The sequence below is a fragment of the Drosophila montana genome, unplaced genomic scaffold (genome assembly GCF_035044405.1).
Source record: "Drosophila montana isolate Dmon_TW-CO22-7 unplaced genomic scaffold, ASM3504440v1 contig_3733_1, whole genome shotgun sequence".
Taxonomy (NCBI): Eukaryota; Metazoa; Arthropoda; class Insecta; order Diptera; family Drosophilidae; genus Drosophila; species Drosophila montana.
The window spans coordinates 4,864,224-4,983,426 of record NW_026998620.1 but is presented as its reverse complement, the minus strand read 5'-3'; the positions used below and the strand labels follow the sequence as shown (position 1 = coordinate 4,983,426).

Sequence of the window (119,203 nt, the reverse complement as noted above, 5' to 3'; positions counted from 1 at the left end):
GAAATGTAGCTACAAATTTCTGGCTGTTGCTTTTTTTTGTCCTTTATTTCCCGGAGCCCAAAACGAAGCGAAACAAACAAAAACATTTAAAGCGGCTCAGCGCCAACTGTTGAAGGGCAATTCCTTTATTCCGTTTGCCTTTCACGTGAAGTCGTCCGACTGTTGCGCCATATGAGAGGGAATCAAGTGAATTTATTGTCACAAGACGAATTTAAGCTTTGTCTTTATGTCATTGTCATTTTTAATTGGCTCCATTGTGCGCATTGAAATGAAACCTCTCCTGGAAAACGTTGAGTGGTATTAATTAGTTGCTGCAGCGACTCATCTCTCAGTCCTAGGCTTGCGCATTTCTACGTAAGTGGGAGCATTCGACATTTCTGTCAGAATCGCCCATCCATTAAATCATTAACTCATGTCGGTTGGCATGGCAAGAGTTTTCCTCGTTAGTATACCTTAGTCATATGCACAAATACCCCTCAGTACGTGCTGGGTGCTCGTGCTTAGCAATGCAGATTACAGACTAAACGCATGAAAGGAGAAAAACTCTAGTTCGGCCGTCAGGACCTGTTATTTAAGTTTGTTATTTGTACTTTTGTTGGATATGAATTCCATGCTCGTTACAATGCCAGGCAACGGTGGGTGCAGCCTTTGACAGGATACCCGATATCATAAATCTTTGTCTCTGTGTCTAACAACATTTTACATAGCTAGGACATCAAAGGATATGTATAAACGGTCAAGGACACATATTTCTCGCTCTGTCGCAGCTTTACTGATTTGGAACACAAAACATGTGCAGCTAAAAAGCCGAGCACGTTTTCTTCATAAATTATTCATTCATTTAAATTAGAAAAGAGTACAAGCAGATCTTTGGATTCATCTGGTTTTCTGAAAGATCTCCAATTCTTAATCGAGCAGGACAGTTACACTTAAGTATGTTTCATAGACATTTATGTCTTTAACTTGAAAAATCTTCAACTGTTTCCCTATATGTTTTCTATGATAGTTCCACAAACACATAACTCTGAGCGTTTTGATGTTTATACTTTATGCAATGAAACTAATTGCTCGGAAATATTTGCAGGCAACCTTGACATCGAGTGAGGCCCACACCTACACCTGTACACACACACACACACACATAGAGGCACAGCTGCAGACAGAATATTGCAGTTGAACTAATTTTCTTGCGCTCATTTGTCGACTGTCGTCGCCTTTGTCCTTGTCGTCCTGTCCGCCTTGAGCTCTCGCTCTTGTTTGCCCACGCTTCAAATTACAATTTCGCATTTTGCATAACATTTCTGCTTCTCTGTCGGCGGGCTCCTAGCTGTTGGTGCAGCTCTGCTCATATTTATTGCATTCTCATGCACGCCAGTTAACAAACAATCAAACAGAAAAAACTCAACCTGCAAATGCGCTGCAAATTAATGCCCCTCACTTCATCATCACTTTGAGTATTACGATGCTCTTTGTTTATATATGCAGTGGAAGCATGTTGTAAACTTTGACGGCAACGAAAAGTCAGCACTGACTTTAAAGACATGTTGAATTAATTAATGTCAGACAAACTTCAGTACACGAAAACTAGATCTTAGAAAGTGCCCTTGTTAGACCCATATTTAAGGCATTACGCCCTTTGAATGTGTGAATTAGTTACATAAATAAGTAATACGGCACTGACATGGCCAATATTACTTATCTGATGCCACATCCAACAAGCTGCAAGCCCTAAGCCGCATTTAATGCTTAGAGAACCAACACCAGCACCGATATTCGAACAACACACGAAAGCAGACACCCTCCAGCATGGGGTTAATAAAAGTTCTACGACATTGTGACCTGGAAAAAATATTATAAAATAAAATGGCTACCAGGCTGTTGCTTCCGCAGTGTTGTTGCCTTTGTTGTTGTTGCTGCTGCTGATGTTACTGTTGCTGATGTTGTTGGTGGTATTGCTGTGGGCTCTCCAGCTGTGCCGACAGCCTGAAAGTGTGCTTCAAATAGTGGCATAGTAAAATATTTACTTTGGCAACGGCTGCAACGACAAGTGGGCCAAAGCTGGGCAAAGGGGCAGGGCAAATGCAAAGCATGGTTTGCCGCTGCTGCCACTTTTGCCCAGTATAAAGCCGGGCAAGCAGAAAAAATTCATTAAAAGGGATAATGACTCACATAGTTTCTGACGGTCGCTGCTGTTGTTGAGTATGTCTGTGTGTGTGTGTGTGTGTGTGTCTTTGCTAACGGATTATGGATTTTGGTAGCATTTTTTAGTGAAATTTAATTACAAATTATGTGAAGCAGCAAAAGAGCTAGAAAGTTGAATTTTTTGCCTTAAGTAGGCCAACAGCGCGCTCATCTGCTGCCTATTCGAAAAAAATGGGCTTTACAGGAAATTCTGGCATATCCGGAGCTATCCAAGTTGTGGCTTATTGATCGATTCCATTAAAGTATTATTGTCCACAAAAATCCACGCTAATTAACGCGCGTTTCTACTTAAAAGCCAAATGTACATTATTTAATTTACATATTTAATTGGTAAATGTATTAATTACATGGTCCATGGCAATGGCTATTGACCCGCTGATACTTTCTAGCGATTTGTTGCCCTTTACCCGCATACAATGTGTTTGATGTTTTAGTAAATTAATTATAACAAACCTAATTTTTAATTCATTGAGCATTTGTATTCGATTTATTTAAAAATGTAATTTGTTTTAATTGGTAACATGTAAATATATAACTTACATTGTAATAGCTTTGGCTGACAAATTGCATAACGCATTGGAGCTGACATTTTTGACCTCATAATATACAGTCCTATACACGTTCGAGCAGGCGAGCCATCTGCCCCTTATGACACAGCATTATTTGTGTGAATGACCTGCGAATACGTAAACAGAGGCAACCAGCTTAAATTCCTGGCAATACTGAAGAACCCGCTAGATGAAACGCTGGACCTACTTTAGGTGAAAAATGCAACCAACAAGCGATAGCTTCTGTCTCATAATAGTCAAACCATAGGCAAGAAACTGAATAGGACCAAACTTAAGCCCAAGCTTAGCAGAATCTAGTGAATGCCCAGAAATCGTTGCACCCAAACAAAAAAAACTAAATATTCGTTGCTTATAACTCACATGAGGTTACAGCTTCAGACTAGGGAAAAGACCTTCAAGTCTAGAGTCTAACTTAAATCTTAGAAGTAAGACCTTCAGATAGTATAAACTATCAGCCGCCTTAGTTGAATGCTTTTTATGTTTGGAGACGCTTAGTTTTACGTTGCTTTAACAAAATTAAGCCAAAGCATTTTCATATATTAATATAACAATTTGCATAGAATTTGCCATTCATATATATTGAATCTGAATCCATTCTCTTACCTTGCATTTTTCTGCTATCTACCAGCAACCATAAAAAATCATGAATAAAACCTAGCTCAGTTCTTAACGGATATGCATTAAGCCATGACTTGCCACATGCAGCTGTGCAGCTTGCCGCATAAAATACAATTCTTCATCAATAATTCTTTTTAATTTGTTGTACTTATGTATGCGATTCTAATATTAAGATTTCAGTTTGTATAGAGTTTGCGATTCTATATCCATTCACACACCTTGCAGCTTTCCGCTTTCTACGAGCGTCTATAAAAATCATTATGAAATTTAGCTCAGTCCATAACGGACACGCTCGGTAGCACACTTAAACCATGACTTGCCACATGCAGCTGTGCAACTTGCCGCATCACTCACTTCAAAATGCAGTCAGAGCATGCCCCAGCATGCTGAGTAAGCAAACCACCAGGAGCAACACGTCGCAGCGAGGGCAGCAACAGCAAAACCACCCAACAACAACAACTAGAATGCTGCTTAAATCGCTGGCACAAGAGCTGAAATTAAAGCGCACGAGAAGCTGAAGGATTTTTAATCAGAGCGCAAGAATACTTTTGAATATTAAAGAAGGCAACTGGAAGGCAGCGGACAACTTAAATCAAAGCAATCAACGCTGTAAAATTTAAGTGCCGCCTCCTGAAGCTCCTGATTCCGGATCAGCAGCTCGTTCAGCAGCCAGTCTATGAGTTTGTTGTGTGCACATTGTTCGAGTGAAGCACGTGAAATTTTTGGCATTTGCAAGCGGATGCAGCGCACAAAAGCTCAAGGATGCCGATGCCAGTTGGCTGCGTCCGTGCTGTGCAAGGGAAATCAATTTGTGCTTTGATGTCTCACTGCAGGTCATGTCTGGCTGCGATTGATGTAACACTGCAGCCCGAAGCACTGTTGCCCTGGCCAAACTAATTCATTTATAATATTGCGCATACGCCGAGTATACGCCCAGCATGCAATTAAATTATGCATCTCATTCAAAGACGATGCATATATGCAATCAATCAAAGTGCGCCAACAACAACAACGCACCTTAAACGTTTGTGCTCAAGTTTAAGCGGCATTAAAACTCAATCATTGACCGTATTATCTCGTGCAGCGTTTGGCGTCCTGCGGCTACTTCTGGCCGTCTGCTGATTTTCCATCCGCTTGCTCAGCTGCCACGCGGCTGGTTGTTTGCATAATTAAATTTTGTATGCAAAGGTAACAAGTCGAGCATGTTGTTGTTGCCCTCGCAGCTTTGGCAACCACTTTAAGCTAGTTGCTTCTCCCCGCCTCACAATTTCCCGCAGCTCTTCGTTGCCAGAAGCGTCTTGCACTTTATTAACGGCCTGACGCTTTCACACTACGAGGTGGGCTTTAGAAATAACAGGAATATTTCTGTTGGCAAAACATATTTTAATATCACACGGCAATGTCTCGTATCGGAATTTCTCCATATTCACTCACAGCTTGGACAAAAACATACTTTGCCCAGTTTATAAAGAAAATATTTATCTACCTCTGAGCTGAAGGAAATACCCAGAAAAGAGATGAGTCGTGAATGGATGAAGGCGACGTCCTGCCCAAGATTCCGAACATTGCATGATAGCTGTCCATCCACAAGAGCTTGGCATAGCTGATGACGACAGCTGTGGAAGGAGCAAGCAAATAACGTTGAACCCATTGAAAATGGATAAAGATGAAAGGGATGCTTTATCCTTGATCAGCATTAACAGCCGAGTCGATATAGCCAGGTCCTGTCTGCTCTTACGCAGCTAGCTAGTCCCTCAGTTTTAAAGCTATTGTTATAAAGCTTTGCATTGTCCATATATATCCACTATATGGTATAGCTGCCTAAGAAACGATCCAAACTTTTTACTCTTCAAGATATCTTAACCAAACAAAATCTTATTAAAATCAAACTAGTATATCATATAGCTTTATGAGAAGATTCGTCGAAACATCAGTTTTTGTATGGAATAATGATCTGTGTCTTCAAATATCTTCGCCCAACTAAGCGATTACGTACTTCACAAACTTTCTTCACATTTTCGAAAAATTGTAGACCATATGTCCTTGAGAGCATTTAATATTCGGCGTATCAAAACTACGCCCGAAGAGCGCACAATAATTTGACAAATGCCTTAAAAAGGCTTCATTGAATCGTTTATACAATTTATTTCAATTGTCAGTTCAAATGTGCAACCATTTTAGCCAACTGGAAATGCCGTGCAATGAAGTATGTTGTTGTCGAAAACAAGCGCAAACAACAAAACTTTAACGTGGGAGTGCATGTGGAAGCCCAATCTCGTATCAGAATATTTCGCTAATTAGACTCACTTAAAATGTGTTTACGCAAATATGCGGCAAGCTGTTGCGAGTGCCTGGTAGCAATCAAATGTGAAAATTGCGAAAGCCCTAAAACCGTGGGCAAACTATGCAGGTGGGCTATCAGGCGCAGGATCTACGCACACGCACACACACACACACAATCAACTGGCTGCCTGTGCGGAGCGCCAGGCTTTACTAATTGGCAGACTGAGCTTATGGCCAGCAAAGGGCTTGGTCACAGGGGACACTGGTTGGCGGCATCCACTCGCATTATTGTTCGCCAGCGACTGGCTACAGCAGACGTTTTGGCGTACATGCGGCGTATACGTAACGTTCGATTGCTGCTGTGTGCTGTGTGCTTGGCTTGAGCTAATCAGCACTGGCAGCTTGTTATTGCTGCTGCTTCTGCTGTTGCTGTTGTTGTTATTGTTGTTGTTGTTGTTGTTGCTGCAGGTCAACTAAAAGGTCATAAGCCAGTCACTTGCAATATTTGATAAGACGTTAAATGCATTTCAAGTCGCTTGCGACTGCCTTCAATGTTATTTATTCTCATTTGGCGCGCACTTTTCATTAGTTTTCCTTTGTTTCCTTGACGGCTTTGGCAAATTAAAATAAATTAACATGCCACTAACGCTCGAGCACCTGAACGAATCTCAATTATGTGTAATAAATAACAAAATATGGCCGCTGATATGCGGCCGGAATGCGAGTTGCGAGACAGATCCTTGTATCGGGCTAGGCAATTCCGCTCTTGGCGCATAATTAAGTGGATTTTAATGAGCGTCGGGCCAGCGGAGCGCTTGGTAAGCGCCACTGAATAGAATGGGCCCAGTTGTGTGCTGCTTGGATTTTGATTTGTGGCCACTTGGGTGGGCTATTTAGATTAAGCATACGCAGCGTGCCACAAAACCCAATTCATAAATGTCACAATGCGCAGCCAAATGAAAATATTCAGTGGAGAGTTAAGAGTTGAGTAACTACTCGAGTTTGGCTACAGTTTATTACGTTAGCTACGTGCCAGCCCGGACAGTCAAGACATTCCCGTTGTTGTCTTGCGCTCCTTCTTCGATTTGGTGCGCTTGACGTGCGACAGAGACTGCTGCTCTGCTGGTTTATTCTGCTGTTCCACAATGCGCTGGAATAAGTGTGCACTGCTCTGCTCATCCAGCTGGCGATTCTTGCTGGCCGTGGCCGTGGCGAAGCTCTCCTGCAAATGACGCCAGCTGCGCTGCGAAGTGGGCACGTTTAGCTTATCGAGCAGGCGGCTGGTCAGCTGCGGCATCATTGGCTGCAACACAATGCCGCAAAGCCGCAACGCGTCCATTGTCATCGCGATTATTGTCTGAAGGCGTGGTGCATTCGGTGCGCTGCCGCCAGCCTTCAGCTCCCAGGGCTTGGCGCACTCAAAGAAATTGTTGGCCGCATGCAGCGCTGCAATGGCCGTGTCCGCCACCAAGTGGAAGTGATTGCCCTCGTAGTGCTGTTCACAGCGCCCTGTGAATGCAAATGGAAATAGAGGGCATTACTTTTCAGCTCTCTGGCTGGCCGCACTGGCAAGTGCACTTTTCGCATAGTTATTGCCCGGAAGTGTGCTTGCTAGCGACATGAAGGCTACAAACTCCACTTAGCCACCTCGGAGCTGTTGCTAAAATATTCAAATGACAAGCTCGCTAGCTTACCCGCCAGCTGCAGCAGCGCCTCCTGCAACCGCTTGGCAGCATCCACTTCGTGCAGCAGTTGTGGCAAGTGGTCGACATGCGGCTCCGGATAAATCTGCTGTGGATTCAGCGACTTGGCACAGGCGCGCGACAACAAATTGCCCAAAGTGTCCGCCAGCTCCGAGTTTAATATGCGCAGCGCCTTCACATGACTAAAATCTGCAACGGCCCAAAAATGTTAACCAGGTTAAAAAAAATACTACAACTAGAGGTAAAAAGGCTTCTAAACGCCTGCTCATTAGAGCACATCACGGCTTAGGGGGAAACATGGCGTATGAGTGATGTCACTTTATCGTCAGCTAGCTAAGCTGCAATGGCAACCATTTTGTTTCTAACTGCCAGCCACATGGGCTCCAGCTCTACTGATTGTCCATTAAGGGGATTAGAACAACACAAATGTCAAAACAAACAAGTTAGCGTGCTCTAGTCGGGAGTACCCGACTATTGGATACCCTAAACCAGGAGCCCTACTCTGATTCTGTGCATACTGTAGGAGAGACTTTAGCTCTATATGCTCCAAGCTGTGCTTGATATGATATCGATTCTTATCGATTTCTTCGAAACAGGACTACATATCGATGATTTGCACGAATTTGCCATTGGGAAGCAATTTTCTAGCTGTTATACCCTCTGATATCGGACAGACGGACATGGTTAAATCGACATGGCTATTTATGCTAACCAAGAATATATAACATATGGGGTCGAGTATGCCTGCTTCTGCCTGTTACATATGTACATTTGTACGAAACCCCTTTTACTCATTTTTAATGGGTTTAGGGTATAATATACGCTGTCTGCTCTATTCAAAGGTTGTTCGCCAGATAAACTCACGCTAAAGTAAATGCGACAAGGGAAACAAATACGAATGCCAGAACAAATCCGAGTGACTAAACGAAAGGGTCGCCACAGACTGCATACATTTTTCTATACAGCAGCGAGTTTACAACTATAAACATAAAATTGTTGTTGCCACAGTTTCGTTTGAAAATCGCATTTACAAAAAATCTGTTACAAATATTTTAAGTCGCTTAGTGGAGCAATGTATTTAAGCCGTGTAAACCCTGTGTACAGCGCGCCCGACATACCCTATACCTTAAATGTAAGTGGGTATATGCATGGCTGAAACCTGTACTTAAAAGTATTTTGGGGGTGCAAAATAAGTGTCGGACATTATTTGATTTATAAATAGAATCAATCATGTTTAAAAAACCATTGACAGAGCGTGAACTTGATATCAGTATGGGAGATCTAGACAAGTTGATATGCTGTACAACAAATAATGTGTGCATTTTTGTACCTATGTAGCTCCTAGCATTAGGTCAGATATTTCGTTAAGCGGACATGTCTAGATTAACTCAGCTTTTCATGCTTTTGAATATATGGCATTATTTATAAGGCATATGTTCTTTAGGATATAAATATATATTTGCACAGCTTTTATTTATCCGTTTTGCCCACTATCTTTCTACTTATTTAAAACCATTTATAGTAAAAGATAATCATAGGGTATCCGCTCTTCGATCACTAACTACTAGATACAGTTGAAATGCCTTGTCGAGCGAGATAAACACTAAAGGCAATACTAAATAGATAAATAGACATTCATAAACAATGTGTACATTTACAGCTGAAAATATAGGCATAGGGTATCCACTCTTCGATCAGTCGATACTAGATACAGTTGATACGCTTTTCCGGACGGCTGAAACATTAAAGGCAATGCCAAATAAATAAATGGACAACCATTAGCAATGTGGGTGCAATGTTTACCTTTAACAAATGCACAATGCGCCCAGCAAAAGCGAGAATAATAGTTACGGATCATTGCGCTGGACATAATTACGGGCATCATTATCTGGACAAATGCGTCCAAACCGCTTATGCAGTCCAGTCCAGTATTAATTTATCTGCGTGTGGAGCAGGCAAGAGCTGCAGCAGGAGCAAGTGGCGACTGTTTCGATTTGGATCAACTGACAAATCTGAGTTTAGCAAGCAACGTTAATTGAAAAGACAGTAAAAACTCGCCTAACGGACACAAACTTTGGACGGACACGCCTCTTGGGCGGACTACCCCTCTTCTCTCAAACTATTGTGAAACATGTCATATCCATTTCGCCTCTTTTTGCCGCACACATCTCAAACATTACGCAACGAGAGTTTTCGCTCAAAGGAGTTTTCACTGTAGACGCCATGAAATTTGATTTCCATGCAGCAAACGAGTCGCAAACCCAATAATGACCACCAATCAATGCTGGCCGATAGAATATTTTGGCCATTTCTGGTGCAACAAATGGGCTGCTGTCATTGCAGCAACCGTTGTTATAGGTAATTAAAAATTTGGCGCATTCGCCGCAGCTGTTGCATGCAATCAATTTCACAAATGTGTGCTTTTTGATTGGCGGTTGCTTTTTGATATAAAATAAATTCCTGAGCTAATTAGTTGCGACCATTGCAAGTCATCGCGTCGATTCCGGCTAGAAGAATGCGTGCAGTGCACCGCACTGAAAGCTGCCGCCGCCGACTACAACAAGAATTGCACTTGTTATTCAAATATGCATAAAATTTGATGTGGTTTCGCAGTTCAGGGATTTGCAGGTTTCCATGCCAAGAACTTGAGCACAGCACCGGAAGGTGAGCAGATGTCGTGTGCTCGAATGCATATGCATGCGCATTACACCAACACGGGTGTGCGTGTGTGTGTGTGTGTGTGTGTGTGCGTGTGTAGCCATGAGTTTTGGCTGCAGCTGCCAAATGTGTGGCCTGCTTCTGTGCGCTCCACATCATTAATGCAATTGTATTGTCGCTGCTGGTGCACAACTTTTTGCAGCGAAGTCAAGTTGCCAACCTACTGAATTTGAATGCCAAAAAGTATCGTGAGTGTGCACATACACGTTTATACACACACGCATATAAATATGTACACAACGAGGCTCTTGTTGCGGAACAAATGAATATGTTGAAGCACAATGCGAAGGACTTGAGGATACCCTATATGAAGTGAGCTAGGGGGGAACATGGTTACTTTCCCTTTCTCAGTCTGACGCGTATAACGTTTACGTTTTTAAATTATTAAGCAATTTACATATATGTATCTCTCTCTCACACCCTCGCTCTCTCTCTCTCTCTCTATTTTCCTCGGTTTACATATTTTTTGACATCTCAATTTTGTAGAATTCATTGTACTGTACCTTTAAATTAACTATGTATATTGTGCAGGAACACGTATTCTCTCTCTCATTGAATTGTTTTGGACTTACTTTCAGAGTATGTATTATTTTTCATATAGATTCATATAGATACTTAAATATAAACAGATATACTTTGAATGCTTGCTCAGATTCCCTCCTCTCTCTCCTTTTTCTATCTTTCTCACTCTCGCTTTAACGCTCACAAATATTCGGTTATTCAATTCTTTTTTGTGTTGGATACTGCATCGTTTAACTGGCAACACACATATATACATATATACCGATCTATTTTTAACTTTCGCTCTTCATGTCATGTTCGCAAGCGTTTAACCAGCTGCGCTGCTGCTGCATTTGGTTTATTATAGTCAGGCATGCCCTCCGACACGCCGATTGTTAGAAATTTATGCAATTTACTCAAACGAGTGTTGAATGGAATTTCCAGAGGAGCAGCAGCATTTGATTTTCTATGCAAGAGCAGTGAGTTTTTGGATTGTAAATTACATTCGGTGTAAATCAATTTCAAATGTCAATGCGAAATGGACTTAAGCCTCAGTCGACCCATTTGGCTGGGAATTATGGCAACTGGCGTTGGCTTTTAATGCGAAAATCGCGAAATGCACAAGACCCGTAACACGTGTCGCCTCAGCCATTGCAATCGCAATGAAAAACCTAATCGCAATCTGGCCAACTCGGCTGGCCGGGCCATGTTGCTTTTAACTGCTTACGTGTGCAGCTACAAATCGCAGCTCTCTGTTGCTGGCTCCGACAGGTAGGAAGGGCACTTAAGTCCTTGGGGGCAGGTGCAGGCAGTGGCAGGTGAAACAGCACACGCCGCAACTTTCGTAATTTCAACAATGTGTTGCACATGTTGCACAAGTGCACGTGACTGCCGCACAAGACAGCGACGGGCGCTAAGACATATGCTTGTCCATTTTTTATTGCCATAACCAAAAATATTAATTCGGAATGTAGCACATTCGTTAATTTTCCGACTTTTGCCTTAATGACTTGTCGCACTTGACGCTTGTCTTTTCCTGGTACTGTTCGCTGCAGCTGCGGCATCTGCCCCGAAATGCCGCAATGTGTGTCTGCATGTGCCTCTTGCAAATTACATTACAGTCAAAGTGTTGCAGCAACACTCTCCCGAAACTCTGTGGCAAGTATGCCGCGGGCGCTGAGGCAGCGTCAGCCTGACAAGTGTCGCCGTCAAATATTTTAGCAGTTTTACATGCAGAGACGCTCCGAGCGAGTCAGACAGCAGCTGGCTTTAAGCTCAGGCACGGCGAGAGGATGTGGGTTATTTCTTGAGGACATTTAACTTTAAATGTTTGTTTTTATAAAAAGAGTCTTCGTGTGGAGTGCCCTACAAAACATATCATCCTAATTGCAAGCATAATAATATATCGTTTAAAAGATAGTGCTCAATTTAAAATATCCCCCAGGCGACACTTATGCTTAGCTCCCGGGTGAAGCGCTTTAACCCCTCTTCTAGTTGTCAGCCAAAACCCTAGAAGTGTCGCAATTGGACCGAAGATATTGCCAACTTATAATAAATCCCCGTTTTGGCTTCAGGGTAAAATGTGGCGCGGATTAGCGATAGGCAAAGAAGATTGAAAACATTTAATGACTTGCCCTTAGCGCTAATGCGGCAAGTTAAACAGAAACATTAAAATTATGGCTGGAAGTTGGGACAGCAGCTGGCAATGTGCACATATGAATGCGATTAATTTATAAGCTGTCCCCACACACACACACAATTTAAGGGCTGGCAGGTCCTTGAAACCGCGCATCCTTATGAAAGTGCTTGATGCTTAACTGCTGACTAACGCCTTTGGGGAATCACATCAGTTTAGCTGAGCTGAACTGAGCTCCATTTATTTGCGCGTATTCTTTGCTGCAATTCTATAAAGCTTCTGTAGCACTTCGTCAGCAGTCGCCCGGACACTTTGGCCAAATGCAGTTACCCTGTCACAGCAGCAGCCGGACAGCTTTGACAGCGGCGGACGGAAGTGAGCCGGCGGCGAATGCAGCAACTGTCGTGACAGAATTTCAATATCAAATTGTTGCCAATGAAAAGTTGTGCACTTAATGATGTTGCCCCTAATGCCGCTGATTGCGGCGCTGTTGACGGTTGTCGTCGGTCCTCATAAAAACGCGCTCAAATGCTGTTAGCTGATGGAACCGGATGTCGTCCATCAGCAGCGCCGTCGGGAATAAGCGTTCGCCATGCAAAACTTATTGCAATTTGATGGAAATGTTTGCCTCATTGGCCGCGAGCTGAATGTCACATAAAGCGATTATACGTGGGTTTGGCGCAAAGCTTCAGCAGTTCTCTGAAATCATATAGTCAATATCCAATTACTTTCAACACAAAAAAAAAAAAAGAACAGCTCAACATTGCATAATTGAATATTGTGCGAACTGCGCAGTTGCCGATTTTTTTCACTCGCAAATTTCCTGCCTTTCTTTTTAATATGCACAATATTAACGAAACACGCGCAAAATGCAATAAAAAATGCAATTAAATTAGCCGCAAGGCAACAGGCCAAACAACAAAAACTGGGAAAAAAGAAGAAAATCAACCCAGACCTGAAACCCATCAACCAAAAACTGTTGAGGCAAATTGAATAAAGGTGAGGGCGTGGCCAGGGCTGAAACTTAACTGAAACGCAAAGTCGGTAATAATTGAAAATAAAATTTAAATTCCTTCCAAACAGAAGCTCGCAGGCCGTTAAGATTGCGAATCGGCGGCGTTCATTTATGCAAATTGAATTTCGAAAAGGTTATGGAATCAATCAAATCGCATCAAATGTGGGCGTGACAAGCAACAGCAGCAACAACAACAATTAGAAGAACAACAACAAAAACAAACAAGGCTCAAATTGATTTTAATGACTTCTGGGCGTGCGTCGAGGCGTGTTAATTGCTTTTGCCAAAATAATGTGAGTGTATCTGACGGCCAAAGAAGGGTGTCCATCAGCCTGGTTGCAAACAAAACAATTGGAATTAGTTTCTTGTCGATGAACAGGCTCTTACGGAGCTGCCCACAAGCTGATAATAGATTAAGGATCAGCATCAGCTCATTTTGGCTTTAGAATTCATTATTCCAGGCATTGAAACGTGTGATGGCTGCTTTCGACCGCTTCCAAATGACTTTTACGGCTGACAGAGAACTAACAATTAAAGAGCAACTGGGGCTGGAGGACGACAAACGTCAAACGACAAACTAATCATATCTGGCTGAAACTTGCATAAGCTTTGAAACTTGGGGCAGACACAGACCCCGGCACAAGTGGGGCCCCTTGCCTCGGGCTCCAGCCAGCGGTGCTCTTATGCAAATGCGCAAATCTTAAGCCAAGTTCAAGATACAAAAACTTTGCGAGCAAATAAACAAAAGTCGGTTTGGCAGCAACAGCAGCAGCGGCAGCCCCTGCACCAGACCAAAAGTTTTTTCCTTGCTTTGGCATCAAATTGAAATGCAAATTCAACTAAGGTACGAGCAAAACTAACGAAATCAGCAAAATGACGAAGGAGGTCCATATTTGCATACACAGAGATATATGTATGCATGTAGATGTGTTGCTGGTGCCCAGCCCAGCCCAGACCACCCCGCCCCACCCCAGTCTAGTGGGAGCTGGCCAGCAGGGTTGACTGCTCCATCAACAGCTGCGCTTGCTGATACAATGAAGTAAGCTCTTGTAGTTACCGCAGGCTGCTTTTTGTCATTCTGTCTGACATATTGCGAGCTCAGCAGCCGCAAAGAACAAAAGGTTCTCAGTTCTCTTAGCTGGGATTACTTACTGCCATCGCTGTGTGCCACGCCCTCGCGCAACAGAAAGTAACGCAGACCCTCCATGGTATACTGTTGGGCTGCCTGCACGGGATCAACAACATTGTGCTTGCTTTTGGACATCTTCTGACCATCCACTGTCCAGTGCGAGTGCACGTGCAGCTGTTGCGGCGGCGCCAGGCCAGCGGCCAGCAAAAAGGCGGGCCAATAAATGCCGTGGAATTTAAGTATGTCCTTGCCAATGATTTGCTGTGCAGGCGGCCAATCGGCCTGATACTACAAAGGCACACAAAGATCAAGTGGAAGAGAGAAGATTAACTTTAAGGGTGACTGCAAACTGGTGGCCTTCCGTTGCATACCTGTTCATTGGGATAGCCAAGGGAGCTGAGATAGTTAATCAGAGCATCTAGCCAGACGTAGACCGTTTGGGTGTCATCATTTGGTACGGGTATGGCCCAATGCACTCGGTTAGCGGGCCGGGAAACGGACACGTCGGGCAGCGGCTCGCTCAGCGTATCGAGCAGAATCTTTTGAAACTTGGCTGGGCGTATGCTTGCCTCCTGCTTAACCCAATGACGCACATCGTCTTGGAATTGGGTCAAGCGAAACATGTAATTCGTTTCCTCGGTCCACTCCACTGGATGACCCGATTCCAATGAGTAGCGTGTGCCACTGGTCGCGTCAAGGCGCAGCTGTGACTCAGTCAGAAAGGTTTCATCCGATACGCAGTACCAGCCGCTGTAGGCCGCCGAATAGATATGGCCCCGCGACTGTAATCTGTGCTGTGGAGGTTATAAGCTGATCAGTGGACCTAATGCAATCAATGGGCAGCCTTGTTAACTAACACAGAAATGTGCCACGGCCTGTTTGTGTCGCTGCTCGGTGGTGCGTATGAAATCATCGTGTTCTATCCCCGCCGCCCTAAACACATCACGATAACGCGCCGACACCTCATCGCAGTACTGGCCCACGGGCACCTTGTGCGCAGCTGCCGCCTGTTGAATCTTTGTGCCGTGCTCATCCGTGCCTGTGCAGAGACGTACCTTGCGGTCCGGATATCGCAGTCGCTGGTATCGGCAATGCGCATCAGCTATAACCGCCGAGTAGAGATGCCCAATGTGTGGAGCTGAGCAAAAGAATTCTCATCAATTCCAATCGGACTGTTATTTAATACACAAGCCTTTTCTGCCCACCTGCATTAACGTAGAATATTGGTGTTGTCACATAGTGCGAGCTGCTGCAGCGCGCTCCAAGCGTTTGTATGTACTTTACTTTACTAACTAACATTTTAAAGGAACTTTTCTCATATAATTGCGCGCACTTTAAATGTAAATAAAAAAAACAATTTGCCGGCTGCTTTTATAATTCGCAGCTGTTACAACAGTGCTGCCCATTGCTGGCTTAATCAGCTGTTATGTGCCGCCAACTTATGGGCAGCACTGCCACACATGAGCCCAAAATAACGTAAGCGTATGTTTCCTATTTACGCCAGTGTGCAACAAAAATACAATTAACTTAATTTTCTTATGTATTTAATTACAACGCGTACAATTGGACGCAGCACACCAAGCAACTCGTTTCGGTTTAACTGACAATACGAGGCAGGCAAATGTTAACTTACAGTTACTGCTATGCTCGCTGTTAATATTTCCCCATTTGATCAATTGTGCACAAACCCTAGATGGGAAATGTTAGGCAAAATGTAAAATATTAACGGAAATTCAAAGCTCACGATTTCACCATTCCTAACCTCTGTCCTTCATAATTACATAAAATTAAAAACAGTCGCAATGAAAATGAAATGAAAATATAATTATAAATCAGAAGAAAGTGTGATTAATAATCAAAACTGTAACCATGATCGAACCAATAAATAACATAACAAAAATATAAAAAAAAAAAACAATTCAATAGATCTACTTTTTGGCTGCACAAGCGTATTTCGAAGATTTCTTGGCGTGGTGCCATCGACCGATCATTCGACGCGTTCTGGAGGCCTTCTGCTTGGCCTCGACTGCTGCACAGGCGGCCTTGTAGGCGGCTTTCTTGGTCTTCTCAAAGTCCTGCTTGGCCTCCGTAAGCTGACGATATAGACTCTCCACCCGATTCTTGGCCGCTTCCAGGAGCTGGGTTTTCTCGGCCAGCTCCTGCTGTGCACCATTTGCCACGTTCTCAATGTTGACCAGATTCGCCGTGACAGCGGCCACCAGACGCTTCAGCTGGCCGAGCTGCGCCTGCGATTCCGCTGCCACTTGTGCAGCCGTATTGGCATTGGCCTGTGTGCTCTGCAGGGATGCGGTAATGTCTGCGACGACGGCATCCGCTTCGTTCACTTCCTGATTCAGTTGCTCCACAATTTGCTGTTTGCCCGCGAGCGCTGCCTCTGCGGCACGAGCGGACTGCGCCGCCCGCTCGGCCAGCTCCTGCTTGACCTGGGTGGCAGCTGCCTCTGCGGCGGCCATTTGTGCATCACTGGCAGCCCTCGCCTCCTGCGCCGCCTTCTGTGCAATGTTCGATGCCTTGGTCTTGGGATCGCTTCTCGACAGCATAGTGCTTCCTTGCGATTGTGAGCAGTCCGCTTCGGGGCATCCCGCACTCGAATCCTCGTACAAGCTGGATTTGTCTGCTCCTCTCTCGCCGGATTCGACATAGTTAAGGCTATCCAACCTTCTGATTGCCTGCAGCAATATGAGCAACAGGAGCAACACTTTCCGATGAAGCATATTCCAAGCAATTCAGCTTTGACTCCGTTCAAACACATTTGGACACTCAACGCAACATTGACTATGTTTTCATATTTATTTATTTATTTACGTGATTAATTATTATAAAGAAACAAATAATATAATAACTAAAGGGAGGCAGTGCTAGCTTCGACTCTATGTTTTCATACAATTTGCGTAAATGAGGGCAGGGAAAGGTCACACTTGGGTTAATATATTCCTGATCAACATCGGAGCTTACTCTGGAAAAATATATGTTACACTGACCTTAGCGATAGCTAAAAATCTATTTTATTCCATAGAAGCCATAGAATTGCTTCTTCCAATAGGATTATAGTATACAGACCATAATCCAGTATATAATCCAGTACAAAATCCATATGTTTGGAAGCTTAGTTATTATACACAGCTCTAGATTAAAAAATTCCTTCGAAAAGTGTGAGAATTCGTAAATCGTATGCTTTGTTGTTTTTCATCAGATCGAGTTGAAAATCTTTTCTAGTAATCAAATTATGTTTATATTGTACATGAGTACCTGTTGCCGGCCTATAATATTTATGTTGTGCGAAAATATCTAGTATAAAACCAGTTTTGACTTCGCTTGGAGCTGATCAACTGCCAAGCCGAATCCTACATCAGCTGCCTGCCAGTTGCTGTCCTGGTTAATCCCTTCCGACTGGCTCCTGCAGCTAGTATCTATTGTTAGCTTTCGATCCAAATCAACCTCCCGACGTTGCGACTTAATAGGCACCCAAGCTAGCTTTAATTAGGTTTTACAGCGAGTTTACCTGTATAAAATAAACATATGAGCGTGCATCTTTATTGTCGTATATAATCAAAGAGGACCCTCCTGTGCGGGTCCAGCGGTTCGCCGTCGACTCCTTTGCGCCTTCTGCTTGGCCTCGACCGCCGAGCAGGCTGCCTTGTAGGCGGCCTTTTTGGTCTTCTCGAAGTCCTGCTTGGCCATGGCTAGCTGGCGGGACAGGCTCTCCACGCGATTCTTGGCCGCTTCCAGCAGCTGCGTCTTCTCGGCCAGCTCCTGCTGTGCGCCATTCGAGACGTTCTCGATGTTGGCCAGATTCGCGATGGACGCCTGCACCAGTTGCTTGAGCTTGCCGAGCTGGGTCTTCGCTTCGTTGGCCGCATCATTGGCCGCCACTGCGTTCGCCTGTGTATTCTGTAAGGAGTTACTTACATCCTGAACGACAGCCTCCGCCTCGCGGTGCTCCCCATCCAATTGCTCCATGATTTGCTGTTTTCCCGCCAGAGCTGCCTCTGCCGCACGCGCAGACTGGAGCGCCTTCTCCGCCAGCTGAATTTTGACTTGCGATGCGGCCGCTTCCGCGGCTGCCATTTGTGCATCATTCGCCGCCTTCGCCTCCTGCGCCGCCTTCTGTGCAATGTTCGAGGCTTTGGTCTTGGGATCGCTGCCGCCTAGCGTTGACCCGCCTCCACCGCCACAGCCCTGCTTGGGCTCACAGCCCTCCATGCCGCCGCCGCCGCCGCCGCCTTCTCTTCGGCCAGCTTCCTCGTCCAGCCGCACCACTTCTGGATAGACAACGAGGTGACGTTTGGGGAGAGCTCTACTGACCTTCTCGCGCGGCCTCATGATATAGCTCTGGGATATACAGCCGCAGTTAAGAAGCAGAAATATGGATATATAGAGCATTGTGCCGGCCGTTCTGAATACATTGTTTCAATATGTAAATGTCAAGCGGTCTGAAAGTTAAAACTTTTTTAGAATAGGAATATAATTTCAAATCATAAGCAACCTATTGAGCGGAAGTGATATTGGTAGCCTTTATCCAGATCCTCACCCATCTCCTTTTATCTCTCTCCCTCATGGGGCCAACTGGCTTTTGGGCAGCTCTTGAGCTCTCTAGACTAGTTCGTAGGAAATACTCTGACTGTCATAATCTACATAAAAAATATAAATATATATATTCATGTTGAATGTAATAAATGCATAATTAACATCAGTATAAACAAAACAATCCAATTAAGTTGTTGTTGCCACAGACTTCAGTAGGGGCTCATGCGTCGACTCCTTTGGGCCTTCTGCTTGGCCTCGACTGCGGCGCAGGCTGCTTTGTAGGCGGCCTTCTTGGTCTTGTCGAAGTCCTGTCTGGCCGCCAGCAGCTGGTTGCCCAGGTTGACGACGCGATTCTTGGCCGCTTCCAGCAGCTGCGTCTTCTCGGCCAGCTCCTGTTGCGCACCCATCGAGACGTTCTCAATGTTGGCCAGATTCGTGGTGGCCGCCTGCACCAGCCGCTTGAGGGCGGCCAGTTGGTTGCGCGCCTCGCCGGCGGCGTCGCTGGCGGCAGCTGCATTCGTCTGGGTATTGTGCAGCGAGTTGTTCACCTCCTGGACGACAGCCTCCGCCTCGTGGTGCTCCATCTCCAGCTGCTCAACGATCTGCTGCTTGCCAGCCAGAGCTGCCTCGGCCGCACGTGCTGATTGGAGCGCCTTCTCGGCGAGCTCCACTTTCACCTGCGACGCAGCAGCATCCGCAGCTGCCATTTGTGCGTCATTCGCCGCCTTCGCCTCCTGCGCCGCTTTCTGTGCAATGTTTGAGGCTTTGGCTTTGGGATCGGTATTGCTTAGCGGATTGTTGCAACTGTGGCTTCTGTTGTCCTCACAGCCTTGTCCCTCTCCACCGCCTTCTTTCTTGACGCCTTCCTCGTCCAGCCGCGCCAGATCTGGATAGATATCGAGGTTGCGTTTGCTGTAAACCTGACATTCGACGTTTTATTCAAGCGTGATGAAGTCAAGGCTCTGTACTGACCTTCTCGCGCGGCCGGATGATATAGCTCTGGGATATGCAACCAATATTGAGGAGCAGAAATATGGAAATATAGAGCATTGTGCTGTCCTTTCCGAATTCATTGTTATAATCCGCAACTGTCAAGCGCTTTTCTAAAAGGTTATAAGTCTGAAAGCTAAAACTTTGTTGTGAATACGGAAAATGAAACTATACTTTCAAATCATGTGGTTCATCATATTGTCGTCTGTTACACAAATAGCATTCGCCCGGGACTACTCATCCCGCAGGGATCTGCGGAGAGCGGCGCGACACACGCGCTCCAAGCGCCTGCTGTCCCATGACAGCAAAGTCGCCGACGACAGAGAACATTATCAGGAGGGTGGGGAGAGGAGCGAGACCAGTTGTGGCGCGCCGCGGCCCAAGAGCAAAAGGGTTAACTCCAAATCCCACGGCACCGGCATCGCAATAAAAGCGGCCTTGGAGGCGAAGCAGGCCAATGACGAAATGGCAACTGCGGTGAAGGTGGCATCCGATCGAATCAAGCACGAGTATGCGGACAAGGCGGCGGCAGCTGCCAAGGCGGCGGAGGCAGTGCTGGCCGGGAAGCAGCAGGTGCTCGAGCAGCTGGAGATGGAGGTGCGCGAGGCTGAGATCATTGTGCAAGAGGAGACGCAAGAGCTGAGCTCAGCGGAGGCCAACAGCCAGCTGGCACTCAAAGCACATCGACAGGCCCAGGAGGAGATGAAGCTGCTCGTCGCCGCCCTAAAGCTGTCCAGAGAGAACCTCGAAAGCGCCGAGCAGGTCTCCGCGGCCTGCCAGCAGTCCCTGATAGATAAGACCAGCCTTCTGGATGCCGCCCAGAAACGCGTTGGCGTCCTGCTCCGCCAGCTGAGCGAAGCCCGCAACGACTTCGCCATGACCAAGAAGGCTGCCTACAGGGCATTGTGTGCGTCCAACGAGGCCAAGCAACGGGTTGATCGCGTCCCAGGCTGTTCTAAGTAGAGAATAGTGTATCAACATGTTTTTATTTCCTTAATCCACATTCATTTACATATATATAAATATATTTTTTACTAATCGATACTTAAATAAGAATCAATTTCAACGTTTGCACTGAAAAGGGTAACAGGTACAAACGACAATTTGTGCTTGTTTGCCATCTTCCTTTAAGTACTTACCATAAAGATATAAAGCCCGTATACAAAGCCTTTTGATTTATGTACGTTTTTCTTCGAGTTGTGACACTCTGGAGGCCAAACAAATGTATTTTTGATTTTTATGAGCAATTAAAAAGTCTCCAAAAATTAATGGGAAGCGGCGCAGTTTTAAGTTGCATCATTTTTATATACGTGTATAATAACCCATTATTTAAAGCAACCAGTCAAATTTTTTGGTTATATAAAGCTCATTTAATTGAAGTCTGTCATAACACAAAAACATGATTTTGCAAAAAATGCCTTTTAAAATATTCAAATCAGTATCACTGCAGGAAAATAAACTCTTGTTATCCTCTCGTGATGATAAAACTTATTATGTTAAATAACGAATAATTGTGCATCATTATCTTAAAAATTTCAACAGTCGTCAAGTAAATAAGCGATATTGACTCTTGATCTGTTCTAAATGGTCAACAAATGGATAATAAAAAATAACTATGCAATTGAAATAAGAAACCTACGTACTTTCCTAAACAATGTATTTTTAAATATGCATGTAAAATTTGAACCCAATCGGTCGAAAATTGCGATTTAAATTTTAAGTTGTAAGGGACGCGTGCACTTTAAAAATAAACTATTTTATTTATTTGTTTCATATCGCCCATAATCCTTCAATGTTGTTTCCAAAATCCTAAAAGAACTTTTAAAGCAACATAGAAATGGGATACTTACAAATCCCAGTGTAAGCTCCTTGAATCCGGTCGATATCTTTGGACATATTCACCTCATTGGTTAGAAAGGGGATGTGCAAAATGAGTCAAGAATTAAATGTATCTGCAAACACATTTAAATACTTAGAACACAATTTTATGAGTCTTTCCCCATGCTCGGAAAATAAATTATAGTTGATTGTTACGCCCTTGCCCCATAATCATAATCGGGTTGTTTATAAAGAATGAAAACCACATTGATTAAAATAATTTATTCTGTAGTTTATTAACCTTTTTTCTTTAGGGAATAAAAATATAAAATTCCTTGACGTCGGGCAAAAAGTGCCCGCGTCTGAATGGCTGCCAAAAATGCTGTGGAACTTTGCCTGTACATTCGTATGCTTTTTAGCTTTCGTCTGATTCCGAATCGAACTATGTAAGTTTTATAGATAATGGCTGATTGCTCAGACCAATTTTGACAAAAATACAAATACAATACGAGCTAACTGTAGGCTTAACTGAATCATTCATATTATAACTAATAGAATACAAGGGAGCTGCTTAATAAATAAGGATTACTTTTAAAAGCCGGCAATAAGAGGCTGACATTACGCATTTAAAAAAAATATTAAACAATTGTACACATTTAAACTAATCATAAATTTAGAACACAATATTGTTTTTAGCGATTACAAACGAATTTTACAATTTACATGGACACATTTCAAAGCATTACAATTTAATAAGAATTACATAAATCAAATGCACGAATACGTGCGTAATTAAAATTATAAATATGCATTTGCATTTGTATTTGTATTTGTTTTTTGCTTTTTTTTTTACAATTAAATTGGTGTTGTCTGTTCACAAAATAATTTCAAAGGTGATGCTTAGTTACTTGTTGGTTACCCAATACTTACATACATATGTATGTGTGTGTTGTGTGTGTGTGTGTGTGTGTGTGTGTGTGGCTTTGTGTGGGTGTATGCATGTTTAAATATATGTATTAGGTTAGGCCAGTGGATTATTAGTATCTGTAATAGTTAGTTAGTTCAATTGCAACAAACGTAAATACTCAATTTGCATGTGTGCATAATTCTACATAAAATAGTTTCATCTGTTTTTTTTTTTGTTTTATGTTTTTAGTTTTTTTTTCTTTTTCTATATACTTAGAGATTTGTTACGTCTTATGCATATTTTTTTAAATTACCTAACACTTTTTTATTTTTATATTTACAATCTAACACAAGCCCCTGTATATAATCATTAAATGGTTGCCCAGCGATCTGGACCTAAACGGGTTGATAAACCGACCAAGCCGCTAACGCTATTAGTTACAATACACATATATATATATATATCTTGATCTTGATCTTGATCTTGTGATTTGCAACATACTCATGCCCAGGTTAATTATGTTAATATATATATATAGAATCTTTCAAGCCTTAATATACTGAATTTCATATATGGTAGCTAATACATATGTATACATATTTAATGCATAATTTAAACATATTTCATATACAGTTAAACCATCTTCGCTGAATACTGAAATCATCGAGTTTTCCCATGTTTATGTATGTGTGTATGTCTGTGTGTAGGTGTGTATATGTGTGTGCGAGTGTATATATATTTTTTTTTAGATACACGTTTATAGTTATATATCGTACATTTTATATATATCAATGGGTTTGCCATATATGGGAAGCCTATATGAGCACGTTGCATAATATTGTAATGAATGTAAATATATATTAGTTGTATAAATATATACGAATATGTATAGGATATATATGTATATATATATACATATATATATATATATATGATGTAATATCAACGTTTTAACTCTTACATTTACAACTGTTGTATCTAGCGTCTACTTAAAATGTATGCTATCCAAATGAAAATGTATCACGATTGACCAAATATTAGATCGAATTAACCGTTAACTACACATGTTTCCTTTTTGCTGTATATTCCTTCGATGAGTATGTTTCGGACGAGCGCACTGCGCCATCCAATTGGTTGGATTATATTGGGTAACGCCTAGTTTAAGTACTTGCGGCAACGCTTTGAGCCGCACGAGCAGGGTATTTTTTCATCCTCGAACGGGAACTTGTAGTCGTAGGTCAGCTCCTCGCCCTGCACGATGCGCCGCAGGGCAAAGATGATGATGTGCTTGTGGCCAAGTATGTCGACGACCTTGGAGTAGCAATTCGGCTGTGAAAGACGAAGCAATTAAAAATAAGATTAGCTGGCAATTCACAGCTGTATCCGAGTCTCTTCTACTTACCTCACAGGAGTGATTGATAAAGCGCGCCGCATTGCCACGCATTGTGGCATCCACAACGAGATTGTCGTCGATCTTGAACATGTAGCAGCCAATGCCACGGCTGTCGTAATACCGTTCCCGCTTGTCGGTCAGCGTAGAGCGTATCAGTTCTCCGGCGTACTCGATAACCATTTCACCTGTGCGATTTGAAATTCAATAATAATTATTTATACAAATTTAATAATAATTATGTGCATCACATACCTGCTTCAATGTCCTTGGTGCAGTAGAGACCGCGTCCATGGATGTGCGAGCGGAAAACGCCCACGTAATCCTTGTAGGTCTCCTTCAGCGTACGGTACTTCATGGCCATGGGCAAATTGCTGCCAGTTCCGCGTCTGCAAAAGAGTCGCGTCAATTAGTATGGCTAGCGAAGTGGTCAGAGGAATCTGGGACCTACCTGGGCACCAGCTCGTTATCGGAGGGCTGCACAAACACCTGTATGGGCTGCTTTCGATGTCTGGACGCCAACCAGCTGAACATATCGTATTCGGATCGACTGGCGTATGGCTCGCAGCGTGCGCACTCATATGCATTCTCCTGCAGCTCTTCCTGATCTGAGCCGTAGTCTATGAGCGCCTGCACATCAACCCCAGCGCCAAGTGCTGCCGCATTGTTGCCACCAGCGCTGGCCGCATGTCCGCCCACGGCAGCTGTGGACACATTTCCGTTGCGTTTATGATATTTGGGCGTATACTTGACGCACTTCTCCACGCCAGGCAGCTGCTCGATCAGATACTTGAGCGCGTTCGTCTTGAGGCCAATCATTTGCACACCGCTCATATCGGCCAGCGGACCTTCGGGCAGGGGCGTAAGACCATGAGCGCGACGCGCCACCTGCACAGCCTCGAACACCTTTTCCCAGATCTCGGCAATGGAACTGGACTTGTAGGTGAAACCATCTTCGCTTTGTATTTCGTACAGCAGATGTGGCCCGCTTATCTTCTTGGGGTCGCGCATTGGTGGCGGCTGCTGTGGAGCAGCTGCGGTTGGCACTACATTAGGTGGCACGGTATCCGGCTGCTGCTGTGGTACATCCAGCTTGGGCTTCTTCAGATCCAGCTCGACGCCCGCCTGCAGCTGCTTCAGCTGCAACTCGTGTGCCTCGGCCATTTCGTTTATGTAGCTAGCCGCTGCCTCCACTGCCTCGGCGGTGGCCGTAAAGGTTTCATCGTCCGTGGATACTGTCCCGGCGGCAGTCGTGGCCAGCACATCCTCAACCATTTGCTGATAACCAGCGCTGGCTTCGACTGTCGTCGCCGTGGCTATTGAATCGGCACAGTCATCGTTCGTCAGGTTGTCCAGAATTTTGCTGATCTTCTCCTTCACCGCCGGCTCCTCGCTGTCGGACATCTCGTGGTCGTTGCACGCCGATGTGGCCATTTTCAGGCTAAAGTCATCGTCGTCGTCCTCATCCTCCTCGCCATCATCCACCTGACCTAGTCCCTCAGTGCCGCCGCCGCCGCCGTTCTTCATGCTGGCGTAGTGATCCTCGGTGTCCATAGGCACTGCCTCCACATTAAAGCCATGCTTCTCAAGCAGACAACTCTCGTTAGACGTAAGCTGAAAGCCATTGTCCACCACCATCTCCATATGCTGCTGCTGCTGATGTTGCTGGCACGTGTTGGCCTCGAGGAGCATCAGATCGTTGTGTTTGGGTTTTTCCAGCTGCAGCTGCGCCTCCGACTGCTTCTCAAAGATTTGCTCGCTGTAAATGGGCTCCTGTTGCTGTTGCAACTGCAAAGTCGTTATCGAATTCGTCTGCTCTAGATTCTCCAGCGCGATGTTGGTCTTAAGCTCCGTCTCGTAGCCAGGTGACTTCTGCTCCAGCTGCGCATAGCATTTGACTATGGGTTTTTGTATGGACGCGCCCGCAGGCACCGGTTCCTCAATGGGCTTGGGCGGCGTTGGCGACTGCACCACGACATCGTTGTTCAGCGGCGTCGGTTCCTGGCGCTGCTGCATGGGCAGCACCCGGTTCGTTGGCCTGCTGTTGATCGTGATGCTGTTCTGCTGCGTCACAGTGCTGCTGCTGCTGCTGTTGTTTGCGCTGGCCGCCAGCGGCTGCTGTTGTAGCGGATTGACCACATTGGTGGGCAGCGAATTGCTGGCATAGTGCTGCAGTCGTGTGGCGTTGCCATTAATCAGCTGCTCCGCCGGCTGCTGCTGCTGTTGCGACTGCTGCTGCTCCTGCAGCTGTATGGCCTGCGCCTGCACAGCCGGCGTGATCACGAACTGGGTAGCTGCCTGTGGCTCTGCTGTATTCACTATGCTGATGATGGGCTGCTGGGCGGGCAGCAGCTGCGGCACGGACAGCTGTTGTTGTTGCTGCTGCTGATGCTGCAGCTGCTGCTGCAGCTGCTGCTGCAACTGTTGTTGTTGTTGTTGTTGTGGCTGCTGCAGTTGTTGCTGTGGCAGCTGCTGTTGCTGTTGTTGTGGTGCGGGCGGCAATCGCTGCTGCAGCAGCGCTACCTTGGACACCTGGTTAACCGCCGCTGGCGACTGCTGCTGCTGCTGCTGATGCTGGTGGTGATGTTGCATCGATGCTGCTGACGTGGCCAGCTTTGGGGCCTGCTTCATGATCTTGGGCTTGACCTCGACCTTGTGTATGGGCCTAATCAGATTCGTCTTCTTCTGCAGCGGCTTGGAAGCAATGCTAGGCGGTGCACCGCACGCGCTGCCCGTCTGCTGCCCCGCTGCCTGCTTGTTCTTCAGCTCGTTCGCCTGCTGCTGGCGCTGGAACTGTGACGTCAGCTTCATATTGGCATTGCCCGCCAGCTGTTGCTTTGGCTGCATTTGCTGCTGCTGTTGGTGCTGCTGCTGTTGGTGCTGCTGCTGCTGGACCACGTTGGTGGGCAGCACCTTGTTCACCACCTGCGATTGCTGTGGCTGCGGCTGCACCTTGCTCAACACCGAGATTGGCGCCTTGTTTGCATTTGTATTGCGCTTCATCTGCGCCACAGGCGGCACCTTGGCCGTGACCACCAGGGGTGGTGCATAGTCCGGCATCGTCTGCTGTGTAGACGATGTGGGCGTGGTCTGAAACTGAAAACCAGCATTTTGCAGCATCTGTGCGGTAGCATCATCCGTTCCCTGCGTCTGGCTCTGCTGCAGCCAGCCCGTGTTGCCGCTGGCATCGACCGCATTGTTTAGGACCACATAGCCAGCGGGCAGGTCGACAATCGGTTCGATTTTGCTGGCCTGGAACACCTGTGTCGTCGTGGCCGAGAAGCTGGAATTCTGGCTAAGCACACCCGGCATGGCCGTGGATACGAACTGCTGCGATGACATGACCGTGTTCTGGACGATCGTCTCCAGGCCGTAATACATGGGCTGCGTGGCCAGTATGACCTGCGGCGTGGCGGTGGCAAACTCCAGGCCCGTGGTGCCGCCCCCTGTGGCACCGCCCAAAATGAGAGGCTGCTGCGCCGTGGCGCTCTGCGTGCCATCTGCTCCAGTGGTCAGCTGCAGGGTCTGCGGCTGGATGAGCGTGCCAATAACCTGGGGCTGTGTCTGCAGCTGTCCGGTAAGCATCTGCAGGCCCGAGTTGCCCGGCGCTGTGGTCAACATGAGATTCCCGCTTGCGTCCGTTTGCAGATACGTGGCACCGCCGCCTGGAGCTGTCAGGAACGTGGGCGTGCTGGTCGTCGGTTGCGGCTTAAAGTCATTTGTCGTCGGTATCGAGATGTATTGCAGCGGCTGGTTCTGGCTGCCATCGCCGGTCACAAACGAGATGATGTTCTGCGCCTGCGTCTGCGGCAACAGCAGCTGCTGCGTTTGCGGCTGCGCGTTGCTCTGGAAGAGTAGCTGCGGCTGCAGCAGATTTTGGCCCAGCAGCTGCGTGGTGCCGCCGTGCTGGGTCACCGTGATGGGCGACTGTTGTTGCTGTTGCTGCTGTTGTTGTTGGTGATGTTGTTGGTGTTGTTGTTGGTGATGTTGTTGGTGTTGTTGTTGGTGTTGTTGTTGGTGTTGTTGGTGGTGGTGCTGCTGCTGTGGCTGCAGCTTGGCCTGAATGGGCTTCACTCCCTGCGCCGACTTCAGTTGTTTCTGCTTGGCCGCTGCTGTTGCCTGCTGCGCCGCCTTGGTGGCCACCGTCTTGAGCGGCTTACCCGTGCCACGCAGTGGCAGCACGATCTTCTTGTCGCTGTTGGTCGCCTGCAGCGTCTGGTATGTGGCCGTTGGCATCGCCGCCGGCGCCGCTGTCTGAAGCAGTTGTGTCGTACCACCATTGCTCTGCGGCAGCTGGATGAACTGCTGCGTTCCATCCGGATTTGTGGACAGGGCTATCAGCTGGGGCTGCGCCTGCGCGCTCATCGTCGGCTGTGTCAGGGTAAAGCCGCCGCCCAGATTGGCCGCCAGGTTCTGCAACGAATTGGCATAGAGCTGCAGCTCATCGTTGCCATTGGACGTGGCTTGACCGGTATTTGCCTGGGACAGAAAGAAGCCATTGCCCAGGGACTGTGGCTGCAGCTGCAGCGTCTGCAAGCCCTGCAGACCCTGCACGCCGAACTGCCCCAAAGTGGCCAGGTTTTGCACTTGTGGAAAGGACGTCTGCAGATAGTTGAGTCCGCCCGTGTTGCTGAGCGTGGCGGCGGCCAGCGCCTGTTTCTGTAGCTCATTGAGGCTCTCGGCGCTGAGCTGAGCCGTGCCCGTTGTGGTCTCCGACTCCGATTCGCTGGTGGACATCGGCTCGCAGCTGCCCAAATGCCGCTGAAAGGAGTCGTAGTTGCGGTACGTGCATTGGCAACGCTCGCACTTCACCTGCCCCGTAAACTGGGCCGTTGACAGATTGCCATCACTGCCAATGATACGGTACTCGGTAATGGAGTCGTCTACGCCGTCCATTTGCATGATCTTCAGCTTGGCGGGCTCTTCACGCGATTCGTTCTTCTCGAACAGACACTTGGCCGCACTCCAGGTAAAGCTCTTGGTGCGCATGGCAGCGCTGCCCTCCGCCGGTAGCTCACTGCTGCTGCAGACGGACTGACGCCGCGTGATGCCGGCAACGGTGGCCATTTCCTTTTTGCTGCGCTGATTGAGGCTGAGGAGCACACCCTCGGCAATGTTCTTGGAGAGCTTGCGACGCTTAAAGGCCGCAACACTGCCGCCGTCCAGCTTGGGCCAAGAGCGTGTCGGAGCCGTGGCCGTCTTTTTGAGGACTTCGCCGCGTTGCTTCGCTTGACTGGAGCTGCGCGCCGCGGATAGCATGGCATCCTCGACAGGATTGCTGGCTGGCCAGCAATTGCTCAGCTCCAGCTGTTTGCTTAGGCTGTTCGAGTTGCGCGTGTCCTCGTCGCAGATGCTCACCGAACCGCCGCCTGTCTGGGATGTGGCCGTTGTGCCGTCCTTGGACTGCTCGCTCATGGTGAACAGTTCGGTCTTGTCGCCGAGATCCTCGTACATGAATATGTCCAGCATGGAGATGCCATCGAGCAGCTCATGTGGCAAATCCTCGAATATCGCATCCTTAATCTCTGGCGGCAATAGGTCCGCATTCTGTTGCGGCTCCTCCTCGGTATTCTCGTCGGCGGGCACATACGAATTGGGAAACTCTGCCCAATCCGTGTCCAGCAGATCACTGCGCGCCAGGCTGCTGTGCCACCGAGCTATCTGCGCGAGGCCGAGCTGCACCAGCGAACAATTGGGATTGGTGTGGTCGACGGTAAAGTTGCGTCCAGCATCGAGTGTCAGCGAGCTGGAGTAGCTGTTCTGGATGGTGGTGCGCACCGTGTACTCCACTATCTTCCAGGGCTCCTTGGAGGACCAATAGAGGCGGCTGCACAGAAAATTGATCGGCACAATCGCCTCAAAGGAGTCGGAGAAGCGTGGCACAATCGAGCCCAGCTGCCGCACCTCCAGCGAGCCGATGTGGAACTGCACCTTGGCGGGCTCAATCAGCTTCTTGCGCTTGCGATCGAGCTCCACGTAAACGGGACGCGACACCTCAAAGTTCGATTCGTAGGTGACGCTGGGCGAGCCATTCGCTTTGAGCGCATTGCGGGCATGAGCCGGGCAATACATGGACTTGTCGGTGAGGAAGGCGCAATCGATGCTGCGCGCACAGGGATAATGATAGTGTTCGCCGCAGGACTTGACATTGCAGCCAACGGTGGCGCCTCGATTGCCGCAGACGGTGCACTTTATCATCCGGCCACGCGACACGGCACTGTGCACATTCTGCAGCGAGCCGTCGATCTCCTCAAACACCTCGGCGGACCACATGGCACAGTTGATGTGCACCCAGCAGTCGTGGCCGCAGTAGAGCAGGCGCGCCTCCTCGCCGGACAGACCCTCGCCGCTCTTGCGGCAGAAGAGGCAGACGCGCGTATCCAGACGTGTCTTCACCGCGCAGCCGCCCAGATCGTCGACATCGTCCAGCGGTATGTCCAGGAGGCCAGTGCGCGGTGCCTGCGATGCGGTATGGTGTTCGGCATATGTGGAGGGAGACTCCTCGAGTTCCTCGTAGCCGCACGACTCGAACATATCCTCCTCGAGCGCATCTGTGCAGGCCTTGGTCTCGTTCTGGAACCACGGAAACTGCTCGCTCAGCAGCTCCTTGTAGGCAATGTCCAGCTCATCACAGTTGCTCTGCTGTATCACCTGGCTCATGTCGTAGTTGAACTCCGCCAGCGACACGTACGCATTGCTGGCGATCTTCTGCTTGATGTCCACCAGGCTGAACGATGGCGTCTGACTCAACGGCTGCAGGCAGCTGCATGGCACCGGTGTCGACGGCTTGTGATTGCTGCTGTGCTGCTCCTTGAACTCGTAGATGTCGTCACTGTTTTGGCTCTCGCCATCACTGCCCAGACCGTTGTAGGTGAATTGCAGCGCCTTCGGCTGCAGCTTGCCCTGGCTATGAGCCTTGCCACCTGCGCCCGCGCCCGCGCCGGTTCCACCGGCTGTGCAGCTGCAGCGCAGCTTCTTGCGCGGACTGAGCTTGAGCAGGGCGCAGGCCTGTCGCGACTTACTTAGCAGCTTGAGCACGCTGTACAGACTCGACTTGAACTCCTCCATGACAGCCAGACGCCACTCGTCGGCCTTGTTGCGGGAGACATCGCAGCGCCGCGCGCACTTCTTGCAGATGAACTCAATGGATTCGGGCAGCGTGCTCAGGAGATTGTACTGCTCGTCGCTGAGACCCTCGCACTTGGAGTGTACCCACTGGTTGCAGTCGCCGCACTCCATCATCTTCAGATCGAAGTCGTTGTCGTCGTAGCACTTCTGGCAGATGGGACAATAGTTGCCCTTTTTGCGCAGCTTGAAGCAGGCGGTGCACATGGGCAGGTTGCCTACGAACTTGGACACCTTGGTGGTGGCGCAGGATTTGCACTTCAAACAATTGACGCAGATGAGCGGCCGATCGGCGCCCAGCAGACGTTTGCTGGTGCCCAGACAGGTGCTGTGATAGTTCTTCTGGCATTTTTGACACTTCACCTTCGATCCGGAGGACATGTTGCACGTGTAGCAGACGGTGCAGCGCGGGCACAGCCAGTTGAGCCGTTGCGTCAGCTGATTCAGCGCCGTATTGGTGGCCGCCGAGATGGCGCAGGCATTGTTCGACGTCTCCAGCAGGCTGTTCATCAGCGTATCCTCGAACGAGCTGTGCTTCAGATTGTACTCGTCCAGCACACAATACTGATGATAAGGCTCGCAGCAGCAGGCGCAGAAGATCAGCGGATCCAGGCCCGTCGAGCCGCACAAGAAACAGAGCGCACGCTGCGCCACTGTTTCCGTGACGATCAGGCCAAAGCCCGTTTGGCACACCTCAGCCGGATCATAGTTCTCCCAGAAATCAATCGAAATCAGGGCCTTCAATCGATTAACCTCCTTGGCCAGCGCACGACGACTTTGTGTAGCAGCCGCCTGGCTGCTCGAAATGCTGCTGCTGACCTCGATGTTGCGCTGCTTCTTGGTGGCAACCAGTCCGCTGGCAACTGAGGTCACGGCTGCTGTCGCATTGCGCGTGGTCACCTTGCCCTTGGACGAGCCTGTTGCAGTTGCCGTCTTTTTAGCCTCTGTTTGGGAATTTGATTTGCTGCTCTTCGACTCCAGCACACTCTTAACAACTGGCTGGGCTTCGGTTGGGACTTCAGTTGGAGTTAATATGCAGCTGGCACAATTGTCGTTCTCGTCGATGATCATTTGCACGGACTGCGGCGATTTGGGCTTTTTGCTGATGACCTGCTCTGGTGACGTTGTCGTGGTTGTTGGCGCTGGCGCTGCCTCAGCCGCAGCCAGCTCCTGCTCTTCTTCCTCGTCGCCAAAGGTGGCCAGAGGTTGCCCCAGCACTATGGATGCACTGCGGCACACGTGCTTTACACGCGGTCCCTTTAGATCGATGCGCTGCCGCTTCAAGTTATCCGGCAGCGTCGATGCGGCGGCTGCCTCAGTTATCTCCATTTGGCTGCTGGTGGCAGAAGAAGGCGTAGAAGAGCTCGCAGCCGGAACTCCAGTTGTCGCAGATGCTTGTTGTTCATCCTTTTGAGTCTCTGGCGTGTTGGCTTCTGTGGTCTTTTTGGCGTTGGGACTGAGCGGTTTCTCGCTTTCCTGCTCCCTCGCCTTCTCCTTGTCCTGTTTGGCCTTGCGTGTGGTTTTACCTGGCGCAACGGCTGCTTCACTGGTGCTGGGCACGGGACTCAGGCCAACTGTATCCTTTGACTCTTTGGCTTTCTTATTATCGTTGCCAATTTTTAAGAACAACGGCTTTTCGAGAATTGCGGGACGCAGCAGCGGAGTGCCGCCAAAGGTGACATTGTTCTCGGCCAGAGGATTCGATTTGATGGAGTTCACTGCAGTCTCCGCACTGGATTTCCATTTGATGGTCGTGCCCACCGAGCCTACCGACGATGCTGAGCTAGTCGGCGCCGTGAAACGCAAACTGGCCGTAGGCGATAACAGCTCCGGGCACTTGTCATCTTTGGGTGCCACATCCTCGCGCATGCTGGCGGGCAGTATGGCACTCAAGCGGCCTCTGTGTCCTGTGGGCAACTGGAGTGTTGCCAGGCATTTCTTAAGCCAGCACGCCTTGCAGCGCTCCTTGTACAGCTTCTTGAAGTTCTTCAGCTGGCTCTTGAGCGATAATATGCTGCAATTGCCACCTGTTGTGTTGGGGAAATGGATTTAGAGATTTTACAATGAAAAGGATTTCAAGAGCTGCTTACCATCTGTGCACTTTAGCTGCTGGCTAGACTGTGCTGCGCTGGAGCTTGGGTTCGAGTGCATGGGCGTTGAGAGCTTGGATATCTTAGTCATTCTCGAGTTGAACTTGCGACAGACCTCACAGGCAATTACGCCGTATTTGCGTGCCAACGGCGCGTCCTTGTTATTAACTGGTGCCGAGCAAACGGCGCACGTCGAGGCAACAGCTGCATTATTAATAGAACCAAGTTGAGCAGGAGATTCAACTAGCACACTTATTCACATACCTGAACTGGCATTGTTGAGTGCGCCAAATGATAAAACATTTGCTGACGATATGGCACTTGAAGATGCGGGCAAAAGCGTTGTCGTGGGCAACGGCTTGGTGCTTGCAAATGATCCGCTCTTATCCGTTTGGAATTGCAGGCGCGGCTGGCGCAGCACAAAGCTGCTGTTTACCTTCGCGGTGGCAAAGCTGGCAAATGTTTCCTTGCCAAGCTTCTGGTTTAATGCAGTTGCTGCAGACGACGACGACGAGGGAAGCGTTTCGCTGGAAAAATCACCCAGCCCAAAGTAGTTCTTGGGTTTGGGTTTGCCAATGGCATCGCTGGTGTTCTTCTTGCTGCAAATGCCGCCCACCTCGAGCAGGCGCTTGTTGGGCTTTATGATGCGCGATGAGCGCGTGCTCCGTTTGGGCAGCACAAAATGTTTATCCATGACCAGTTGCCTGTCGTCGACCTCCTTTTCATCCACACTGGCCGAGTTTTCGGCACCCTTCTCGGACGCTGCCTCTTCGTTGTCCTCCACGTTATCATCATCAATGTCCTCATCGTCCTCAATCGCATCGCTGCTTGCCGAGCTACAAATTAAAATGAACATTTTTGTTTTATTACGAACTCGACCAAGATTTTTACATATTCTTTTAAAATGTGAATATTTAACTGCATAGTTTATTTATTATTTTAAAGTTGGAAAATGGGTTTTGGGATCTGATAAATCTCCAACCAATCAATCATAATTATAACTGCTCTAAAATGTAGCATACTTTGGGGCTAGCCCAAACTAGTTTTGATCGACTGAAGGTGCGAATAAAATATGTATACCTAATTATTAATTATGGCTTACCCATCATCATCGTTGTCTTCGGGTGTTTTGTGCTGAGGCTCCTGCTTGCGAAATGTGACACCGCCCGAAACGGCGTCCTCATCGTCCATTGGGGCGCCAAAAGCGCGCGACAGGCCAGAGCCGAAGAGATTTGTAGAGCTGCTGCTGGATTCCTGTATGGAGGATGAGGGGGCATGCACTGAGCGAAACTTCAGCGAATTGAGCTTGTCGATGTTCGAGTTCTTGTTGAGTATCTTGGAAAGTATGGAGGGGCGCACGATGAACTCGCTGCCCCTGCAATAGGTGAGCGGTCGATTCATGCTGTCCTTCTTCATGATGGAGACGAGCGGCACACGATTGTCCGGGTTGTAGAAACGCTTGACCACCGACTTGTCATCACTGGTCTCGAGTATGTTCTTAAAGGTAACCGTTTTCTTTTGCTTTGTCACCGCCGGCGCCCCTGGGGCACCGGCACTCGTGCTGGCCACTACATTGGGACTGTGATTGGGATTGGGACTGGAGCCACTCGATTTGACTGCAACGACAGCGGCTTCCAAGCCGGCCTCATTGGCCATTTCGATTGAAGCCTTTAGCTGCAAAAACATAAACGACAGGTTAGTCATAAAGGGTTTCACTCGATGCCTCTTGGCCAATCAATAATGCATGCACAGGTAAAACAAGTAAATGAAAATGAAAGAACAAACAAAAAAAAAAAGGAAAGAAAAACAACTACATGCATGCTCGTAAAAACTAAAGCAGGCGAATAAGCATGCAAAGCAAAGCAGGGCGCATGGGATACACGAATCGGTGGGTATGGGGAATGCAGGGGGTGCAGGGAGTAAGTGCAAGTTTTGGGGGAAAAACAAGTTATGTGCAGGTAGAGACAGGCAAGCGGATAGGGCTAGGCTGGAGGTAGGAGGGCGGGCGGGCGGAACAAAGCGCGAAAACGTCATAAGAGCCAATTAAGCAGGTAAGCGAGCAGCTCAGGCAATAGGCAGACAGCCAGGCAGGCGATAGGGTAACCACTAGTTAGTTGGCAGGCAAGTCCGGGGCGCATAATTTAGCGCCCGACTTGACGGGGTTCTTATTTACATTGCCTGAAATGGGGCAGAATAAGCAAATAACACGCAACACACAAAAGACGAGACACCACAAAAAACAACAAAAAAAAAAACAAAAAGAATCACTGAGTTAAATCGGCTTTAACTTATTTTATATGTATTGCATATAGGTAGTAGGTGTGTGTGTGCGTGTGTGTGTGTGTTGCATTTATAAAGCGGGCGCGCGTAGCGTGTGTGTACAGTACAACATGAGCTAAAGAAATCCACTTACCATTGCAACATCTTCGCCAGCGCCTGCTGCTGCTGCCGCAGTTGCTGCTACGGCTGCTGCTGCTGCTGCTACCTCGACCACTTTTGGTTCGACGCTGGCAAAGGGATTCGCCAGCAGGCCAGCAGCTGCGCCTCCCCCGCCCCCAGCAATTACTGCCAGTGGCGTCCCAGGCAAGCTTGACGCCGACGTCGACGTCGCTGTCGGCGTTGCTGTCGCTGTCAGCGTTGCACTCGCTGACGCTGTCGTCGTCGTTGTTGTCGTAGGAGCAGCAGCAGATGATGATGATGATGAGGACGCTGAAGGGCAATTAAGTTGCAATTGCTGTTGTTGTTGCTGCTGCTTGAGTTTCGACGTCGAGGGCAACATCACCTCTGGTCTGGCCAGATTCAAGTTTTTGAATTTTTTATTCCCTCCTTTGCGTGCACGCTGCAACGCACTGGGGCCCGGCACAAAGGCGGCGGCGGCGGCGGCAGCGGCTGTTGGCTTCTTGTCATTGCTGCTGTCATCGTCGTCATCGTTATTTGTGTCCTCGGCATCATCGGGCCCGGCGGCAATGCAGTTATTAGGCTCGATATTGTTGCTTTGATTTTTGCATTCCTTGACCTCGGCCGGCGCTGTGGCGCTCTTATGGTGGCTGCCACCGTTTACATTGCCGCCATTTGTTGTCTTGCCTCCAGTGGATGATCCATTGCCGGTGCTGCTGCTGTTGCCACCTTCGGTGGCTGCCGCATCCGACGCACTGCTGGACGCGCCTCTGTTGCCGCTGGTCGCGGCTCCGCTTGGCGCATTATCATCGTCATCGTTATCACAATTGTTGCCCTTCTCCCGCGATGCCGAGCCGGCGCTCTGTTCGCTCTGCTGGTGCTGCTCTGTTGCCGCTGTGGCTGCTGCGCTCGCCGCCTCATCCTCCAATTGTAGGACACTTATCCGCTTACGATTAATCGACTTGGATGGTTTCCCGGGGAACTTGGAACGGCCCATAATATACGCACTTGCTGGTCGTTGATTTTTTGCATTTGCATTTGCATTTGCATTGGCAAATCGTTGCTGTTGACCCGGCTGTGTTCGCGTTGTTTGCGGCACAAACTTTCCTTGCAACGGCTGCTGGTAATGCACAAAAAACAAAAAAAAAATAGCAAATAAAACAACTATGTTCACGTGAGCCCAAAAGACCGGTATTAGCAAAGAGCGACGCCAATAACAACAAAAACAGCATCAGCAGCAGCAACAAGAGAAACAACGTCAGCCAATGGCTGTAACTAAACCACGTTTGGAATGCGTCAATTTCCCCCTTGAACACTCACACACATACGCTCACACGGACAGCCGTGGGCTGGCTGTGTTGTTGTTGCTGTGGTTACCGATTCCACTCCACTCTACTCCACTACACCCCACTCCCCTCTTCAAAAAACGCTTCACGACTCGTTTCGTTAGTTCCTTTATTTTTTCCGTTTAGCTCGTTTTCGCGCGCGTTCCTCGCTCCTTGCTTTGCAAATTACAACTACTAAAGCCGAATGGCCGAAGGTGACGTCGCAACGCGCGGCAGCCGCTTCGTTTGTTCGTTCGCTTCGTTGTTTTGCTTACGCTCTCTGCCTCTCGGCGCACACACGAACACTGAAGCAGACCGCTCTCTCTCGAGCGCTGCTCTCTCTTTCTTTTCGCTCTCTGGCGCTCCTGCCGCTGCCGCTGCCTCTGCTAAAGGTGCAATTGCAGCTGCCTTTGTCTCGCTGTTATTATTGGTTCGGCTCCTGCAGACGACTGCCACGTCTTGCGTGACCACCAGCACACACACCACCTTTTCACGCTGCTACCACTAAATATATAGTTTACAAAAATGGAAAAAAAATCGTCGCAAGCGGCAATAACAACAACTGCTGCTTCTTAGCTCCTTAGCACGCGCTCGTCTTTGTCGTTTACACAGACTCCTGACGCGCCCTCCCTCTCCTAACGCCTTTTTTACGCTCTTGCTCTAGCCTGCGCTCTTGCGACGCGTTAATCGCACCGATGTTCCCTCCCCGTCAACGTTTCATCGACGTTTTAAGTGGTTTTTCTACTTCAGACTTGAACTTTTTCTACTCCGCAGGATTTTCTTGTTATTCACTGTTGTTGTTGCTCTGACTGCTGTTGTTGTTTTTTTTTTATTTTTTGCTAGGAATTGAAATTCTTACTTTTGTTCTTGTTGTTGTTGTTGTCGTTGTTGTAGCCCACTACCCTGTTAAGTGGTGGGTTTTCCTTTATGACTGCCTTTTTACGACAGTTTTGCTTTTCTTTATGATGTCTTATGGTGACGCGAGCATGAAAATTCTTCTTTTTGCGCGTTTAGTTTTTCTGCGTTTTGAGTTTTTGCTCGCTGTATTTACAATTTTCCACATTGCTGTACTTTCGCGAAACGTTGCTCAACTATGTTAACAGTTCGGCTGCGGCTGCCTCATCAGCAACAACATCATCATCAATTTCATTATCATTATCATTGTAATCATCTACATCATTACATACTAACAACACACTCACAATCACCGAACTTATACTAGCACACTTTTTGCGCATTTATATGCTTTATGTGCGCGCGTGTGCTTGCATGTGACTGTGTGTGTGTGTGTGTGTGTGTGTGCGCGAATTTTTTTTTGTCTTAGCGCGATTTCTTGAATCTGGAAAAATTATTGAAAAGGGGGGAAAACAAAGTAGAAATTTATTAGTTCGCTTCGTCGCAGTTGGCAAACAAGTTGAGATTTTTACTGTGTGGGTGTGCGATGACTGTATGAATGTGTGTGTATGAGTGAGTGAACATGTCTGTGCACGGGTGAATGTATTTCTATGCTACGCTGTCGTTGTTGTTGTTGTTATTTTTGTTGCTTGCAGAAGCTGCATGTGACGGTTAACCAGGTTTTGTGAACTACTTAATGGCTGATGGAATGAGAATGAGGTGAAAAACGTTCAACTGCGTGTGCGCCACACACACACACACACCCGCCCGCCTTCCCCATCCCATGCCATAATCCCACTCCTTCGATGACTTGTTATTACTGTTCTCTTTATACTTTTTGTTTTCTGTCGTTTTAACTAGCTACTGCAATTGAGTTTGCCCGAGCATTGGCTGCATGCATGAGTCAGTCCGTCAGTCCGTCCGCTCGTCGGTTCGTGCATGGTTGATTGTTTTTGTGCAAAAGGTGTTTGTATTTACCTAAAGACACACGACACAACACGACACGACACTAGGCGACCCGGTAGCGGCACCAATTACCACAACAGTTACTGCTGTTTCTGGCACCAGCGACTGGTCGGCCTGGCCAGGGCTGGTTAGCTGTTAGTTAGTTAATTATGCAGCTAGTCAATCATGTCAACTGTACTCCAAGTGCAGTTTTGCTTTCTAGTTTGTTTTTCTTTTTCTTTTTATACCCTGTACTCACCAAATTGGCTAAAGAGGGCATTTCGTGTTCGCGCCAAAATTGGTATACATAATTGTCCAGATATTAAAATTGACAAGATATTAGAATTAACTTGTCAAGGCATTAGACGACCTAATATTAATATATCTGAATATTGTCTTGTAAGGTTTAGAACTCTTTAAATTCAAATCGTGGCCTATGGAAATGGTTTAATTTTATATAAATTAACTGTGTATTGCTCTAACATTCTGTTCAAAAATATAAGAATCTATCAAATGTTATGTACATGCATATTCTTGTATAGGATGCCGAGTTATGTAAACATTTTGTTACTGTGAAATAAACACTCAAATTTTGTTTCTTTAGGATTTTCGTGTGTCTGATTAAACTGTTTAGAGGGTATTGTCTAGTCAGTCAATAAGTTGGTTTCCCATATACATATCTAAAACATATGGGCAACTGTGTCTGGGATTACAATTTCATTTGAAGCTTGAATCGGTTATTGGCGATTTTCTTTTATCTCAGCGCTTTAAGCAGGCATGATGTAAGCATTAAGTTCAGCTTGATTGAATAACGCTTAAATGCATATAATTACATTTCATCCATAAATGTGCATGCGTATTGCGATTACACTAATTGCAGACAGATATTCGCACGTAGAGTCAATTTAAATTAATTATATTTAAAGCGATTCAAAGTGCTTAATATATACTCGAAGATCAGGTTTAACATGCTCAAATATATGTTTTGTTACCTACGTAAATTACGTACATATACAGCGACTGCTCCACTAACGGACTAATACATTTTAGAGTCCTACTTTTCTACAACTCTCGCATTCTCTCTCGCATGCAATAGTTGGGAACTTAAGTTCTTGTCATCTACAAGGGGTATTTACTTTGCCACCCTCTTAAGATAATTGTATTTCCCCATGTACTGTGGTTATTTACACGATATTAGAGTGGTTAGCAGCCCGGTATTCTAGTATTAATTGATTGCATCCAGGTTGCACGAGGGATCGCTATCTGCGTCAGGCACAACAGAAACACTGTGGGTAAGTGTAAGGGTTGTATTCGGATTGTTTGGTTGGGCAACGTTAGATGACGTTATCACGATGAGCGTATGCAAATTATTTTAATTGTGAGATAGGATCTATAACAATTAAATAACAATGGGAATACTAATAAGTATTAAATACATGTGAAGAAAATTGGAATCATGATGCACATATTCAACTGTTGGCCGACTAACATGACAGATGACATAACAAACTAAAGGTTAATTCGCTCAAGCTCAAAACAATTGTCAACAATTTAATACTCTCCCGAGTCGCTCGCCACACAAGCTACAAGCTACAAGCGGCAAACTAAAAACTACGCTTTAAATTGCAAATTGAACACACGGTGACACATAAAACTGGCAAACTAGAATTAATAACAGCGTGTCGTTGACATTAATTAAGTAAATCGCTATTATTATACATACATACATACATATATATGCATGCCACATGGCACTGACAGCCGCTGTCAAGCGCAGGAATATTGAACTAATCAATAAAATCTCGCTAAAGATGACAAAATCCGAGTGGATGGCCATCAAAAATGCGCACACGGCAATAGATACAAAGCATGTCAAAGCAACGCAATCAGAGAATAACCACTAAGATATACCCTGTTATTCCAGATGGGGAATGAGTCTTACTATACAAGGATGTGCCGGCCCGGAGGGGGGCGAAGAGAACGATCAAGAGTAATTATATTTTTTAGAATCTAGATGTAGACCTTAGTTAGGTTAAATGTCGACAAATTTTCAAATTCCCAACTTAGGACTGGGCAAAGATAACTTTAATTTGCGAAAATATCTAATTTAATATCCAATCTATAGTTAAAAATATAGATATATTTCATTTACATTACATTTAATGCTTACAAAAGGCATCTTTTTTTAAAGACAGATCCGTAGGTCAATAGAAAACACTACCTCAGTTTTTTTCAGCAACCACGTTTTAGCCCGATTTTAATGGGTAGCTTTCCGAAGGTCTATTTTAATTTTTATTTAATTGTTTTTGTTAAAGATTTACATGCATTCAAATAAGGTCTGAATATAATTTCTGAACAGGTGTAATTTCCAATCGAGATTAATATTAAATTTGTTTTACTGACAACTAGAACGGAATGAAATTTGTCAATTTTATACGATTGTTCTAAATAGCAGCCATTATACACTGTCTTGAACTTGGTCGAACCCGACAGCTGATTTACTCGCAGCTACAAGAATGCGTTACACATTTCGTGACCAAATTAGAATACCCTTGTAAAGGGTACAACATAAGCAAATGATGGGAATCATTTGAATGCTACAAATAAATAAAAGTCACGCGAGGTGCGAGGTGTGTGGCGCAAGGTGGAGATGAAGGTGGAGTTGCTGGCGGGGGCTGACAACAAACTGCATACATATGTACATACATATAAACAACAATCTCCAGCGACCGACAAGCGAACGGGGCGATTCGTGCGAGCGAAACCGAGCCGAGCCGAGGCGAACCGAACCGAAGCATCAGCCGAGCTAAAACGACAGCGACAGCGACAACGACGTCGAGGCGCGAGGCCGCACACACACCTTTAATTTAATTGCCATCAATTATGGTAAAAAGATTAAGAAATCAAAACAAGCGCAAAACGTACAAAAACATGAATAAGGCGAATGAGAAGCAAAACGAAACGAAATGTGTACAGACAGACAGACTGTCACACAGCCACGCACAGGCACAACCACACGCACACACGCTCAGACAGGTAGGCAACGGCATAGACAGAGACAGCGACAGCGACATACTCAAAGAGCCGCACACACAACTTGCAAATTGCGAGTAATTGAGCAGATTAAAGTCAAGCAGCGACAGCAACAGAGGAGGGAGCAGACCAGACAGGCAAGCGGCTAACAACAATAACAACATCAACAACGATGCCAAGCGAGATGTCGATTGAATACCGAATCGACTGACGAACGATTAAAATCGTGAGCACGACAATCATAACACCAACACGAATGCACGCCGAGCTTCTAAATAGATACATGCGTATGTGTGCAAAATGAGCGCAACAAAATATGCACACCCATACACACATGTTGGTATGTAAATTGGCATAAAATTATGCAAAAATGCCAAAATTATATATATGTATGTATTTATGTGTAGGCCAGACCAGCAAGACAACAAGAAAAATGAGACCAAAGACCAGTGTAAATAAGAGCGCAATGGAGCCGAACAAGAGAAAGCCAAACAGGCCAAGCGGAGCAGCTGAAGAAGTTGAATTAAGCAGCAAAAGACAACAAGCAACAAATGTGTCCCGACCAGAAATAAAAAAGAGCGGGCGAGAGAACGAGAGAGGGAGAGTAAACATGGGTGCCGAGGACAAGTCGAAGCGAAGGTGGGGGCCAATTAACGAGCATGAGAGAGAATTTGCGGGGGTGTGAGAGAGAGTGTGTACGTGTGTGTGTGTGCGAGTTCGGCATAGGTGAATGAGGTGCCCAAAAAGACGTTCAAATCAAAACACGCAGCAAAGGTAAAAGAAAATGTGCGCGCCAATATGTGGGTACGTATATATGTGTTTGAGGAGGGTATGAATGAGCACTAAAAGCTGAGCGTGAAACGCAGTTTGATGCTTAATTGCCACGAACACAAATACAACAAGAACATCGAACGCAGCAGCAGCAGCCAATATTAGATGTTGCTCCGCTACTGTTTGATTTACAGTTCGGCAAATCAGATGAACGAATTTTCATACACGACACGAGCATGCTTCACAATAATAAAAAAAAAAAACAAGTACACAATAATTTAAGAAACTAATAAATATGTTTTTATTTTTAAATTCAAGTTTAATACTACTATAATTTTGATCTAATTGAGACGTGCGTATTCGTGTCACGAATGAAGACACGACCCAGCTCTAGTTTGATTTGCTTTTGTTAGCGGTGGCGTTGGTAATTATGTGTGATGGTGGTGGTGGGTTCTTTTCAAGTGGCAGCAGCTGCTGCACGCACTGCAAAATTTCGGCAGAATGTTTAATATAAACGTAAACTAATATTTTGCCTGGCAATGTAAATAACTTTGGCACATTTGCGAGGTGTGTGCGTTAAGTTGACTACTGTTGCAGTTGCCGTTGCGTCAGTTCAGCAGAGCGTAAAAACAGACGGCAACAAATTTGCGACGTTTCAATATTTCAGGCATTAGCCTACGGCCCACTGGCCGCTGTTAACTTTGAAAGGCAAATTTGCAAATAAACTAATACATGCACACATGTGCATACATACATACATACACTATGAGCAATTACTCATTTTGCGCTTAGTTTCTCACGCTCACACACTTCAGATTCGGAATTCGCAGTTTTTTGATCGACAAAAAATGCCAAAGCAAAGATGGTGTCAAGAGAGCACGCGAGAGAGGGACACAAACACACACATAGCCTATGCAAATAAATATAATAGAAACACGTAAAAAATATTTCGTAATTATTCATCAAAAAATTATCATCAGCGGCCGCAGCAGCCGCAGCCGTCCACGACACAGACAACAGCAATAACAACAATAACAGGACTGAGAGAGAAACAACAACAGCAATGACAGCGTCGAGCTGTCGTAAGCAAAACAACTCGGGCCAATCGATTTGCCTGTTTTTCATTTTATTATACACATATTGTGCATGTGTATGTATGTATGTGTCTGTGTATGCACATAATTTATTAAAAAGTTTTAACAGCAACGCAAACGATCAGCGCAATTTTAGTTATAAATACAAGCACTTGGCCGCTTTGGTGCGTGCTAGGGCGAAATGTGGGAGAGACAGAGAGAGAGAAGCTAACATTTGATTTAAAATGAGAGCCACGACAACAAAAACAATTAACTGTAGGTACTCACTAGACACATTAAACTGTTATTTGTTGATGCTGTTTTATTGGTTTGTTAGTTACTGCGCTCTCTATTTTTCGCTCTCTCGCTCCCGATGACTGTGTGTGTGTGTGTGTACCGACTACCGTTGTTGTTGTCCAACTTGCTTTCTATAGTATTTAATAATGCACGTATGTTTTTAAATAACGAAACGACGTAGATAAAAATGTATTTAGATACATTTAACCGTATAATTTGTAGGCTTTGGCTACAGTCAGTGTAAACTAACTACAACAATTATACATGACAATAATCTAACTATGTATGTACGAATTTAAGTAAATGTACGTATTTATGCATGTAAATGAGGTGTTAGTTTAAGTGTCAAAATGCATTTGTTAGAAACGATGCGATTCGATGACTACATAAGGAAAAAAAAACAAAACGCGAGGTCTGACTCATCGGTCAAAACAAATGCGCCGACAACGCCTGGCCGTAAAATTGTGTATTTACCTTTTGATGTAGTTGTTCCTTAAATTGTTGTTGCTATGTATCCAACTATTTTGGGTTGATGTTAAAACATAATTCGCCTTGCACAATTGCACAAACGCACACACAAAATTAAACATTCAACATTCAATGCACACGACTTGTTCGATATTCGGTATTTTTCGTTTTTATTTTCGTTCACTTATTTGTTGGTTTTTGCTTTGCTCTCGCATTCGCCTGCTTGGCGCGCTTGCTCTCTCATTGACGAAACATAAAACAGCGCAATGAACACTCACGCACACAAGCACACATTCAACACTAGCTTACGCTCTTTCTCTCTCTCGCGCCCGCGCGTTATTTATACATATATACAGTTGCGTGTGTGTGAGAGAATGTCTGTATGTATTTTACGATGATGAAAAAAAGGCTACCTCTTCACAAATCAGGTTTTCAGCTTTTTACTTCACATTTTAAAGCATTTGATAATGCAATTTTAATAACTATGCACTTCATACAACACTAATAAACACTTTTCACAACAAATTATCAATTTTTTGCGACATTTGCCCGATTTTTAACGAAATTTCTCGAGGAGCTTCTGTACGCTCGCAGTTGCCAGATATTATCGCGTATCGATATTGAAAATTCCACTCTGCGCAGATACTGAATTATCGATAGTATCGCAAGAAATAAAATCGCACTTTTTTAAAGACAATAATAATTTACTATTTGAAAATAAAAAATTATTACAGAAAGACTTAAAGGCTGTAAGTTGTTTTTTTGTCCACAATTTATTTTAGCCAACAACAACTACTAGCTCAATTGGTGATGTTAAGTAGAAATCGCAGTGTTAACTGTAGCGACACCTGGCGGACTGTTACGAGGACTCCAAAAACAGTTTTGCATTTGAATTTTGGAGGGATTTATTTTTCTTTTATTACAAGAACTTGAAACATCACCCAACTTGATTATAATATTATTCACAACATTCGTGCGCATATGAAAAATTCTCTTCGGAATTAATTAAGCTTGTTTGCTGGGCAATAATTGCGTTGTAAGTTTGAAGTTTCTTGGTAACCAATTGTCGCACCCGCTGCTTCATTTCGGCAATAGAATTTTTAAAATCTTCCAAACGAGACTCCAGAATATCATTTATCTCATTCACCGCTTCGATCAAGGTTTCATCAACGGGAAAACAGGTCAAAGCGTTCTGGAACATAACTCGCAACTTGTCCACGAACTCCTCAAAGCTATCGAATTGATTGTTCTCGAGCCTGTTCCTGAGAATATCCCAGTCCAGCTTCTCCTCCGCATCGTGATCGTAATGCAGATTCTGGGCATATTCGCGCCACAGGTCGCAGCACTTGAAGGGCCAATTGACCAGGTTCCGCTTGCGCTTGGTCATCGCACGGAGCAGCTGCTCCGAGTGGCTCTTCTCGACCAGATAGTTCTGCCACTCGAACAGTGTGGTTGGATTCACCTCGAACTTGATGGGCTCCGAGTAGAGTTCGGGCTCAGTGTAAATCTCCGGTTCGGCTGGTGACCAAATAGTTTCCGTACTCTGTTTGGGCAGCTTAGGAGTAGCCGGTGTCACGCTCTCATAGATTGGATTCATCTGCATCATGGACTCGGCCTTGCGTTTCCTGAGCACGGCCTGGGGAATCAGCTCGGTCTCGTTGCTCATGTCGATGTAGGAGAGGCGCGTGTAGAAGGCCTCGCGCAGCTCCTTGCCGGCCTTGTGCACCTCGCTGCCCTCCAGATTGTAGAGCATGCAGTTCTCGAAGATCAGCTCAAAGTCGCCCAGCGCCTCGTCCGACTTCCAGTAGTAGTTGTTGTTCAGCCGCCGCCGTATGGTGCTCAGGTCCATCGGATGCTTTATCAAATTGTGATAGTCCGGTATGCAGAGAGCAACTGCATCCACCGGATATCGGAAATAGTACGACCAGCGGCTCTTCCACACATACTTCAGCACCGACTTCAGGCTCTCCAGCACATTCGTTCTCCGTCCTCGTCTCCCCGGCGGCGGCATAACTGGCGGCTGCACAATCCCATTCACCGGATGGACATACGGCTCGTTACGTGGCGAGGTCTTCTGTTTGCGTTGGGCGCCCTCAACGTCCATCTTGATGATGCTCCTAGCAGGTGAGAGGGAGAACTTTTCCAACTTGCAACAGTCAGCGGCAAATCAACAAGAATATGGAGATTTTCGAAAACAAAATCTCTCAAGCTCGCCAGCCAAACATCTGCACTTGCTTGACATAAAATGCTGTGTCAACAAAAAATGAAAAAGGAGAAAATATAAAAATGTAAAACAAATGTAACCAGAAAGAAGAGCTAACTTCGGCACGTCGAAGATATAATACCCTTGCAGACCCAACTTTTTCATAATGCTCTAGTGCTCTGCCCGTATCTAAGAAGCACAGGGAAAATAGATAATGCCGAGTATGGTTAAGATATCTTGAGAAACAACAAAGTATTTCATATAACTTAATTTTCGACCGATCGTTCCTATTGCAGCTACATGATATAGTGGTCCGATGATATTGGGATTTTGCATATATATGGGGAGCATAGTAAAACTAATAAATGCCGAGTTTGGTCAAGATATCTTGAAAAACAAAAAAGTTTTTCACATAAGAACCTACTTTCGACTGATCGTTCCTATTGCAGCTACATGATATAGTGGTCCGATGTTATTGGGATTTTGCATATATATGAGGAGCATAGTTAATCTACTAAATGCCGAGTTTGGTCAAGATATCTTGAGAAACCAAAATGTTTTTCAAATAAGAACCTACTTTCGACCGATCGTTCCTATTGCAGCTACATGATATAGTGGTCCGATGTATATAAGATTTTGCTTAAATGTAGGGAGCATAGTGAGACCTATAATTGCCGAGTTTGGTCAAGATATCTAAACAAACAAAAAAGTTGGCTATATCGACTCGGCTGTTGGTACTGATCAAGAATATATATACTTTCTGGCGTAGGAGATGTCTCCTTCTATGCGTTACACATTTCACGACAAAATTATAGCACCCTCAGCAAGGGTATCAAAAAGCGTCTGCCAAACATGCGACTGTTGAATTTGTAAATATTTAGACTTCATATTGATCACCTTTGGTTCAGTCCAGAGTGTGCGACAGTTAAATAGCTTTGACAAGCACTTGACAGCGACCTCACATTCAGCCAAAGGGCAAACACTTCAGAGTGAAATCTGTTGAAAACCAAGAATTTTCAATCGCAATTTTTTCAAGATAATGTCTCCATGCATTTTATTTGTTCAGCTGCATAACACGTTCTCAGTAAGGAATCTTTCTCTATTAATCTTTGGCTAGAATCGATAAATATCGATTTCGAGACCTGGTTCATTAAGCATTGATATTTAGGGTTTCGTAAAGTATATCACTTTTTATGCCTGATGCCTCTCCCCATTCCACCTTTCGCGTGTGTGGGTGTGTGTTTTAGAGCATATCTATTTTAAGAAAGTTCCAGGCTGCCCATCCTAGAGCTCACTTGATTTGTTTTTCTAATTCGCTTTCTCTTTTCCGCACTCCTTTAGCGCACTTTAACTTGCTGTCTCCTCCACAAACATCGCCCTTCTATGCAATTCTCACCTCCTCGGGGTGTTTCGACCTGTTAATGTTATTTTTTGATGAAACTTGCTTGTCAAAATAATAAATAATAAGAATGATATATATTAGTTCCTACATGATAATAATGAAAATTAAATCTATAAATATCGCCCTTCGTTGCAATTCTCATTTCATGAGGAAAGGCATACAATTTTTCGACTTGTTAACATAAACGATAGAATATAATTATTTACCTAAATAACTACATTACAATAATGAACATTGAAACTCTAATAGTCTATTGCAAATAAGACTTTCAAATTTATCCAGGAATCCAAGCATTCTAAGACTTTAAGTAAGACCCTGTAATATCTTACTCAAAGAACTTAATTTAATATCATCTTCGAAGGGAACTATTTTTACAATATTGCTTCATTTCTGGCTTATTCCCGTCCAAGTTTTCTAGCTCCATATTTTCAGATACGGCGATTAAAACGGTTAATCAATTCGTTAGGGGTATTCCGCGCTGAAAGCCGAGGCCAGTCTCGCGTATTTATTTCTGTGGAAAACTTGCATACAAAATGTTGTCTAGCTACTTGCTGCTGCTGCTGCTCCTCCTCCTAAAACAGGCCGTGGTTGAGAACTCTGTGGCCACGTCAACGCATGACATGGCGCGAGTGCTCCAAGGCGAGAACGATCTGCTCACGGATTTGCGCCTCTATGTGGCCGCTTTGGAGCGCAAGGTGAAGATAACCCGATTGTAAGTAGAGCAATAGCAATAGATCGTATAACTATATATTTATATATATATATGTATATATATAGGATTCTGGATGATGCGATCAAGCGGCAGCAGGAGGCCAGAGTTGATGCGGAGGCTTATGTGGCCAATCCTCTGAACAGTCTGCCCTTGGTGCGGCGCATGCACATGGATGCGGGCAGAATCTTGAAATGCATGAAGCTGGAACCGGGTGCAGGTGGGTGGAAAATGGCGGCGGAAGATGCCTCGACTGATATTTGACGCGAGTTGTCCACAGATCTGCAAAAGATATCGGACTATCGCCTGGATGTGATTAGCGAGGCGGATCAGGAGGAGGCGATCAAGGGCCTGCTGCGCATACAGCAGGTCTATGAGCTGGACGAGCGGCACATGGTGCACGGGCAGCTCAGCCAGAAGCAATACAAGTAGGTCTCCAGACTCCAGACACGGCTACGACTCCAATCTCTCATTGCAGCGCCAAGCTGAGCACCCTGGACTGCGTGGCCGTGGCACGGCATCTGCGCAAGCGCGGGGAGGACGAGCAGGCCATCCGGTGGCTGGAGCTGGCGCTGGAGCAGTACCCAGGCACGCCGGAGCGCGTTTATCAGCTGCTGAAGATCGACCGGACGGAGATATTGCGCGAACTAGCACACATTCAAATTTCCAGGGGTTAGTTGTTATTCCAAAATAAAGTCAAATCTGCCGCTTGAACCGATCGTTCGCTTGCAGACAATTGGCCAGCCGCGGGGTCCACCTATGAACAGGTGTTAGAGCACGCCACCAGAGCGCAGGACAAAAAGGAAGCTCTGGCTGCCATTGCGGCCGCCAAGCAGCATCTCATGCACTTGCGCCTTTGTCGCGGGCAGAGTCCTCCGCTCGTCAGCTCCTCGCTGCGCTGTCGCTTGAATACGGCGACCACGCCCTTTCTCCGCCTAGCGCCACTCAAGCTCGAGCAGCTGAGCCTTGATCCCTATGTGGTACTCTACCACGATGTCGTCCAGGCCAACGAGCGCGAGGACATCATGCGACTGACCAAACCCTATTTGCGTCGCGCCCGTGTGGGCGCAGGCAGGGCGGCTGCCCAACGCTTTGCCATGAATGCGGGCTACTCCTACAACAAATCCCGCCGGGGAGAGCGCCTGCGCCAGCGCCTCGAGGACATGTCCGGCTTCGATCTGACCAACAGCGGCCAGCTGGCAGTGCTCAACTACGGCATTGGCGGGCAGTACTACATGCACTTCGATTGCTGGTTCGACCAGGACGATGTGAGTTCCAAGTCTGTCTCTACCTTCTATCTTACATCACTTTAGCCTCCCTGATTGACTGACTGACTGTAAACAAAAAAGATACATACAAACTTTTTTCGCGATTTTGCTACACTTGCGGGTGGAATTTCCCGAAACCCCGTCTTAACGTGCACCTACATTACATAAGGTAACTACAGTGAAAATTTCAGCTTCCTAGCTCTTACGGTTTGGGCTGTGCGTTGATCACCAATCAGTCAGTCAGTCAGTCAGGACAAACAGTTTTATATATAGAGATTATTTTAACTGCCTTTGGTACAGGGTATTTGCTAGTCAGGCACTGCCCGCTCTACTTCTTACTTCTTTAATATAAAGATATCTGTAAATTGTGGATAAGGATACTTGGACTTACAGGATATGAGTTGGTAGAGTCTCCTCTCCACGGTCACTTTTTTAATTGTTTATGAATGTCCTTTGCTTATGTAAATCTAACTTTGAGTATTTGCTTTTTTGGCAGGCTGCCCATCGTGTTTTCATCAAGGATAATCGCATTGCCACCATTTTGCTCTACGTAAGTTGAGGGCTTTATTCCCATTTTAGTGTGGCCCTCCCTCTGCGCCCCCCTTTGCTTTCTATTGCCCGGGTTTCCCCCTCTTCTCTGCTTTTATGTGCTTGCAGCTGACCGATGTGCAGCTCGGCGGACTCACATCCTTCCCTGTCCTGGGCCTGGCCGTGAAGCCGAGCAAAGGCTCGGCCCTGATCTGGCACAATATGAACAATGCGGCCGAGTGCGACAGACGGACGCTGCACGCCGCCTGTCCGCTTCTCCTGGGCACTCGCTGGGGTAGGCTACTTACCCAATCGATATATATATATCTGAATAAACATATATTTCCGCTATATCTACCGTTTAGTGGCCAGCCAGTGGATCGATATGAACGGCCAATGGCGCACAAAGCGCTGCCTGGCAAACCCGTCGAATTAATTAAAGCAAAAAAAAAAAAAAATAAGTAGAAAAACATTTGCATAAGTTTTGCGATAATTTATTCAATAATTTTCGTTAAATATATTTATGCACTATTTTATAGTATTCGTGTTTAATTTATATGCAATGTAACATTATGCGACATACTTTTTTTCGGGACTTTTTGCATTTCATTATCTTGGAACGAGGGGGTCGGGGGGCTGAACAACAATTTGCGCGATACGTATGTGAATGATATGGGGTTGGAGGGGCGTGGCGGCGGCTGCCCACAGCGCTCTGGCAATATGTGTAGCAATATGTTGCGTTTATCGATGCCACGAAATCAAAACAAGGAAGCCTAAATAAAAAACAAACAAAAGCGCGGCGGAGCGGGAGGGGGTGGCGGTAGGGTGTTTGAGCGGGAGCGTAAGCAACACATTCGATCGTGGATGGGGTGCGGGCGCGGGTGCGGGGGCTCAAGGGCTGGATAACACCTGTAGGAATACTTGTTTGCCGGCTCTCGCTCAGTTTTGATATCACGCGCTATGCCACGCCCAAAGCAACAGGGCGAGGGGCGGCTGGAGGAGCCGCACGGCCTGCCTGGAGGCGGCCAGATTGCGCGCCGCCTCCTCGAGACCTGCTGGCAGCAGAGAAATCAGAAATCAGAAATCAGTAATTGGCTTTGAGAATTGGAGAGCATTGTGGAGCTTACCGCCTATGAAATTGTGGTGCTCATCGTTGCTGGACGAGGCGCCCGGATGTAGCTTGATTTCTGCAAGGTCAAAGGTTAGACAAAATTCCCCTGGGTATGTATAGCTGGCAGATAACGCATACGCACCGTATAACCGCAGCGTGCCCTCGGCACGGCCCAGCGAATTTGTGCTGACACAGTGATAGGTGCCCACATCGGAGGGGGAAAAGGAGCGCACCACCAGCAGCATGACGCCGCGATAGCCATCGCGCTTCTCGGTGATGCCGTATTTGGGCCTGGAATTTGTGAATTTGGGACAGGTCATTGTGTTGTTGTGCGCCAAAAAAACAATGGACTTTTAGCTACTCACCCGTCCAGGAGCATTTCGGGTCCGGGCGAGCCCGCCTCCAGGCTGGACGTCGAAATGCTGGCAAAGCCATTCGATGTGCGCGCCCCCTTCAGCCAGTAGGAGACGGGCGACGGCGATGCCTCCACCTGGCACTCCAGCTGCACATCGGAGCCGAGCGGCGTGCCCAGCAGCTGGCTAGGAGCACGCACCATGGGCGCAACTGTGAGGGAGTAGAAAGCAAATGCTGCACTTGAACGGGCCTGCCCAGAGAGGGAGAGGGAGAGGGAGACGGAGGAGGACTTACATTGAACGCTGAGCGAGACCCGTTTGCTGACGGCCGGCGGGACATCGTTGGACGCAATGCACAGGTAGGCGCCCATCTGGCGCCGCTCCAGGCGCAGCAATCTCAGCGAGGAGCCATTGTAGGTTTCCACTGTGTTTTTGCAGATTGTGTCTGAGTGTTAGTTTCGGGCTTTTTATTGTGGCACTTGTGGGCCGAACTCACCTTTCATGAGCTCCCGGCTGCCCGGCTTGCGTATGAGAATCATTTCGCCGTCCTCGCGTCGCCAGATGACGCGCGGCTGCGGATTGCCCGTGGCCTTGCATGTGAGCGTCGCATCCTCGCCCTCCTGCACGGCCAGATCCGCCGAGGAGTCCTCGTTAATTATGTCTGGCGGCACTGTAAGCACTCAATATTCGTATTATCTGCTTTATAATTAAACAGTTCCCAAATATGCACCTTGCACGTCGATGCAGCCCACCTGCTTCTTCATGGGACTCGTGTTTATCTGGCACATGTAGCAGCCGCGATCGCTTTCCCGCAGCTTGCTGATCTTCAGCTTCCAGCTAATTACAATTACACAACAATTAAAAATTATAATTAACAACAATTAAACCATCATTTTCTACAATACTCAACACAGTCGGGAAACAAGAAGTTACACTATTTAGATGGAGTAAGTAAAATATCTTATCAAGCCTGCAAATCGGGTTTGAACCAAACCAAATTCGAGCTCTGAGTTCCAACTTATTTTGTACTATGAAGAATTATATCAAGCTAGATAGGTAAGGTGGTTTATGTTTAATTTTATAGTTCAAAGTAAACAAGTTTTGAGGGAATCCCAGCAGCAGAGCTTGGCCTCCAACCATATTTGGTAGATGCCAATTTTGGTTAGATGTCACATTGAAATATGAATAAATTTGAGCCCTACCAAAGAAGCAAACTTTCTGAGATAGACAAGTTAAATTTAAAACCAGTTTAAGGCCAGTTTAAGTAACTGAATGTTCATGGAAACTGAGCCTGAGCTTGGCTCCTGTGGTTGATCACTTATAATTTCACTCCAGTCGACAAAATGACCCTCAAATTAACCACAAAAATCGACCAGCTAGTTTCCTGATTAAGTCAGCCTCCCCTGCTACCCAGCTCGACGTCAGCCGACGGGACAGCCCTACTTTAACTAATGCAAATTGAATTTAATTGTTATCTGGTTCTTAATTGTTATCTAGTTTTAAGCTGTTTTAAGCAAAAGTAAATGCCACCTGCGCCTTAATTGGTTAAAGTAAATCAAAGATAGCTTAGTTCAGAATCTGTGGTATCTCGACTGTCTACTGAAATCCCAAATCTACAAAGGCGCCGCTCATCAAAACGATGCTGATGACTGAAGTCTGGGGCAAGGAATCAGCAGCAGACCAGCTTCATCGACTAAGAATAGTTCAAGCTAAGCCAGGTAGCCGACCTCCCGTCGAACGCAATATCCGTAGAAGAAAGGTGAAGATCGCCGACTGGCTATCGCGTTATCCGAAGGTGAATCGCCAGGTGAATCACAATCTCTCTTTATTGTAGATACTCTTTCAATCTAAGCTAAACAACATTCTAACTACACACTCTAGTGTCGGAGTCTTTCGCTTGGAAGAGATCAGAAGGTAACGAACAAAGTGATCTGAGTTAATATTTATTAAATTCTAACATTTCCCGACGGTTCTTTGTTCGTGTGCTTTCTGGTTTGGCCAGTACAATTTGTGAGCCAATTTTTCCGCGCATCCCTGTCAATTTTTCATTTAACAAATAACAAAAAAAAAACAACAGCCCCATTTTCTCTATTGCACACATAACAAATTGCCCGTCGTCGGCGAAGTCAAGTGAATAATGTTGAAAATGTAAGTGAAACCGAAATTTCTGGTGCAATTCGCTCCACAATATTCTCTTCCGTACACAATTATTAATTGCAAATCAATTGCAACGAAAAGCTGAATGAGATCTAACCCCTTCGTCTTCTTCTGGGCAAAATTAAAATACCATCAACTAGTTTATAAGATATATTTATAGAATGGATATATAATATTACAAATATAGTGACGGGAAATTTTCGACGGGGTTGGATTTGATGATGAGTTTCTGCCAAGAAGTACGCCTGACAGCATTGTAGTTAAAAACAAAACAATCAAAACGAAGGACAAATTTTAATAATTACTGTAAAGCCCACTTATTTTCCACTAATTTTGTTTTTACATATTTTATTATTTTTTTCTTTCGAATTAATTAATTAAACAATTATACGATTGTTAAGTCAATTATGTCACCTTTGCAAAGCACAATTATGTGTCTGTTTTTTTGTTTTTCATACAACTATTTTGTAAAGCTTCGTCTTAGTGCTCACACTCAAACTCAAACCACACTACAGTAAAAATTTCAACCTCGCAGCTCTTTTGACTTTCGCATGCTTAAGACACCTTTAAGTCAGGACAAACACTTGTATATATATTTATAGATTATATCTTCATTACTAAACACATTTAAAGAATATATAAAGTTAAAACGATTTTTAAAACTGCTCAAAGTCCTCTAAATAATAATTATAGAATAACTTTATGTATGGGAAATGTGGGAGCAAAATTGTAAACTTGGCTGAAAACTCTATGGATTATTCCTTAGTAATTGGAGGAGGGGAAAAATGTATACTTGAATAAAACTCTATGGATTATTCCTTAGTAATTGCTGAAAACTGTGTACTCACGTGTGCATATCCTGATGCATAACACTGATCCTGGCGTTGTGCGTCACGACGCGTCCTTGGAGTGCGAGCACCGTTTGATCGGATGCACGCAGCCAGCCAACCTGAGCAATAAGAAACACAAAAAACGCGATCAATCGAAGATGTGAGAGGAACTAGACGTGGCTGTGGATGACCTACTTTGTTCTTGCCCAGATTGCGCACCGAGCAGGCCAAAATGGCCTCGCGACCAGCCGGATATGTCACATTGTTGATGAAGCCAATAAACTCCGGATCGGGATCCAGCTGTGAGTTTGACTCTGTGCACAGCACGCGGCAACAAATTGAATTAGAATTTAATGTGGGGCCAATGGGCCAATTGAATGCTGGCCCCAGCTCTACTTACCGTGATGCTGATTCTGTGGATAGCCGTTGGCGCATTTGGCGGCCATTATCAAAATGACAAAGAGCGGGCCTAAATGGCTCTTCATTTTGTTCCTGCTGCTCTACTCTCGTTGTTGTTCTCGTTGTTGTTGTTGTTGCTGCTGCGGCTTGTTTTTGCGCTTTGCAGCTGACGTTTGTTATTGGCAGCAGCTGTTGCTCGATTCGCTGCCGCTGCTGCTGCTTTTGTTATTTATTTTTTATGTATTTTTTTTGCTGCGACGACCACAGTTTCTATTTGCATTTGAATTTCTATTGCTCTGGCTATTTGCCGCATGCGTTGTTTGTGCAAATTGCGCAAGGGGCTTTGATTTCACTGCATTTGCATCATTTCCAAGTGCTGTTGACATCTGCAAGCAAACAAATAAAAAAAAAATACCAAAATTCAAATAACAACCAAACAAAACATCAAAAATTGCTTCCAAATTTATTTCACAGCACTTATACACACACACACACACAGAGCACACAACAACAGCAAATGGAGTTCAGTTTAAGTGCTGCAACAATAGCAATCAACAACAGGGGGTTGGGGGGTTGGGGTTGGTGCTTGGGGGTTGGCTGCCCAACTCTGTTAACTTGATTATGTGCGGCGCACAGTTTTACAATTTTCCGCTGCCTGCTTTTAGGCGCGGCCAATATGGCCCTCAGTTTTCTCCAAAGTGAAGGCAAATGCAATTTTCAACACAAACACGAATTTATGGCATGGCCAACCGGCCGCCCGGCACGCCCCTTGCCGCCCAGGCAGCCGGCAGCAGGCAGCAATAAAAAAACGGGCCAAGAACTAAAAATAAAAATGGAACAAGGAGAAAAAAGTACGAGCTAGCAGCGTTGGCGCAGCCAAAGGTGCAAAATATGAATGTAAATATTAAAAAAGTTTCAAGACGCAAAAAACTAACGAGTTGTTCGCTCATTTGCTTGCCCCCAACCCGTGCCCCGTGCCCCGTGCCCCGTGCTGCATGCCCCACTCGACAAGCCACATTGCAGCCCGTCGCTGCACTTTGACGCATCTGTAATTTAATTTCTGTGTGAAATTGAGCGCTGGGCTAATACTAAATTTGCACTAAACCAGTTAGCAGGCCCGGACGAAGTGCAGCAAGACGGAGGGGGGCCAAATGCTTTGCAAACTTTTGACGAGGTGTCAATGCGATGCCACCGGGCTAAAATGCGCCAAATGCCGACGCGTCGCGTCGCATGCCAACCGGAGTAAGGCAACTTTCAGCGGCGGAAATGCGATTTGCTTATTGAATTACCTTTTGGCTGCGCCGAGCGGCGACACTGGAGCCATGTGCCATGTGCCAGCCCGAGCACAACACGATGGATTAACTAATATTGTTCACTTACTCACAATTCACAATTCAATTTCACAAGATTTGAGAGCTCTGCGATCAGTAGAATTTCGTGTTATATTCATTAAAGCAGGACACGTAATTATTATGAATGCAAAAATAAAAATTCGACTTTCACAATTATTTTCCACTTTTCGTCAATATAACTATTATAACAGTTTTTTTTTGATATTTCTTCTTTCAAGTGAAAAGTTATTTTCAACTTTTTCAGTTTAAGTTATTTATAAAAGTTATCGCATAACTTTTATTGAAAAAGTAAAAAATTAAAGCCAAATATCTTTTGAAGCACATCTATATATCTCCTCTATACATCCTGACTGATTGATTGACTGATTGATTGACTGATTGATTGATCAAAGCACGGAGCTAATCGTAAGAGTTAAAAAGCTTTTACTGTAATTACCCTATATAATGAATGTCCTCGGTAAGACGTGATTTTTGTCAAATTCCACCCACAAGTGTGGAACAAGCGGGTAAAAGATATGTATTATAGTTATTTGTTTACCGTTCGATCGACTTCAAACTCGTTTTGAATGATCTAGGTGAATTTAACTTGAGATAGTTTGGATAAATTTGATTTTTCCATGATCAGGTAGTGGCTAAAAAGGTAATATGTTAAATTTTAAGAAAATAACTTGCCATGGGCAAGGCCGGGGAATATCCGCTAGTCTTTATATATAAGACGGTTGGGCTGACTGAATGACTAATAACCGTAAGATCTAGGAAGCTTTAACTGTAGTTAACTTATGCTGAGACGTGGTCTTGGTAAATTTCACCCGTGTGTGTGGAAAAAACGGGGAATTCAGTTGAGGCGCAAAAATCCAACCTGTTTTAATGTAAAATAGCTGTATCGTTGTGAGTAATAAATGGTTTGAATAGTTACCATAAAAAGGAAAAAGTGAATATTGGAAAAGAGTTTGTATGTAATTTGGATTATATACATTTATGTATATACTATTTATGCTTTATTCCCGGCGGGTTTCGCGCTGCAGTATATACATTATATTGTTCTTAAGTGCATAATCACACAACTTTTTGGACAATAAAATGAACTAAAACAAAACTAAATGCTGCCTGCAGTTCAATCAAAAAGTTTCAAAATTGTAGTTCGAAACAAAGAGAGAGAGAGAGGCCTTCAATTTTTCGCTGTGGCAGATAATCCGCAACCATTTAAGATCAAGTGCAAATTAAAATTTAAATTAAATTTCAACTCATCAACTTTAACAACTGTGTTTGGAACCAACTCGTTTTCTGCTGCTGCTTTTTGCAGCTGTCAGGAAAAACAAATTTGCATCTTCGCACTTAAGAAAGGGAATATTTAAGAATGGCCCCCAAAAATGTAGCGCAGCGCGAACATAAATAAATTTGCCGTGTAAACAAAAAACATGGCGAAAAACTGCGCCAAACAAATGAAAAGAAGAAACTGCAAATCAGCGCAGTTGCTGCAAGGTAAGTCAGCAGCTGGCCGAGCAAGCCCATTGCAGCAGAACGGCAGCGGGGGAGTCAACATGGGTGAGAAAGAGAGAGAGAGAGAGAGAGAGTGAGAAAGCTTTGTGGCAAAGTGGCAGCTCAGCCGGCGGCAACAAAAAGAGCAAAGGCGAACTAACACGGGGCCAAATCCTTTTGAAGTTGCACAGCTGGCAAAAACAACACCAGCGCGAACAACAGCAACAACGGGAAAGAGTGCTCTGTCGGCACTGCTCGACTAGCAGATACGCTGTACCCAACGACAAGCTGCAATAAAGAAACACGCAACCTTCGATTAGCTTCGGTCTTTAGAGTCCGATCATTATGAACTTTTCTAGACTTAAATATGGCACCTCATTGTGTGAAGATAAAAAAAGGCTACCTTTAAGAATAAAATTATTTTTTTTCAGTTTATTGTGAAGTCTGTATAGTTTCTAAAAATATTTTCTAAAAATGTCTATTTAAGGGACGTCTTTTCTATGAAAGAACACACTTTTTTCAAGATAGGAGCATTTTCTGAAATTTAGAACATTTCTTAAATAATGGCGGTTTAGGGAACTTTTTTTTCGAGTGTATCCAAATTGATATATTCCTAATCTTTTTCTTCTGAGAAAGAACGACGCTCTTCCGTAAGTACAGTGTATAACGCAGGAGTATAAATACAAGATTAGGCGTCGGTTTTGCAAGCTTTGCTGCCTTTTTGTTGCTTATAATTCTCAAGTGGTTAAAGCTTCGGACTGAGAATAAGCCCTTGCAAATAAAGAGTCAGCAGCAAAGCCTGCTTATGATAATACTTAAAATAATTATAACTATAATGTCTATCTCTTGTCGCTGTTGCCCTTTATGACCAACATTGACCTCGAGTCGGCCAGCTTAAAATTAAGTTAAACCCAAACAGATAGCTAACTACATTTTGTCTTAATCTGTGTATATTATGTAAGAATAATGCATAAAAAATCTTGTGTTTAATTATAATTTTCAAGTAAAGCAAGTCTGGCAAGTTATGGAAATAGGTGAATATAACGTTGTTTAAATTATAAGCACGTGTTCCGTTTGATATACTCACGAGAATATGCATTCTCTAGCTCAAGTCTCTAGTTGTGATAGTTATCGGATCGATCAACTTAATTTGTCGTGATCAAGAGTATATGTAGATAATTTATATGTATGTTACACACATGCTCACAAAACCATTATACCCTTTATACCCATTCTAAATGGGCTTAGGGTATAACAACGGGCACATCGGGCACAACGGGCATAGCAAGGCGGGCAAACACTTGAGCTATAACCGTCAACAGGAGTCGCTGGCTGACAGCTGAGCCTGGTGCTGCGCCCGGTTGCGCCCGGCTGCCAGCTGCAAGGTAAATGTCTCAAATGCCGATGTTGTGTGCGCTGTTAAGGCGCAGCAGAACGAAAGCTCCCGGCCAAAGGGAGGGTCAGCCAAAAGGTAAAAGGTAAATGGCAAATGGTGAATGGTAAACGGCAAACGGCAAACGTTAAATGACCGACGCTTCTAAGCGGCGCAGCAATTTGACTTGAAAGTGCTGAGCACTTGCTGAATCTTGCACCTCGACAGAACGATGACGTTGTGGGCGTTCACGTGGGCGTAACTTCACAGAGCTAACGGCAGCGGCGGGGGCGGGGGCAAAAACAACAATGCCAGCAAATGGGCAGCGGCAGGCACAGGCCTTAAAGGTTTAGGCTTAAGCTCATTTATTTAAATTAAAACAAACACTGCAGGCCAAAAGGGCGAAGTCAAGCTGCAAAGGGAAGGGGAGGGGGCCGGGTATCAGCCACACAGAGTCACGACTGACTGCATGCAACTACATACGAGAGTGTGTGTCTGTGTGTGCGTGTGTGCTTTATGTATGCCTGCGAGGCGTCGTGGCAGCGAGCCTGCGTGTGTGCTTTAGCCTTGTGTGTGCTTATATGTGCATGTGTGTGTGTGTGTGTGTGCGTCTGACTGCCATAGAACTTTGGCAACATTTCCGATTGCCAACGCTGGCTTTAGTCGCCATTCTGTCATTGTGCTTTGCCCTTTTGTTGCCTGTCTGCCTGCCCCTCGACTTGCCTGTCTGTCTGTCTGTCTGTCTGCCTGGCTGCCTGTCATTTGTCCACTACACAAACAGGGCAAATTGTTTGCAATAATGCGCGTGGCACGTGAATTGCTTCCCCTTGCCACCACTCACGCCCATGCTACAGCCCAGCTAGCTGCCACGCCCCTTATCATAGCCAACAACAGCAGCTCGAAGCAGGTGCCCCACTTGCTACTTGCCGCTTGCTGCTTGCCGTTGGCGCTAATGAATTTCACTGGCAATTGCGAAGCGTGCAACATCGGTGGCAACAACAGTCGCCACAGCGACAACAACAACAACAACAAAAACATAAACTCCAGCAAAAAATAGCGCCAACAACTCTCTGACAAGTGCAATAAATGGCGACGCAAAGTTTAAGTAGAAAATCACAAAATTGAAATGTTAATTGTTTGTCTCACTTTTTATATTGCTTTGTGTGCATTTTTAAACACTCTATACCCTTTCAAAATGCCACAGAGAGGGTATAATAAGCTTGGCAAACTATTTGTTACATGTAAAAGTAAAAGTATAAATAAAAATATATACTCTTTACTTGGTATAAACATTTTTTTTACTTTACCCAAAATTCATTTAGTTAATTATTATCTCATGCTCTAGCCTAAAGCCATTTAATATCGATATAGAATAATGAAGAATAATAAACTTTTCATCTGTTTTTTTATTTTTTTTTTTAAATTCGCTTTGCTCCCACACTTTGAGATACAAAACTCTTTGCATTCGGACTCCATTCCAATCTAACGAGAAAATTAACACTTTTCTTTTTTTATTGGATTTTTAGCTATGGAATCACAATCGCATTCCAGACCGAACGTTGGTCTCTATTTAATAAAAAAGGGAATATTCTACCAATTTTTTACAGTTTTTAGATTAAATAAATTCCACATGCTTTTATACCCTGCAAAGGGCTGGAAATAGGCAGCATATGCTTATTTCCAATTGATAACTCATTTTATTTTAAAAACATTATTACATTTTTCACATTTCATTAAGCTGAATATTATTGATCAGAGAATTTCTTTAATTTAAAGCTTGCAGTTTTATTTGAATTCAGTTAAAGAACTCTTCTGCTAATAAACTGATCAGAGCTTGCAAAGCGCTTGTGGTTGAACTACAGGGTATCAGGTAGTCGTGCACTTTGTACTCTTTTATGTTGGCTTTTTTTGCTGTGTGCGAAAAAGTTTTGCAGCATTTCTCAATGAGATTTTTTATTGCAGCCCGGCGAAAGTTTTTATGTGGCACCATTAGTAGCCAATTATTGGCGACTTTTTACGCTCGAAGGCTGCTCGAAGCTCCGGATCCGGGCCTCCCCACAGACTGGCACGCCGATTTATATTCAATGTCAGCGGCTGCGAACTAACTATTTGACTGACTGCATTAAAAAGTTCAATAATGAGCTACTAATAACTCAATTTCTACGATGCGGCCAAAAAGCGAAGCGCTAATTAAAACCGCTGTCAGAGTGTTGAATGTCGTGATAGTGCATCGGAGGGGCGAGCTGGAGGGGTTGGGGCTGGTTTTTGGGGAGGGGGGTAGAAAGTGCACTGAGTGCGAGGCTGCACTTTAGCTTAATTAAACATTGGCGCCTCAGTTTTAATTGATTGTGAACAAACTGAAAGCGCAGACATTGCTGCCAGAAGAAGATTAAGAGCGAGAGAGAGGCAAAGATGTAAATAAACAATTTAACTAAATGCGCCACAAAGTAGGCAACGCGCTTTCAAAGACACGCCAGGGCTGCTGCCTCTGCTGCTGCGGCTGCTGTTGATGCTGATGCCACAAAAGCCTTAAGCATTAGGCGAGGCATGGAAATGATGCTTGCAAAGTGTAAATGTAAACACAGCTCAAGGAACAAAAGACCGGCAAGGCGTCGAGCACGAACAATGCGTACAGCCAAATGAATGGCAATGGGAATGGGAATGGGAATGGGAATGGAAATGGGAATGGAGGTGGAAATGGTAGTGTGGCCGCGTGGAGCTGGTGCACGACTGAATGAATGAATAGGAATGGCAATGATTGTAGGCTAGGTTTTCACGGCAGTCGGCGTCGACTGCCCCTCAACGGCAGCAGCAGCAGCAACATGGAGGCGGGCGGGGTCAGAGTGCACGGCACAATTGTGATAATTGCCGTTGTCTCACACCTTTTTGCCAGCGGCAGCGGGTCGTGAAATGATGACAAGCAAAAGCTCTTCCGCTGCCTGTTTGTCTGCCACTCTTTGGCACATAAATGCGTGCCCCTGCCCCGCTGTTTATTTTACAATTTCATTGTTTACATTTATATTTTAGCTGAAGCACACACACACGCACACAAGCACACACGCTGCTGGCAACATGTGTGTGCCACACACAACTTTCTTCACACACACAGAGACATGCCAACCTGCCTCTTGCCGCATTTCTCTTCTTGCCTTTCTAGCCGAATTTTCTTTCGTTTTTGGCGCTTTCTCAACTTTTTTCGCGCACAATTTGCATGCGAATTTGCCGCTGTCTGTTCGCCCAAAACTTTGCCCCGTCCGTCCGTCCGTCCGCCCGTCCGTCCGTCTGTTTGCTTCGTCCTGCCCATCCGTCTGTCCTTTCTCTCGTCCGACCATTTGCTGTCCTCCGGCCTCATGCGCGTGCCTTTTACTGCACGACTGCCACTTGCCAGTTGGCTGGCTGCCTGCCTGCACCCCCTCCCCCCTGCCCGCTCCTCTCACAGCTAGAGGCCCACCCTCTGCATTGCCGCCGTTCTGTTCTCGTGCAGTTTTTCTTTCATTTTTTATGCGCCGTTAACAACTTTTGCTCGGTTTACTTTTTCCGTGTCGGGCGGCGTCGCCGGCGCTGCTTCTTTCAAACTTTAATTGTTGTTGCATGTCCTTTTGCGCACTCCTCGACGGCATCGTCATCCTCCTCAGCATCTCGTAGCTGTTACTTTTCTTGTTGTTGTTTTTCTTGTTTTTCTGGCGTAAATTGTACGCCTCACGTTTTTACGCCTGCAGCTAAAGGACACCCATCTGCATATGTGTGTGCGCATGTACTTGTGTATGTGTGTACGTGTGTACGTGTGTATGTCTGTGGCGACGGAAGTGTGAAACTGAAATTGAGCAACTAAAGGACTAAAAGACTCTGCCAGTTGCCTACTGGCTAACACTGAACACTGGTCTCCACTGCGTACAAATTGTGTTCAAAAAATATATTAATTAATTTTCAAGAAACAGAGTTTGTTGCAAATGACAAAATGTTTTTGGTAAATTTTTTTTTATTTTTGATCCACGAATAATGTTATAATTGGCATACATTTGTATTAATGATTAATACTTCCAACACTTTATGGAATTCACAAATTATTTAATATGTAGAAATTGTTAAAAATGTGCCAAGAATAATTCCATTTAATCACTTTAAGCTAATTGTTTAAATATTAAAAATATTTAAAAAAAAGTGATAAAATATATTCAAATCAGATTTTCATTTAAAAAAAAAATTGTGAAAAATATAATTTTATTTTAAAATTTAATATTAGTTTTAAATTTAATAACAACACAACATTCACATTCGGCTTCACTCTAAGAAATCTACAGTTGACGAAATTTGATTTATTTTATAAAAAAACTATTTATTTTATAGATTTTTATCTAAAAAGTTTATATTATTACTGACTCTTGGATTAAGGTATTTTTTTTTAAAAAAACAATCATTTTCAAAAGGAAAATCATATTTTAGGAAAAATGGCTTACCAATAATAGTTTGGAATTGATTAAGATTGAGGTTGTATGAAGCCGGCACGAAAATAAATGGAGTTTTGCTTTTCCGGCATAATAAAAATGATTTAGCAATAACACAATTAGTTCTCTTAAGAGAAACATATGCAAATGTTTAAAAACTTTATATTGAAATTTGAATTATTGAATGCTAAAAAAAAAATAAAAAACAAATTTTTAAAATTTTTAATTCTTACTTATGTTGAAATTTAGAATGTAAAATGATTGCAAGTAAACAATGCGTAGTTAGTACAAAGAAAATATATAATATGTTAGTATATATATTTAGTATGCGCATTAAAATAAAGTAATTCGAAGAAAGTTTTGCATGGGCTCGGCCTCACTGTGCATGGCCTGTGCATTTGTGTTCATTGCCAACGTCTGTTACTGTTAAATGTGCGTGCGTGTAAGTATCTGTGTGAGTGGGAGAGAGTGAGTGTGTGCTTGCGTGTGTATGTGTGTGTGTGCATGTGCTCGACTTTATTTGGTTTTGCGTAGCACTTGGCATTTATTTGCCCACACCGAGACATGAGGCTGCCCTCAGCTGCCGCCGCTCTCTCTCTCTCTCTCGCCCACAAGCTGAACGAGCAAAAAACTTCGTTTGCTCGTTTTTTGTTTTTTTTTTTTGTTGTTTTTGTTTTCTTTTATTTATTCCAGAAAAAAAGTTGGTCTCGAAATAGCTTTAGGGAGTTTGTAAAACGCATTGTGCTGAACGCTTTTAGCAATAGCTTCATTGAACGGGCACGCGTGTATTTCGAGCACCTTTCTCTTCTTTTTCTTTTTCTGTCGTGTAGTATCCGTACGGGCGGGGCAGAAGGAGTGGAATGTTGCGATAAGATAACACATATGGCTTTATAAGGGGCTGCCATTTGTTTGACATGTGTTATCCAATAGTCGTGATTGCTCAATCATTTCGCAAATATCATTATAATTGAATGCTGCTCGTAAAGGAGCTTGCGATACGATCACATCCTTTGGACGATAACGGAGTGCATACGGATGATATAAGGGCAATTTTTAATAAACTCAACGCTGATGGAAGACAATACTGTAAGGCCTGCTGGCAAGGGAAGCATAAAGTTCAGGCCAGATTGTTGTGTGGCTTTATTGCCTTAAAAATGCTTAACAATTACTGGATTGTAATTGCCGCTGCTTGCTGCATTCGTTACCATAATTGCTGTTGGCTTAATTTCAACTGCCGACTTCCGGACCGGCAACTTCAGCTGCTTCTGCTGCCCCTTCAGGCAGCCTCAGACAAGCCAGGAACGACAACGACAACAACGACAACGACGACAACAAGAAAACCCATTTGACTTACAATCTTGCCATGTGTGCGGCTGTGTGTGGTGTGTGTGTGGTGCTTCTGTTGTTCATTTGGTTGGCTTTCTTCGAGTGCAGCTCGCTGGCTCTTTGGCCAAAACGGGCTGCGGACTGCGGACTGCAACGACTCGCTTTCAGCTGTGTCTGCTTTTGTTAGTTTTATTGTTGGCTTCTGGTCGACTGCTTGTCCGGGCCTCGTCGTTGGGTCGCATTGAGTGCTCTGTACGCTCCAGGCTCTGGCTTTGGCTTTGGCTCCGTGTGTGTGTGTGTGTGTGTGTGTGTGGATTTCTTCGTCGTCTACTTAAAACTGCGGGCCTCTTCGTCCACCTGCAGCTTGCACCTTGCACCTTGCACCTTGCATCCACGTTCAACGCTCATCAACGCCACATTTGCGTGCTCTGCGCGCCACCCGTTGCTGGCCGTCCTTGTTTTTTATTTTCCTTGGTTCCTTGGTCCTTGTTCCTTGTCCATAGCCGTGTCTTTCTGTCCGCAAGCATTTCAACTGCGCATTTGCCTGCTCGCTTGAGCACCCATTCAGCTGTGCATCGGTCACACAGCCACACAGCCCCCCTCAAGCGGCACCCTGCTGCTCATATTACCCTTGCTCGCCTCCGCCTGCACACCCCTAACGCCTTGCCTGGCTCCTGTTTGCATAAATGACTGCGCCTGTATATTTGGCATGACTCTTGAATTAATTTTGCAACATTTTAAATTGAGCGCAATTAATTGCAAAAATGTTTTATTTTTACCCACTTGCACTCGTTTTACCACTCACAAATACCCATACATATATGCACTTGTGTGTATGTGTGTGTGTGTGTGTTTGGAATTTTTGAATGGGCTGCTGTGCATTTTGTGTAGTCGCATTCGCTGCTGTTGCTGTTGCTTTTTGTGTGCAAGTGCGAACACGCGCATTCAAGCATATGCACGTCGGCCCGGCCAAACACTATATGCATACATACACTCGCACTAACACCACACACACACACACACACAGACTCACATGCATGTAATCATTCATACATATATACAAATAAATTTGCATGTGTGTGGCGACGCTTTTTGCGGCCCCATCGTTTGGACGTGTTGGCTTTTTGCATTTCTTTTCTCTTTTATGCATTGCTTTTATCGCGTTTTCCACGCGTCTCGCATACATTCACGTTCACTTATCCACACACACACACACACACACACACACTAACAGCACGCATCGCCTAAAAGTATGCAGCATGCATTGAAAGGCTTTTTACATGTCACACTCTCCCTCTCTCTCACTCTGCTTTGTCTTTTTTTTTTCTTCTTGTCCAGTCTGTCGCCATTTCTGTTATTGTTGCTGTTGTTGTTGTTGCTGTTGTCGCTGCTGCTATTGCTGTTAATTTTTGGGGCGCTTCTGTTGCATTTTTGCCATTTTGTTGCCTGACGCTTCAGCCGACGCATTTCATTTTCGTCTCACTTTACATTTGCCATCCCCTACCCCCCACTCGTTAACCCCCTCTCTCGCTCTCACTCTTTTACTGTGCTGGCGTGCAGCGTCGCTTATTTATATCCAATTGTTCATTTGTCTTTGGTTTACGTTACGCATACGTCATGTTTGCCCATATTTTATATTTTTATATGTGGCCATGCATTATATTCGTACGCTTCGCTTCAACCACAACTGCATATGTGTGCGTGTGTGTGTGTTCGTCTGTGTTTGTGTATCTGGGTCTTACAATCAGAGTGGTGGGCCACAAATGTAAAATATTTTTCGTAATATTTATGCGTGTTTTCAGTTTTCCTTTATAAATTAAATGTGTCAGCTATTTGCAAGAAATTCCATATCTCTCAGCCGTGCATTGAAAATGCATATAAGCTTTTGGTAGAATCGCAAATATAACCAAATGGATAAAAATTTGTATTCGCAATTATTGCGAAAATAGCACTGGCATATTACTCGCATTAACATGCTGCTGGAACTCCCTTGGCAATTATTTATGGTTAAATCTTAATTAACGAAAAAATAAATAGAAATGAACTAAAATATTTGCAGACAGCTTCCTCAATTTAAAATGCTTTATTTTGTGCATTTTCGCATAACAAAATCTCCATAATAAATTCAATATTCGATGCAACCGTACACGTATTTACATATTTACTTAGTTCGACTGTCAGACATTTGTCAAAAGCCCTGACATTCGTACGTTTCTATCGCATCCGTCAATCCATACCGTCAGTGCTTAATTCTATAGGGTATATTCGATTCGCTTCGTAAATCTCGTTACACATGCATACAATTTTGCACTTTCGCTTGCGTCTGGGGTACAAAAATAAAGAAAAAATAAAAATAAAATGAAAATGAAAAAAAAAGAAGTAATTTTTCTTTTCTGCATGAAATTTTATCATTTTGTTAGTTCAATGGGTTTTATATTTCGTTTTGTATATTCGAAGGTATTTTATTTATTTATTTTTGTTTGTCTGGCTGTTGCCTTTTCTTTCCTCCTCTTTCTTTTTTTGGGATATATATTTTGCTGCAAAGTATTTTGAATTTTTTATGGAACTTACTCGTGCAGTGGCAACAAAAATAACAATAATAAACACAACAAAAACGACAACAAATTTGTCTTGCAAAAAGTTTATTTTTCTTGTCACATTTTCTTATTGTAGTTGATAAACTTCCCGTTTCGTGCCCCAATCTACGGCCGAGGCCCCGTCCAAGTGTCTATGACTGTTTATGGCCCGTCTGTCAGTCTGTCAGTCTGCTGTCTGCATGTGTGTGCCTCTATGTGTGCGTGTGTGTGTGTGTGTGTGTGCCTGTCTACATGTTTTCGTTTTTTATTATTCAGTAAATCAAATCAGTTGCCTAACAACTCAATCCAAGCACTTGCAGCACGCTCCATGGACATGGTCCGCACACCTCGTTCCCTCTCCCTCTCTCTCTCTCTCTCTCCCGCACTGGGCACGCCCTCTCCAGAATTTTCATTGGACTCGACTAAACTTGCTCGCAGGACAGCTCGCAGGCTTCCGCTGCTGGGCATTGCCTCATCTTTTTCCCCTCACTCATCCGAAATGCAGCATGTATCTGCGATATCTTTCTGTCAGCCTGCCTCTGAGCTGTCATAGCCATGTTGTTTTTGTTGTGGGTGTTGTTTTGTTGCTGCTGCTGCTGTTGCTGTTGTTATTTTCACAGTTAAGTCAATATGCAGCCGTCAAAAGCAACACTTGATACTTTTGTATGCTACTTGCGTTGCCCAAGTCCCATTTCCACCTACATACCGCCCGCTCGGCATCTCCGTTCTTTGATGACTGTCACAGTTATTGCGACTTTTCTTTCATTTTGTTTGCAAAGTTCTGCACACAGTCATGAACTTGGCAACAGGGTAACATAACAAATTTATGGTCAGTCATATGGACAAAAAACATGCAAACAACTAAACACACACACACACACACACACACACACACACAGTCAAGGAGCGCTGGTTAGGCAAAGGGTGACCATAATCGACTTATGTGCATAAGCCGTCGCTCAAATAGGCATGAACTATCAACCTTAAAAGTCAATGGACTCCTGGACTCATAAGCGCCAACAAGATAGCGTTCCGGACAGGATTGCCAGTCAGACAGTCAGATAGTCAGTCGGTTGTCTAGTCAGTCAGCCAGATGGATGTCCCACTTGATGTCGCTTTGATTGTCCCGCTTTTTGTTTTTCCTGCATTGAGCTGCAGCTGCGACAATGTATATATATCAAGACACAAATTCGTGGAAAAGCGGATTACTATCAATCAACGTAAGTCATAAAGGACCACAAGCTGAAATTCGAAAATAAACTCCAGCCATTTCTTGTCTCTCCGAGTTTATTTACATTTTACAAGCTGCCTTTCGGATTTACCTATATCGAGAACTATTGCTGGGAAACGTGTAAACCAATTTAAATAATACAAAATATAAACTACTGATGCGAATTATTAATGCTTCTATAATATACTATATATATATAAAGAAGAGACCAACTGACAGAGAAATCCAATCCTCAAGAGAAATTTTAACTGAAGGATGAGCAGTTGGATGGATATGGAAAGAGGAAAAGTGGCGTCGTGTGCCTGTTTGGATTACGTGCCCGAACGTCGTCAGCAATTGTCGATATTTATGTTTACTTAAGTTGTTCTTATAGAGTAAAAAGTAACAGCACCAATTTTTAATGAATTCGTGCCAACAATAACAGTAACTTTTTATAATGCTGTCATATATATTTTTCGGCAGGCCCAATTAATCGTATAAGTAGCGCTGTGGCTAAGATTTTTAGGGCCACGAAAACAAATTCAAATAAAAGATATTTTAGTGGAAGGAAAATAATAATTTATATTATATTATATTTGATTCGGTCTCAACTGGAACAATGGGGCCGCTGAGCGTGCTAGGATCATCCGAAACTTTGTAAACAGGTTTAAGATCTCAGTAGACATGTCGCCTTTAATTCCTGCACAATCAGAATTATGAATTTCTTTTGAACATTATTAATTTTTCAATCTATGTAATATATGTTATATGGTAAACATTTAACCAGCTTAGCCAAAATGCACGCGAACAAAGTTACGTCGGAAAATGCAGAATACAATATTTTGCAAAGGACAAAAACATTTTCAGTTGCGATTGTAGTGAAAATCGAAAATAAATAAAAATTTGACACCCAGCTCGAAATTCCAATTATTAGAAATTTAATTTAAAATTGACAATCGCATCCTGAAGCGTATTGATTACATAAAACAAAATGAGGCATAATTATGTTGACGTCAGCAGAACAGAAATACATTGTAAATATTTTTAGATTTTGCCAAACAAACTTATCAGTTACCTTTGTTAGAGCTTTTGTTTACCCGTGGCTTTAATGATTTACTTGTTCTTACCTGTTGCTAAATAAGCATGTTTCCACAGTGAAAGCTGCAAACGCCCAAAATTTTGAAGGTTTGTGATTTGGCTCAAGGCTCGAACCATTGACCTTTATTCGGTTCGTTAACCTGGTTTCTTACATCGATTGACCCAGGTGTTTATTCAAATCTGGCTTCGTCTCTTAATATCTTTGGCATTTAATACCCTTCTAGACATTTGCCTCACAGTTTTGCAGATATGTGAGAATAGTGAAGCTCGTTAATGCAGAGTTTTTTGAGAATATCTGGGAAAGATAATATGTTGCCATACGAGCTCGTTTCTATGGCAGATATTCGATGCAATGTTGATAAGATTTTGCATATATATGAGAAGCATCGTGAAACTTCTAAATACAGAGTTTGTTTGAGATATGTTGAAAAACAAAAGCGACCGGTCGTTTCTATATGATATACAGGCTCGATCTGTTCGGATTTGACATCTGTACTAACTGCAACAGAAAGAATGACCTATGCGAAGTTTCAGGACTTTAGAACTGTAGGGTCATGGCTAGAATATATACACCTTTTGGAGATGTCTCCTTCTATGCGTTATAGATTTTATGACAAAATTATAACACCCTCTACAAGGCTACAAACAAGTAGAATAGCTTCAAGCATATTTTTATAATTGTTTCCGCTAAGCTCAGCCAAAAAAACAAGTAAGGATCTTCTGAAAATATTGCAAGCATCAATAGTTTTTCAAGCTAACCATTTGGTTTGTCGCCTTAAATTTTATTCCGTATAAAATGAAATCAAAGGCATTAAACATTCTCCATCGATATATAATTTGATTTGGCAAGCACAAGTGCGAAGACGTTAATGACGGGCAGATGGTATTTTTTTTTTTCAAAACATTTTTAAGCCAGTGTCTGCCGTGGATCCTTAAGCGGCACGTAGCTAGCGTCTGGCCCCCGCCTTAGCCAGGGTATTGTTCTGGTGGCAACCTTTTTTTACGATTTACGTGCCGTTTCCCCAGGCAGTGGCTGTGCCACACTCAGATGTCCGTGCCTCATGCATGGCTTTTAATAATGCTCATATTTTTATGGCCCGCCCAGACGATGGTCGGGGCCGTCATCGCATTTCGTGTGCTTTTTTTTCATTCACTTTTTTGTTGTTGCTTTTTTGTTGGTTGCAACTTTTGTTGCTTAAATTAACAAGTCCGTCCTGGCAAAGGCACAAGCGCTCGCTCAGGCACGTATGGACGTATGGCAAACATTGACGTTTGTTCTGCTTAACCTAAATCCACTTTGATTGAACACGCCAATGCCGCTGGACATTTTAAGTTATTAATGCCATCGAATTTTAATTATCAAATGCGCATACGGATTCGAATCGAAAGCCTTCGCCAATTTACAGCCGATTGTCAACAAAAAACAACACAATAAGCAAAACAAGAGCATTAGCAATCGCTTGCAGTGTCACGCTGGCTGCTGTGCTAATACCCTTTCCTGAAAAGGATACCACAGTTTTTTCGTGAAATGCAGGATGCATGCGATATTTCTGAGCAACAGCACCTGCTCATATATACTCTTGGTCAAAAGGCGACTCGCTACAGCTACATTCATTTTCGGGCTCTGCCATTTTTATGCAAGAAATGATAAATTTGATTTTTATGAAAGTTATTCTACGTTGTCGGCAAAGATAAGATCACCATATCAGCTTTAAGATATTATGGTGGTAAGTCCAGATATGTCATAAAATCCCAAGAACCGCAAGTCGATCTTTTAAGTTTGGTTCAATCTCGGAGCTCCAATTTTATCCGAACTCGGAACCTTCTTAACGATGTTCCATTTCATAGTTGAACAAAAAAGCAAGCAAAATAGATTGAATTGCTTCATTTAAAAGTTGAAAAAAGTTGAAAAACGAAGTTTAAGAGAAGAGTGAAAAGTTCACTAGCCTGAACCAAAGGCAAGACATTAAATCTTGCAACATTTTGAACCTACCAACATTAGAGATGTATATATATATATATTAAACGTATATGTTTTCCATAAAACATTTATATATCTGTATAAAAGTTGATATATGACATTGTATATGCAAGGGTATTTAATCTTCGGCATTTCGCACAAACTTATTATTTCTAGTTATTGTTGTCATTGTTATATATGCTCTTGTATGCTGGCATGTGTGTGTGCGTGTGTACGTGTGTGTGTACATGCCTTGGGTCTGTGTGTTGTAATTCAATTTGATTAAACAAACTTTGTGTTGATCAGCCCAGTTGAGCCGAGTTCAGTTGATTATTTGGGCATCACCGCATCACCGCATTACCTGCCAGGCTCATTTGCTGTTACGCTGCATATTTAATGCAGCAAATTTTTATTATCCTCATGCGCTCATGAGCTGGTGTGCGTGTGTGGGTGTGTGTGTGTGCGGATGTGTAAGCGTGTGGCAAGGCAAAAACAAAGAGCAAGAAAGTTTAAATAAACTTTTAACTTGAAGGCATCAGCGTAAGTTCGGTTCGAATGTCAGGCAGCAGGCAGCAGGAGGCAGGCAGCAGGAGGCAGGGAGCAGGAGGCAGGGAGCAGCAGCGTCAGCAGCATCCATCTGGGGAGTTGTCAGTGTCACTCGTCTTCCGTTCCGCGCTATGTTACGCCCTGAGTTGGCCATGACTTGCCCTGTGTCGTCGTCGTCCTGCAGCGCCACGCCAGTGTCCTGTGGCCCATTTGCCACTTGCTGCCGCAACAGAGGCATCATCATCGTGCCCCCCACCTACGCCCCGCCTGGCCATTGTTGTTCTTATTGTTGTTGTTCTACCAAGGGTTTTCGGTTTGGCAAAAATGAAGTTTTTCTTTTGCCATGAATTGATAATGTACACATGTTCATATGTGGGGAGGTGCTGATACGATGCTGCTATTTGCATAACCATATACATCCTAGCATCTATGCGTGTGTGTGTGTGAGTGGGTGTGTGTGTGTGGGTGTGTCTGTGTGCGTGTGTATTGGTGAGTATTTGCTGATTATTTAGCCAAAAGTTGAAAGGTATTCGAAATTCTGCAGCCAAACTAAAACCAAAACAAACAAAAAACACCCAAAAACTTTTATTAAGTTGAAGATATTTTGTTGAAATTTATACACATTTGCCATTTGCCATTTTTTCTTTCCTCTTCTTCCCAATCCCCCTTCCCGCCACACCTCCACGCCCATCGCATTGTCTTTATTATTGTTGTTGTTGCTACTTGTGCCATTTTTGCATTTGGCTGTTAAAAAACTACAACCAAATGGCTGGCTACAACATTTGGCATTTCTTGTGGGTGCATTTCGCTTCATGGGGATTTATATTTTTAAATGGAAAGTTAAGCTTATAATAAACTGTAAAGAAAAAGGAGCTGCTTATATTTTCTCTCGGCTTTTCATGTTTTTGTTCGTTTTCTTGTGAGGTTTCATTGGTTGCTCCCTTTGTTTTGTGTGGGCTAAGCCCAAATATTTGCTAGCCCAGCTGCCCCAAAACTGTGCTATACTTGCACGTAAGTTGAGCTTCCATTGGCATCTGAGCTGCCAAAAAGGATTTGCTAGCATTGCCTTGGGCCAGTAATCAAATTGAAAAAGATTTCGGTAACTCGGAAATAGTATACCATACACCCCACATACATATACACACGCACCATATGCGAGTGTATTAATTTAGCCTGCACCTGAGACAAATTAAAACTGCATTCGATTTTCAATTCTCTGTCAACCTGTCGAACTTTTTAAATAAGCAATCAAATTGCCTATACTCTTCACAAATGGCACAAAGCAATTAAATTATTGTTTTACATATGGCAAAATAGCTGCAGGAGCAAATACAATACAGTTTGAGCGGAAGGTGATCTAAATATACCCTGTAAACTATACTGACAACAACTAATTTATATTGTTGAATTCTGAATGCATAAATACAAACCTATTATTATAAGAAATTATATTATAAGAATTTTTGGCTGACTTTAATAATTATTTAGAAGCACTTCATTAATTGTCAAGTGCTTTTCTATTTAAGCAAACATATTAAACAAATAAATGTTTTTTTTAAAGATTTAAACCAATTAATAATTTATAATGGAACAGCCATCGGACTAACTTCTGATCTCTGCACAAAAATTGCGAGCTATATCTTATCTATTATCTTAAATAAAATATCAGAAAAAAGCCGCCCGCACGTCGTGCTGCACATTTAGAGAAATTAAATCTTTATAAGATTATAAATACGGCATCCGAATGTCTGTAAGTACCAATGCCCAAATATTCATGATATGTTTATACTATACGAGAGCTTATATACTAAATTAAGGGAGAGTTTAAATAAATAAAAAAAAAATTTTTCAATAAACAGATTAATACATCTATCGTACTGCGAATTAATAATATCGAGGTCGAATGTGTGTAACTGATTCGGTCTGTAGTCGTATACCCATATGCTATCCATCTAATGCACACAGGGTGTAATAATAACAAAACATCTAAATCAGAAGAACAGCACTCATTAAGAGGAATCTGGCTGATATTTTTGCTGAAGCACAAATCGATAATGTAAAGCAGGCAATAAATTACAAAATTATTATCAAGCAAAACACAATGTCGAAATGCCGAAAAGAGAAGGCTGGAATGGGCTTAGATGGCGTGTGGAAAACATATTTATAAATAATTTCCATGCTAATATGCATTTTATGTAATTAGCGGTTAAAATAATAAATACACTACATAATTATCGCCCATTGGCTGACCGCACAGGACGGCAGCGACAAAAATGAACTCGACAGAGAAAAGGGGAGCAGGAGGAGCAGGAGCCTACAGATACAGATAAAGGCAGACATAGGTACGTTGCATATATAATGTGCATATTATATCTGTAGTCGGGCACTTATCGCTGCGTGTGCAGCTACTAGTGTGTGTATATGGATATGGGTTCGGGTTTGGGCATTAAGGCATTAGCACCGCAAAAACATCAACTAATTGTGCATTTTAGCGATAATAAACACAGGCAACAAGAGTTTATTATTTCAGGCTTGGCCGCATTGCGTAAACGCCATGTGTCCTGCTGAGAGTCGAGAGCCGAGGGCTCAACCAAGTGACAAAAGTTTGACACCGTGCACACACACACACACACACAGACACACAGAAGCATACATTCACACATACACTCACCCACACATGGCCAGGGCCAAATTAATAAGCGTCGCATTTATTAGCAGTCAAATAAAGAGATAAATGTCACTCATACGCACCGTATGATGCGCCCAACAGCAGCTGCTACGGCTGCTGCTGCTGGCCCCAGTAAAATATTAAAATATTTAATTTGAACGCCAACTGTTTGGGTTTGGCAGTCAACCGACTAGCCAGACAGTGCTCGCAGCACGCCCATGCCCAGCAAACCATACGGCAAATATTTCAAGTAGTTAAGCGCATTAGCGACACTTTTGGTTGGCTTTGCCACGAAGAGCCACAGCCAGAGTGGGTGTGGCAAGTGTGTGGGCCCTTTTTACATATGCCAGTTATCGCACATCGCGCATACGCAGCGTGTGCCGCAGCCAATTAAAGTTCTTAAGCCCCTGGGTGCTCATACACCAATCTCAATGCCCAACCCTTTGTCTCTCTATCCCTCTCTCTCTCTCTCTATCTCTCTCTCTCTCTCTCTCGCTCTGTCTCTACAGGTCACAAACACAGTTGGCAACTTGTGCATTATCCATTACAATTGTTTAATGAACTTCTGCACGCTCTAATGACTTCATTAACAAGAATCTAGAGCGAAAAACTTTCGCAGCGTCTCATTGGAATTTTGTTTGCATGTTGCAAAATGTTTTCCATTCATTTTTAATTCGAACATGTGGCATGCGGTATGCGGCATGTGCATGACATCAAATTGAAGTCAACCCCCGAAATGCACTAAATGCTTGCATACAATTAGCATTTTAATAAATCATTTTGTGTTTTAGTAATGGGCCTACAACTCTCCAGCGCCGAAACGCAGCTCAAATATTAATGTCATGTCAAACAGCAATTACAACATGTAACAACAACAACAACAACAACAAGAGCAACAATAACAGGCTGCTAACAAATGTGGCCTTCATTCTTTGGAGTTTGCTCACTTGAGCAATTTGCCAAATAAATCATTATTATTTCATCAAATTTGTCATTGATAATGGGCAAATGATTCCAGTGTGTCTCTCTGTGTGTGTGTGTGTATGTGTGCGTGCTGAAAGATATGTGAGTAATTCATGGGAGCAACAGTGATAGATAGCATAAAAGCTATGCGACTTTAATTTGGCAACATTTTTGAAATTTGCATATTTAATGCATTTTATAATGCATTCCAAAAGTCCTTATCGAGCCAAACGCCTGTGTCCCGAATCTCTGCACCAGCCAAATTTGCACAATAAACTTGCCATGCAACAACTACAAGCAGCAGCAATTCCAGATAGCAATGCATGTTAACAAAATTGCTGACAATTATCAATGCACACACACACACACACACACACACGCATACACATACACATCCGCACAGATTGGGCATACAAATTGCAATTTAATAGGAAAATGTTGGAGGACCCAGCCGGCCGGCCAGGAATATACAGATTGAATTAGACAGTAGTCAAGCACAGAGGCGTATGTTTATTAAATTTATATGGTCCTATCTTTTCGGCTGACTTTCATTAGCTGATTTAATTTTGGTTAATGCGCATTTCAAATTTTGTATTTGTCGTTGCGGCATTCATTACTCAAATTGTCAGCTTGTTTATTGCATATGACAAGTTGGCTTTAAATATTGCAGCCCTCTCGCTCTATATATCTCTCTCTCTCTCTCTTTCTGCATGTCTCGACTAGGCGCACTCGACATAATTTAGAGCATATTTCAAGCACTAAATCAAATTAAATTAAATTATCAAATTGCAATGTGCATACATAAAATAGCACAGGCTGAGTATTTGCAAAGTATTTCTGATTTAATTGGCTAAATATTATTTACAAACATTTAGCAAATATGAATATTGAACTCGATTTGATGGTAACTAGATCTAGTTATTCGTCTATGCGTCTATCGGCTTATTGGCCTGTTGCCCGCTTCGTTTAACTTCACGTTTCTTTTTTTCTTGGTGGTCATTTTATGGTTTTTGAATTAATTTACTAATTGAATAGAATAGAATGCTTTTGTAATGTACATTGAATCCAATAAAGTAAATATATTTTCTCGATCTCAGATATTCTATTATTTTCCAACCAGATCATGTTTCTTTTAAATCATCGATAAAATTGTAAAAAAAGAGGATTATAATTGGACTTTGGTATATACAAAGATTTGGATGGACTGTTTATGCCTTGAAAATTGAAATAGCATTAAGATTGGACAATAAACGCCGGAGCTTTGCAAGAGAGCATTAACATATAACAGTATAAGCTATGGGAAAAAGAAGCACGTACGTGCGTATGTGTTCTTTGTATCTATGTGTATAAGGGAGAAAGAATGTTTGAAATGGCAGCTAGGCGGTGGGTTAAGTGTATTTCCTAGTCAAGTATTCCCGGCTAAAGTAGTTTAAATTGTTTGAATTTGACTTTACCGCCATCTCATGGATGTTGTATTTTCGTCTGAAAAACCAAAAATTTCCTAAAATTGTCTTCATTCTTAAATCCCTTGCATACTGTCGAAACCCATATATACTTCACAAGGAGATAACCTGGCGTTGCCCGGGCAAAATAATGATGTTGAAAATAAAAGTGACAAGAGTGATAAAATTCGCGTCGAATCCATAATTCAGATCCAATACTGTGACCCCGTTGTAATACTTACTAATTTTTGAAATTTTACATATGGGTTTTTCTAACTTGATTTTCAGAGATAATTGTTAGATGCGGGAATCGAATGGTTGGCCTGGCCTTAGCTCTGTCAAAGACTCAGTTTCTGACGTCGGCTAAATTGTAAGTATAATAATTAATTCATAGCTTAATCACAATTGAGAACAGTTTAGTCTGGCTTCGAAGCCATGAAAACTTTAGTATATTTAGCAGCATTTATATTTTAATAGGTGTCATATTCTCGCACAGATTCAAGCTCAATCTAAAATCGGTCGAGTGAACTAACTAAATAAACTCTATTGATAACTTTGGGCATCAAGAAATTAAGCTTAAACTTTTGTTTGTGTTTCGTGAACAGAGTAAACAGGTTCCATTGCCATGTAAAGGAAGCAGAAGCCAAAACAATTCAAAGGAAGCAGCAGACAATAATTTATTAGTTTTTGCAGTGCATATCAAAATTTATGATCTATCGATTTATGCATATATAATATAATCACATTTTTTTTCAAATTAACAATGTGAGTGGCACAGGTGAGTGAATGTGCCTCGCCGCTTGCGTCTCATTATGCAATGTAGCAAATAATTATACGTGCATACATACATACATACACACATAGGTATGTATAGGCATTTATGTGTATGTGCTTTGGCGAACGCAAAATATCTTATTTGCATAATTCATGGGTTCCATTAGTGCGTTTGTGTTGGTGATTAAATATCGGGGCATATAGCCAGCACTGGAAAACAAATCCTTTTCACTTACCCATACCGCAGAGCGTTGCTCAAGCGGATTTCCGCCAGTGCCAGGCACTTGAGAATTAATATCAATTTGTATTCATTTGTGAATATTACAAAAGGATTATACAAAATTAATTAAAATTTGCACAATTTACGTTCGAAGGCAGCGGCAGCGGCAGCGACATCGGCATCGTCTGCGGCATCGACAGCGACAGCGACAGCGAGAAAGACATCGCGAGCATCGTTGATGATGCTTTTGCATGTCGCAGGGATATCTGGAAAAAGTTTTGGACAGCTGGCGAGGCGCGAGTGTTGGCGCTTAATGGAGTTTAATCGCATTGATGAGCATCAATTAATCATGCCGCAAACGCAAATGACAACGCGCACAGACCAGTGCGCACACCCAATTGTCCTAATCCTAATCGACGCCCGCTAAGCCCGCACATTACGCATACGACACGTACGCCAAGCAAAAAATCGAATTGCCAATTAAAAACTGCGCAAGCTGAGCCGAGCCAGGCCCAGCCCGAACCGAGGCGAGGCGAGGCAAGGCGAGGCGAGACGAGCCGAGACTTGGCAATTACACCATAATCGAAAGCAAGCACCACACCCGCCCCCTTACCCGCCCCACGCCCAGCCCAACCCAGAGAGAAACCGCACACTTAAAGCACTCAATAAACGGCATCATTTGTGCTGGCTGTCAAGCAACTGTGAACTGAGCACTGCGCGCTAAGGACTTAAAGCCCGGCACACCTGTCGCCAGGGCACGCAATTGCCAGCGACTGTGGCTCTATACAAACAAACAAGCCATTATCATAATGCGCCGCAAAGATGCCGAAGGAGTGTGACAGCCAAAGTCGACATCGATGACGATGCAGACACCCACACACTCCCACACACGCACACACGCACTGACGCACACACAGACAAAAACTCTGGCAAACACCTTCAGCGATTCTGGTGAAGTGAAGCACACGATATGACGGCAACAGTTCGTGTTCGCATAACTGAGCATAATCGACGCCTTTCGGTTATAATTAACTCATTAAAGTGAAACGTCAGCCGCAGGATGTGGCCATGCTGACAGAAGGCAAGCCATCAAAGTGCACATGTAATCCGATACGGGGATGGCGGGAACGTCGAAGTCGACATCGACAGCGATTGCGACTGAGCAACAGCTGCTAATAGTCGCAAAAGGTAAGGTGGGAGCTAACCAAGCGGAACCCACACATACTCGTAAATAAGAAATGAAATCAAAGTTAACATTTTGTAAATCTGGTTTTTATAACTTTGCCTTGCGCCACAAGCACATACACATACACACGCACACGCACACACACACACACACACACGAGATGTGAAATTGCAATTAAATTAATGTCACGCATACGCCGCGTATAACACACGTGCCCCGCTCTCCCACTCTCCCGCTCTCCCACGCTGTAGCGCCCATGTGAACTGGTACAGGAAATGCGGAAAAGCGGGCTACATAGCTCAGGTTTTATTGCTGAGCCACAAACAACAGCAGCAGCAGGAACAACAGCAACAACAATAGCAACAATTAGTGCGTGTTGGCAACCAGCAGCAGCTGCTACTCACGCTTGTTTTATACTATGTTGAGGGAGCGCGAATGGGCCTGGAAGTGGGAGTGGGCGTGACCATGATGGGTGTCTGGGGGCATGTGGGCGGTCGGCTTGTGTGCTGCATATAAATCGATGCTGATGCTGTGAAAATTTGCCAAAATAACTACAGACATACAGTTGCCAAAAGCAATTAAACTGCTAAAACCACATTTTGTGCGAGAAATAATTGCAAAAATGCCAAAACATAAGGCCAAAGCCAAACAACAAGCATGCTATTGGCAAAAACAGCTCAGATACATACAACAAATCCAGCGAGCAACAAATGCACCAAGAACAACAACAACAACGACATCAAAAAGCCAAAAACAAAAAAAAAGCAGTCGCCCGCCGCGCTGCCAATTACAATAACGCCCCACGCGAGTGGGCGGTGCGGGACACTGATCGTCATAGCCCACAAAGAGCCAAGCCAAATAAATAGGCCGAAAAAAATAAATAAATATATATGTATTGCGAAATAAAACAAACAAAACTGGCAAATTCCAACAACAAATCAAATATATTATGGCGCAAAAACAAACCAAAGTCAACGTCACTTCCAATAACAATAACACAGCCTATGCGATTTGGATTGGGGTTGGGGTTGCGATTGAGGTCGGGGCTGGGGTCGGGGTCGGGGTTGGGGCTGGGTGGTGCGGTGGTGCTTTGGCTACTTTTTGAATGCCAGCTTTGGTGGCACTGTTCAGTTGCGGCGGCTTTGTTTACACTTTACAATAGGAATTTGTGAGGCTTTTTCAATTTGTTTCATTTATTTTTATATATATTTTTTTTAGTTAGTGCTAACTAGTTTGCTGAAAAACTGTAAAAATCATATTCATTTATGAACAATTAGTTGTTTTTTAAAAAAAAAAAGTGAAGGTAATTGATTATTCATTTTCAAATTTTACACTTTCATTTGAATATGTTTTACGCGATTATAAAGGATAAAAATTGTGCAAAAAAAATTGTCTTTTTTCTCTGTTAAATGATGAATCTCCATTGGCTTTTATATTATTATATATTATAAGCTTTGTAAGGACACACAGAAGATTAAAGTATAAAAAAAGGAAAACTTGATGGAAATATATAAATTGCTTCACTTGAGAGGATTGGTATTGGATATGAACGATAATAATACATAAATCGGAATGAAAACTGTGGTCTCGCTTATGAAAATGAAAAGCAATAGCAATTTTTTTATGAAAATATCATTAAAGTTATCATACTATCTACTTGATGTTGGAAATAGGACTGTCAAAATTGTGTAAGAGTTAACATACTTTTAAAGAAAAAAGAGCGCACTTCACAAGAAATGGCAGAGATCCATTACAGTTTGACAACGCACAAAAGTGGGCAACAATTTATCAGGTGTTCAGTCGCTTATTAGACAGACAGACAGATAGACAGGAGATATAACCGGAAGATGTCTCAGCTGACTGAGAAATTCCAATCGCCTCGCATGGTAGCGCACAAAGACGTACAAGAAAAATCACAGCAGGAGCAAGGACAACAGCAGCAACAACAACAACAGGAACAAGGATAACAACAACAACAACGAAAATGAAAATGAAAACGACAAAACAAAATGAATGGCAATCGCGGTTCAGTCGTCGCCAGTCGCGCGAGTGAAAGACAAATTAAGATTATAAAAAAAATAATAAAAACACACAGCGGAGAGAAAAAAATCGAATTGATTGATTGATCTATCAAAAGTATATACACAGGCACGCACACATATATTTATTTGCCTGTGTGTGTGTGTGTGTGTGAGTGTGCGTTATGCGTGCGGCAGAAGGTGCGTGCAGGGAAGTCCTGCGGCATTCCTCTGTGCGTAGCTGTGACTAGGGCGGGGGCGGCGGCGCCTTTGTGATTTGACAGACAAACTGACAGCAAGACGCGGGCTAAGGGCAAAGCCGCGGGCAGCGCCAGACAAGTAGCGACCTGTGACTGCCTGTCGCCGTTTATGTATGCGCGCAATTCCCTGCCCCACACCCCGTCCCGCCCTGCCCCGACGCCCACCAACAGCCGCTCAGTCAACCTACGCATTGTGTGTTTGTGTGTGTGTGGGTGTGTGAGTGTGGGTTAGGACCAGCGGACGGCTTTTGGGGCCAGTACGAAGGTATGTGCCTATGATGCTGTGCTCGTATTTGTGTGTGTTTGTGTGTGCGACACGTAGCACATTTTATTTTCCAAGTAATAAATCAATTTTCCGCACCACTAAAAATGAAAACGAAAAACGAATTGAAGCTGAAGCTGACGCTTCCTATCGACTGAAGTGTGTATTTCTGAGGCATGGGTAGGTTGGATTGTTGGTTTAGGGGACGGGGGACGGGTGTAGGGGGGTAGCTTGGATTGCGTTAGCTGCCAGGCGGTCACAGCTGCTTGGCTGTTGGGGGCTGGGGGCAACAGTCGATGCACCTGAGAAAAGCGTAAATTAAAGTCACTAAATCAAAAAATTTCCCAAAAACACAACACAAAATGAAACGAAGCAAACGAGAAAGTTAACATTTGTTTACGTGGCTCCTTGGACGGCCGCTCCCGAAACTAAGATTAGCAGCCCGCGTGGGCGGGCAGCCAGTCCAACTTGGCACGACTTGCTCTATGGCTGTCCGGCTTCAGTCATTTATTGGCCAAACTTGGCCAAGGAACGCATAAAGGAACGGGCTCCGCGACCAAATGAGCAACTTGGCGCACAACACAAAAAGTAAGCAAAACAATTTGCTGTTTGTTATGTTTTTTTTCTCTTGTTTTTTTGTTTTTTTTTTTTTGGCTGCTGCTTTTCACCTCGACTTCTGCTTGGCTCACTTCTGCTGCCGGCCAGTGCGGCAATTTGTTTTGAGTGGGGTCGCTGGGCGCTGGATAGGGAGTCCAGTCCAGAGCCGAAATTGGGGGGCTCTGTGGCGTCAAAGGCAGCAAAACAAATCAAGTCAACAATCAGCAGAGCATACACACACGCACACACACACACAGACATACGCACACCTATAGACATTGAGGCAGACACTCCGTAAAAGTTAATGTAACGGCGCATTTAATTGCACGCACGGCACGAATCCGACGCTCCAGACTGCCCACAATGTTCACTCCCGCCAGCCCGCCCCGCTGGAAAAGTGGACAAGCGTAACTTTTTGCCCAAGGCACTTACTTGACTTTTTGGCCCCGACGTTTCAGGTGAGGCTTGCTCTCGCTCAAGTAAGTAAAAATGGCTATTAGCCAAAGCATTTTATGTGGCTCCTTTTACTTGAGCACGCCCATTGGCCGATGTCCGATGTCCGTTGTCCGTCGTCCGTTGCCCAGACAAGTTTTTTTTTACACGGCTGCCACAGGCAGCTTTTGTTGCCTAATGCGCTTTGCTATTTTTTTAATTATAACGCAAGTTACCTGCGAATGAAAAGTAAAAGGGCTGCCAAGACGACGACGACGGCAACAACGACGGCAAAAGCAAAGAAAAAGACGATGACGACGGCGACAGCGACAGGGCCGCATCCTCATCCGCATCCTGGCGCAGGAAGTGGCATCAGCCAAGACACGAAGACGCTGTAACAGACACACTTAAATGCCTTTTAGCTGCAGCAAAAGCAAAAAAGAAACCCAACGACAAAAAATCGCTGGCAACAATTTTAATTGCGTAAAGTGTGCAGCTTCCTTCGCACATTCTCTCAGCCTCTCTCTCTCTCTCTCTCTCTCTCTCTTGCGATTTTCGCCGTCTGTACTGTGTCTGCGACACCAAAGGCCAAGCTGCAACAAAATTAAATTACTCATTCGCCCAGTTGGTCAGCAGCGGCAGCAGCAGCGGCAGCGGCAGCGCCTGCACTCGAGACTGCAGCGGATTTATTGTTAATTGGAAATGAGGCATGCTCGGACTATTTGATGCGCAAAATATTTCCGCCACTCAACAAGAGACCAAAACGGCTTCTCATTTCTCTCTTGAATCGCAAAAACCAGCAAAATTACAAAAGAGAAGGAACAAAAATCTATGTCGAAAAAAAAAATGCTGACAAATAGCACGCGTAATTAGAAATTAAGTTGCCGTTGCTGTGACCGTGTTTTAGATGATTAAGCGGCATGACAATCGAAATGGGAATGCAGAGACTGAAGAAAACTTAATTTCTTAGCAATCGGATGCCTTAATATTTAATCAATACATACCGATATGACAAATACAAAAATTTAGTATATACGGAGCAAAGTTTTGGCTAAGATTCAATTCCTTGCGGCTTTCATTTTAATCCTTTCTAACTAACTTAAGGAAAATAATTTGTATGTTTACAGTTATTATTTTCAAACATTTCCCGCTTTTCAATCTTTTTAAAGTCTATTGCATGATTCAGTGAATTCTAAGCCACGTATTCAAGCAACTTTATTTCCATTTTTATTTTAGCCATGCAAAGAATTGATGTGCTACATTTTATTCTAAAATATTTTCTCTATCTAAGAAAATTTAGTGAAAGTGACAATTTAATTATAACAATAACATATTTATATATATAAAATATAATATCTCCGACACCATAAAGAATATATATTCAAGATCAGCATCATCTACCCAGGTTATATAGATATATATTATATCCGTCTGTCTGTTTTTATGCGAACCAGTATCTCAGTGTTGAAACTCTCGTCTTGAAACTTTCCATAGATCCGCAGGCAGTACATATGTATGTCGGAATCAGCTAGATCGAATCACTATATCATAAAGCTGTCATAGGAACTCTCGGTCGAACATTAAGTTCTTGTATGAGACTGATTTTAGGTTTTTCACGATATCTTAACCGTACTCGGTATATACAAGTTTCACTACGGACTACTATATCAAATAGCTGCTGGAGGAAATATAGGTCGAAAATTAAGTACTTTATAAGCATGTTTTTTTCGAGATATTATAACTAAACTCGGCATTAATAGGTTTTACTAAGATCCTTAGCATCTTATCCAAATCGGACCACTGTATCATAGTGCCAGATTTTCTAATTTTTTTTTTAAATGCATTTTTATATGAACATTAATACGGTATTATTGTTAAAACGTTATAAAAAGAAAATTTAAAATTATTGTATATTCAATATAAAGTCTTGCTTTAAAGCACATATTTATTTTTATAATTTAATAAGAGTTTTGTAGCCGAGCTATAATTGTATTCGATTATTATTCTGGCAGTTGAAATTATAGCTCTATAAATACAATTAAGTATTTGTATTTGTAATGCTTACGTTACACACACAATTTTTCGTGCCACATCTGTCATGCCACGTTTAAATACGAGTTTACCTACCGCGCAATTTTTCGTGCAACCATGCCCCATCCAGGCACATCTACAGAAATATTCGTTGACTGAGTTCGTAGAATGTTTCGTATGAGGGTTGCACTACATACAAATGGAGTGTTGTAATGTGCCTCAATTAGTGCTGCGAGTCGAATTAAAAAAGGTTAATGTATGCACATAAGCATATAAATGTTGAAATTTCTGACATTCCAAATTGTTGACTGTTGTTTTACCAAATAATTACTTGAAAATATAATTGATGTTAAGCAATGCAGAGTGCGCTAGTCGGGTGTGCCCGACTACGAGAAATTGAAATTGGCGCGAATTATTTGCATTTTTAACATGTAATAATATATTCAATTTTTTTTCTATATGAAACATTTCTCTACTGGATGAGAAGAACATGACTTTATAAAATATCGAAAGAGATCAATTGAATTTTTTACCGGCTCAACAATAACGAACGGAAACAAAGTCACATCGAGAAATGCCAGTATATTCTATATATATAATAAATACATTATATATTTATATAATTATAATATAGTATATTGCATTACGTTTGTCAGTCAATTTGCAGCGTCTGTTTATTGAATCTGCTTGGACAATCATTGCAAGGAGCATTAAATATTAAAGTAATCAATGTCAATTTTTTCGGATATTAAATAATGATTGAAGCTCGTTTACCGATCAGTTAACTGTCAATTAGTATTACCATCAAATGTTATATTTTGAAAATCAATTTTTTAAATTAAATTTAAATTAAAAAAATATTACAAAAAAACTTGAAGTACTGCTTTACGGATAAATGTATTCCACTTCTACCATAATTAATAATTAAACAAGGACTCTGCAATACAAAATTAAAATCCATCATTAAACTTTTTTCTCAGCGCATATAAAAATAAAAATATCAAGCAAAAATGTTCAACGACACATACAACAACTTTTGTTCGCTTAGATTTTAATATATTAATTTCAATTTACTGCTTTTTTCAATTATTAAAACTTCCAAAAACTACAAAAAAAAACTATATTTTAGAACCCAACTCATATAAAGCAGTCTCAACTGTGAACATAGCCAGCCAAAATACATTCAACTTATTGCAGATGGCTTTAAAAACTTAAATAGCTTAAAGAAATATTTTGCAGCTGCTTGCATCAGTAAGCCCCAAAAGCAGCTGCAGCAACAGAGATGCTTATAAAAAAGTAGATATCTTTGATAAAAATAATATATGAAATAAAATAATGTACACTAAGGGTATGTGAGAAAAGTGTTTAGCTACTCGACAGGAAGAGCGAGTCCAATATGTCAGCGTGTGTATAAAATATATTCTGCCAGTTGTGTTAGAATTTTTTGGACAATTAGTTCAACGCTCGAGTGGCTAATTGCTGACTCTTCATATTTTGCTTTGTTAAGTTGAGGGAAAAAAAAAATGGTAGCCCGTGGCAACTGGAACTTTCGAATTTGTAAAATGTCCTTGCTGGCAATGGTGGCGAGCAGTTAAATGACTTCTCGTTTATTTAAAATTGTGAAAAATATGTGCGAATGTTCAGCCAACAGCCATTACAAGATGATGCCGAACAATGTGCATTGTGGCACGAATGCGAACACGAAAACAGCGAATACAGCGAATACACGAATGCAGTGAATACAGTGAATACAGTGAATACGGCGAATAGCTGTGTGAGTGCCCGTACGAATATAAGCGTATGGACAAACGCTTGCAGCAATGAGCCAAAGCCAATGCACAAACAAGATGAAAGTGTTTCACAATCCGCTGTGAAAATCGCGCTGTGCATTTTCAAATAATGCGAAAACTTTTCGCCTATGTTGCGGAGAGGTGGGGGGGTTGGGTTGGTTTGGGTTTCTGGTATGGCAATTGCTAGCAGCCAGCCAGAAGCTTTCAATATACTAGACTTTTGTTCCTTTGCCTCTATTGTTCTGCTTTGGCTGCGTGAAATGCAATTTCTCATATTTGCATAACTGCAGACAGCAGATAGCTCAAAATAAAGTTGAAATTTCAGTGCAGCGGCTGCGGTTGTAGCCACCGCAACAATAACAACAACAACAACAGTAATAACGACTTTAATATCGCCAGACTGCGCTGCGTAATTGCCCCCGCCCGCAGCCCCAGCGGCGCTCGATCGGACCAACAGTCGCGCAATCCTTCCGCTTGGCTCATGTTCGCAGCGCGACGCTTTTCCGGCAGCAGTTCCAACAATACGGCACACGAACTGCAGCGGTATGGCAGGCAAATTCAAATCAACGGAGTTACGCGCACACACAATGCCAGGCTCAGCACACACACACACACACACACACACATGCACGCATGCGAGTACGTGTAAGACAAAGCATACTTTCGAGAGCAAATAACAGGCGGAACAACGAAACAAGCGAGAAAGCTAACAATTGAGCGCTCCGCCGGACATCGAGCTCGGAACTGCGGCTATTCTATTAGGACATACACAAGCTCACACACACGCACACAAATATACGCCCACACATACAGATGGACACACAAATTATGGCGCAGCTAGCATTCCAAATTATACGCACAAAAGCAAACAAGTGGGCCAAGGGATGCCGCTGAGCATGCTGTGCGTCGTGCGTCTGGCAACTCCGTCGAGTCCTGCGAGTCCTGCGTCCAGTGCCAACATCATCGATGGCCAAAGCAAACATAATTGATATCGTAATCAATTCAAAAATCCAGCATAACTAAAAACAGCAATTGCTGTGAAAACAACGTCGCCGCCAACCCGGCCAGGATGTTGAGCACATGGCCACGAACATGGCAGCGTTTGGCCGCAGGCATGTCAGCAATGTGCACGTAGCCCTCGACACTTTACCACTCCCGCTCCCAGCACTAACCCCTCCCCGACCCGAGCCCCTCACACCACTAAAACGCCTCTTTTCTATCCCAGTCATATAAGTATGTTTATGTGTGTGTGTGTGTGTGTGTGTGTGTGTGATGTGTGGCAGTGCGTGCCACTCAATCAACTCTGAAAAAGTCTACAAATATTAGCCCCTAATGCCATTGAGACCAGGACCAAGACGTAGCAAAAGACGAGAGCTGCTGCACACGCACACACACACACACACACACACGCCCAAGTCCATGCCCATAAAAAAGTGGAATTGTGTATAAAAATGAAGCAGCAAAAAAAGTGGCAGCTTCAAATAAAATTGTTGCGACAAAGGCTCCAGCAACAGCAGCAGCGAGGCAGTTGAAGGAGCAGCCAAAGGAGCTGCATCGGGCACGACGATAACATTAAGACGAAGTATCGAAAAAATGTGTAGTGCCACACAAAAAAGGAGCTGAGGCAACGGCAATGGCAACGGCAACGGCAGCGGCAACGACAACGACAGCAACATCGGCGACAAGGACACAAAAGCAGAATAACAACACAATCAAGCGAGGCGCGCGCCTCGATGAGGACGTGCAGGAGCGGGAAGCGTGTCCGGGCATAGGCGGCACTGCATAACTTGGCAGTGCCAGCGAAAGCGGCACGTAATAACATTTTTCTAAAGAAAGCAAAAAAAAAAGCGAGACCGTTACACTCGCCTGCCTGGATGGCGACACAGATGAAGACGCAGACGTCAAGCGAATCCAAAGCCGAGCCACGCCGAACGCAAACTCGTGGCAAAAACGTGCGTGGTGTGTCTTGGCGCTTGTGGAATGCTGTCAGGAGACAAGTTATTGTTTTTGATTTCATTTTTGTTGGGCTTCGCGTTTTTTTGTTTTTTTTGTTTTTTACTGCTCCTGCCCACATTACGGCCAAGCCAAGGCTGTAGCCCGAGCATGTGGATATGATTGTGGCTGTGGCTGTGAACGTGAATGTGGATATGGATGTGGATGTGGATGTGGATATGGGCATATGCGAATATGTGCGGATCTGCTTATTTCCATACAGGAATGTGTATGCTCGCCCCCCCCGAAATTGGCTAGTTTGGCTAATCGGGGCATTTGCCAGAGGCATAAGCTGGATTTTTTTTTGTGGATTTATATTTTTATGACTAGATGGAAAATTGCCTCCGGCTGCGTTATTATTATTATTATTATTATTTTTATTAAAAGTGCGCATAATCCAAATGGACCAATATTTTCAAAAGTCAGCAACTTGGAAATAATTGCAAATGGGCAGGTGTGCAAATGGAATTCACCCGGCTTAAGCTGTGGAAAGTCGGCTTATCTACTTATCATATTAGATATTCCACATTCAGAGCTCATCTATGGAAGAAGAAATTCCTTAAGTTGTGGCAGTTGAGATCTCGATGGATTGATTTAAAGATAGTTCAATTCAAATCACTTTTTAATATCAATTCCGTCAAAATGCATGCAAAGAGAGACTGTGGAAAGCTAATCAAACTATGAAGGCAATGAAATCGTAAGCTATGGCAAAATAATATACACTGTAATATATACAAGCATCCATAACAATCAATCATTCCGCTGGCAATATAACTTGCGCTATTTCTCTTGTCGCTTGTCGCTTGTCTGTTGTCAGATACAGCGGCATCATTAGGCTTGCAGCATTTCAGAAATTCACCCGCAACTCTGGTTTGCAACACTCGGAAACTAACTTTGAAACTTTCTAATAAAATAGCCCTAGACCGTTACAACGCTGCTAGACGCCAAAAGGTCCAATGTGGCACGACCAGGGCAACGATGACGACGACGACGACGACGACTCAGCAACGGCCTCTGCAGCTAATGTCGTTGCTGGCGGCAGCAGCAACGACCAAAACCACAACAGCAGCAGCGGCAGCAGCAGCAGCAGCAGCGGCCGCGGCAGCGGCCACACTCCTTGGAGCGCAACAGACAATGATGCCGCATTAAACCCAACCTGCAATCCAGCCCAAACTCCAAAAGTCCTGGCCCAAAACTCATTCTCATCTCTTACATTCACCAAACACCCACACCCCACCCCTCCCCCCAACAAATACAATTTCGGCAGTTGTATTTGTAGCTACACACGCCACAGACATAAATGCAGTTTCTAGTTACAAGAGAGCGAAAGCTTTTTTTGCTGCCGCTCTCTTTTTCTCTTTTGCTCTTAGTCTACTACGCTCAGTTGTTCGTTTCCACTTGTTTCAGTCGGTGTGCCTGTGTGTGCCTGTGTTCGTTTGTGTGTGTGAGCATAGCACACATACATGGCCGCAACATCCGTTACAATTTTTTACGACTACGACTACGTCTAACGCTGGCGCTGACGCTGACGTTGATGTTGATGCTTTTGGCGGCAGCATCAGCAGCCACTGAGATGCTTTGTGGTTGCGCTATGGCCGCTCAAAGTATGCGTAAGTGTGTGTGTGTGTGTGTGCTTGTGTGTGTGTGGGTGCATGTCGCATTCAAGGATTGAGGAAATTTTTGTGGGTTGCTTCAGTAATGATATGGAATGTGTTGGAATTTCAAGAAGTTACTTCAGATTTCTTTATTTATTTAAATGAGCAGCCACCGAGATGCCACTGTGTCTGTCTGCGCCAGCAATGTCTGTATTTGAGCTCATATTTGTGTGTGTGCGGTTGTGTGGTTGTGGCCATGCCGGCTCTTGCGGCTGGGCAGCCAGCCAAGCAGCCAGCATCTTCAATTGACTGACTCGCTGCCTGTGACGGACTAACTGACTCTCTGACTGAGCAGCGCCCAACTAAATGAGCGTTGTTATCCGACTCCGCTGCTTCCCTTGCATCTACTATATATCTCTGCACGAGTGTGTGTGTGTGTGTGTGTGACTGTGCGTGTAATTGTAATGGCAAGCAGTGCGCCGTCAAGGAGCGCTGAGCCAGCAGGAGCAGCAATCGGCTAACAGAGCCCAACCAGCAGCGACATTGAAATTTATGCACGTTGTACATTCGTGTAGTGATATTTGTATTGGGAATTAAAACTGTGCCCTCGGGATTATAACCTAATTTTGGCGCTGTGCGTTTTTGCTCTTCATTTGTGCCACGCTCCTTGCGCCTTGCTTGCCTGCCTGTCTGTCTGTCTGCCTCTCAGCCTGTCTGTCTGTCTTGCCGTTGCCGTTTTTACTTTTCATTGCTCTTGTTTCCGTGTAATTAAAATAAAGGCGTGGAGTAATTGCTGAGGTCAGTGAGCAGCAGTCGTCGAGTACTTTGCTGCGAACTCCTACGTAATGCTAACTAAGCGCACAGCGCAACGCTGAAATTAACACTTTTTTCTGCCAGCCACTCGGTTTTGCCGTTTTTGCCTTTATATATATATATTTTTTTTTTTTCGACTGGTCAGTGTTTTCCTTGGAGCCTGGTCCTGAATTACCGAATTGCAGATAAAATTCTCAGTTTAACACTTTGTTAAAATGCTGCCCCGAACGCCATGTGGTGCGGCCCCTCCGCCCATAAAATGTGCCAGTTGGCCATTTAATGGCCAGGTCCAGGCTAGGGCCGAATTAGCTGACCATTGGGCATGGCGTGGACTTGGGTTTGGAACTGGAATTGGCACTTGGCTACGTTTGTTATGCGTGTTGTTCTTCTGCGCTTGCGGTAAATTTCCCTAACAGCCCATCAATAGAGCATGGCATTTAGAACCAAATTTCGTTGCTAATTGGTTTCTCAATGTCCAAAAGGATTCGAAGTTGTAAAGCCAGAGCCAACATTCGACACATCTCAATCGAACACGAATTATGAAAAGTTAATTGGAAAACACATGTGATAAATGAGGATTTATTCTCTTTTCTACTTGCTTCCCTCTTTTCTTCTACAACTTCTATTGATTTTGTTTCTTGAAGCTTTTAAAATTGAAAGTCTGCAGACAAATGCTTAATCAGAAAAGACAAGATTTCTGTTTTTCCCGACCGACGAACCAGGCTGAAATATTCACTGTGATGGAGCTGCATCCTAAATCGAATTTTTTGCGAACTTCGCTCGCAAGAGTGGAAAAATTGCGAACAACTTTTGTATGGAACTTGCCATCCGATCGGCCTCAAGCTCATTTTCAAGATCGTTGTTCAAATTCATTTGAGGGGTGTCTCACACAGTTCAAAAATTTGGTGGGTGAAGTTTCGCGTTCAAATTCCCTTTGAAATATTAATTATGGAAATTAATTTGGGACTTGTTTAACACTTTTGGGAATATGCAAATCAACGATTTTGTGATTGAAGTTTAAAGTTGAATCCGATCGGTCTCAAACTTAATCGAGAAATGAATACGTGCTTTAACGATTTTCCACCCGCAACTGTGGAAATTGGGCGGAAAACTGATACATTTACTATTTTTGATATATGAATCACAAAACTAGCCATGGCCGGTAAATACCCGCTAGTTAGATTTTTTTTTTATACAAAAATCTTCTTTTCATTCATGTCACTTTATTGATGCACTGCCGTACATCTCATCAAACATATGCTATCCTAAGGATGCTTTAATCAACATTGAGAGGATATAATTTTAATAGGTGCTTACTTGATCATTTTATTTTCATCAGGTCCCCCTTCAAATTTCCAAAAAAATGTATGTAAATTTAAATGTAAGCGTAGTATGTAAAAATGTATTTCAGATCCTGCTGTAACTTTTGAATATGAGTGCATGTACAAATGTTAACAGGTTTGTCAGGAAATACTCCTGTGAGCACATTCCTTTTGGAATACTTTGAATACATGCGAATATCTGTTCTGTTCGTATATATTTTTCTAGATTTTCGTTCCTAAAAACGAACTACTTTAAATGTACATTGGATAGTTTTAGTTAAATTATTTCAAACAGACTGAAGAAAACTATGATCTTGATTTTGCATGACGATGCGGTTAACCAAAATTTTAATATCTTAGGGTACATTTCAGTCGGTTAATTTAATAGTCTTGACGTCAGCGAGAAGTTCAAGGGTACGTCAATAACTTTTTAACGATTAGCTTGCACATAAACTATTATAAAATACAAACAATTCTACACTTGGGTAAACAGTTTGAGCAAACTTTGGAACGACGAACTCACATTTAATTATTCATTCATTCATAACACCAAACTAAATTATCAACTTTGCGCTGCAAACTTTGCTCAGCCTGAAACAAGCATTGGTTAACAAATACACGCGCTTAACTACAAATAACAATCTATATATATACAATTCTGACTGAATAACTGAATGCTCCGCACAAGCCGCAAGAGCTAAGAGGCTCAAATTTGTATTAAAGCTTCCTCTTGGGTCGAAAGTGAGCATTAAGACGGCATTTTGGAAAAGTCGATTTAAAAGTGTGGGGAAATGGCAAAGAAAATTTGTATTAAGACTATCAAAAGACTATCGAAAGGTCGGACTAAAAAGCAAGCAGTCGCTGGCTCAAATTCAAATTCATTTGTTTACTTAATTTGTTACTTAATTAGTTAGGGTTTGGAAGGAAAAGGGCAATAAATATAAATTAAAAAAAAAAACAAACAACAATGAAATGGAAAGTAACAATAACAAAATGTTGTTCTTTTGCTTGATTGTTTTGTCAATTTTAATGAGGTCATATGTTGATTAAACTGGAGTTTGGGTGTCTGAGCCCACAAGGAAAAGGAAGACGGGAAACTTTTTAAAAATCGAAATGGAAAATATCTGTTTTTTTTAATAATTTAAAAAAGAGAGATAAAGCGTATTATGGAAAATTAATATGACCAACGGAGAGCAGTACTTAGTTCCATAGATAACTTTTACATAGTTTGCGGATTGGGATGCAACAGGTGCAATGGAACCGTTGAATGTGTTAAAGGACCGCCCGATGTGAAGAACAGCAGGGCAAGATCTCAGAGGACACGACACCTTTGATGTGGTGAATGTGTAAAGCGTGATGGCCATTAGTTAACGTGAATCCAAAAACAGTTAAAACAGCTTTTTGTTTAGTTTGTTAAACGACAAAAATGATAGGGTAGAAGGGTGGAGGGAGGGGTAGGGCAGGGGAGCACGCAATGTTGAAAACACGAACGAAAACAACGTCGCGTTGGGAAACGCGAGTACATAATAATAGACAATTTAAATGGCAGCTGAATAGAAATCATAGAAAATTGAAAGCTTGGAAAACACACAGAAAATGATAATTATTCTATCTCTTGGCCATGCTGCTCAATATGCCAACATGCACGACAAGCAAAAACTGTGCAATTAATCAGCATCATCATCATTTATGGCCATGAAGGCAGCTCGAAATCAGCCCGAATGCAATTTGCACAAACAAGTGCCCAGTGGATACACTGTGAAGGAAGCAGCATCTGCAGACCAGACCAGACCAGACTGCGACTGCGACTGCGACTGGGAATGGGACTGGGAATGTAAGTTGGAATGGGAGGGGGTGGGGGCGGCGAGAAGTGGATGGTCGCTATTGAAGCACCCAACTGCTAACTAAGCCAAATTGTATGCTCAAGTGCCATAAAGCCATAAAGTAATCAAAGTTGATATCAAAGTACTAACTTATGCTCTCATGTATTCAATTAGGACAAATTTCAAATTGGGGGGGGGGCTGTCCTCGTTCATTTTGAAAGAATTAAGCACTTTTGTGGAGCGCAGCTGTTAAGAAATTACCGCAGCGGCAGCTCCAATCCCCAGCTCCAGCTCCAGCTGCAGCTCCTGGTCTGCAGGTCGTCTTTAGAACTTTCAACAACTTCCTATGCCCAAAGTTTCCACAAATTAGTTATGCAAATTATGTGAGTCGCCTCTACCTCAGCGGCGGCAGTCAACCGCCAACTACAACAACAACAACAACAACAATAAGAACAACAATAGCAACAACAACAACAACAACAATGACGCTGCCAGTTAGAAATTGGTATTTAAAACAATGAAGACTCGGTCCATCTTTCAACCAGTTTCTCGCAAATGTGGCCCTAAACTCAAAACTCAATCCTCAGCCCGATTAGGGCGCATAACAAAGCAGAATTTGTGTAAGTTCCTATTTAACATGCTTTATGCATTCCTCAATTATAAATAGATTAAAGTCCAAAATAGACTAAAGTTAAATGTTAACTTTCCGGCCGAGGCGGACACCATTCGCAAAGCAATTAACGCGCCCCAAGGAAGCAACGCCAACGGCAAGGACGCCGCCCAGAATAAATGGGTGAGGGGGGCTGACTGAGGGGGGTGGCGATGCCCGAGCAGAACTCAATTTAACTGACTGCCAACTTTCACAATCACTGCCCATCATCAATTTCAGATTTTGCTGTATGTTTTATGTAGCAGCCGAAGCAGAGGACCGCCCCTCAGCCAGGCCATACTCAATCCGCCACTACATTCAGTCAGTCACTCATTCAGTCAGTCAGTCAGTCAGTCACTCAGCCAGTCAGTCAGTCAGTGAGATGGGGAAAAAAGTGAAAACAATGCTGAAACGGCCAACTCGCAAAAGGTTGGCAATGGTTGCCCAGGGATGCGACCAAGAGTGTGTGCTGATCTGTGTGTCTTGGTGTGTGTTTACTTAAGCGTAAGCCTCGCTCCGCCCCTCGGACCACCACCTCGCAGCAGTAAGCCTTAACCACACAACAATGGCAGCCAGATAAAACAGCGAACGGGCAAAAAAGGGTTTTGCTGTCCTGCTGCCCCGTTTGCCTGGCTGCGTCTTAAAGGATTGCTCAAGTTTTCGGTAACCAATATGTAAATGTGCGTGCTGTGATTAAGCACAATAGACCTGATCAAACCTTACCAACGAGCCAGACGCTGGGACGGACAAAGCAACAGACTGACAGACAAACAGACTGACAGACGGACAGTCAAGACTTTGCTTAACCTAAACCTAAACCGAAACCTAAACCGAGTCCTAAACCGAATCCTAAACCGAAATCTAACCACAATTTGAAGCGCACAAAATGTGAAACCAAAACAAACTAAAAAACGCAGCCAAGTCAATGGCTGGACAAGGCCAACTTTACACACCTCAAGTGTTTGTTTAGGTTGCCAAAGTCCGTCGGCTTGGGCCAACGAAGGGGCGTGGTTGGGGGCTGGGGACGTGACCATTTGCTGTCTTGTTGTTTGCGGCCAGCGGCAACATAAATCTTGTCTTTCCAAACAAAGGCATCGCACCAGAGTTAGCGATACGCCACCTCGGAACGGTAACCCGCCGATAGATGGCGCTAAAGACAATACCGGGCCCGTCTGGAATGCCCGAAACTATTAGCGAAGAGCCTTCGCATTCGCCTTCGCCTCGCAATCACCTTCTCAGCGCCTTGCAAAATGTGTGTGTGTGTGTGTGGATTTTTAAGGGGCACGCACATAAATTGCAACCGCCAGGTGAGCAATGGTGCCACACAACGTGCCCCGCTACCCCGTGGCCCGACTTGATGTATCACACAAACAGACACAAATGTATTTATGCTGCTGCTTAGTTTGGGTGCCCCAAGACTTGCTTCTTATGGGCATCAGCCGCGTTCCGGTCGTAATAAAAACTAAAATCCGCACAACAATATGTGCGAGGATAATGCCATTTCCGTTTTATGTGAAATCCTCTCAGTAGTCCGTGTCCGCATATCCGCATACCCCTCGCCCTCCCAGCACCCTCGGCGCGCTCACATGTGCGGCTTCAGCTCGAAGGTGTGCCTCGATCTCAGCCCAGCCAGTAGGCTACACGGCGCCAAAAAAGGAGTGCGGTCGAAAACTTTTTCCGTTACGGCACTTTCGGAATGCGGATAACCAAATGGATGGGGCGGCTTTTATGGATTGGCACGCCCATTCGGGCCACGCATATGATACACCATTGAATAACCTTGAGTGCATGCAGATAAGCAAAAACTTTTAATGCCGTGCATCAAAATACGGGGAAGGGAAGCGCTCGATCCTGGAGCGTATCAGCTTCGTAAAAGCATGCAATTGTGCTTATGAAACTTTTATTGCCAGTATTATTCTAATCATTATTATTATTATTAACATTATTTTTGTTATTAATAATTCTGGAGCGCATTAGCTTCGTAAAAGCATATAGATACGCTTAGATATGCTTAAGAAACTTTACTTAAAAATAGTATTATAATTATTATAAATATTATTATTATTATTATAATTATTGTTATCATTATCATTATCATTATCGTTATCATTATTTTTGTGTAATTGAGCTCACAAAACTTGAATTAATTACTTGAATTAAAAACTATAAAAAAAATATAAATAAAACATATTTAATTGAAATTTATATTTTCTTATTCTAATTTAAATTTCTTTGATAAAATTTTAAATTTATTGCTCATTAGAGGATAAATAGATAGCTTATATATATGACAATTTTTATTTTATTGTAGTTAAATAATAAATATATTTGCATTACCAAATATCATATATTTATAAACAGAAATCCTTAAAATAAAGTACACACAAAGTATGATTTAGAAAGAATAAGCATAAGTAATGTGGAAATTATAAATTAAGATCGCCCTTAAACCATTTGATTGATATCATTGCAATATATAAGCAAAGCATAAATTCGAGAACAGACTTTAAGATGTTAAGTTTCCAGGTGACCTATGCAAAATTGTATTTTTTTCTGTGTGTCTTACATTTTTTAAAGGATTATGTGACAGCTTTTGCCTTGTCTTATGGCTTATGAAGGCCATTCATTAGCTACATTTTCAGATTATGCTGCAATCAACAAAATGCTTGCCATGTGGCTAGCTGGAGCTACTCTGCCCGAACCGAATGTAAATGTAAATGTGGCACACTTTTTGCTCAGTGTGCGAGCGACAAGATGAAACAAACGTGCAACTTTGGCCAAGGCGCTGCAAGTGGTAAAAAGCGCAACCAGAGTGAGAGAGAGAGAGAGAGAGGGAGAGAGAGAAAGATGACAGAAATGTAGAAAAACAGAAACGGAAGAAAAACCATAACTAAATCCATTGCCATAGCCAAATCCAAGGCAAAGTCTGCGATGCAAATAGTAGAGATTATGGCTCTGCCGCTGCTCCAGTTGAATAAGAACAAGCCAAAGGCAACACGGGTGTCGGATGGGCTTCAAGTCGCTGCTCGGGCAGCGCTAGAGGTGCATAACTATGTACGTGTGCATGTGTGTGTGTATGTGTGGCTATATGTGGCACAATAAATCTTACAAGGGTGCCGAATGGCAGGGTAGGGCAGGGTGTCGAAGCCATTGGAGCTGCCACCCAAATGCTGAAATGGGATTGCGAACGGGCGCCGCCAGTGAAAACCAAAACCAAATAAAACTGACATTATGCGAAAAGCGAAAGCCATAACTAAAAGTTGGGCTAACGTGGCATGATGGAGCGCCAGTAAAGTTGATACCGGCGCAAAGGGAAAAAACAAAAAAAAAACAATAGCAAAATAGAAAAGATAGCAAAGATATCTAGGTGGGCTGAGTTGGGGGGCGGCGGCGACAAGTGTAGTAAAAGGCGCTATGCGGGCAAACGGAAATCGACTTTAGCCCTTACCTGTGTGTGCTGCACGTTGAACTTGCTGCAAGTTATGCAAATGTCCTCCAATCCTGCTGCTGCTGCTGCTGCTATCAATCGAAAACAGCGACGTTGACGTTGTGGCGTGTGCTAATGACATTTGCTTTGATTGCGACCAGAACTCCAAACTGTCATTTTCATGAGCTGAGCGGGTTTTCCTCTTTGTTGCTGTTGTTGTCGTTGTTGTCGTTGTTGTTGGTGTGGCTGCTGCTGTTCCGTCTATTTATTTAATTTGCATGCAATTTTCAATTTTTATGCGAAATACTTTGAATTGACAGCAAACGACGCACACACTTGGCCCATGCACAATAGAAATTGAATTGCAAAATTTGTTTGCCAGTCAATCGCTGGAGTCGACGGCGCAGCTGATAGAGTTCTAGAGGAGCGCCACAGACAGCAACAGCAAAGTGCGCCACGTTCATGCCAATGTCACAGCCACGGCCTGAAGAAATCGCACAATTTGGCGGCGAAAATGTCAAGTATTTAGAATGCCACGACGACGACGACGACGACTGTCACTACAATGGGCGGCGGCAACAACAACAATGATGCCGGCAAATATGCACACACACTTACATACACTCACACACACACACACACTGCGAGTCAAGCCAAAACACACACTGAAAGTGAGTGAGTCAGTCGCAAAGCTTGGGGTTGCCGCAAGTTGCACTGGAAGTCAGTAAAATCGGAGGCGCGAAATTGCGCGACACAAAAGACGCCACACGTTGCCGCTGGCTTCAACTGGATGCTGGCGCTGGAGCCGGCTTGCCTCTGTTCCGTTGATGCGACCGACTGCAACGACGAACGCTCCAAAACTGAAACACAACTCAACTCGAAAGCCAACAAAAAGGATGCTGAACAAATCGCACAGATGCGATGCGATGCGATGCGATGCTGTTGCCGACGAGTACAACAAACCCGAAGCCATTGCCGAGGCTAACGATGCTGCTGCTGCGGGCCATAAGAGAGTGGCAGAGCGACAAAAGAGAGAGAGAGAGAGCAAGAGATTAAAGGGAAGAGCGAGCGAGCTGCGATTGGGATGCTGCTGCTCAGAGAGTGAAGGCAGCTACAAAGTTGGCGACGGCAGCGACTAACGTGCGACTTCGTTAAATTTCTGCGGCGACAGCACACAAAACGGATTCGGAAGCGGAAGTAGCAAGTAAGCGAGCGGGAAGCGGGAAGCGGGCAGAGGGTGGCGGGTAGCGGCGGGCGCTCTGCCGGAGCTGGAGCTGGTGATTGCAATCAGAAGTAGGCGAAGTAACGCGAAGTGGCTGCCTCTAGTCGAGTGGCAATCGCTGGCGACGCACGCGAAGAAACATGTTTTCTTTTTTTGCTTCTTTCTTATTTTTTTGTTGATGTGGGCATTGGTTGGCAACTACTCGTACGTACTTTTTGGTTTCTGCGGTGTGTGTAGAGGGGGTAGGGAGGGGGGGGGGGCGGTGCAAGTGAGTGTGCGAGGGGGTTGGCATCAATATTCACATTCGCACTTGTGCGAGTATTTTCTGATTTGCTGCAATCGCATTGCCAACAATCTATACAACAACAACAACAAGAGCAACAAGGACACATAGAGCAAATTTTCTAACGGATGTTTAGCAAATCTTTTTGCGCCGGATACTAACGGTGTCTTTGGCACAGCGATAGACGGCTACAAACGCAGACATACGACGCATACGTGTGCTCACAGCAGCATGCAGCTGTGCAGGTGTGTGTGTTTGTGTGTGTGTGTGTGTGTATCGATAACTAATAATGGCATTACATTTATGTTGCCCGCACAGACGACCCGCACCCCGCCCTGGCTGCACAACGTTTGGCTCGTTAGTCCTTTGGCCGCAGCGGTGCACAATATTTCAGTTTTTAGTTTTTAGTTTTCAGTTCTCCATTGCTCCATTTCTCCGTGTCTCCGCTTAGCAGTTGTTATTTTTGTTTTGTCTGTTTTTGTTAGTTTCTGCAATTGCAGTTGTCCTTTGCCCACACACACACACACACACTTTCACACACCCACCCATACAGGCAACAGCAACTAATTAGAAACACTTGCCATACGCTGCAGTTGCTCTAGCCAATGTTTTTGTGCGGCTCGCTCTGTATTTGTGTGTGTGTGTGTGAGCTATGAGTGTGCGGCTTAAACTGGAATGGGAGATTGGCAATTGCTTAGTTGATTTTCATTGACTGCCCTTTGGCTGTGTGGACAGATATTGTAGTTGTTCGTTGTCATTAATTGGCTGTTGGTTGTTGCCTGTTATTGTTGTTGTTGTTATTGTTCTTGTCAGTTCCTTTTGCTGACAGCTCTAAGCGATCTCACCATGGATAGCGCTACTTTTAAGCTAATGGAACTGGGCTGCATCCTGCTAACTACTTTGTGCTTAAATCAACCTTTGCTTGAAATTAATTAACCCTTTTAAATGCCAGATATTATTATTATTATTATTTTATTAAATTTGTACCCTTCATTAAATTAGTTTACAGCTGAGTTGGTCAGCTTGGTTTCTTGATAAAAATAATGGAGCTACTTCATTTCCTCGCTTCAGTAGCAACTCATAATCAGCTTCCGCCTTGAAAATTTCAAAGGCAATCGCTGACTTAACAGTGTCCGGTCTCTGTTGCCGTCAGGCTGATATCTTATTCACAAATATTAAAGTTCTTCAATCGAGAATACTTCCGGTTTTTCAACCGCATATTGCAGTTTTTGCCCCATGGTGCATCAACAACAACGTGCCAGCCCGAGTCGAGTGGACCAAAACAAGCATAAGCACGGACATTGCCACAACCACAGCAACAGCCACAGCCACATACACAAGCACAGACAAACAGGACATTGAATTTGTTTTGGGTTTTGATTTTTCGATTTAAAATTGTTCGTTTCAATGGCCTGGCCAGCTGGTAACCGGTCCTCTGGTCGCCTGGCCGCCTGGCCGCCTGGCCGCCTGGTCGAGTGGTCGAGTGGTCTGTTGGCGGGTCGATTGGGTTTCAAGTTGAGGTGTCGCTATCGCATTTGTTTAGAAACAGCATTGCCGGCTGCACACGACTCTCCCATTGACATCATCTTTCAGGGGAGGGCTCTCCGAGCTATATAGGCTACTCAATAAAGTAATTAAGTGCTATGGCTACACACACACTCACACACACACGGAGAGAGAGATGCAAACTTTGCTTATAAACCAATCTATGAATTTGAGTATGTTGCCAATATTTACTGTGTCAAATTGGGGGAATTGATTCAATTTTCCGAAGGAGTTTTAAATATATGTAATTAAAGAAATTAAATTATATTTGATTCTTTTATAAACGAAGCAAACTTTCTAGTTTTTATTTGCATATTCAATTTCGTAAATAATTTAACTGTCGCCCTTTCAATTAACAACTTTAACTGAGCAAAACAATGCGATTCTAGTCAAGCAATTGAGAAATTCAACCACAAATTGATCCCACAGTGCAGAAGTAATTGAACTCTTCTTCTCTCTCTCTGTTGAGCTAATGAAATGGATTACTCGTATTTATTTGAATTGTATTCGGAATCACAGCTTTTAATTAACTAATTGATATGTCTCTTTAACAATACCGATTCTGTCTGCGGTCTGCTGCTAATAACTTCTATTTGTTTTTATTTAGTAAATATCTCAGGTAAAGGCACAGAACTTGTGAGTAATTTAATAAATCAGCATAATTAATACTTTCGGTAGCCTGACGCCCGAAACAAGTAAACCAATTATGAATGTGTAAACCAATTATACATTTTGATTGTAAACTGAATTTGAAAAGAAAGGAAACCTGAAATTATAAATTAGTGCCCAATGCCTAAGACACATTTATTAAGCTAAGAATATTTTAAATATTTTTGCAAATTTTCAATATTTGTGCACTTATTGCGATCGAAAAAATTTGAATTACTTATATTTTATTTTAATACTTTCTTTGTAAAAATTAACTAACAAATAACGAGAAAGAAGGGTTATCTTCGGCATGCCGAAGATTTAATACCCATCTTTTTCATACTGCTCATAATGCTTTATCTTAAACTTATCTCAGAAGCACAGAGAAAATAGTTAATGCGGTTAAGAAATCTTGAAAAACAAAAAGGTTTCCATGCAAGAACGTCATTTGTAACCGATCATTCCTATGGCAGATATAGTGATCCGATGTAAACAAGATTTTGCATAAATGTACGAAGCATAGTGAAACTTATAAATGCCGAGTTTGGTCAAGATATCTTGAGAAAAAAAAAGGTTTCCATACAACAACTTAATTTTCGACCGATCGTTCCTATGGCAGCTATATGATATAGTGGTCAGATCTAGCCGGTTGCGACATATGTACTGCGTGTAATAGAAAGAGGGAATTCTGCAAAGTTTCATCACGATAGCTTTAAAACTGAGAGGTCAGTTCGTATAGAAACAGACAGATAATTTGAAAAATTCCTCCCACATATCGCTGAAAATGGTGCATATGAAACTTTAACGCTTACCATCCGATCGTCCTTAAAATCATTTTGAAATCTATTTGTTTAAATTCATTTCAGAGGTGATTCATAGTTTTCAGAAAACCCATCTCATTTTGGTGGAAATGGAAAATTTGTTGGAATGACTTTTGAGCTCAAACTCATTCCAAAAAACAAACAAACTAATTTATCTTCGATTATTTTTCTACTTCTGAAAATTATTCTATTTATTTATTTATTATTTTCTTTTAGAGTGAAAAACGCGGGCAGAGGCCATCTTTCAACTTTTCTAACTGATTTCAAATATCTATTATATAAAATATAAATTGCATGTGGACTTCAAGTACGAAAAGATTTAAATTTGCCATAAGCGGAATATGGGTGGAAAATGTATGTCTACAGTTTGAGACAGAAAAACTTGATCCGGGAAATACCAGCTAGTATTTTATAACATAAATTTTTTATATATTTTAAAAAAGTCATGTACATTCGGTTATTTGTTAATTTTTAAAAAAAAATCAATTATATTTCGGAACTATATCTTTTTCCTGCTAAATCCTTTTGTGACCTCTCGTGTCTTAGCGAAAAGGATTGTCGTGACATATTAAATAAAATTCTTCAATATTTATAGCGCAGTAGGCAAGTTACCAATATATAAAAAAAAAATAAAGTAAATAATAATTTGAGCAGAAACGTACGAAAATGAAAATGCTGTCCAGTTGTTCAGCTGTCTTGAGTTGACGACTAAACAACTTTATAAATAAGGAAAGGAAAAATAAAAACTGCAATGAGACAAGCTCCTGGAATAGCATTGCATTGACAGGTCCCATAATTGTAAACGACGTTGCCATTGCGCCCCCCCCCCCCCCTCCCCTCGACCGCCCGTTAAGTTGTTGCCGCAGTCTTTGGCATTAAGTCGGGAGGCTGTGGTCGGGGCCGCGACTTAAATAAAAACGAGCTGCGCGTGGCAAATGGAAGAGAAATGTTTCAAGTTGCAGTTGTCGCAGCTCTTGCAGCAGCAGCTGCAGCTGCGGCAGTTGTCGAAGCAGCTGATGTTGTTGTCCTGTGTTTTTGTTGTTTACGCTCGTTGCACTCGTCATCGCTGGCGTTGGCGGCATCCTTTGAGCAGGCGCTTTGACTGCCACTAACAACGCTTACTTCATGTTGTTATTGTTGTTGTTGCTGTCGCTTTTGCCATAGCTGGTCGCGCTCTTTAGCGCTGTGCGTTGCTGTAAAAAAAACAAAGTTTCCATTACTGGCCGCCTCTGGCTTTGCTTTTGCCATAGTTGCTGTTATTGTTGCTGTTTGTTGTTGCATATCCGAGACCATTTTCAGCATTATGGGTATAAGGCACACACACACACACTTGCCCATTCCTAAACTAATACATTCACAGGGCGCACAATGCGACTGTAATACATTTAAAGTTCTTGGGGCTCACTCAGCCTGAGGCAGGCAGGCAGCCGCATCCCTTGCAAAGTTTCGAGCTAGCGAGCTTAGCAGTTGGCCTTAGTTGGGGGCCAAAGCGCTCTCAGCCACATCCTCATGCACGGGCAAGGCTTGAGCCACAGCCACAGCCGGAGCCGGAGTCGGAGCCACAGCCACGGAGCGCGCCAATGGACGCAAGTGAACGGCTTTGAAGGCAAAGGATAAATACGGATTGAAGCGAGCTGCATCGACTTCTGCTGCCGCTGCTGCTTCTGTTGCTGCCACGGCAACTTTTGTTGGCTCTGCTTTCGCCTGCTGCTGTTGTTTACCAAGTTTTTGCTTTGCCTTTGCCACTTTGGTGCTCTCTGGACTAGAGACGATGCGCAACGCCTCAGTTCGCCCGGCTTGGATTCGGGTTCGGAGCTTGTTTTTTTGTTAGCTTGTTTGTTGGTTTGTTTGTTTGTTTGTTTGTTTATTTGCCTGGTGCCTGGGCGATTGGGCGATTGGTCGCCTGGCCCTAGCACGTCGCCCGTCGCCGGCCGGCCTGCCCACAAGCTGCGTTATCGAGTTGATTGATATTTTTAAATTATGTGCCGCAGTCGGCATAAATTTAAATTTGCGGCTGCTGATGCCGTTAATCCAGAGCGGCTCAAGACACTGTCCACGGGCGGCGTGTCAAAATGCCAATGGAGCCGTCGAGCTCCTGATAATGATGAAGCTGATGATGATCCCGTTGATGTTGATTGGAATTGGGCAGCGGTGTAGACGTTGCGGTTGCGGGGCTGCGGCATCATTTTCTTGGTTACACACTTTCCCCGTTTGTCGATTTTAGCATAAAATTAACATTAATTTACTTGCGGTCTTTGAAGTTATTGTCGGCGGCGGCGGCTCCTTCGTTGCCAGCCGCTTGCCAGCCGATTGCAGCCCCAGCTTGCTTTGTTCTTGTTTTTGAATTATGGAGCGTTTTTGATATTGGGCCACGATTCGGGGCCGACCAAACAATGCGCTGCCAGCCATTACGCAGCATACATTTGGATTTCTACAACAGCGCCGCTTATCGAAGCGTGGCACAAACGTTATCGGCCATTTCCATTAAGAGGCGGCCGTTTAATGAATTCTAAAGTGCCGCCAACGCCAACGACAGCGACGTCAGCGACGCCGTTGAAGGATGTGCGTCCGGCTTTGAAAAGATTCGATTTTGGCTACACAATTGTTCGCACGGCAGCGCGGCCCAAAACTAATTTGCGGGTAACGCTTTTGGGGGCCGGAAATGGCTGAAGCCATTAGGCTCGGTTTCTCTCGGGTTAGGCTAAGGCCTCTGTCTCCAGCCAGAGTGCTCGTTCCGAATGGCTTATGTGGCATAGATGCCATTGCCATTGCCGTTGCCATTGCCGTGCACATGACGATTCTGGCATTTTGATAAGCCAGCGGAACAAATTTAACGCTTCGGCCCAAAACCGGGCGGCCTGGCATTGATTAACTATTTCACCGTAGCCCCAAAATGTGCGCAATGTTTTTTTGGAAACTTGATTACGTGATGGATTCGAGTCGTTAGTGGCTTCAAGTTAATTTGCATTGTTCTTCTTTAGCTCTCGGTTAAACACCAACCACGTGGCGTATGCGTAATGTGCTTAGGCAAAAAAGTAGCTTGATTCAATTGCGGAAACCTCACACAAACACACACAAATCCGAAGTCGAAGCACATGCAACTGTGGCTGTATTTACCGCCGGATATTCATTAGAGCCAACGAGCTGCTGCAACCGCACATCAGAAACAGGTCGTATGCGTAACATTTGCACAGCACAATATTGTAGGTCAAGTAGGAAGAACCGAACATGCCGAACATGCAGCACATGCAGCCACATAATGCATGCTAATACACATATCGAATTCGATTCATAATGCACCCACACACACGTGCACACACACACACACACTGCCACTTACTTATTGAGATTAACATAACAAGCCATTGCAATTAAATCAAGTGTCTCATCACATATAATGCAAATTAAAATGTGCTTCGAATTATTAGTTTGAATATTTGAATATTAGCCAAAATGATGGCCAAAACAATTTCGAGCCAAATTCTTAAGCCACATTGTTCAAATGGCTTTTGTAACTTATTAGCAGCTGCAGCGGGTTAGGGGTAAGGGTAGGGGTTGGGGTAAGGGTAGGGATAGGTGGGCATAGCTTTTCAAACAATGCCAAATGAACAGTTTTGAGGGGCCAAAGGGCATTGCCGAGTGCAGTCAAACAAATGGCTGTTCAAAAGCGATTTGAAAATAATGCCAAACACAAATAACATTACCTGTTAAACAGACACACGTACAGACAGACACACGGACAGACTTAAGCACACACACGCAGAAAGCAGACAAACATTTTGAGAGAGCCTTTGGCGATGTCGGCTTATTTATTTAATCAACACTCCACAGTTGGCTTAGTCAGGTTTTTTGGTATGCCTTTAAGCCAAATAAAGTGCGGCGCTTAATCTTTGCCACATTTTATCAATTTAATTATTTCAATTTGAGCGTAAGCAGCAACAGCAACGGCAACGGCAACGACAGCCACCGACAATTTCAGTTCCAGATGCGGCCCACACCAGCACGCAACACACACACACACACACACACAGATACACCACAGGCACATACAATATATAGACAGGCAGCCAGAATGCGGCAAGGAGGCATTCACTAGCATCCTGCCATGCCCTGCCCTGCCCTGCCCTGCCATGCCATGCCCTACACCCTGAGTATTCCTCCTGGCTAAAATGCGCGCAATCTGCGCATCAATAAACGCTTTAATCTCTGCTCGCCTGCCATGTTGCTGCTGTGGCTCTTGCTGTTGCTGTTGCTGTTGCTGACTTGTTTCGTGTTGTTGTTTCTGTTGTTGCTGCCTGGCTGGCTGGCTGTCTGGCCGTCTGTCTGACTGCTGTTGAGCTTTGACCTAAAGCGATTCAATAATCAACTGCCAACAATTTTACCGTACTTTACTTTATTTTCACGCTAAACTATCTCAAAGATGCGAGCTCAAAGATACGCTACAGCGATTTTTTGTGCGGATTTCGAGCACACCCACACACCGAGTGTGTGTGCGTGCGTGTGTGTGTGTGTGGGAGAGACACACAACCAAGCGGTGGCTGTGTGCAGCCTTAGGCCAAAAGTTACCATACTAACTTGTTTTTAGTTTCGAGTTCGTACGACATCATTTTACTTTAAGCACTTAAATATACTTTGTGCCCACATCCCCCCACCCCCGCAAACAGCCATGGGCCAGGCAGGCAGCCAACCAAACCAAAGCCTGCCTGCCTGCGCCTGGCTAAGCTATTCGGTTCTATTCTATTCTGCTCTGTTCTATTTTATCCATGCCTGTGAGGCGGCCACTTGAGCAGTCCACACTTTTTATATCGGTAAACTTTTGTTGCTCTGCGAGTTGTTTGTGTTTTTCTTTTGCACTTTTCAGTTTGTTTTTCTGTCTCACTCTCTCTACCTCTATCTCTCTTTCTGTTCGGTTCATATACATATATATCTTTATATATGTATATAAATATTTCGTTCGTCGCCGTGTTTGCCTCTGGTTGATCTAGAGATTTCTATGCAGCTACCTAGAACCAATGAGCCCCCCCCCCTCTCTCTCTCTCTCTCTCTCTCGCTGCCCACAACTGCCTATGGAATATGGGCATTGGAGCTGTTCCCCTGTTACCCTGTCCCCCTGTTACTCGCCAAAGAAAGGCGTATTGAAAATGGCATAAAAATCGCATTTGAATGTAGCCGCTTTCTCCTCCCCTTGTTGTTGTTGTTGTTGTTGCTGCTGTTGCGTATGTCGTCCAGTGTTCCTTTGGGGGGGGGAGGTTCTGGCTGAACGCGCCACTTTGGGCAGCGCGTTAAGTCAACGACGCGGCCGGTCGACCCTTTTAGAATCTGCAGCGCATATAAATTTTTTTTGCTGGCGGGCAGCCCACACGATGTAGCTGTTGCTGTTGCTGTTATTGTTGTCCCTCTGATTGTTGTTCTTGTTGTTGTTGTTGTTGTCGTTGTTGTTGTTGCTGTTGTTGATGCTGGCGACATCGGCAATGGCATCGCCAGCGTCGTTTTCGGCCTTGTGGGGCATTAAGGCAAATCGGGTTTAATTGAAAATAAAAATTCTTAATGGTCTTTAACCCAAGATTATGGTGCTGTATTGCCAGCGCCTTTTAGTGGCCTCTTTTATTAAATGGATGTGTGTGTGTGTGTGTGTGTGTGTGTGTGTTGCGGGCAAAGGGTTGCCTTGCGCCCCATCGGCCAGGATGTTGTTTCGACTGCGACTTCGACTTCGTCGCAGCCTCGACTCGTCGCTGGTCAGCGCCATGCGCCATTTTTATGTCGCCGGAAGTGGCGTGTAATCGTTTTTATTTTGTAATTGTTTTAGTGGCACTTCCTTTCGTGTTTTTTATGTGTCGCCCGCTTCTCGCTTTCGGCTTGGTCCTTTTTCATTCTTGGCTGCTGCTGTTGTCGTCCAACGGTTTTATATTTGTTGTTGCGCACTTTTGGGCCAAATAGGTGGCCTCATAAATCAAATATGTCACAGCAATTTAGGTGTCAGAATTTTTATTTTTTATTTTTATAACGTTTCCCGGCCAAGACGCAGCCAACGCTCCCAAAAGGCGCCCAGGCCCACGAAAGGGCAACGAAATGCGTAAAACCCACAAAAAAAAAATAAAAATATTTATCCCGAATGGGTAGCAGTGGGTTAAGGCAATCGGGGTGGGCGCTGTCCATTCGGGTGGCTAGCGAAAATATTTCCAAGGGTTCGAAACGGCGCGCAAGAAAAACGCTAAATTTTATGAAAAAAGTTTCATAAATATGGCAATGAATTTAATTAAAACACACAAAACAAAAACAAGAACGAAAACCCGAAATGTGAGAGCGTAAAAAAATACCATAGAAAAGCGCACAGCATGGAAAACAAGCCCGAAAATGTCTGCGCACTAATTACGCGAATTAAACGTCAATTTGCAAAAACAATTCATTTACGAACCATTCACCAAACAAGCCGGATCTGACAACATCAAATAAATTTAAATGATCGCCTACCAAATACTCTCAAGCGCCTTAAATTTAGAAATATTATTATTACCTTTACCTTGATTAAACGTTACGTAGAAAATAAATGTTTATTTCTGTCTGATCAACAAAACTAGTATAGTATTAAATTATTAATTATTATCTAGTCAAATAAAATATATTTCAATTATTTATCCAGAATCTACTTCCTCAACCCTTATTCAACACTCCTAAGCTTGTGTGTAGGGTATTTGCCTAGTCGCTTACTCCTTAGCGCTATTTAATACATTTAAACCGAATCACAAAAGGCTCAAATAATTTACACACAAAAGGTATACTGCATTATTATTTTTGGAAAATAATGAAATATTTATTTGTTCCATTGACCGTCTACTAATCCCTCAATCATTTACTCCCATGAAGATTATACATTTGCCTTATTTTATATTATTAACTATTCAACAACATTTTAATTAACTAAAATTAGACATAACAAATGTGCTCTAGTTGGGAGTGTGCGACTATGAGATACCGTAAGCCGTTGCTTGCTGCAACGGTAATGCGTTTATGATTAAGCTCGGTGCTTATAGTCCGATTATTATGAAATTTTTGGGGCATATGCCATGCAAATGTGTAAATTGGACGGGGCATATTATCGATAACTTAAAACAACTTGGTCGTTCAATATTTAAAGTCTCTAGTCAATAGTCGAGACCGAACGAATATGGCTAGATCGACTCGGCTGTTGATACTGATTAAGAATATATATACTTTATCAGGTCTGAGAACCCTTGCCTTGCCTGCATACATTTGCAAAAAAACGTTTAAGCCGTTATACCCATTTAGAAAAATTTCAGGGTATATTTTATTTCCAAATTTCATGAGCTTTCCGTATGCAGGCTTTGAGCTATTATTGAAAATATATTTATATCTATTTATTTAAATATAACTTTAATACGACAGATATGGTCAAATTGTGTGCACATATATGAATATATGTCACTTCTCGCTACGCAGAAAATTGATGCAAGTCAGAGTTCCCGACTAGTAGATGCCCTGAACGCAGAGCACAGCTGCCGTTGAAATCAATATCGGCTCCTTCTGTACATACTCATAAAATGACACACACATATACGCACACACACACACACACACAAGCAGGCACGACGCTTGCTGCGCACTTTACGCAGCGGATGCGCTTCTTCTTCTTCTTCTTCTCATTGTCACACTCCTTGGGAAATGCATTATTGAAAAGCTTCCGTGTTTCTGTGCAATGCTCATGAAATTTTCAGGAATTAAATATGGCACTCAACTACGTACATATATTTTTCCAAGGACAAGGCCTTGTCTTTCAATATGCAATTTAGGCGGGAGCGGGGGGAGGCATCGAAAAGTTGAAATATTCCCAATATGTGTGTACTATTCGAGCATATCTAGCATCTATTTGTTATAATTTTTAAGCAATGTCAAAAAAGAAACATGTCGCAAAATCTATATTTAACGATATTATGGATATGGCGAGAGATATCGGAAAAAGGTAATAAACTCGTTCTGCGTATAATACAAGAGTATAATATCGTAAGTCTTTAACTCTTATATGTTCCGAGATTGATATGCTCATTCAGACGAACAGACAGACAGGATAGACTGTTAAAATATTGCCCTACTATGCGATTCTCATTATTGCAATAACAGTTTACAGATTATTATGCTTTGAATTTAAGTATTGTTGGGAATCTTATACACTTCATCTCTGCTCCTACTCTCAACACAATTTTCGCTTTTGCAGTCTAACTAGAGAGTCTAACTAAAAGAGTTTTAACTACATCTTTCTCCCCCCCCCCCCCTCTCTCTCTCTCTCTCTCTCTCTCTCCCTCTTTCTCTCTCTTTGTCTCATTCCCATCCTCATGCTCGAGCACATTTCTAGTAAAGCTCCCAGCAATTGGGTAATAAATAACAACAACAAAAATAAACAAATAAAAAAACAAATATGAAGCAGATATAATATTATTTGAGCTGATTCATAAAATCACCGAATCGAACAATTTTATATATATTTGTATTCATTCAAGCATTAATTCCCCGAACTTCTCTCTATTCACACAGAGTAAAATACAAGCTAAGAAATATTTTGAATTATAGTTTAAGAGATATGCATTTATTTTCCATACCAGTTTATGCAGAGGTTCGTGCGAGTACAACAGTTTTGTGGCAGGAAACGAAAGACTAAATTGAGTTAGAAACTTTGTTATGACTAGAAGCGCCCGCTGAATATAATAAAACTACAAATCTTATAGTTAAAATCTGCCGGCTGTGCAATATTCTGTTTACAAAACGACAAAAGCTAAAAGTAGGCGAAATAATAGTTAACACTTTATTAGTACTAAATTACTTTAAGACTTTGATTAATTTTACACGAGTTGTTGATTTTTACGAATTGCTGAATAAATATTGAATACGCAACATTAAGTTATACAAAGAGATTGAAGAACAAAACGATGAATAAAACTATTTCCCTATTTAAAAGGAGTATTAGCATCAAGTTGAGCAATTCGGAAATCTAGATGAACAATGTTAATTGAGAGTTATTGGTCTTATTGGCTTATTAAGCACCTGAAATGACCCGAGCAATTAACCAAAACACACAACACGTTTTTACAAATTGTAATTCAATGACTGAGCTTTGCAGCACTTGAAAGTTAAAGTTGATAAAGTTGCCTTTGCTGTTGCTGTTGCTGTTGCCGTTGCCGTTGAGGTCGTGCCAGGATCAAATGTCAGTGAATTAAGGTGAATTATCTTCGAATATCTTGGCGTAAATGTTTTGGCATGCGCCACAAAAACACACGATGCGAACGTGAAGAACTTTAAGCAAAGCGGCAGAAATCAGCCGCATGGATAGAGATTCATTAACTGAATGCCATCAACGCCACGTACACTTGTGGAACTTTTGTGTTCTGGCCATGGCAAAATGTTAATGAACACGACGGCAGACCGACACAGACATGGCCAGTTGGGTCTGATGTCGGATGTCGGATGTCTGACTGTACGACAGTCTGGCAGTCGCTGGCAGTAGTACATCATTGTAATTGAGTGTTCATTAGCGGGCGAGTCGAATGAATTTTGGCATATTGGCTGCGGCCTGCAAATCGTCGGTACAACATCATTAACTTATGGCCCAGTCATGTGGGCCAGGCCCTGGCCTGCCACGCCCTGCCAGCCTCATTATCGTCATCAAGCCATCATCTTTATTCGCTAATATTTGTGATGTACGCACCAACTTTAGCCAATTTTATTGTACATTAAAGCCAGCAGGGTGGGGGCGAGGAGGAGGAGGAGGAGCTGTGGCGGGTGCGAGAAGTTTACAAATATAATTTTATAAATGTGCGTTATGGCAATGAAAAGGACGCCAACTCTTTGGGCCACAACGTTGCCGGGCTTATGCCAAGTGGACGAGGGGTGGGGCTTGTTGTCGACGACCGACTGCCAAGAATAACAACAAATCGCCGTCCGTGTTGTTGTGCTCAAGTTTTTTGGCAGCGCGCAACATCTGACTTGGATTTGATTAATTCTGAAGTCGGTTTAACGGCTAAGCACCAAGCGAGCGGGGGGCAAGGCAAGGCAAGGCACGAGCAGGCGGTTTCCTTTGCTTACCAAAAAGGGGAGGGGTGGAGTAGTTGGAGCAGGGGGGAGCTGCTCATTCATTTAACTGCGGCTGCCGCGCTGTCTGTTGGGGTAAACTTTGATGAGCAACAAGAGGACGCCAGCAGACGTTAAAACCCAAAGTAGCACGAATAACAACTTTGATTATAAAATGCAACAACTGTAAATGTTATCACAGCGGAAATGTGCGTGCAATACGAGACGTCGGAGACGGAGACCCATACTCATTGCGCGGCATTGTTCTATTAGTTTAAGATTCTCTTGCTCAACTGTCAGGTCAAATTAGCACCATCGAGTTGCTTTGGCTGCTGCTGCTGCTGCTGCCACACAATCTTCCACAAAGTTGGATTACGTTTTATAAAATCCGTATCAGTTACCCAGGTAACGATACGTTTAATATTTGTGAGAATCATTCGTACATCCAGGCAGAGGTAAATGACTTCGACTGGGAAAGAAATAACTAAATCGTCTAGACTTGGTTGAGTCCAGAATTATGATTATGAGTCAAGAAATCTGAAATGTCTTAATGTCGGATGGACAAATAGTTATGATATAGAGCAGTTCTTAACTTAGTTATGCGAAATATCAAGATTAGTTTGCATAGAAGCAGACAGATAGACGTAGGGGCATGACTATATCAACGCGGCTGTTGATGCTGATCTAGTATATATATACTTTACGGGGTCGGAGATGTCTCCATCTACGCGTTACATATTTCAAGACAAAATTGTCAAAGTATGTAATCTATTGAAAAGTGAATTTCATTATAAAACCCAATCTAAAAAAAAAGGTAACTTTTTATAGTCGACCTCAAATATTATCGAACTTAATTTTAATATTTTAATGAAAATATGTTAAGGTAGCAAAAAGCGTGCACATTTCTTTGGATAAACATGTTTGTCTGTGCTTCTTCAACTTGTCACTTTAATCTATGCTCAGCTTCAAGCATCGACTTATCCACAAAAGTGATAATGCAAATTGCTAAAATCACTTCTGACATTGACTTTCGCCACAAGAAGTTTAGTGATAAATCCACTTGGAGAGTCACATAATCAAAAACAACTTTTAAACTTGCTAAAACCCTAATGCACTATACGAATAAAGAATTATATTGCTAAGCCCAGACATAAGACAGACTCTTGCTTTTACTGTTGCTGCTGCTGCTGCTGCTGCTGCTGGTGCTTCCGTTTTGTGTGGCTGTCAATCTAAAGCAGCTAACAGTCGAGTGGGAGCAGCTCGAGTGGCAGCAGTGCCAGACCACTCTGCTGATAGTTAATTTCAGTCATTCACATGGAACTGTGTGCATTTGTTGCTGTTACAAACTTGAATTATGTGCATGTCATTGTGTAACAACACTCGCATAAAACTCATTTGCCATTGCCACCATCAGCTCGACGGCCCACAATGCAGTTCACAGTGTCCGGCTAGCTCGGACTCGAGTCCGAGTCCGAGTCCGAACTCGGTCTCGAAATTCGCACTCCAAGTAAGAGTCTGGGACAGAGTTAGCGTCGTCCTGGTCATCGTCATTATCATTCAACTATCTAACTGCGACAACGATCAAAAAATACCAGAATATTTCCCTTTTGCAAACAAAATAAATTAGAATTGAAATAATTCGTAGGAAACTTTGCGTTTTTCCTAGTTTTTAATAAAGCAAACGGCGCGCTGTGCAAACTTTTGCCCAGCGGCAACGCTGCGTATGGGCAATATGCAAAATGCAAAATGCCAGCGGACCGAGTCCTCAGTCCTCCCCCCCCCCCTGTCCGCCCCGCTGTCAAGCTGCTGCCGGCTCGTCAGCGCCGCCCGACTGGACTGGGGTGCGGGTAGATTTTGCGGTTGGACTCGTAGCTAACAAACAAACAAGCATTACAAAATGAAGGAACAGCGTAAGCTGGCAAGGAAGCAGCAACATCGGCAACAGAAACAAGGACCTGCGACTCGGGACAAGCGGCCAGCTGGCTGGCTGGCTGGCTGGCTGGCTGGCTGGCTGGCTGGCTGGCTGGCTGGCTGGCTGGCTGGCTGGCTGGCTGGCTATAAATAAATAAAATTTCAAGGATGCGTGCGCTTTTATCTTCGCAACTTGCTTTTGCCTTTAGTAATTTTTATTACATTTTGCTGTGTGCACTTTTTCATATGTTCTAAATAGCTGCGCTCAAAAGGAATACGTCCGCAAACTTTTTGCGCCAATTCAAACTAATGATTAAACATTTTCAGTTTGCGCTTTATATTTGTGCTATGACATTTCAGCATGCGACCGTTTCGCTCGAACCTCGGCGCAGTTTTCTTTTTCCGTTTTTTTTTGTTTTTTTGCTGGAAAAGGAAGGGGAGCTCTTTTCATTCATGACGGTCGTCTTGTTGTTCGGCCAGCAACCGCAATTTGAATATATAAATACATTTTAATGATGTCGCCGCTCATTAATCATAATCTATTCATTAATTTTTGACCTACCTCCAACGCTGGCTTCCCCTGCCCTTCTCTCCGGGCCAAAGCTGACATGTCGGAAAATCTTACACAAAAAAGTGAAATGTGTACAAATGTTTGGACCTTTGTTTTACATGATATTCAGATAGGATCTCGGAGAAGGAGGCAGGCAGGCAGCGGCAAATACAAATAGAACACGCCATGGCAGCTAATTAACAAACATTTTTCGCCCAGCACCAACCGACCAACACCTGGCCAATTAGTGAGAAACGAGCAGCCCGCTTTTCTTAATGGCAGTGACAAATTTTTATATAAATTTTGTATAAGCTGGAGACGCTAAACGCTTTTGGAGACAGTCGGCCAAGCAGCTCAGCTGAAAATACTGTTAAATATTTGAAAGATAAGTCGCAGCTCAGCAAAGCCAGCCCAGGGCCCAAGGATCCAAAGCTTACGCCATGGGCAGAGGCGTGGCTGGGATTGGCGCACAGAATGTGACCCATTTGCTGTGTTTTTTTTTTAAATTCAAGCACAGTTGTCCGCTTAGTGCTATTTCCGTTTATTCTTCTGCTTTCTTGTGTGAGTGGGTGGATGAGATTTGATGGGTCTCGAGAAATCGAAGCGGTATAATTTGTCACCAGAGAGAAAATGGTGAAACATTAAATTTGGCAAATAAATGGACACTTGTTTGTCATAACGCTGCAAATGCGTCCAAATACATGCGAGTAAAATAAAAATGAAGGGCCAAAATGGACGAAGCCGACGCAATGGCAATGGCGACAGCTACGATGTTATCCGAAACAGAAAAGTAAAAAAATTGTTCTTTAAAATGAAAAACAAGTCCATTTTCATTTGTGCAATAAAATAGAAAACAACAAAAGTGACTGTGAAATACGCAATTTGCCAGGAATAGCCAACTAGCTAAATACCCTGCCGACAAATAATTGGAAAATCGAATGTTTGAGTTCTCAATGTGGCTGAAGCTAAATTTTGGACTACAAAATTATATGCTATATAAACGAAAATTATTATTATACAGTGACAAAATTTAGTTTAAAAACATTTATTTTAATCAATTTAATGAAATCTTGACTTAACTAAATTTTGGACAAAAAAATTATATGTGACAAATTTTACTTAACAAAAATAATGTATATTTTAATTATCCGATATATTATCTATAAATAAAAGAATATTGATAAATATTTAAAATAAAATACCACAAGAATCCGATTTATGGGCGACTGCAGTGAACGCTCGCCCAAGCTTTCAGTAGTATAGTAAGTATAAAATCCTGATTAAAATTGCTTTTAATGTCCATATGCCACAATTTGTTGCTGCAGAGCATTTGCCAAAAAATACAACGACGAGGCGAGAAGGAGGAGCAGCAGCAGCAGCAGCAGCAGCGGCAAATGGCAATGGCAATGGCAAAAAGTAAATAAATCGCTTCAAATTTTCGCATGGGTTGCGAGTCAGGGGAACGGACCAAAACTGCTGAGCACAACGCTCAACTGAGCTGAGGTGGCACGAGCTGGGCGTGCAGGGAGAGCTGAGAGAGCTGGGACAGCAGGAGGATGTGACGGAGGTGGCAGAGTTGGCCTGGAAGCGTGGAACCGTAAGTAGAAGAAAAAGCCGGCGTAACTGCAGCGAAACCAGGCAGAAGAAACTTACACCAAACCCTGTTCGACTTGCTCCTTTATTGTTTTTGTTGAATGTTGTTTTTTGTTGTTGTTGTTGTTGCTGCTTTTTTTTATTATTTTTTCTTTTGTTGATGGTCTTGTTGTTTGCTGGTTTTGTTGGTGTCGTAGGTTGTAGAGGTTCTGGTTCTGGTTTGGGACATTTCTACGTAGTAGGTACCAGGTGCAATCTATCGATTCTCTGCTTGGCCCCGCAGCAACATCCTTGTCGTCCTGCTGCTCCAGCTTCAGCTTCTCGCTTGCTACTGCTGCTCGTTATTGCTGCTGCTGTCCATGTTGCCTGTGTTGTTGTTGTTGCTCTTGTTCCCTAGTTGTTGCAGTTGAAATATTTACGATGTACGTTGGGCTATTTCACTATTTGTAGCACCCCAACTCGCAGTCAAAGTCGCAGTCGTAGTCGGAGACATACGCACAAGTGTTGCCATTGTTGTTATCGTTGTTGTTGCTGTTGTTGTTGCTGTTTTCTTTTGTTGTTGTTGTTGTTGTTATTGCTGCTCGTGTTGGCTGTGCGTCACCTTTTTTATTGTTTTCTGGCTTGTAACGACGAAAACGAAAACAGTTGCACCAAAATGTATTAAATTATCAAATAAAAGCAAGCCAAAAAATATACAAAATAAAAAATAAAGTAAAAATACAGCGTTTAACAAAAATGTAAAACACAAACGGGGCGACTATATAATGCTCTACAAACAGCTTTTTCTTTTTGGAATGCAGTGCAAAAGTGACGCAGGAAATTGCAAGTCCCGCAGGACAAAAGGGCTGCAATTATTGAAACTAGATGAAAGAAAATAAACCCATACGAAGGACACAATACGTCAGCAAAATTAAGCTTAAACAAGAAGGAATTTACAATAAAAAACATATCGTAAAAACTGATCTAAATGAAATTGGAACACATATGTTTGCATATATACCTTATGATACATTTGACATGCGTGTTAGTTAGAGTATTCCGTTAAGCGACTATTGTGAAAATCTATACTGATTGTTCCAGCCAAAACAATCCCAAAAAGGAGTACAAAAAAAAAGAGGAGTAGAAACATCCATTCACGGAATTGAATTTTTCCATTTTGTGATGTGAACGTTTTAAATACAATTAGTCCAGTTGTTCAACAGCGTAAAATATGGAAAAAACCCTTCTATATAAAAACGAGAAGAAATGGCTAACACTTGGCACGCCGAAGATGAGATGCTCTTTCAGAATTTAAGCTAACGATTGAGCAGATGTGTGCAGAGAATAATCTTGAAAAGGAGAAAATCGTGTTAAGCTTATGTACGGCCTGCAACCAAAGGAAGAGAGAGATAGAGAGAGAGAGAGAGAAAGATAGTCACAGAAACTGGAAGAAGGATAGACGGACTTGGCTATAACTGCTTGGCCAGTTACCAACATATGTATATCTATATATTTACTATATCGCTCAAAGATGCCTTCTT

General features: G+C 43.6%; 9 protein-coding genes across 11 annotated transcripts; 2 read left to right on the top strand and 7 right to left on the bottom strand.

The window, feature by feature from the left end:
• Positions 1–6,649: 6,649 nt before the first annotated feature.
• MetRS-m (Methionyl-tRNA synthetase, mitochondrial) lies at positions 6,650–15,777 on the bottom strand. Its single transcript, XM_064694620.1, has 6 exons — positions 15,580–15,777; positions 15,232–15,512; positions 14,746–15,168; positions 14,398–14,662; positions 7,367–7,564; positions 6,650–7,181 (listed from the first exon to the last, which is right to left on the bottom strand). Exons 1-6 carry the CDS (start codon positions 15,671–15,673, stop codon positions 6,718–6,720), a joined length of 1,725 nt encoding a protein of 574 aa, XP_064550690.1. The 5' UTR covers positions 15,674–15,777; the 3' UTR covers positions 6,650–6,717.
• A 518-nt stretch (positions 15,778–16,295) lies between these two features.
• On the bottom strand, positions 16,296–17,165 carry LOC135436569 (uncharacterized). The gene has a single exon (XM_064694204.1). It carries the CDS (start codon positions 17,107–17,109, stop codon positions 16,303–16,305), a length of 807 nt encoding a protein of 268 aa, XP_064550274.1. The 5' UTR covers positions 17,110–17,165; the 3' UTR covers positions 16,296–16,302.
• A 727-nt stretch (positions 17,166–17,892) lies between these two features.
• Positions 17,893–18,898, bottom strand: LOC135436567 (glycine, alanine and asparagine-rich protein-like). The gene is made up of 2 exons (XM_064694203.1): positions 18,882–18,898; positions 17,893–18,828 (listed from the first exon to the last, which is right to left on the bottom strand). Exon 2 carries the CDS (start codon positions 18,776–18,778, stop codon positions 17,945–17,947), a length of 834 nt encoding a protein of 277 aa, XP_064550273.1. The 5' UTR covers positions 18,779–18,828; positions 18,882–18,898; the 3' UTR covers positions 17,893–17,944.
• A 233-nt stretch (positions 18,899–19,131) lies between these two features.
• Positions 19,132–20,048, bottom strand: LOC135437011 (uncharacterized). Its single transcript, XM_064694813.1, has 2 exons — positions 19,895–20,048; positions 19,132–19,842 (listed from the first exon to the last, which is right to left on the bottom strand). Exons 1-2 carry the CDS (start codon positions 19,970–19,972, stop codon positions 19,132–19,134), a joined length of 789 nt encoding a protein of 262 aa, XP_064550883.1. The 5' UTR covers positions 19,973–20,048.
• On the top strand, positions 20,048–20,954 carry LOC135436570 (uncharacterized). The gene has a single exon (XM_064694205.1). The coding sequence runs from the start codon at positions 20,075–20,077 to the stop codon at positions 20,873–20,875; it is 801 nt and encodes a 266-aa protein (XP_064550275.1). The 5' UTR covers positions 20,048–20,074; the 3' UTR covers positions 20,876–20,954.
• Positions 20,955–22,001: 1,047 nt separating this feature from the next.
• Positions 22,002–44,594, bottom strand: trx (trithorax). 3 transcript variants are annotated; one of them, XM_064694615.1, is made up of 9 exons: positions 37,824–38,172; positions 35,656–36,759; positions 34,345–34,916; positions 33,507–34,078; positions 33,243–33,446; positions 24,479–33,179; positions 24,283–24,416; positions 24,040–24,215; positions 22,002–23,966 (listed from the first exon to the last, which is right to left on the bottom strand). In XM_064694615.1, exons 2-9 carry the CDS (start codon positions 36,634–36,636, stop codon positions 23,793–23,795), a joined length of 11,514 nt encoding a protein of 3,837 aa, XP_064550685.1. In that variant the 5' UTR covers positions 36,637–36,759; positions 37,824–38,172; the 3' UTR covers positions 22,002–23,792. The 3 variants fall into 3 exon arrangements, with proteins under 3 accessions (XP_064550685.1, XP_064550686.1, XP_064550687.1); XM_064694616.1 differs by having other exon boundaries at positions 33,507–34,066; XM_064694617.1 differs by lacking the exons at positions 35,656–36,759; positions 37,824–38,172 and adding an exon at positions 44,452–44,594.
• A 144-nt stretch (positions 44,595–44,738) lies between these two features.
• On the bottom strand, positions 44,739–46,693 carry tbrd-1 (testis-specifically expressed bromodomain containing protein-1). The gene has a single exon (XM_064694618.1). The coding sequence runs from the start codon at positions 46,547–46,549 to the stop codon at positions 45,404–45,406; it is 1,146 nt and encodes a 381-aa protein (XP_064550688.1). The 5' UTR covers positions 46,550–46,693; the 3' UTR covers positions 44,739–45,403.
• A 1,879-nt stretch (positions 46,694–48,572) lies between these two features.
• On the top strand, positions 48,573–51,050 carry LOC135436931 (prolyl 4-hydroxylase subunit alpha-2). Its single transcript, XM_064694704.1, has 8 exons — positions 48,573–48,762; positions 48,828–48,979; positions 49,040–49,187; positions 49,238–49,431; positions 49,492–50,027; positions 50,524–50,577; positions 50,685–50,850; positions 50,921–51,050. Exons 1-8 carry the CDS (start codon positions 48,584–48,586, stop codon positions 50,989–50,991), a joined length of 1,500 nt encoding a protein of 499 aa, XP_064550774.1. The 5' UTR covers positions 48,573–48,583; the 3' UTR covers positions 50,992–51,050.
• A 21-nt stretch (positions 51,051–51,071) lies between these two features.
• Positions 51,072–99,877, bottom strand: DIP-gamma (Dpr-interacting protein gamma). The gene is made up of 11 exons (XM_064694705.1): positions 99,055–99,877; positions 55,407–55,791; positions 55,202–55,320; positions 55,025–55,125; positions 52,750–52,856; positions 52,516–52,689; positions 52,315–52,443; positions 52,032–52,230; positions 51,809–51,957; positions 51,683–51,742; positions 51,072–51,607 (listed from the first exon to the last, which is right to left on the bottom strand). The coding sequence occupies exons 2-11, from the start codon at positions 55,489–55,491 to the stop codon at positions 51,507–51,509; spliced, it is 1,224 nt and encodes a 407-aa protein (XP_064550775.1). The 5' UTR covers positions 55,492–55,791; positions 99,055–99,877; the 3' UTR covers positions 51,072–51,506.
• Positions 99,878–119,203: the final 19,326 nt, after the last annotated feature.

Excerpts from the sequence above, each read along its gene's own strand:
- MetRS-m (XM_064694620.1), bottom strand. The coding sequence starts at position 15,673 with ATGTTAGTTAGTAAAGTAAAGTACATACAAACGCTTGGAGCGCGCTGC. Across the intron at positions 15,513-15,579 it reads AATATTCTACGTTAATGCAG|CTCCACACATTGGGCATCTC; the intron begins GTGGGCAGAAAA and ends TCTTTTGCTCAG. Across the intron at positions 7,182-7,366 it reads GGCGCTGCTGCAGCTGGCGG|GGCGCTGTGAACAGCACTAC; the intron begins GTAAGCTAGCGA and ends TTGCATTCACAG.
- LOC135436569 (XM_064694204.1), bottom strand. The coding sequence starts at position 17,109 with ATGCTTCATCGGAAAGTGTTGCTCCTGTTGCTCATATTGCTGCAGGCA.
- LOC135436567 (XM_064694203.1), bottom strand. The coding sequence starts at position 18,778 with ATGCTCTATATATCCATATTTCTGCTTCTTAACTGCGGCTGTATATCC.
- LOC135437011 (XM_064694813.1), bottom strand. The coding sequence starts at position 19,972 with ATGCTCTATATTTCCATATTTCTGCTCCTCAATATTGGTTGCATATCC. Across the intron at positions 19,843-19,894 it reads TCATCCGGCCGCGCGAGAAG|GTTTACAGCAAACGCAACCT; the intron begins GTCAGTACAGAG and ends GTCGAATGTCAG.
- LOC135436570 (XM_064694205.1), top strand. The coding sequence starts at position 20,075 with ATGAAACTATACTTTCAAATCATGTGGTTCATCATATTGTCGTCTGTT.
- trx (XM_064694615.1), bottom strand. The coding sequence starts at position 36,636 with ATGGGCCGTTCCAAGTTCCCCGGGAAACCATCCAAGTCGATTAATCGT. Across the intron at positions 34,079-34,344 it reads GAAGACAACGATGATGATGG|CTCGGCAAGCAGCGATGCGA; the intron begins GTAAGCCATAAT and ends TTTAATTTGTAG. Across the intron at positions 33,447-33,506 it reads ACTCAACAATGCCAGTTCAG|CTGTTGCCTCGACGTGCGCC; the intron begins GTATGTGAATAA and ends TTAATAATGCAG.
- tbrd-1 (XM_064694618.1), bottom strand. The coding sequence starts at position 46,549 with ATGGACGTTGAGGGCGCCCAACGCAAACAGAAGACCTCGCCACGTAAC.
- LOC135436931 (XM_064694704.1), top strand. The coding sequence starts at position 48,584 with ATGTTGTCTAGCTACTTGCTGCTGCTGCTGCTCCTCCTCCTAAAACAG. Across the intron at positions 48,763-48,827 it reads AAGGTGAAGATAACCCGATT|GATTCTGGATGATGCGATCA; the intron begins GTAAGTAGAGCA and ends GTATATATATAG. Across the intron at positions 49,188-49,237 it reads CTCAGCCAGAAGCAATACAA|CGCCAAGCTGAGCACCCTGG; the intron begins GTAGGTCTCCAG and ends CTCTCATTGCAG.
- DIP-gamma (XM_064694705.1), bottom strand. The coding sequence starts at position 55,491 with ATGAAGAGCCATTTAGGCCCGCTCTTTGTCATTTTGATAATGGCCGCC. Across the intron at positions 52,231-52,314 it reads GGTCTCGCTCAGCGTTCAAT|TTGCGCCCATGGTGCGTGCT; the intron begins GTAAGTCCTCCT and ends ACTCCCTCACAG. Across the intron at positions 51,743-51,808 it reads GGGCACGCTGCGGTTATACG|AAATCAAGCTACATCCGGGC; the intron begins GTGCGTATGCGT and ends TTGACCTTGCAG.